This window comes from Sipha flava, unplaced genomic scaffold (genome assembly GCF_003268045.1).
Source record: "Sipha flava isolate LNK unplaced genomic scaffold, YSA_version1 297_pilon_pilon, whole genome shotgun sequence".
NCBI classification, from domain to species: Eukaryota; Metazoa; Arthropoda; class Insecta; order Hemiptera; family Aphididae; genus Sipha; species Sipha flava.
In genome coordinates, this window is record NW_020272969.1 from 1,670 (window position 1) to 136,226 (window position 134,557).

General features: G+C 29.3%; 3 protein-coding genes across 15 annotated transcripts; 2 read left to right on the forward strand and 1 right to left on the reverse strand.

The window, feature by feature from the left end:
• The first annotated feature begins 9,507 nt into the window (after nt 1–9,507).
• LOC112685891 lies at nt 9,508–13,311 on the forward strand. Its single transcript, XM_025557917.1, has 3 exons — nt 9,508–10,948; nt 11,166–12,593; nt 12,647–13,311. Exons 1-3 carry the CDS (start codon nt 9,508–9,510, stop codon nt 13,309–13,311), a joined length of 3,534 nt encoding a protein of 1,177 aa, XP_025413702.1.
• Nucleotides 13,312–13,497: 186 nt separating this feature from the next.
• On the forward strand, nt 13,498–14,739 carry LOC112685892. Its single transcript, XM_025557918.1, has one exon. The coding sequence runs from the start codon at nt 13,512–13,514 to the stop codon at nt 14,703–14,705; it is 1,194 nt and encodes a 397-aa protein (XP_025413703.1). The 5' UTR covers nt 13,498–13,511; the 3' UTR covers nt 14,706–14,739.
• A 1,220-nt stretch (nt 14,740–15,959) lies between these two features.
• Nucleotides 15,960–98,695, reverse strand: LOC112685893 (protein sprint). 13 transcript variants are annotated; one of them, XM_025557928.1, is made up of 19 exons: nt 98,427–98,695; nt 98,200–98,283; nt 84,655–84,731; nt 36,000–36,177; nt 23,911–24,081; nt 23,592–23,779; nt 23,431–23,522; nt 23,220–23,369; nt 22,890–23,018; nt 21,982–22,826; nt 21,465–21,919; nt 20,866–21,034; nt 20,648–20,783; nt 18,475–18,752; nt 18,137–18,334; nt 16,854–16,985; nt 16,510–16,779; nt 16,243–16,441; nt 15,960–16,169 (listed from the first exon to the last, which is right to left on the reverse strand). In XM_025557928.1, exons 2-19 carry the CDS (start codon nt 98,266–98,268, stop codon nt 16,039–16,041), a joined length of 3,867 nt encoding a protein of 1,288 aa, XP_025413713.1. In that variant the 5' UTR covers nt 98,269–98,283; nt 98,427–98,695; the 3' UTR covers nt 15,960–16,038. The 13 variants fall into 13 exon arrangements, with proteins under 13 accessions (XP_025413713.1, XP_025413712.1, XP_025413711.1 ...); XM_025557927.1 differs by having other exon boundaries at nt 98,409–98,695; XM_025557926.1 differs by having other exon boundaries at nt 98,405–98,695.
• Nucleotides 98,696–134,557: the final 35,862 nt, after the last annotated feature.

Below are 134,557 nucleotides of genomic sequence, written 5' to 3' on the forward strand. Positions count from 1 at the left end.
TAATATTTTTTAGTGTTGTTTTCTTTATATGTATATTTTTTCGTCTATGTTTTTCTTATTAAATATTTATACTATGATTTACAATTATTTTATTACACCTGTCAGGTAACGATTGCTTGTTGCTGTTTATCTTATTGAACCTTATCTGAAAATGAATTTATTCATTTTTATGAAACTTATTAAACTTTTTTTCTGTTTGCGTTTATTTCTTGATACATTTACTGTTTTCCGCACTCAGGTATAATTATTATATTGCATCACTCATTACTATTTCACAATAATTAATCATTTACTACTTATTTTTGTACATTTTTAAATATATTTTCGTTCAATCTATATGAAATGTATACTTTAAGCTATTTAATGTAATCAATAGCTTTTACACTAAGTCACCATATATAGATATTATTTCAAATCGACTTTTGTGGACAATATATAATTAAAACTCCAAAAAATGACTAGAACTACATATGCATATGTCGGGATTTTATATGTATTCCTTCGTTGATTATCAATCATCGTAAATTATAATATAATCAATGTGTTTAGAGGTACGAGAAATCTTATAATTATATGCTGGCTGAATCGGAGATGTTAAGATGACGTTTAGAAATAATTTCGTCTGATAAACAGTAAGGGTAACTATGCGAAACGAGACGAATTTAATAATAAATAAAGATTTTTTATCAGAAGTTGCCATCAGTCATGAATTGTATGTCCAACGACAAACATCAATACATGAAATTCATACACTATTCCTCGTCCAAAACGCTTTCTGAATGTGAGTCGATATAATAAAAATTATAATATTCGTTTGAGTTTATTTTCTTCTCGATAATTCTTGGAAGGTTTTCGTTGTACAATTATTTATTTTTTTGAAATTAATTTCCTTTTTGCAAGTTTTTCATGTTATATAACCTCAGACTATTGGATTTACGAACGAATCATTATAGATTTATTGCAAAATACAATATTACTTAATGTTAAATGTCTATTTATTTTCAATATTTTTTAATTTGGTTTTCGTTATACATATATTTTTTCGTTTATATTTTTCTTATTATTTTTTTATACTCTGATTTACAATTATTTTATTTCACCTGTCAGGTAAACGATTGCACGTTGCTGTTTATCCTATTGAACGTTTTCTGAAATTTGAATTTATTCATTTTTATGAAACTTAATTTGGAATTTTTATCCTTTGCCCTATGTAACCATGTTAGCGCCGCGTTGTCGGTAAGAACTTCGAAACGACGGGTTTCAAGATATTGCCGAAATTTATCCGTCGCCCAGATTATAGCCAGACACTCACGTTCTACCGCTGAATACCGTTTTTGTGTGTCATTTAACTTTCTGTTCGCGTAAGAAACTATGCGTCTGTCCTCCGGGCTGTCACCCCGTTGGAAAAGGATTGCTCCAACGCCAATTTCGCTTGCATCAGTTTGTAATCAAAACGGTGCGCTATAGTCTGGTGGTGATAATTTCGGTGACGTATACAATGCGCTTTTAATGTTTTCAAATGAGCGCTGTTCCGTATTTGTCCATTTCCTTCTTACCCCCTGTTTTAATAGATCCGAAAGTGGGGCTATAATATCGGCATAATTGTCAACGAACTGACTGTACCAATTACAAACCCCCATAAATCTACGAACGTCCTTTACCTTTTTTGGGACCGGAAAATTGTTGATACATTCTAATTTTTCCGGTTGTTTCTCGATACCCTCAGCGTCTACAATGTGCCCTAAAAATGAAATTTGTGATGTGCCAATTTTACATTTTTTTGTGTGGCATGTTAGTCCAAATCTTTGTAAACGTTCAAGAACTTTGTCTAAGTGGGCATGATGGTCGTACTCGTTTTTTGAAAAAATAACGATGTCGTCTAGGTAGACCTGTACGAACCCATCTAAATACCCCCTCAATACCTCATTCATGAGCCTTACGAAAGTCATGGGACTATTTTTGAGACCAAAGGGTAATACTCGAAATTGAAAAAGACCTCTACGTGTCCGAAAAGCCGTGAATTTTCGCGCGTCAGTGCTAAGTGGTACTTGCCAATAGCCAGACTTGAGATCAAGTACGCTAAAAATTTTCGCGCCCAACATTTGTCGAATCATTTTGTTTAGATCGGGCATAGGGTACGCGTCGGATACGGTCACGTCGTTAAGTCGCCTATAGTCAACGCAAAGTTGGGCGGTTCCATCCTTCTTTTTCGCTAATACTACTGGTGCGGCCCACGGTGAGGTACTTGGCTCTACCAGGCCTTGTATTTCCATATCGCGTATCATATCGTCGATTGCTGTTTGTTTGTGCAACGGGTATGGATATGGTCTGAGCGCGATTGGTGTGGGGTTCTTTAACAGAATTTCATGTTCAATTAGTTTGGTGCGGCCTACCTTATCGCTGAATACCACTGGATATTTATTTAATACTGCAGTAAGTCTCGCGCGAAATTGTTGGTCGCCCCCAATATCTATTTGACTTAAATCGGGTGTCGCACTGTGCGGCTGTTGTTGGCCCTTCCAGCATGTCGACGTCCTAATCTGAGAACCCATGTGAATTGTACATGCGGCGTAATCCCAAGAGACTTCGTTATTGACGAGAAAGTCGTGTCCTAGTAATACGTCGCAGTAGAGATTGTTTAAGAATGTCGCTTCGAATTTTATATCCAAAGTACCTATCCTAGTTTCGAATACAGCTGAGCCATTAGTTGAAACTATGTGGCCGTCTGCCATTCGAACAGATGATTTTAGTCCGTGTGTGTGTGTGCCGAATTTATTGGCAATGGTCGGATTTACATACGATTGTTGTGCCTGTGAGTCTAAAAGTGCCGTTACGAAGCCTGACGGAAATTCGAGTTCGACCGCGGGGGTCGGAATTGTGTCCGGGCGTGTTCGTGTGGTGATATTAGACTTAGATGACTGAGCAGAGCGGGACAACTGGTTCTTAACCGCGCACAAGGATGTATGGTGTGCCGGTTGAATTGCCATAACCAAAACATCCGTTTCGGTTGCCTCTGTGCTCGCTAGCCGATCTTCTACAGGTGTGCCTAGCGTGGGATTTTGCGACATGTGTTGTTGCGCACCTCCGTTACTAGTGTTGGTAAACGTCCGTGAATCAGTTGCCTTTATCCCTACACCGTGTGTTGCCACCATTGGGGTGGTTGAATTGATTGGGGAATGTGATATGTGTGAGGGTGGTGTTGTGGTGCAGGTTGGGGTCTGAATGTGGACGCCACCAAGTGTGTTGGTATGCGCGTTGAACATAGTGTTCGCGGATGACCTGTTATATAACAGTGTTCAAGTTTTCAGATAATTTAGATGTGCTCTTGATATTAAGCACCATGAAACATTTCTGAATAAAATAATTAAACAATATAGAGTACAATAAAATAAAATATACAGACTAAAGATAATAATTTTTACCAATTTTCTCATCATTTCAATATTCGATTTTAATTCATTATCAAAATCTATGAAACTTTCAGAATCCAATTTTGGTAAATCTATCATAGTTTCTACTTCCAAAATCTTTTCCACATCATGAGGGCTTCCATTTGCAGCAAATAACGCTCTAGTTATTTTTCCTTCTTCTTTAATACGATATTCTATTGATCTCTTCATTAATCCAGTTGATCTTTGATGATAAAATTATCATTTCCTGAAATAATTCACAAAAAAACAGTTTATTTGCACAAAACTTATCGAAAAAGTGACTAATAGTGACAAATTTCTGGCTCTGCCTACCTACTTATCATTACAAAAAAATATAGTTAATAAAATCTTCTATATTTTAGTACCTTAAGAACACTTAATCATAGAGCCCACATAGGAATACCTATATTCTAAGTAGTGAAGATAGCTACAATTAAATCAAGACATTTTCACTTATGAGAATACTTTTCATATTCATCTATAAATAATTATCGATATAATTGCCATAAATAACATGATTAGGTACCTATAAACGTAATCAAAAATCAAGCATCAAATCAGTCATTTTTTTTAAACATAGGAAGTACTGAAATTTAGATAAATTGAAGTTATTTTACCTAATATGAAACCTCAAATGAAACAAATTAGAATTATTAATCATAATTAAATGTAATATTGAACATTTTGTGTATACATAAGAAAATCTCGAAAACAAACATAATTTAAACTTCAAAGTAATATACTAATACTAGGTACAATTTATAACTTAATTATTTATTTAAAACAATATTTAAAAAGTATTTCTACTTCACAGATTTCTGTACGTACAAATTGTATTTGTTCATTTAAACACATTGTTATAGTAGCCATTTTATTGTTTAACACTATTTTTAAACAAAATTAAAATGTCTTTATGGATTAAATTTAACTATAATATATAAAAACATTTTAAAAGCTGATAATGCATTGTAGAATATAATATTTTTTTAATTATAAATTATTTCAATTGATACAAGTAAACTGTAAGACAATACATTTAAGAGAGAGAGATTTATATTTTTGTTCCACTATTGACATAAATAAGACAAAAAAAAAATTAAGCTAATTCAATAGACAGTACCTAATTATAAAACTTTTCAGCGAGTGACAATAAAAGTTATTACCTATTTATTTTATTTTTAATTTAGATAAATTGAAGTTATTTTACCTAATATGAAACGTCATATGAAACAAATTAGAACTAATAATCAAAATTAAATGTATTATTGAAAATTTTAAGTAGGTACCTACATAAGAAAATCTCGAAATCAAACACAATTTAAACTTCAAAAGTAATTTTCTAATACTTGGTACACTTTAAAACTTAATTATTTATTAAGACCGATTACCTAATTTTAACAGGTAAATACATAGTAGCATAGACTGAATTAACTAAAGTTATAGTTATTAAGTAAATGCATAGTAGTTAACTCGACGTTTACTACTACATATAGGTACTTACAATAAATTAATAGTTGATTTGAATGTATACATACCTTTAACTTCTGAAAATCTTAAGACTTCGGAGATCTTGAGAACTTGAGGGTTGAGTTGTACAAAATACAAAATATAAATGTCAAACGCTCACTAATCACTACGCTGTATAAAATATTAAAAATATACACGCGAAAAAGAAAAAAAGGATTAATGAAAAAAACTCGAGCACACACAGTATACCACGGAAGAAAATACAAAGACGATTGATATTTGATATGATATTTCATTTGACAATAAAGACATCTATGGCGTTTAATGTATTGAAGGTGTGGCGGTGTGGCGGAGGGACATGATCGCGTGAACTTTGTTGCCGGCGGATAGTATACATAGGAAAAACCCTATATTGTTGTGATATTCTATTATCGTTCTTCGTTGCGGCTACACGGTATCAGCACTACAAACGGACCACGGCATTGCATGTGTTAAACATATTTTTAGTTTAATATCAATGCATGATATTATGAAAATTGTTTAATCCCAGTGTAGATTGCAATTTCTTTTTATCTAGATGTTAACATTCAAATTACATATTTTTTTTACAATATTTCTAATATTGATTTGAAGACTTAAACTACTGTCACAGGGGATCTTAAATTTCTGACAAAGGGGCTAAAATAATATTCGGGGGACTAAACCCCCCTTAACCCCTAGTCCCTACCTAGTTACACCTATACGGCTATATGGGACCCGTAATTATTACGTCCGTAATAATTATTACGTATTTAATTATTACGTCTGTATTCCGCCAACGTTGGCAGAACTACAAGAGTTATTTGCTGGCCATTGCTCACAATCCTTACGAGGCACGTATAGAGCCAGTATTGAGCAAACACTGGCAGCCAGTACTAGTTTTCCAGTACTAATGCAGTACTGGCTAATTAAAATAATCAGTACTATGCCCGTACGGGCTAGCCAACCGTTGGATGGCAATATTTGCGCAGTACTGCGCCTGTTGTGAGTATCGGCATAAGTAATAAATTTCCAATTGGGACATATGTCGGGATTTTTAATGTATTCCTTCGTTAATTCTCAATCATCGTAAATTATAATATTATCAATGTGTTTAAAGCTATGAGAAATCTTATAATTATATGCTGACTGAATAGGAGGTGTTGAGATGACGTTTAGAAATAATTTCGTATGATAAACAGTAAGGGTAACTATGCGAAACGAGACGAATTTAATATAAAATAAAGATTTTTAATCTGTAGTTGCTAACAGTCATTAATTGTACGTCCAACGACAAACATCAATACACGAAATTCATACACTATTCCTCGTCCAAAACACTTTCCGAATGTGAGTCGATATAATAAATGTTATAATATTCGTTTAAGTTTATTTTCTTCTCGATGATCCTTGGAAGGTTTTTGTATGTACAATTATTTATTTTTTTTGGAATGAATTTCCTTTTTACAAGATTTTTCATGTTATATAACCTCAGACTATTAGGTTTATGAACGAATCATTATAGATTTATTGAAAAACACAATATTACTTAATGTTAAATGTCTATTTTCAATATTTTTTAATTTTGTTTTCGTTAAATATATTTTTTCGCCTATATTTTTCTTATTATGTATTAATACTATGAAGTTCCAATATTTTATTAAACCTCTCAGGTAAACGATTGTACGTTGCTCTTTATCCTATTGAACGTTTTCTGAAAATGAATTTATTCATTTTTATGAAACTTATAAAACTTTTTTTCTGTTTGCGATTATTTCTTGATACATTTACTGTTTCCGTACAAAGGTATAATTATTATATTTTATCACACATTACTATTTCACAATAATTAACCATTTACTACTAATTTTTGTACATTTTTAAATATATTTTCGTTCAATCTATATGAAATGTTTACTTTGAGCTATTTAAAGTAATCAATAGCTTTTACACTAAGTCACCATATATAGATATTATTTCAAATCGAATTTTGTGGAGAATATATAATTAAAACTCTAAAAAATGACTAGAAACACACGCATATGTCGGGATTTATAATGTATTCCTTCGTTGATTCTCAATCATCGTAAATTATAATATTATCAATGTGTTTAAAGGTATGAGTAATCTTATAATTATATGCTGGCTGAATCGGAGGTGTTTAGATAACGTTAAGAAATAATTTCGTATGATAAACAATAAGGGTAATTATGCGAAACGAGACGAATTTAATATTAAATAAAGATAATTATTATATAATTATCACTAATTTAAGTATTAATTTTTTTTTTGTTTTCAAAATCGTTACGACAGAGTTAAAAGAAACAGTTTTATTTATTTACTTCCAGTGACCCGATTCAATTTTTAAAAATAGATGTCTAATAGTTAACCTTTACTTAGTTTTTATAGGAAAAATAATTGATAATTTAGAACTGTTAACATGTAAATATCATAAAAATAGTTTTATGAGTTTTAAGAAGCTAACAGTATTTTTTAAGACTTATTGAATATAAAAATTAAAAATGTTTTTCCCACATAGCCTAAAAAAAGGGATGATGAATTCATACATATATTCAAATTTTAAATTGGACATCGGAAAGTACTATAACTAATCTTTCTCTTACTGGTCTAAACTTTAGATTCTATAGGCATACAAAATACAGCATGCCCCAACAGCCCTAAATGTGATTCTTATCGAACGTTTTGAGTAAAGTGTATATATGATGCCTGATGCCAATTACATAAAATATAATGTTATTCAGTAAGAATAAAAAAAAAAAAATGTGTAGAAAACAATCAAATAAACGCAACAGTAAGCAAATGAGAGTAAATATGTTCATTAAAATAATATATATATATATATATATATATATATATAGGTGACAAAATGAGGAAACCTCTTCGGTAATAATAAATCAATTACCAATAGTTTATTCATTTAGATTTTGTGTGAATGATCTTAACATCAGTGCTTTTTGAGACGATGATTAGGTTTTGCAGCTAGTGCCAATGTAGATGAATGTAATAAAACAAGATTTTGGCGATGCTGCAGTTTATTGTCAAATTGAATGTACTATTGTTTAGTTAGCTAAGTTCGAGAATTTGAGATTTTTAACTTTTTGTGGAGCATGATGTAGTAGTATTTTGATAGATACCATGGGGCAGAGGCTATGGATTTTTCAACCTAAGTTTTTCTTTTATAAATTGAAATGATAATTGTGCTCTGATTGAAAATAATAAAATGTCTTCCAGATGAGGCAGAATAATAATGCAGCTTATGTTTTAATATAATTTATAACACTACATTAATGTTTTAAAAATGTTATTGTCTTGCATTTTTAACAATGATGGAAATTGTACAGTTTTCATACACAATATTTGAAATCGAAATTTTACACTGCACACTATGACTACTGAATACTAATGAACCTCACATAGGATTTCAAGATAACTTAATCTGTGAAAAAATTAAAATGACCTCACTGGAAGAGCAACATTTTGCGGATAAGATCGTTGTCCTTAAAAAAAAATATAAAAACCAATTACATCATTTTAATTCATGTTAAAATGTTCAATGTATTCTTTGCTTACTAAATAATACTATAAAGAACCATATGGTTCAATAGATCAATTACTTGAAAACAAATATTGGTCGATCGCGATCGACGATGGTCGTAATTGGGATGAGCTGATAACGCGAGCGCGCTGCGTGCGCCCCGAACCAGTGGTGCAGTCTAGTCTAGCGTCAACGTCATGCGCGGCGTGAATGATAGATACGTAATCGGCCATTAAGCCATCTTAAAATGACAATTATTTCGTTGAATTAAAATAAAAAACCCAATTCCTTAAATCAAAACAAAGTCTAAGTTTTTATACAGTCCACATCGCCACATGGTCATTCGAGCCGGATTATGATCAGTGTATTATTTGTGTTAACACCGTAGACGCGTAGACCGTAGTGCGTGTTATCGCCATTATAATATATCGTCAAATCGTCGCCGTCGTCATTGCCGTAGTCGTCGTCGCCGTCGCACCGTAAATAAATCGTTACATAATAACGATCGCGACCGCACTCACGGATAATAATACGAATAATTATTATTATTCTTTTACGACTCGATTGTTGTCGTCCGTCGTTTATCTTCGTTGCAGCATCTGGATAACACATTAGTGTTTCTACTGTCGTTTCGTTTCTATTGTCCGGCGTTATATTTCAAACATCGTAAAAATAAACGGTTGATATAAAACGGTTGAATAAACGGTGCACGCGTCGTGCTTATCATCGTCGTATCGTTTCGTTTCCGTAGTCCGGCGTAAAGACAGTGATAACTATTGTTTACGTTCGTGTAAACGTTGTGCGGTAACGTATTTATTCAAATTATAAATTTGCGTAATTTTATAATACCAATCTTAGCACGAGGACGGAGTGTCGATACAGCAAAAGAGTGGTGGCGTTTACAGTCCAAGAAAACAACATAAAGGTTAGTCGCCAGTAGTTTCTTTATTTATTTTTGTGCAATTTTCCTTCATAGCTCTTAGTGTCGTAATTAGGGCTGCCTTCACTCGTAACGTTGTTCAAATTATTCGTAAAATGTCCGAAATAAGTTCTCTGTTGTCTCGAAGGGGGCTACTTAAAAGCCAACTAACGCGTTTCAATAACTTTGTTCGAGCCGCTCAAGCAACAGAAAATATAGATGTTATACAATTAAGATTGAGAAAAGAAAAAATAAATGAAGTTTGGCAAGATTTCGAAACAGTCCAAACTTCTATAGAAGAGATTAGTGCTAATGAGGAAACCGAAAAATATAGAGCTAGTTTTGAAGACTTATATTTTGAGAGTGTTGCCGTTTGCAACAATTTAATTATCAATCATACCGAAAAATCGTTGAATAATGACAGTTCGAAAGCAAGTACCGTTTCGGCTGGTACGTCGAAATTTATGCCGATGGTAAAACTAGCTCCCCTAGAAATACCAAATTTCACTGGCATTTATTCCGAATGGCCAGCCTTTCACGACATATTTTCCGCGTTAATGCATCAAAATTCTTCTCTCACTGATATACAAAAATTCTTTTATTTACGTTCGTCAGTGTCTGGAGACGCTCAAAAAACTATTCAATTTTTGGACACTACGTCGGATAACTATAAAATCGCGTGGGACGCTCTAATTTCGCGGTACAGTAATAAAAAACTCACTGTACAACTTCATACAAAAAAGTTATTTGATTTAGAAAATATAAATAACGAATCGTCATTTGAGTTGCGTAAGCTCGTCGATGCGATTAACGGTCATATTAAGGCTCTCACGTCGTTAGGCCATAATCCAAAAGAATGGGGATCACTTCTTTTACATGTTATTTCTATAAAACTGGACGCGAGCACATTAAGACAGTGGGAAATAGAATCGTCGAATTCAGAAGTCGCCTCGGTGAATGCATTACTAGAATATTTAGAAAATCGGTGTCAGATACTAGAAGCCATAGAGGCGTCGGGAGGACTAAAAATAGTACAGCCTCAGCAGCGTCAATTTAAAAAAAATAGCTTCAAATTTAAAAGGTCTAATGATCAATCGTCCTCATTCGTCGTTACGGGAACTTTGAAATGCTATAACTGTGACGGCGAACATACTATTTATAAATGTCCAGCTCTATTAGCGTTTTCAATATCCGATCGCATAAAACGAATAGGCGAACTAAAGCTGTGTAAAATCTGTCTTCGAAATCACATCGGTGAGAAATGTACTTCACGGCGATGTGCCAAATGCATGAAAGCGCATAACAGCTTGTTACATCTACCCAAGTCTAAACCGATCATGGCGGGCGGTTCCGAAAATGCAACAGCATACCGAACAACAAACACTGTCGCGAGCGATTCAAAGAAAGAAAATGTGTCCAATCTCGAATCTATTAGTGCTCATTCGTCCCAACAAAGTTCAAATAAACAAATTTTATTGTCAACCGCAGTCGTTATCTTGAGGAACACGCGCGGGGAATCAACAGCATGTCGTGTACTGCTTGACTCGGGATCCCAAAGTAATTTTATGTCCGAATCCATATCTCAAACGTTAAAATTAAATAAAACGCGCGTATCGTGTAAAATAATCGGTATAAACGAATCAGCCCAAAATGCATCGTATATGGCATCGGCTAATATCGAATCGCGTGTGTCCAACTACAAAGTAAATATCGATTTTTACATATTACCGCGCTTAACCGGAAATATTCCGTTATCCAAAATCGACATATCCAGATTTCAAATTCCGGCTGAATTTAGCCGATCCGTCTTATAGTGAACCACAAAGAATCGACGCTATTTTAGGTTCGGAAGTATTTTATGAATTATTGCGTGCAAATCAGTTTAAACTTCCTCAATCCAATTTAATTATGCAAGAAACGCAATTGGGTTGGATTGTAGCTGGGTCAACACAGCCACGGGAAGATATCAGTAAAACATCAACCGTCGCGTTATGTACAAGTTTATCAAAGCTCGAACAACAAGTTTCAAAATTTTGGCGCACAGAAGAAATTGGTTCAAATAAGACAGCGTTCACATTGGAGGAAAAGGCGTGCCGTGAACATTTTGAAAATACTGTGCAGCGAGATGAACAAGGCAGGTTTGTAGTTCAGCTACCATTTCGAGATAAGGCGAAAAAATTAGGTGATTCGAAACCAACAGCTACGCGGCGTTTCCATGGTCTTGAGAAAAGATTATTAACCAGCTCTCAACTCAAAATCGAATACTCGAAATTTATGAAAGAATATGAAGATTTAGAACATATGACTAGAGTTAAACTATGTTCAAACATCAAAGAAAGTTATTATTTACCACATCACACAGTTTGGAGAGAGGACAGTGTAACTACTAAATTAAGAGTGGTGTTCGATGCATCATGCAAGACCACATCGGGAGTCAGTTTAAATGACGTTTTGCTAAAGGGTCCTTGCATTCAAGAAGATCTTATAAATTTGTTGACTCGTTTTCGTAAGCATAGATATGCAATGACTGCTGACATCTCCAAGATGTACCGTCGAATATGGGTAGCTCCGAATCACAGAACCTATCAACAAATAGTTTGGAGACCGGAACCCGATCAAGAATTGCATCAATTCCAATTAAATACAATAACGTATGGCACAGTCCTTGCATCGTTCCTCGCAACCGCATGTCTACATCGTTTGGCTGACGAAGAATCAAACTTGTATTCTAACGCTTGTAATGCAATTAAACAGGACTTTTACATGGACGATTATCTGGGTGGTGCCAAATCTCTGCAAGAGGCAATAACATTGCGTAACGAAATCATAGAAGTGTTACAAAAGGGCGGATTTGAACTTAGAAAATGGACAGCCAGCGATCCCGCACTTCTTACCGGTCTTGAAAATAAAGAAAATGATCCGACATTAATCTTGGACTTATCCAAAAACTCTGCCAATATTTTAGGTTTTCGGTGGGATCCGTCAGGTGACGTTTTCAAGTATAAAGTGAAACTCGCGGAAAGAAAAACTATTGTTACCAAACGTCAAATACTGTCAGAAATAGCGACTATATTTGACCCACTGGGTCTAATTAGCCATGTTGTTATAAAGGCTAAAATAAAGATGCAACGTTTGTGGACAATAGGCATTGGATGGGATGAAACATTGCCAGAGGAGATAATGTTGGATTGGTACAAATTTCGTGAAAGCCTATTATTATTAAATTATCTATACCGCGATGTATCGTAATCACAGGAGAAATTGTAGATGTACAAATACATGGATTTTCAGATGCATCGATTGAAGCGTTCGGTGCTTGTTTGTATCTTATAACAACAAATAATCAAGGCAAGCGTAGTTTACGTTTAATCTGTGCTAAATCACGCGTAGCCCCTTTAAAATCGATTTCACTACCACGTCTAGAACTATGTGGAGCTGTCCTTTTGGCGCGTTTAGCTGACAAAATAATTGCGAAATTAAAAATGAATATCAGTCAAAGGACATTCTGGACGGACTCTTCAATAGTTCTTGCTTGGATCTCTTCACCATCGGCGCAGTGGAAAACATTCATCGCTCATAGAGTTGGTGAGATTCAAGAAATAACATCCATATCCGAATGGGCGCACGTACATACTAAAGACAACCCGGCAGATATTATTTCCCGTGGTCGAGAACCTCAAATGATGTTAAATGACAGTTTTTGGTGGGAGGGTCCTAATTGGCTTCAGTGTGATTCATCTAAATGGCCGCATATAAACAAAAATCAAATCAACTTCGATACAGTTGAAGAACGTCGAACAATTAGTTTGCCCACGTCTGAACGTCTTATACGGGTAGTAGCTTTGTGTTTACGATTTATTTATAACACTGCTCATCCAAATGACAAAAAAAAACGGGTCCTCTGCTGCCATATGATCTAAATAATGCGACCAATCACGTTATTCGATTTGTTCAAGGCGAGAAGTGGTTTTGTGAAATTTCCGACTTAAGAAAAAACGGATTATGTTCCCCAAAAAGCAACATTTTTCGTTTACGTCTTTATCTGGACGAAAATAACATCATCAGAGTTGGAGGACGTCTGAAGAATGCGGGTCAGCTAGATCAGTTCCAACAAAATTCCATGCTTGTTCCTCCAAATAATTCCATAATTCACTTAATATTTCAAGATGCTCATGATGTATTACTACATGGTGGTCCGCAACTAATGTTGGCGCATGTAAGGCAACGTTTTTGGCCCATAAATGGCCGAAATGTCGCACGCAAGGTTGCGTCCAAGTGCGTAAGATGTTTTCGATTAAAGCCTACAGTTTTTCAACCTATAATGGGGAACCTACCCAAGCAAAGAATTGAACCTAGTCGCCCTTTTTCGGTCTGCGGAGTCGACTTCGCGGGACCGTTAATGATAAAAACAAGTTTGAGGCGAAATTCGGCTCTCAGCAAGGGGTATATCTGTGTGTTTATCTGCTTCACAACAAAGGCAGTGCACATCGAACTGGTTGGAGATTTAACAAGTGCATCGTTTATAAATGCATTAAGAAGATTTTCTGACCGAAGAGGAAAATGCACAGATATTTATTCGGATAACGCAAAAAATTTCGTTGGAGCAAATCGTCAACTTCAAGAGTTGAGCAACTTGATTCACAGCGAAGAACATCAATCAAAATTGCAGAATGTATTATCTGAATCCGGTATCCGTTGGCACTTTATACCACCTCGCTCCCCTCATTTTGGAGGATTATGGGAGTCAGCAATAAAATCTATTAAACATCATTTATTTCGCGCTTTAGGCAACGCAAACTTTACATACGAAGAGTTGAATACGACATTAATACGAGTGGAGGCATGTTTGAATTCACGACCTTTGGTTCCTTTATCTTCTGATCCTTCTGACCTCGCTCCTTTAACCCCTGCTCATTTCCTTATTGGCGACTCGTTAAGTGCTTTACCAGAAATTGAAGTGTCATTAATACCAACCAATCGATTAACTAGATGGCGCAGAGTCATGCAGGTTTCCCAGCAAATCTGGTCCCGTTGGAACCGTGAATATTTAACCCAACTTCAGGAACGAAAACGGTGGTCTATCGAAAAGGGTCCAAGGATAAAAATAGGCTCAATTGTTCTTGTGAAGGATGACAACGCTCCGCCTCTTCAGTGGAAGTTGGGTCTTGTTCAAGCTCTTCATGTGAATGCAGATGGTGACGGTGTTCCAAGAGTCGCCACCGTGAAGACTCCTAGTGGTATATATCGTCGCGCTATTCGGTATTTATGCCCACTTCCTTTCGAAGGTAATTGTGTCTCAAATGATCAAAAATAAATATGTAAAGGTACACTTGTTACAATTAAGTTTATATAAAATAAATTTTTTTTTTTTTTGGTTGTTTCTTTTGTATAATGTTATGTTATTTTGAAATATTTTGTTATCTTATGATTTATTGAAATTACTATTTTGTTAAATTTACTATAATATATTAGAAAAAAAATGTTTTGTTAAACAATTGTTTAAGGCGGGCGGTATGGTCGATCGCGATCGACGATGGTCGTAATTGGGATGAGCTGATAACGCGAGCGCGCTGCGTGCGCCCCCGAACCAGTGGTGCAGTATAGTCTAGCGTCAACGTCATGCGCGGCGTGAATGATAGATACGTGATCGGCCATTAAGCCACCTTAAAATGACAATTATTTCGTTGAATTAAAATAAAAAACCCAATTCTTTAAATCAAAACAAAGTCTAAGTTTTTATACAGTCCACATCGCCACAAATATAATTTTTTGATAAAGTAACTGTTTTAATTTTTACCATTAACGTTGTTAATATCTTAATGTTATATAGTATATATATATATAAATAATTTTTTGATAATTGAACTGTTATATACTATATAACATTAAGATATTAACAACATTAATGGTAAAAATTAAAACAGTTACTTTATCAAAATATTATATTTGTTTTTTATATATTAAATATATTTAAATATATTTAAATATATATATATATATATATATATATATCAAATTATATAGGATTAGTTTACATACTGAAACGCAATTTGTTTTAAAGTATTTAAAGTAAAAGTATATTTTAGATACAGTTAATTGAAGTATAAAAACAAAAAATTATTAGCTTTCATAACTCGTGTCATTTTTTTTTTACATTGTACACAGACAATAAATTGAAAAAATAAAAATAAATTCTTAGCTTGAATACAAAGTATCAAGCTTATCAGTCATTGAGTAGAAATATTATTTTGTTTAAACTAATAATAAAGTTATAAAAACATACAAATAATAATAAAATATATTTAAAAAAATTTCATAAATATTAAAATAATTAAAAAAAAATATTTTAGACAATAAGATAAAAAACATAATGCTTAAATAATAATATATACCTATGATTACTTCAATAATGTGTGTTATTCAAATGTACACTACATTATTTACATATCCAAACATTTACGCAGACTTACACACAAATTTTATGACTAGCATTTAGGATAATAGTCGGCGCAAGATATTGTTCACAGGTTAAAGACTAATCACAAAGAAAAATTGTTATACAATAGTATAAAATAATCCCAAAATATATATAAAGAAAACAAACACAAAAATAAATAAATTTTTTTTAATATTTTAAGTTATATGGCTTAGGGTGAAGGCGAATGGGGCCAAGCTATTTTTGCATCAATCCTTTTGTATGCAAACAGACAATGACTGCCACAAGCTGTTGTAGAACTCTTAATATCTTGTGGACAGTCGGTTTCAGACAACAGGAATTCTAGAAATAGTTATTATAAATATTAGTTAAAAAAAAATTAGTTAAATAAAAAATTAAAAATTATTGCAATTACCTTGGCCGTCAATTAATTTAAACAGTGAATAATCTTGTGGATTGGTTATGCGCAATTTGTGTGCAATGATTTTACATACATCACGTGTGGTCATGTGTGGTCTGACAGGTAATGTCTTGGTCAATAACGAGCCGTTTGTTTCATCAGGTACAACCACTTTAAGTACTGATTTGAGTTCATTTAGTGGGTCATAACTCAACTACCAAAAACAATATCAAGAATTTAACACCTTTCTAAGTATTAGGAAACAAATTCGGCATAACATACTGTGTTGTCGGAACCTAGAGTTTTCACACCATTAGCCGAACTGGCTTCCATAGAGGATTTGTAGCTTTTCAACACGTGTACGGCACCGCATAGAGCGGTCAGGTAATATCCTCCCTCACCAGGTATCAGTGATGGATGCAACAAGCCCCACATGTATTCAGCCTCCAGTTCAGCTGTAAGGACATTGCATTGAACGAGCACCCATACCAACAAAGGCAAGAAGTCATCAGCACCTAGACATGCGTCTGCGCTTCGATTTTGCATTTTAACCTAAAAGAATAGACGATAATCATTATTAATACCGTAATGCATAAATTAATGTAAATATTTCATAATTTTCTTACAGCGTTAAAAATTAGAGCAATAGCAGACAGTAGATGTTCTAATTTTTCCAATGGCAAGAATGCATCTTGAAGACGTTTGAAGCATTCTGATATTTTCTTCAAATCGTTATCATTTGGTGGTACCAAATTTTCCTGTAATTATTTTATAAGAATCAAATTAATTACTCAATATATTTAAATTTAAACTTATAAATTTATAAATATATATAAGTACGAGTACAATCATACTATCATATATTTTCAATAGTACTAAACCTAAATAAATCTTGAAGACGTTAAAAACAATAAGTTAATAAAAAAAAAAACAATTGTTAAAATAAGTCTAAGCATATGTTGACATTGATATGAAATAATTTATGGGTCTCAAAATCATGTACCTATATATATTTAACTATATGTATTTATATGTACTTATATGTATTTCAGCTTTATTAATACAAAAACAATTCAATTTTATTCTAATTAAATGTATTAGTTATCTAAATTTATAATTGGACCTTGTTAAGATTCTTGTACATTTTTAAATAATTTAAAATAAAATTTTATGACTTTATGTATGAAAATATTTATGAAAAATGATTAAGTTCAACGGTTAAACCCTTCCACAGTTAACTATACAATGAGCGTTTTCAGAATCCTTATCACACCGTCAAGATTATCAGTAAGAGGTAGAAAGTTTCTAGAAACGTTGGAACGAAAATGGCAGTAATGTCATTCGCACGCATTATTCCTCGCACACGCGTGATACGCAACACAACATATGCGTGTAGTTATGCCTACACGTGACTCCGTAAAAATTAAACGGCCGCTGATCTCACGTCTAAGCTGCTCGACACAGCGGCGGATAAACACAGAACAAAAGTGGCAAAAAAAAAAAAAGCCAAAGAGACTTTGATGACTGTACCGCTAAGAGCTTTCCATACAATTATATTAGTTGGATATACGCATATTAAACAGTACATTATGAGTGAATGACACATCATTAATATTGAATACGAGTTGATTGTAAAATAATACTATTTCTTCGAGCTACGGTAGATCACCGACGAGACGTAATAGTTGATTATAAAACGAAACAAATATTTTAAAAAACATTTTTGTACATATTTCATAACTGATTATTAATTTTTAACGTGAACGATTGTTTTTTTTTGTGAACAGTTGAGCGTTATAGTGAACTTTCTGCAAGAGAATTTTTAAGCACTGCGAGAGGTAGGAGGACCGAATGTCCCTTTGCGCCTCCCTCCCACGCTGAGCACTGGCTAAATGTAACAAAGTCTTACACGTACTCGGACCGCGAAGTCTTGGATGCTCTTCGACTTGGCGTAGTGTATGTTCTCCACCATGGACGGTACGGAGCCGTTGTTAACGTACTCGTCGACCAGAAGGCTGTAGATGTGCTCCCGGAGTTCCTTAAGTACCAGCCGGTTCATCACGCCTTCCAGGATCACGTCGAGGTTGAGGAACTCGGTGGGCTTCAACTGCGGAGCAGAAAACACGCGCGGAATTAAAGAAATGCTTCGCATGTAATCCTGTCCACAGGACGCGGCAAGAACGGCCGATCGTCGAGGGGATCACAAGATCCTACAAAGAGAAAATGGAAATAAAAACACACGCATACCTGGCTCCGTTCCCTCTCTACGACTTTCTGGAACTCCTTCTCTCCGTGTTTGAGCAAATAGTTTTTCATCCCCGACATGAACTGTCGCACGTTTCGCATCACCACCGACGGGTTGGTCTCCTTGGACTCAACTGTGCAGCACACGAAGTTGTCGATGGACCTGGCAAATACAGTGGACTTGTCCGCGGCAAGCTGCAGCGCATACTCTCGCGTTGAAGAACCTGTGCCAGTCTGGGCCATCAAGCGGCTGCGTGCCAATGCTTGGATCCGTGGGGCTGCTACAGAATATCGTACACACCACAGTTAATATCGTAGTGACGTCTCTATTATTATATTAAATTTTTATATATTTTAATTTATTTATGACTTTCGTAACATTAAAACGATAATAAATAAATATTTGTAACTTTCATTCACGTGCGGTACACTCGATCACCGGAATTCGTCGATCGCGAACATAACACGAACGTATGAACTACAAATGACAGACGATATTTTTTTTCATAGCCGTTTTCTAGTGGATTTATTAATTTTTTTTTAGTGAATTTGACTTTTATACTACTTTCCGGATTAAGTTTATACGAACGTTTTCTTATCTGACGCAACAAACGTTTTTGAAATATTTTCCGTAAACACCCGGGGTTTAAAGGTTTTAGAAACAATAATTGATCGTTCTATGTAGAACGGTTTTATCTAGAATAAGTTTATGTTGGTCGGGGATTAAACGAACAAACATACAACATAGACGCAACTAGGGGGACGCAATAGGGTTTTTAGCATCCCTGAGTTCAAATGTAGCACTCCTGTTTTTTTTTCTTCAGATCTATATAATCTATAGTAATTACAGTTAAATACCATTTAATTTTATTTTCGGCAATTTCAACACCCTTAACCCTAGATTACACGCATTAAAAATATTCACAAGATTCCACGCACACGGTGTTTTTGACCGTGTATTGAAATATTTCAATTAAAACTCGATAAATTGAAATTATAATTATTTTATTGATTTTATTTTTTTAAATAAAGAAATATTGTCAAATGATTTAATTGATACATAATATAAAAAAATTAAACTTCCATATAAATTTTATTAAATATTAGGTTTTATTAAATATTTTATCTGTATTATACTCGTAGTTCGCACAGTATAGCGAGACAATGTCAACTAAAAACAATATAAAAATAAAATATTCATTTATGTTTTATCGATAGGGAATAACGTCTTATCGGCGATAAGAAATTTAACCCATAATGAGTTTTCATCAAATTAAATTGTGTGTCAATGTCACAGTATAACACGCACACGGTCTTTTAGACCGTGTTTTAATAGGTAATGGAATTTGAACCCTTCAATAGTACAGACAACAAATCGTATACAGTAAGCAATTGTATCTAATGTTAGTTTATCATCTAATTAGAAGGTACCTAGATTGGGTTAGGTTAATATTTCGTATTTTTGAAACAATGAACAAAATTCAAAAAGCCCGGTCTTTTTGACCGTGAAGCGTGTACTCTAGGGCTAATATTTGGGCTCTAGTAGCGCCCATGCGACTGATACGTGTTTGTTTACGGGCTCCGAGAATGTCCATCACCGCCAACGATGATTTACGATCCGAACAAAATCGAACGAGTTGTTTGAAATATCAGTCGGTGCAGTATTATCATTTGACCTCATATTTTAATTTTACATAATACTTCGACGGATGACTACTATTCATGCTTATTAATTACCGATAGTTTAATAGCGGTTTTTTCTTGTAAAAACTACTACAATAATAATATAGTCTACAAAGCAATTGCAATAATTAAAACAAAAATTGTAATCTATTACACTAAAATTACAATAAATTGGTTGTTAATGTGCAGTAATCGCAAACTGAAGTAAATGTGTAATTATCAGGGTTTGATTTAGGCATTTTGTGGCCTTTGAGCAAAATTAAAAATGTATTATTTACGATAAAAGTGGTATGCAAAAAAAAAAGGTTCATAAAAATCCGAGGCCTCTTAATAACGGAGGCCATTGGCAATTTCCTATCCTGTTTAAAGGTAAATACAATAAAGAACAAACAATATTTTGTAAGCTTAATTTTGAACTAGTTAAATTCTAAAGAGAAATAATTTAATAAAAATTGTGTTTGATATTTTATTATAAAATATTCATCCATATTACCTAAAAGCGGATCCAATCGTTCGGAAAAACTTTTGTTTCGATTCACTGATTTTAAATGATCTTGATTTTGATCCTTATTAGAAACCGGTAACAAATGTTCCCACCTTGAACTATCCCATGGTTCTGAAAACTCAGTCTGTAATGTAAAAGAAAGAAAAAAACATAATTATACATCAAAAAAATATAAAAATATATTTAAATAGAAGCTCATTATTTACTCTAGTATCTTCATCACTATTCTGAGACAAAAGAGATAGATTACTGAAACCAGTCAAGTTCAAAATATTATTGTTCACACTATCAGTGGGATTTTGATCAGGTTGTTCAGTATCATTATTGCAAGATGTTGAACAGGGTTCTTTGACATATAAGCTCAAATGCGGTAACCTGAAAATACGAAAATAATAAATTCTTAGTAAAAAAATAAAAATTAGTAAATGGTTAATACTCATTTGTTAATATATGAATAAATATTTTATATATATTATATATAAATGCTTAGCTTGGATTGTTTATATATTTTAACTGGTTTCAAATAAAAAATTCATTAGGTATGTACAAAGTCAATGAAATCGTAACTATAAATCGACATTAAGACTAAAGACTTTTGTAGACTTTAAACTTTGATTTTATTGACTTTATTTATATGTAATATTAAATATTTAAATTCAGACCGGTCGTACATTATAAATATAATACTTCAGGCTAAAAATGTATTTCTATACATAAACTATTTATTTATACATTAATAAATTCTTAATGGTCATAAACAACTAAATAATATTTATTTATTATATTAGGAATTAAAATAATTTACCTTTGTAAAATAATTTCTTGTATTGTAGGACCTTTGCGTCCTGGAGATTCTTTTAAACAATCTTTAGATGGTTGCTCAATATTTGCTTGATCATTATTATCAAATGAGTTAGCATTTTCATTTTCATTGCCAATAAATTCCCAACTAGAATCTACTGCCCATGAACCCTCCAGTCCACGCTTTGGAGGGCCAATACGAGGGGTTTCTACTGGTTTACCAGTTTTTAAGAGTTCCCTTCTCGAACCTCTTAATAATGGTATATTGTCCACAGAAGAAGAAAATGCTTGGTTGGTAGAGTAATTACCATTAGGTGATAACAATTCTTCTTTAGAATCGATTCGGGGTAATTGGCTACATCCAACTAGCGCAGGCCATTGATGAAGAAAACTTGGCTCTGAATGGCGGTTACGGAAATTATTTGCTGAAGATTTTGGTTTGCGTCTCAGAAAAGCAGCCTGTAAAATCAAAGGGCATTAGTCATAAACGTATTATAATTCTAATAGTTAAAAATATTTACTTGTTTTATGGCATCAGCTGGTTCAGCGTAAAAAGGACTGCCTTGCTTAGCTTCAGAAATATCTTCTTCAGAAACTGGAGATTTTGCCTCAGGTGAGACAGGTGATAACAGACTGGTTGTACTGTCAGTTATTGAAGGGAGATCGTTGTTTTGGTTTTGAGGTAAAACAAGTCCTAATGTGTTTTTAGTAACAGTTTGAACACTAGTAGTTTGTTCTAGTATATCAGGTGGCATCTCTGGGGGTAATTCTGGAGCATTTTTCATATAAGTGCCGCTATTGCTTTGAGAAGATGAAGGTGTTTTAAATGTAGATAAAGATGAGTCAGGGCCCCATACGTCTTCATAATCACTGACTTTGTCAGCAAAATTACTTCTATGATAAATATTGGGAGTTTCAAGTATATCGCTTTCTCTATAATGTCTTGACTGTTTAATTCTATTTCTTTTAGTGCGACGACCTGAACGTATCACACCACCTGTGTCTGAGATTGGAGACATGATTTCCGATCCTGGTGGACTTTTGATGGCTGGCATAATTTCACTATCATCTGTTGATTTAGACATTTGTCCACAAGATACTTGAATAAGTGGTGAAGGGGATGTTTCTTTGTGCAAACTAAACGTAACAGTTGTTGTCACAGTGAAGTTTTGTTGGCCTGATACAGGTTTGGCCCAACGAGGAGGAGGTGGTGGAGGTGTTTTGGCTGTATGAGAAGAGCTTACAACATCTGTAGTTAACGGGCTGTTGGAAGATTTAAGGTTTAATGTATTTGGAGGTGTGGGTCTTGTCCGACCACTCACAAGGCTCACTGGTGGAGACAAGTTATCTGAAGAAGTCGGTGTACCTGAAAATATATACATAATTGTCAAGTAATAATTTATAAGAATTAAGTATATAATAAAATTACCTTCTTTTGAAGTACTCTTGAAAGTTGTTAAAAATCCATTGGTTTGTTGTGTATTTTCCACTGGACTAGTTGATAATTCTTCTATAGATAAATGATTGTCTGTAAAAGCAGATTCTTGATTATTGTTGCCTACAAAAATAATGAAAAATACAAAATATTAGTTATTAATATTCGTATAAATAATATAACTTAGTTATATGCTTAAGTAATAAATTCTTATATAGTATTATCATATTATTTGAGTACCAAAAGGGTATACATAAAATAGTTTTAAAAAATGTAAAAAAAAAAATATGTATACAATATAGGTATTATAGTCTTATATCTCACCACTGCTAAAACTACTGAGGCTACTCGATTGACTGTTGGCGGCACTACTTGGAATAGAAGTATTCAATGTCCTCTTTGTGGGCTCGTCGTTTGGTGATATGTCCAATGTTGGAGAAGACCTTGAACTGGCCATAGGATACCTCCAGAATTCTATTAAATATAATTTATTCAATTGTAAAAATAATAAAATAAGAATAAATGTAAAACTAACCTTGACCAAGTAACGCTAAGGATGAGAGTTGTTGACGATTTTTCGCTTCTTGTATAGCTTTGGGTAACATAAGCTGCACAGGTAGTTCATCGCTAAAATATTAAAATAAAATATTAAGCACAAGAAAAAAAAGTGTACCAATGATTCTATTAAAATCTTACCAGCACTGTGCATAATGAGCAATTAACATTGGGATACTATCAAATTTATTGTCCGAACTTTCCAGAGCTAACCTGTTGTCGGAAGTGGCTTGAATGAGATAATGTTCAATATACGGACCTTTGCCACTTGGTAAGCGAACGGATATGGCCATAGTGCCCGTCTGACTGGACTGCCTTACAACAAAATTCTGAAAAATTTAAAATTCAAATAAATTTACTTTTGTTGTTGCTATAACGTAAAAATGATTCATAACAAATACGAGTAATATCAAAAATAATTAATCAATTAATTAACAATGATTATGTTTAATGCACTCACCCCGTCGTCCTTCCCTTGTAATAAGTGAAATGCACCAGCTCGTTGAATTCCGGGTAGAAACCATATCGGGTGACTACGTATGAGACGTTCGAGTAATCCAATATCACAACTAGCCGCGTCTCCTGAACCAGACCTCACGGATCCACTACTAGTTTCGTAGTCATCTTCGTCCTGCGTAAACATAAATTTCAGTATTATGGAACAAGGCAACAAAACTGATTATAATTAATATGGGCCAAGAGATGTTCATAAAACGTGTAAAGGTTACATAAGAGAAAAAATATTAACAATATTAATAGAGAAAAAAAATGTGATTATGAAACTATACACATAAGTAATGCAAATAAAGGGGAATTCCCGAGACTCTTAAGGCTTGTTTTATTCATTTCTATTGTTTATTTTTTTTTCTGTCTTGAGGTTCATTAATATAAACGACCAGGGACTTTGGCAATTAGTTAACGTAATAAAATGCAAAACAAGATTTTTCTCTCATTCATCAAACACGAATAATAGTAATAATAAACAACAATTTATAGAGGGTTTTTTGAATAATATTTTAAAATAAAATTTTAAAATTAAATATTTTGTTAAAACACGAAATCTAATACACACTAAATAGTTGGCGCCAAGTTCATGTAGGCTCTCCTTCATTTAGTTAAGGTCGGCGGTCTAATAATAGAGAACCGCGTCAATATATAGTAGAGAACTGAAACGTGTGACATCACCATCCAATTACTTTTTGTTTTATTTTTAATTTTTTATGGTACATATTATTATATCCGGTCAGCCGAGTCGACCTAAAGAATTTCGACAAACGAAATTTAAGTATTTCCTAATATGGTTACTATGACCGTATAAATATGCTAATAAAATTCAAACTGAAATTCTTATAAGATAAAATCAAAAACCATTACATATTCTTCATTTGTTTTTCGTTTTTAATTGTATTCTGTATTTTAACGGTCAATTACATTTTCAAATATGAAGTGAATACTAAATACATACCTAGAAGTTAACATACATTGAATACAAAAATTGTACACAATTGTAATAAAAAAATGATATTCAAAATTGTAATTTAAAGAAAATATCTATTAAAATAATTGGTTTCAACGATTTATTTTACACATCACGTAATATCGCAAAATATCATGTGAAAGAAGAAAAAATAAATACTCATACAGTTTTATGTATAGATTAGGTAAATTTGAAACTGTTGGAAAATTCGGATATCATCAAGGTTGAAAACACTGTTAATTTTTTCGAGATATAAATACATAATGCACAAAAATGAAAAGAAGATATTATTTAGTGTACACATAAGCTTGTTTTAGACGGTGACGACATGTTTATTTTTTCCCCAGTAACTGATGACAAATAACTATTATGATTTTTTCTTTTCTTCGTAGTATTCAAACCGAATTAAAATACAATTCTTTTCTTACAGACGTAAATATTTTTATAATAATAATATAATAAGACGTTAATGTACACGTTAACAAATGTAATAAAAACGAAAAATCTTTACATCACAAGCTTGTCGTTCGATACCTTAATATGATTTTTTCCTTGTTGATGTCACGAATCCCGAGAAAAAAATCATGCAAATCGTTCATTGCTTTCTATTATTTCATTGCTTAAATATACTATTATACACTACAATTATAGGTACTTGTGTATTTCACCAAACATTCGGCGAACACGTGTCTGCTGCAGCGGGAGACCGACTTCTCGGCGATTGCTTAACACGCCGGATTCAATTAAAAACTATAAAATCGCGGTCCGGCGATGCGATTCGTTAGGGTAGGCAAAAAGGGATTAGCTTAATTGCGCTTGGCAAACAATACCTTACGAATACGCAGAGGGGGAGAGATTTGTCCGTCGATTGGATTTGGCGTCTGGTCAGGATCCACTTGATTAAAGAAGTCCCGTTACGACCCTCGTCCGCACAGGTGTGCACGTGCACTGTTATGTACTAGGTATATTACGACCGACCGCGGGAGGCTCTTGAGAGTTTACGCGGACGGGAAGAGGAGAAACCATCTCTCGACGATTAACTTTCTTCGTCGGCAGCTCTGGTCCGCCGCACCACCGTAGTACACGGGTATTCAATTAGCGCCGTAAAACTTTTGCCAACTCCGTGCACACATGCACTTCCCGTCGCGTGTGATTGGGAACCGTGTCGCGGGCAAAAGGTAAAACATTCGATACGCATTTATCGTACAAGAGATGACGGTTTCATTAGGTTCGACGGGGCCGCAATCAGCGACGGGGTTGTACGGGGTAGGAATGCAAATCGTCAGCACGCGATCGGAACGAATACGGTTTTCAAACGCGCGCTTCCGGGTCGTGCGCCAGTGTTGGTCGTTCGACTACGTCCGAACCGCGCGCGCACCCGGGGGGTTCACTCGAAAAACGCCGAGTGCTGTCGGAGTCGAAGAGGCGTACCACCGAATGACACCCGTCGTGTGTGCGCCCGTAGTGTTCGTTTGCTACGGAGGACCGATCGTTTGGAATACAGGTCTCGCCGGCACGTTGATTGGAAAACGCGTGTTATTGTAACGAGTACGACGAGGGGAGTAACAAAACAAAGTGTAACGGCTGGAAACGATGCACTACTGTGCCGTACCGTATGCATTCGATGTTGTATTTATTTATTTTTTTTGATTTTTTTGTACACACGTCAATGATACGCGGATTTGTGCGTTATACGTGAAGCGCATTTGTTCAGCAGATCGTTGAATGAACAATTAAAAACGTTGGGCGTGTGCTCGAGCGCAATGTTACGGCGCCGAGATTTAACCGACGTCGCGTCGTTCAATCATCGTCTCGCCGTGCGTGGTGCGACAGTAGTCCGTCATTGTGCGCATTGCGTTTACTGTTGTGTGCACGCACACGTACATATTTGTTGTTATTGTTATTTGTTAATATTATTAATAATAAAATATCATTAATTGTAATTGTTGTTATATGTCGTATTATTATATTCCAATGTTCTACTGGCGCATGTTATAGCAAAACCGATTATCAATAAATAGGGAATAATCGATTAATCCAAGACTTTCACCAAGATTTACAATCGTAGGCCCCCGATTGTAGACAAACATTTCAAAAGCAAAGAATTTAAACGATCGGTTCAGTCAATCGATCTGTAGAGAATTAGCTCCTTATACATTATTCAGAGGACAACTATTTTAAACGTTATTTTTTGTAAAATAATGATTTAATCTGATTTTAAGGACCTAAATATCCCAATTAATTTTAATAAAATTAAAAACATCAATTAGTCGATTAATGTAAAATTAATCGAAATATTCCAACAGCACTACTCGAGGGCTGTTGAATTGGTACAGCTATAATATGGTAGTCGGTCGATGGCACTGAGAGTTCACAAACCTAATTAACGACTCGCGGCGTAAATACGATAACAAATATAGACTGCTTTTTTAAAACCGGTTGGATAGTTTTAATGGAATCGTCGTCCGATCTGTGTTACGCTTAACATTTTTTTTTATTTTTTCCGTTTACCTGATCCCACGTCATCCGTTTCCCCGGTAAGAACACCGCTGCTTATCACCACTACGCGAATAACGCACCGGATTATCGATAACAGTCCGAAGAGATGGATTCCGTAAAAACGCTTCGGACGAATAGGTAACAGGGTTGTAATTTTTTGCGTTTTCTTTCAAATTCGAACCACCAGCTGTGTTCATAAACAGAGCACGAGTCCAATAAGGACCGCGAGTACGTGCGAGTATCGATTTTTATACACGACGACTATAGGTGAGAAATAAAAATAATAATTAACACTCGGGACGCTTTTGCCACCTAACTAGGGAGCGGCGTATAATATTACTACCAGAAAACGATATAATTGCACGCGTCGCTGTCCAAAACGCGAAATCTCGTGTAACGTTTAGGTAAGTAAACGCGGGTCGTGCGTCGGTGGCGGTCGGTCTCTGGACACGCGATGTACATGGCAACGAGCACGATCACACTACACACGTCAGGCGCATGTATATAATAATAATACACGTGCGCACACGCACGCCCGCACAAAATCGTGCACGAATTTCGTGAGGATCTCAGGAAAAACGCGATATATATAAATATACGTGCGGAGACAGACATAAATAAATACGCATTTCTCATAGAAAATTCATAACGGATAAGAGTAAACATGTTTTTAGGCCGCGCCGCGTTCCAATATTACACCGCAGCCTACTGGGAATACGGAGGGAAAAAATAGAAATAAAAAAAAAAAAATCAAATTGATTTTGCGACACACGTATACCGTTGGCTCTATGCCGAATTCGATTGTCCGCGACATTGGCGTTTGGCAAGGAGAACGAAAATTTAATAATTTTTCCGAGTACAGCCTTTGAAATTTTGTTGACTTGCTCGACGAGGTCATCGCAGTGTTGAACGTAATCGATTTTAAAATCTGCGCGTAAGCGACAATCATCATATAAAAAAAACAACGACAACTCGTTCATAAGTGGAAAAGCAAATCACGCAAACATAAGTATGCGATGATAGGGTATAATATTTTACGAATTTTTCGCACACACGTACAATTCAATTGATAAGTGAAAATTAAGGGTTGCATGGTGTTAGCATGTAATTATAAGAAGTTATAATTTATTTTTGATTTTTGTACCGTCGTGTTAAAATAAAATTAAATATTATGGCGAGGCTTCAACAACTTTTATTGAAAATATTCAATTAGTTAATTTTAAAAATGCAGATAACAAGAAAAAAACAACAAAAAAAAAAAAAAAAAAAACGCGAACAATTAAAGAAAAATATTATTTTAATGGGCACGTTAAATGTTTAGCAAAATAATTATCACTGCGTTTTTAAAACTTAAGTGTTGTTCGCAAGTAGTTCGAAAAGAAAATATTATTACATAAATAACGACGAGTACAAAAGTTTAAAGAATAAAATATTATATAGTATATATCGTAATTCATTTTTGTGCTGCGATAACTGTAAAACCGTTTTTACGTTTTTAATATCCGACGACGGCCGAGTGAATCTTTGAATAAAATATAATGCACGAGCGTAACATAAAAATAGTTGTACATGTGTTTAAGATGAGATACGTTTAGAGGTACATAGTGCGCCGTTGTCGTCGATTGGTTTCGAAATGCTAATCGGACGAAAAGGCACGCGAAATCAACAATTGTTATTCGTTTACACAATTCACTACCGGCGAACGTTTTAATTGAACACGTACACTCGACGTCTTAGCAGATTAATTTGTGTTTGTCAAAATCGATCGGCAGCAGTAGCCTCGCCTCAATCTGAAAACTGGTCGTGCTTCGCGCACACCAGCCCCACCGAGTTAGTCGGCCAAAAGGCCACCGACGGTCCGTTCACACACAAACGAACACGAAACTGCTCGCACACTCGTTCGCCTACGACCGCGCACCGACATTCAATCGGGTTAATTCGGAGTTTCCCGTGTTCTTACACATCGCTGCTTGCGGGGCGCGAGCAGAAGGGGCGCTTTTATTTGCGACCAACGCAGCGTCCGTTCGACGATATGGGATAGGTTAAGGGACGACCCTCTCCCCAAAGACGGCCGCCGCATCGAAACTTTCCCTCGGGCTGTTATCCGAATAAATATATATATATATATATATATTATTTTAATGCACATATAATTTTGCTTTTGTACGGCTGTTTGTGTGTTCCGAATGCGCAGTAGGTATAAAATACAATATATATATATTAATATATAAATATGTATACGCGAACGAACCGCGACGTCCGTTCTCCCGGAGTGCTGCATGATGCATGCAGAATCCATCGACCGTGGGCCAAGGTTTTTAATTGAAATCTTTGCTAAGGTAGAAAGAAAAGTAAATCCTAACAGAAGGCGGCCGGTCTGCGGACTGGCTCATTAAACGTTATTATTGAAATGCGTATACAATTGCTATGTATAATACTCGCAGTCGAGTTGAACGAACACGATGGAATAATAATTGTTAATAAAAGAGGAAATAACCGACCTGGTTTTTCATAGACTTTGAAATTATACATTACATGGATGAAGTGACTTAACTTTCAAGGTTCGAAATCCTAACCTGAGCGTAGGAAGGAAACTGTAGGTTTTTATATCGACGTTGTTATTTTTTTTCATTTTTTATATTTTTGTCTCTAGAACTCAATTCAACCATACACTAAAATGTAAGTTTACCGATCAAAATATATATATATATATATATAAAACTGAAACACAAAATAGAAGACTCTCGTAATTTTACATTCCCTATATTTTACATATTTTTTAATAAATAAAATTGAACAAAATACGATATATATATCAGTGAGTTTTTTTTTTACATTTTCGATTTAGATCCGAGAAAGTTTGAGTAGTAAAATGTACGTTGAAACGGGATTAAAAATATTAAAAAAAATTATTTTCCTTGGCATATATTTTAGTAAACTCATCTTGAACGCTTACTCAATTTGAAAAATAAACAATTTCCGTAAAATTATGTTAATCTTGTGTAACTTGAAAACTTTTACACTTCAAAATTGTTATATATAGATATTGAACATGTTTCAGTCAACGTTATCATATAAGCAACTTTATTCGAATATGATATTAAGAATTCTAAGGTTATCAGTTTAGTAATGAAACTATAAAAAAAAAATAAAAACAATAATATAGTAATAATAACGTGTATATCATTATCGACACTATAAGTAACAACAATTACAGAGTATATTGAAAAAAAAAACTCAACATATAAATATGTAAGTACAACCTACACAACAAATAGTAAATAAGCATGTGATAAGTAGCACACCAAGTCATATAAACTGAATATATTAATATACGTAAAAGGGTCAGTGGAAACACGCTCACGTCATAATCGTACGCGGATTAACAGCGTTTACCTAACTGATTGATTAACGGTCCTACAGGCATACGGCTACCTATAACGGCTAACTGCAATTAGGCACATGACGAATTTTCGGATCAAAAAACGAATTCAACAACAAAGTCTCGTCGGTTAATAAGAAATTACCGCGAATCCAAGAAATCGGAACCACGCATAATAAGCATTAAATATTAAATACTGTATCATCCTTGTCGTTAGCGGTTAATGTATAATGCAAAAATTTAATTTTCCCCGTTATCCCCTAGATTTAAAGAAAAAAACATAAAATCCCACTTAGTAACCACAGTTAGATACAACGATAGAGAATCGATGGGAAGTCGAGAAGGAATGTTATAATATATAAAAGAAATTAATAATTAACCAAATAACAAATATTATCCGAACATCTTCATCGATAATGGCCAAATAAGATTTTCAAAAATTGTTCATACATAACAAATTATTCAGAGAAAAAAATGTTATGCGGTAAATAGGTACAATACTAAAATTAGTTTTCGCAATTTTAACAATAAAAAATGATTGCGCAATTTTAACACGTTTTTTACGTAAAATATATTATACATCTTCGTTAATAATTAAAGTAAAATGTATTTAATAATAAATTCAAAGTGTAATAAATCAGTTTGAAAAAAACCTTTTAGTTTTCATTATAGAGAATAAATGTTTCGAATTATTGATGTTCTATAAGTAGGTATAATGCATAATAATATATTATGTTGTGTAATACATCTCTACTTACTACGTGACGAATTAAAAGCAATATTATGTTCATACTATATCTAACCAATGTTTTAATTATAGATAATTATTATGGTCCAAACATTAAATTATAATATTTACTGTATCTGACCTAGACTAATTAATAATAATAACCTTCTACCTGGATGTGTTCAGTATAATAATAAATAGTAATACTCATTTGTAAACAGCATTCCGACCAACCTTTTCGGATACAAAACGTAAATATTTTGGGTTTTCTCCGATTACATATTTTGAACACGATAAAAACTTATAGCGTCGCAAATACAACAGAAAAAAAAATCATACGTCCACTACGTTAGAAATTTGTGGAATATTTTATAAGGAAAACACGTCTGTTGAAAAAAACTAAATAAAAAATAATAATAATAATTATAAAATACATAATAATAAAGCAATGAGAAAATGGGTGTACAAGAGAGAGAGAGAGAGAGAGAGACGCTATGGTGAATTTATTTTCCCAGAACAACGAACTTCGTGGTTGTCGGCATTGTTTATGCGGTTGAAAATTCTGAAAGGACACACACACACACACTTTGTAAGGTGCACGACGATTTCTGTGTTTTTTTAGGTGCGGAAAAGAAAGACAAGTGATTAATGCGCACGACAATACGCAAGTGTTGGAAAAAATTGCATTGTACACGGTTGATATTTCGGCGGTATTCACGAAAACGTTTTTTTGATGAACAACACGCGGCGACAACGTCGTCGGCCTCTGCTGTTCTATCGATCATCTGTCCAACTCGGCGCCCCGCCGGAGGCTTTAGCTCGGAAACCACGAATTCCCCGGCGTATGAAATAACGCATCTTTACTACAGTTGAACCACAAGTAAAACCATACCCAGTGTTTTTTATCTTTTCTTAATTGCTTGTACCGCCCTCCCCTGTCCGTATCGGAAAAGAAAATAATTCACCGTCAATGAACGCGTGGTATTCTGATCGAAAGCTGTTATTTCTGCAGTTCGTTTTAACTTCAAATGAGAGAGATAAATTAAAAAACACCACATTATCCGCTTGTGTAGAGATCCGTAGTGTGTCGTCTAGGCAGGCGGAAGGCGAAGGGTTTGACAACTTCTTTCCGATAGTAGATGTACAGAAGCAGGTATAGGGTCAAAGAGTGAAATTACTTATGACAGAGAAATAATAATAATAGTAACAGAAGTGATAGTAATAACAAACCATTTATAATAGTATTAATAAACGTAAAAAAATAAACGATATTAAATACCTCCTTTTTGTAGAAGTGATGGGTTTTTACTTTCGTCATTATGAACATCATAGTCACATTTCAGTCTTTGCTGATAAAATCAAAAAATTATTTTATAAAAGTTTATATCCTTCAAAATCTCAAGTGCAACGATGACTAATAAATGAGAGAAAATCATAAATACCATTCGTAACATTGACATCAACTAACGTCTACGTTGCGTTCAATCAATCGAAACATTAAATCAATTATCAATTTCGTTTATGAGTAATATATTATTATTATATCTGTACAAAAGCGAGTAAAATTGTTATTGAAAGTTCGTGTTTTGTTGTCTAACTGCGCAGTTGAATATGGATTTACTGTATAACTACGGGTTTGTTAAAATGTTATATTGCCCTCTTATACATAAAATATTTGAAAAATGCTGATATTTAAAATTTCAGACGGTCCAAGTTGAGTAAACTTATACGCTGAACAAGATGAAAAATCTGTTTCTCAATCATTGACAGTCATGCACTCGTATCGTTTACCTGGTTAAACGGTTTAACTTCTACGATTCTAACGCAATAATAGTTTTAATTAATCATTAAAGAAAAATTGTAATGCCGAGTGCTAAATAAATTTAATTAGTCGAAGAAATATTTCAAAACGTGCTGATCCACTGACTTTTTTTATACTTCAAAAAGCTAAATAATTGAAAATCATAAAATAGTCCAGAGGTTTATCTAAAATTAATTCAAGGCAAACAATATTTTCATAGTTAAAACTTGTTTGAACTAAATTTATTATTAACGCTTTGAGATATAATCGATAATAATCACAGTATTACCCAACGTTTTTATATTTTGAAGAACGAATGAAATAAATTAAATAATTACCCATGCATTTTTATTTAATTTATTCGTAAATTACACGTATAATTTAGTTGGATTAGAAATATGTATTATTTATTGTAATACGTGCATTTTAATTAGGTCGGAATCGAATATGTCATTAAATATTTCGATTAACTGAATGTAATGAGCACAAGTGAATAAAATAACAAACAAATTCTTCATTGTAATGTTTGCTGGAGATCGCTAACAATATAGTTTGCTAATAAACTACAAAGCTATTATAGATAACATGATATTTAAATATTAACGGCTGATAGAAATAATAAAAGAACAATATCAAACTGTGTAGCCTTCGACCGGCAATTCCGTCAACAGCATAACATTGTATACGCTTTTAGTACAATTATCGGACCACCCGTCTGGCGGAAATACCTATATTCCGACAGACAGCGGCGACGTTTTGCAGCTAATATGTAGTGTTATAGTGGACACGCGTTAATAAATATTTAATTTCGATTTAAAATATATAATGGCTACCGACTGAGAAGAACGATATCATAATAATAATCGGAATTTCAAATCATCCGTTTTATCGAAATGAAAAGGAGAGAAAAGAAGAGCGTTAAAAATATATATATATATATATATATATATATAAGCACATATTACAAAATATATGCGTAATATATGGTATAAACCGAGAGCGAATCAAATATTCTCCAAAATCAATAAATTACCAAGTAACACGAACGACTGTCTCATTGGTATTCAGCAGGTGTTCAGACACTATGGACGGGAAGAGTTCGTCGAGCACGTTAGAGCGAGATGTATAGTGTATAATATATGTATACATATATAATGACGTGTGTAGAACAATAGCACCGCCGCAGACTGGGGGACATGACAATAATAATGCATTAATTCGTTCGTGGGTTTTGGTTTAGTTTTAGTTTTTTTCTTCTTCCGATTCGGCTATCAAAGTTTTTCGGATAAATTCCATAACACAAGTACCATATACATATAAAATATAGTCTCTTCTGGGAACGCATTAAGAAACAACAAAAAAAATCATAAATGGTACTATGCATTGATTTAAAATGAAATAGGCGGTACCCCTCACCTCCTCCGTGTTCAACGGCGCGATAATTAAATTATTAAATTAACTTCTCAAGCGGCTTTGCGTTTTACTCTGCTTTAGTTCGAAGAGAGTTTAATAAATTGCACGACGACGATTCTTTCAGTAACTTACAAATTGCACGAAATCAGACTTATAGAAAATAACGTCTTCGAAGAAAGCGTGATTACTGCAGGCAGTAGTAATGGAATTATGTTTTTCGATGTTCCTAGTTATCGAAATATTATAATTCGTAGTAAAATTTCTTTAAATAACACTGCCAGTTTTTGATGGTTTGTTGAAATTATAGTATACACTTTCGAACGCGATAAATATTCAATGCAATCAATGCAGTTATCTTAAGATTATAATAAAAAACCGATCGATACTATTATGATAAAATATTACTCGAACAATGTCGTTTTAGTAATTACGGTACATAAAGGCATCGGGTTACTTTCTGATTCGACTATGTGACGTACGATGAAACAGAATAAAAGTGAAAAAATAATGTTCATATAATGCAAAACATCGTTTATATTTTTGAGTAATTTCTATATTGAAAAGGGTTCAAATGTGTACATCATTTTATAGTTAATTTATGCATCGTATCCAGTACAGGAATGAATGTAAATATTTAAATTTTTCGGATATATATATATATATATCTCGTGTACGCGTGTGAACATAGTAGTTGTTCTGCGACGACTAAAATAGTGTTGTGGTAGAATAATAAAAACGAAAATACTACACAAGCAAACCAAACGTGTGCAAATTGTGACGACAGCGAACACCACTATATAACCCATGGTATATTTTACGTATACATTATATTGCCGGCGTCGTTTTATTACTTCACGGTTAATGACGCGTTCAATTGCCTGTTTTAGCATTAATCCTGTTGAACGAATTTCTGCGATTGTCCGCTGCAATAGATTTGATTATTGGGTTTAATAACAAACGACCGACGATTTACGACTCGAGCTTTTTCATTTATAGCTTTAACGGATAAGCAAACGCGGACGTCAAATTACTCAACGGTCTTGGAATTGTTTTAATTCGCGGGCACATGGCACGATTTACAACTATACGCATAAAATAACCCTCTTTTTCTCGACATACTCGCCCGCATTATAACAGTTGAACATCGCATATTATCTACGTACGTGCCCGGGCGGTGGTGTTCTAATTTATTATTATTTTGATCCATTATCGTTTATTTATGTACACGTGTGAATATAAGCAAAACTCACTTGGGACAAATGATTGAACTTGAAATCTCGGCTATCAGGGAAATCTTCGCTGTCCTGGAATTGTTTTTCTTCTGTTCTGATCAAATTTCCGTCTTGATCTTCGTCCTCAGCGCCACCGACCTCGGGACCCTGAGATCTTGCCAGTCCATCGATGTACGATTCGAGAAACGCATCGCCTCTGGAAAAGTATGTACCTCAATATTAATACATGACGAAAAATTAATGTAATTATACATAAAGTTTAACTAAAATGAGTATACATTTTGAACTTCTATTAACATACTATACACGTATACATTAAAGTTATAGTAATATGTACGTTTTATTAGGTCGTGTGTCGTGTATCGTATTAATTTATGCCGTACGATAAATGAATAAATGAATATTACATCTATATACATCTATATACATATACGATCTCAAAGAATAATTATTAACTGTTTATATTTTTGCATTATATACATTCAAAATTTAATAAAATATTTTATTTGTTATGCTATGAATGTAAAACAAATAATAACATTCTATAAAATTCGATTTAAATTAATTGCATGTATAATAAAATAAACTATATATGTATATGCTGATATATGATTTAACAGTAATCTAATATTTAACAAAGTTCTATTTATTTTCACCAATAAAATTACCCTATAAAATACAAAATAATGAAGTTTTGACAAGTTTGCCACGAATTTCTGCACAGCCAATATTACTCCCCTAAAATATAAAAATATTAACCACAGACATTTATATACTATTATATCCCAAGGGAAAAACTCAGAACTGGATATAATTGCTCAAATAACCATTTAGATTTTATCGTTTCGCATAGGCCGGGCGTCAACGTTATTATACGCTTCACTTTTATGTACAGTGGTCCCTTATACACGACTTAAGAATCAAAATTCAAACAAATTAAAAAAAAGAGATTTTATTTGCGCTTTGATCATTAAGCTAAAAAATAATAATATATATAATTATATACATAAATATAACAAATAAAAGTTCAAAAAGAGCAAGACAATTAGTACAACGGAAGTGTTCTGTTTTGATAAGCGGAGATTAAACAATCTCGACCATCCCTTTTGGGTAGGGGTTTATTACGAGACAACCCTTTCAACTGAAGGCACAATTAGCGTGTGCGCGTGTGCGATACTGTGTGTATGATGACGGTCGAAATGGTAACCTGAATGGTAACAACGCTTTGTTTATGTTTCACGCAAGTCATTCTGGGATGTATGTGTGGTTATAATGGAACTTGAGTGACAACAAGAAGGGGACACCACATCAAACCAAACAACATTTCAATTATAAATACTTAGAACGGAAAACTCTGTGGAGCAAAAGAAAACAGTGTCGACGTTTTTATTAAGGAGTTTAAGTAATGTGTGCACATTTAAAACATATATAAATATAAAATATTTATTTCAAAGAAATAAACGAATAATATATTCTCAATAAAGGTCGTGGCGTATTTTTTAATGTATTTTTAATATTCTGAATCCACCTAAAGGCTGATGGGGTTTATACATTGAAGATAAACGATGAGTTTTATATTATGGAACGGATTAGAGCCCTTTTAAAAGCTTCTTATCAATCGACATGAGCGTTTAATAAATAACTTTTGCAAAGAGTAGGATGATATTTAGGCAACAATGACGAAGAGATTTAGTTTTCAGACGTTAGCTATGACAATATAATCGGATTACATGATATATAGCTTCTCTCTTTGAACAAATTTAGCATATATAACTAATAAAAGCAAGTACATAAATACAAATAGTGCAATATTTGGATTTTGAATTTTGAAATTATATACAACCTCGAGTCGGGATAAAATCTTTATACATTATACATTTCTTATTAATTATAAGTCATCAATGATTAAAAAACGAGGAACACGCACTGTTGAAATATAACGATTTAATATCAATTCCAATTTATCGTAGGTTACTAAACACGTCAACAATATCAATTATTATTGTCGCATCAAAGACTATTGATGCCGTACCCTAAACAATAAACATAATATATATACGTAGTTTAGATGTAATATCCGAGAGCGGTTTTCAATAATTTATGTTATGATTTTAGAATGGTATTACAACTATGTGTTTAACGTTCTACGCGTACATAATAAATCAAACTTGTATAAAATAACTATTTTAAATTGTATGACCCAGCAAATGGTATTTTAAATTTATGAAAATTATTATATGCAATTTATTAGAAAAAACCCTACACACATATTACATGTAAACCATAGAATGATGGAAAGAGCATCACGTATAATTGACGGAAATTCTATTTTCATGAAGGTTGTCAGTATATTAACATTATCATCATTCCAACGGCACCCGATGCATTAAACCTGGTCCAGAGAGATATCAATTAATTTCATCCCGGAAGGAAAATAATTAGTTTTGCAACCCCTCTCTCGGCAGTTCATTATATAGAGGGAAAATTCATTGACAGGAATTTACAGTTAAAGGCATCATATAAAAACTATAATACCGACCTAATACCCTATGATGAAATCACAGTTTTCTTACTCTTCATTAGAAAGTATTATTGTTCTATAGTCATTTTTTTTCTATATTATTTATTATCTTGATAGTTTGTTTTTAATGTTAACCTGGGGTAAAACCGTTGAGCGTAATATCTATAATCCATTTAAAAATTAATGCGTTTAACCGAACTAGATTTAAGTAAAATCTAAAATTACCAGTAATTATATTTATTTATACGAACCTAATAGTACATACATAAGCATATTGTAAATATTTTTAGATTGCCACAGTAAAATATTATTAACACATTTTACAGACTATAACACGTTAACGGATATATTTTATGTATAATGTTATCCTTATACAGATAAATTATAGGAAATCTTGCATTAATCCGATGTTGAAGCATTATTTATGAGGAACTCCACAAGATAAATGCAGTAATTAATTTTCATTAAGAATTATTATACGGCAAGCTTTTTTATTAAAACAAATAAATACGTCTGGATATAAATAAAAGTGTTAATTATACACTTCTGGAGAGGAATTTTGTTGTTGCTGTATATTTTATTTTTTCTAAATAAAACGTGCTCAAAGTTTTAAACTGTTATTACTTTTTGCATTCGAGAGAGACAAAGATGAAATCCCTGCGGAGCATGTTTCCATGTCAAATCCAATAATCTGGGCAGCTGAATTTGCCAAGGAAATCTCTTTAAAACAAGTATATCTCGGCAAAGGGTATATATACAAACATACTCGTATATCTTTTTACAGTGTATTCCACCGAACGGTAACCAATTTATAGGTTGTCCAGTATTATAAAGTCATAAGGTAATAAAGGATTATATCTGATAAAAGGACAGCCGGGTGGCCCCATTGTCGGTTCCCTCACAGTTTTAATACCCGAATGTCACAGACAGACTCATGGTCGCCATGGAAACTGTCTGCAAATCCCTATTCCATACTACCCTAGTGTGTTTTAGTTTATACATACTATGCATGTGGACAAAAAAAATTACACTTCTTGCAATCACCCTTTGTACCAAATGAGTCATTTCAGTTGCACCACAAGTTCGTAACACCCTTTTAGATCCCTTCAATTTGAATATGATGATTTTCCTATACATTAAAAAAAAAAACTTGATTACAGAACATGAACTTCAAGGTTAAGTAATAAGCATATACACCCTATATACATTTTATTTATTTCTTTCGTTAATTCATTTTGGGGTAAATCATCAAAGAAAAATATTGCCTTGTGTATAGTTTATCATAAAAATAATTTAAATAATAATGCCATCTCAAAAATAAAACAAATCAAAGGTGTAATATTTTATTGGATTTTTGGCATTAATAGAAAATCATATGCGTACTATAATGTATGTAGAATGAGATTTTATAGATTACCTACGCGACTGTAATTATTATTAATGCACAAACACAACACAATGTATAATTTCATATCGACTTATCACACAATGTGCACACTGCACAAATGCGAGTAATTATAGAGGATATATATGTTTGTCTTGATATACAATTATTAGATATTTAAATACACTATTTTTTTAATAATAGCTATTGTTTCGTTATGACAGTATTAAAATAAGCCAAATACCAGTGGGGAGTACAGCTAGAATATTTTAGATTAACTATAATATGCTGCACATAAGTATAGGATTACTTAAGGCAACACATTTGGCTTTTTCAAACTTTAAGTGACACGCATCAATGCAAAAAAAAAAAATAAATGTTCATTATTTCAATCGTAAAATATTTAGTGTTTGTACACTACATTTTGTTCGAAACTGCAGTGTAGTTATATTAAAGCAGCGGAGAGGGGGTCAACGTCTTATAATCATTTTCATCCTCAACGAAATAAATTCACGGTCAGATAAATACAGAAACGAGTTTTACATCACAAAGATTAGACACCTATTACGCAAAAACAGGTTGTCAATACAATATTTCGTCTAGTATCCATCATAACATAATATATATAGGCGGAATAGACAAAAACATATGTATCCCAATCCAAACGCGGGACTACATGTACGAGCAATATTATCGGTGTTTCAACGAGAATGCACATCAGCACCCATGGGATCGGATAATATTTCGTGTAACCCTCGTGTACCGCCATACGATTGAGGTACACTGCAAGACCTTAGCAGTTTACTGTTTTTGTTTATTTAATTTTTTTTTTTTTTTTTTTTTGACAAGCAACTGGGCCAAACACGAGTTGTTCTACACATGTATTATGTATGTCTAGCAAAGCCGGGCACGCAGTCTAATCAACTGGAGAGAAAATACATGAAATATTCACACACCCAAAAGGGGCATCTGTATACATAAGGGCAAATATACAAGAAAACGTATTCGAGATATTTCTAGCCTCGACACATTAAGCCTTCGGAAGACAAAATTGTTAAAAAAATATATAAAAATCCAAATGTGTAAGTACCAAGAGTAAATTTTTTTCGGAAAAATGTACTACGATGTATAGTATGTCATAAGATAACATATTCAGAATGATAATAACGTACACGGATACGCATTTTACGCACATGTTTCTCGGTAACCGAACATTTTTAGGTAGGCATACTAGGTCAATAAAAAAATATGAAATTCGAAAAAAAAATTACTCTCTGTATCAATAAAATAAATATAGGTTACCGAATGGAAATTGAAAATCATAATGTGAAAATTAATTTATTACGTATACAGTTCCATGTATTTTTTTAAATATGTTATAAATAGACCGATGTTTTAAACGATTTTGAAAACAAATAAATAATCGAATGAATAATTCAAATTAGTTAACATCTTAAAGTTTAATTTTAATTTACAATTATTTAAGGGTTTCAGGTAAAGTATTGTTTATATAATCATACTATTTAACTGTATAATATAGTTTATCATTATTGTACTTCTTATTTAACTTATATGTGCATAATGCAAAAGTTTAAGAAAAATAAGCCCAAAATCAAATATTTGTAATTAATTAAAAATGGATGTGTTATATATGAACCTGTAAATTTATTAATAAAAAACTAGCTTTTGATTATTTTGTGAATAAAAATAAAATAATTACAATATTATTATTTAATGGTTGTTAATTAATTAAATTTTATAATTCTAATCAATATGCTATCTAAACATTTTTTTGCAAAATATTTTTTTATTTTTTTTTAATCCATTTATCTTTGTGTAGCATTAATTTGATTACCTATACTCGTATTTATTATTATAACGATAACTTTATTTTGTTGGTCAAAACTACACTTCAATAATTAAATCGATAATAGACGCATAGGTTAGTTAATTTCTCAGTTAATTAGAATCAATGTAAAAATATATCATTTTCATGGATAGTCTCGAAATTTGACAAAAAATCACGATTTGATAAGCTGCGTACACACAAATTTGACTTTATAAGTACTCATTGGCGAGTTTAGCGAACAGTCAGACGTATTTTCAAAGAGGAGCGGGAAGCGTATTTAATTAAGCATAACACTGCGTGGAACAGTTCCCTTTGAGACAAAACTTCTTCCCGAATAGGGGAGAAAATAATAAATTTCAATCGTTAGCATGCTATTGTCTTAGCATGCTTTTAACGTTAACCGATTTTTCGCTCCTGTTTTATATTTTTTCAAATGAAATCTTCACTAGTACGTTTTAGTTTTAAATCCACACTATATAATAAAGACTAAAATTCTTGTATTCATCAAAAAATGAGAATAAGAAAAAAACTTTAGTTTTCCTTTAAAGAATGAGGAAAATATTTTTTTATGTATGTTGGTGTAAAAATGAAAGGACAGAGAATCCGGTAATCGGATTAATCGACCGAAACGAACGGAAACTTTTGAGTGAACAACGAAGAGAGTGCTCGACAAAAAATCATTGAATATATGTTGATAAGGGCAACAGTATGTCCATTTAGTCTTTAAATCCAATCATGCGAAAGTTTAAAATCCATTAATAGAAACACCAATGTATATGGTGTGTATTATTAATTCTATAAGCTTGTCAGTCTTGAAAATTAAAAGTAAAATATAGTTTATTAATAGTACTTGGATAATTATTTTGAAATAATAATCAAATTATAATGAATAAAAAGTTGTTATTATAAAAATTACCCACCAACTTAAACATTTACCATATAGCTGTTATCGTCAAATCATTCAAATCGAAGGTTATACGTAGGCGATTGAAAATAAATATAAATAAAAAAATCTATATTTTTATTATGAACACCAAATTATGACCAATTAATTTCCATTCAATAATCATTATTATTTCCATTATTTATAACAAAAAATTAGTTGAACACTCATTAAAGTTCAATAAAAAATCCTAAAATGTTCTATACAATGAAAAACTTTTTCATATAAATATATCAAGCATAATTTTATAATAAACTTTCTAGTTTCAGAAAAAATATAAAAAACGTTACACTCTTAATTTTATTAAATTTATATCGAGTTTCGTGAAGACGATAAGTATTCTAAAGATTACGAGTTTCGAAAATTTCATAATAAGAAAAATGTATGAAAGATGGGATTAAAAGGGATAACTGTAAGTAATTTATAAAACCAATTTAAAAGGAAAATATTTTGGAAAATACATTAAACTTTTTTAAATTTCATACGTTATAGAAACAAACCAAAAAGAAAAAAATTAATTTAAGAAATATATATTATCCCTTCGTTCGAAAATATAATAAATAACATAACAAATATGTCATACACACTATCAACACAAATGGACACAACTATAATAAGTATAAAACCACAATATATATTAAATCTATTATGTGTGATAAAAACTACTAACTATAAATACATTTCACAATTATTTATGGGGATAGTTTTAAAGAATTTTCTTAAGTTTGAACGATATTTTAGGTTTTTATAAATATTTTGTCATACACCATAATAATTTTAATTGTCTCTCTTCAAAGTAGTATATTATCAAACGCTTGGTACTTTTATGTTACGCGTATTATATAACAGTAATATAATCATTACATTAGAATAATAAATGTGTTATTTAACAATTCTTGGTTTTAGTTACCACATATTTCTCAAAGAGACATTAAAAAACTCAGTGTTCACATTACAAATTTAATAACAACGTTTAAATAAATATTTATAAGTTAATTTTATTTTTATTTTTGTTTTTGTTTTTAAGAGGCTAAAAGTATGTAATTGTATAAAATTGCAATAGTTTTGTCCTCACCTAAAAAACAATCTTTTCTTTCCGATCTCTGCATATCGACGGCTGCAATTTAACGGCTTAAGCGACGTTGGCGATACAGACCGGCGGTTGAGTTTTACGAAACTCAAACTGTGATTCAAAGACGTCAACAGACCACGATCAGACGTCGGAGATAGAAACGTGGACGCGCCGTTGCACAGGTGTTCGATGCTGGGCGACGGCATGTCAGCGATCTATTGAGCGAGCTGGAAAACCGCGGTATTTGAAAAAAAAAACGGATTGATGATCAAGAGTCTCTGAAATGATCGGGGCAAGAAAAGAGGATAACAATTATGACGATAACAATAACAAAAAAACCAAAGCAGGAACAAAAACATTGACCGGCACAGAACAAATTGATTGTTTCATTATTATATTAGATGATTTTTTTCTACAAGATGTTTTCTTGCCGTCGAATTCGATGAACCATGGATCCTGCGTGGAAAAATGACACGGGCAAATAATTCCGAAAGACGTGACACACGAGGCGAATGGCAAAAATACCACATTAGGGTCAAGGAATGCTAAATCGAGTAGTTGCCGATAGCGAGCGGTTACGTATGAACACACGCGTATATACGTGAGCGTGTATATATCCTGCGTGTGTGGGTTCGGTTTATGGCCTATGTCGACGACAACGACACATATGACTTTTTTTGGAAACGATTGACTGAGAAGAAATTAACAGTAATAATAATAATAACAATAACAATTGAAATTTAACGATCTTTCGAGCGGAAAACAACTGAAACCGGTCAATGTGCAGAACACGGTGGTAAAAAATGCATTATAACGAGTGGAGATTTCTCCATAAAGGATCTATACTTCGGAAACTCTCGAGTACACGACCGTGAGCATGAAAAAAAAAATAATAATTTGGTTTACCATAAATACACTAGACTATGAAATCCGATCTTGCCACAGCACACACACATACACACACACACACAGACACACACACACACACACACACACACCACTCACTCACTCACTCAATCACTTGTCCGCAGATGACGATGACGATGAGGGACCGCGAGAGGACGTGGAAAACACGAGTAAACGCACGCGCAACCGACGACCGGTAGCGTATAAGTGCGACTGACGCGCGTCGAACGGACGGACACCGACGGCGGCGGCTGCGGCAGCGGCGCGTAGCGCGAGAGAAAAATCGGCGAGGCCAGGCAGCAGCGCCGCCACTGCTCCCGACCATCAACCCTTTTTTTTCTCTCTCCTTCGCTCCAAAGTGCACCGCGAATCAATCGTTTCGCGACGGAGATGATAATAGTTTGTGCATTTTGCCTGACCTTTTTGCATTATTTTTTTGTTTTCAGAACTGCGCTATCGTACCAACAACGAGAACATAAAGCGTAAAAGTATACCTGCATTTTAATAACACATAAACACGCACTGCATGTGTTCTCCTAGTGGTCGATGGAGTTATTTAACCGTGCAATAAGGAATACGTACGATTGTATATGACATTGTAATGTATTGTATATGTATTGTACATATATACCTGTATATGTAAACGAATTAGTTAATCGTCTTTTTATCACCCGAACGACTGCGTTTTCGATTACTTTGTTGGTTCGACGATAAAAAATGAAAATCAACAACTCGCTCGCGTACATTACTTTATAATTATATTCTACGAACCAATACACGTACCTTGTTTTATCAGTATATGTTTTTGAATTATTAAACATGAATTAGCGCATAGCAAAATTCGTAGCGTACGCGTAAAGTAATTGATTCATTTTTGCCCAACATTAAAATTCAGTACAGTCTAATAAAATCTCAATTGTATGTTGTATTTGAAGTATGATCACATTCAATTTTACAATAATATGATCTCCGTGCAATACCAGTTGAGTCATTACGCACAAAAAATTATTACCTCAAATAATGAACTACAGTTCGCATATCAACGTGTATATTATTATATATACACATATATAATTTAATATATATTATTATATAATTTAGTACGCAAATGCATACTTTCAACAAATTAAGATACTAGACCATCATTATGGGTACCTATGTCGAAAATAATCAATCATCATAAATCATCAATTTTGAATGTTGATAACATAGTCGATTAATTTCGTTTAATCGATATTATGTTAGTAAAAATATTTATAAAACGGTGAATTCCACAGGAAAAAAAGATTTTACTGTGGTCTCTGGTTAAATATTTAAAACGCACGGTTTTAAATCGAAACGTCATAATTTTTATTTTTGTTTTTGTTCAATTGAACAAGACCTTGATAATATTAAAGCTATAACTATTTTAGTCATGAAGGGGGCTAAAAGTCATATTTCAAGTGTAAGAGAAGGTTCATTAACAAATCCCTTGATTCGAATTTTATCTAATCGTAGGGGTTTTCCGATGATTTCAAAGGGTCAATTGAAGTTTGACTTTTATTGCAGAAAAGATCGGAAAGAAATACTAGGGAAGACACGTCCCACGTGGGATTTAACGAAATCGTGCAAATAGAACAAATCAGTCGGACACAAGGAAACGAATCAACAACGTACCTTGGACTTCAGTTTCATCGGATAGTTACTATTTTTCACAATACAAAATCAGTTTAAAAAACCGTAATGCTTTCAAAAGAAAAGTACAAAAATGAAAACAAATATTTTTAATATTAATAAATAATATATTATATATATAATAAAATTATTTTATAGGGGTATATAATGAAATAAATATGAATATTTAATTTATAATATAATTTACAGTAAAGATTGTGGATATTATAATTATGAAAAATCTCATTATTTATAAATTATAAAATTATGAAATATAGGTGCATTTTTTAATCAATACACGAAAACACATTTTTATATTTCATGAAAGCAAAAAATAAATATATATTAATTAAAAAATTAATAATTATTAAAAAGTTGGGTCATTAAAGTATATTTTTACTGTTTCTATTAAATTCTGAATGAAACCAGGAATATATCTTTATTTGAAAACCAATTCAACACTTACCAAAACGTTCATTAAATCATTTAAAAAATATAAAATTTTCAAATGAAAAAATGTAATATAAAAAGAAGAAAAATACTTTGGACGAAATCCTAAGCTGATGTACGTTGTATTTTTGAACAAGTTTTATAGACTTAAAAACTTGATCTGACTAACAGTAAAAAGGTGAAATACATAAAAATGCACTTAGACAGTAAAAACCATCGTCATCGGATTCAAACGTCTTTTTGGAGGGGCTTTCGGAGATTAAGTCCTCTCCAACGGTCGTTTAATTAACCACAATTGGATACACACTGCATAGGGGACAACGTCACACACACACACACATACATACACACTCCGGAGATATATTCGAAATTATCGTTATGTGTCACGTATTAATTTGATAATAATATAATGACCAATGACGACTTGGCATCATACCAATAACATAAAATGTTTTCTACGCGTAGATTTCGTGAAACACGATTGATACACTTGTTCCAGTACAAACATAGTTTCTACTATATTAATACTACGTACGGATATTACGAGTATAATATGCATTGTCGTTAGTGTTGTTCGTTTAAACAGCGATGCTTTTGTATGGCACGTATACGCCAATTTTAATCAGTATGATGTAGCTATTGCAGCAGAACGTTCGGACGAAACGTGCACGCACGGCATAGAACGGACTGCAGTCATCGTCGTTGCCCTATAATATATGCCGACGGGAATGCAACAACAATTGGCCAAACATCGCGCGAGAAACAATAATGAGGGTATACGACTACTGTATGGACGCAATACACATCAATTGATTTACACGCGGAAACTACACTATTATATCGACGATGTTCAACCGTTGGTTTCGAGAGGGTCCTGCTACAACTTCAGGACTCCGGTACGCGTTTCTATGCGGTGAACGTCGAGGTGGCGATGGGGTGCGACGATGACACCATGTCTTTATCATACAATCTAAATCGACCGTGGTCACGCAGACAGCCATTGATAAACATTTCCGGATGATGACTTGGGGGAGAGTATATACTCGTGTATTCTCTCCATAGGCATCACGTACAAGTAGATTATCATCAGATAAAAGTAATGTAACCCGCGACATTATACTATACCCAAACTGCATGATCCTAGAACCATCGAGCTATTAACACGTTTATTCATAATTTCACATACTTCATTCTTAATCTTTCGACATCTATAACGTGTAGGTACTGAAAGTTAAACCATTGAATATAATACATAAAATCGAGTAAAATACATGTATTTGATCTCATTCGATGTTATTACAAAATAATACAAAAGTTTCATTTTATCGCCATGCTAGAATTAGACTTACAATTCGTATACTGATTTAACATACTTCATATTACCGCATAAATACAATTTTCATTTTAATAAGAAGTAAAACAATATCTTCTCTCATAAACGGATATCGGAAGAAAAAACATCAATACACAGTGGAATGTTGTATTTTTAGACAAACGCAATTAAATTCGAGTGGCATTAATCGAACAAAGGAATATTAAAATAACAATCCCTCCACCAATATTTGTTCTCAGTGAATTCATTGCGACCCTTGACTTCCACGCCAAAAACAACATTACGTGATGTAAAATCCAAGAACAAAATGCTTTTAACGCTTTCGAAAAAAAAGAAAAAATATTTCTCTATGGTCTTATAAACAATACTGGAAAACGGACACAAAACCAAAATGAATTTAATAGTCCTACAGCAAGGCTTAAACACGCCATTTTGAATATCATCAAAGCTGAACTTTGTCAAAGACTAAGTACAAATTAGCAATACGCCGTTTTATCTCAAAATCGCATACCGTCTTTTCGACCAGTAATAATTCATTACGCGGAACCATTTTACGATTATTCGCTATCGGGACTGATTCTCTTGCAAACAATAACGCGTGTCTCCACTACAGACGTCTGAAAGCCTTTTGTTTGTCGGATTAAGCTTCATACGTCCCTCTGTCTACGGTAAATAATCTCTACCAACAGTCCATACGCTGTGTGAAACAGGAGTCATTAATTTTTTTTCCGCCCGCCCCAGAAACCTTTCAACAACATTGCGTGCGCCGCAGTGATCCGGCGGCTCTGCCGGAGCTTTTAATCCGCCAACCATGTCCACTGGCTTAAAACTGTTTTGTTCAAAATCATATCTATTTGACCGTACACACGTGGTAAATTATCGTGGATTAATACCGTAGTACAGTTTGTTGTAAATTACATAACACTATAATACCATTGTTTGTTTTTAATTTAAAAACATAAAATAATCGCCTATAATACCAGCCTACGTGTATTTTTTAAATGTTTTGCGCAGTTAATTTCCATTATCATTGCATATGCTATTATTGTTTTTGTTTTTCATTGACAATGCAAAATAATAAAAACTAAAATTAAAATGTTTTTTTTAGATTGATAAACTTTAATTCAAATTTATGAAACACTATTAATAAAAATATAAACTAATGCTAGTTTCGAAAATTACAAACATTACAAAAACAAAAATGTTAGAATAATACAATATGTAACCACAATAATACATGTTCGACAAATAGAAACTATAATAAATTAAGTATTGCTGACAATTTTTTAAATCAAAATCATAGTACAAGTGCATACACGATTGTACTATGATATTTAATAATGTCCCTATTATATCAGTACTTTAGTTTATTTCCAGATTCGGAGAGCAAATTTATTTTATTGGCATTGATTATAAATTGTAAAACTCTCATAGTTTGTGAACAATAAAGACGAAATTAATATTTGAATTGATTTTTCATTACACGTCCGAAATATTTCATTCGTACAACGGTTTAACGATTTAATAAACGCTGATACAATAAAAACATTCACGGTAATCATAAATCGTGATACATAAAGGTCTACCTTTTACTATTCTTTGGAGATTTATTATTGAAAATGTTCACCCAAATAATTTTTATAAGCCGGAAAACGAGACAAAAAAGACATATAAAAACTATATATGTTAGTGATAAGTTAGGAGTTTACAAAGTTTTACCGCAACCGTATCGATATACTCGGTACATATAAATAAGGCGCAAACATGGAAACTTAACAAAAGCAGACAATATTCCGAACAAAGCAAAATTGGGGTGGAAGTATGGGAATTAGGGATGATGTCTAATATGTAATAGCAAAGAAACGAACATAAAAATAAAACTTGTAAACAACTTTCCACGTGGAAAATTATTATTTTAGATAAAAATCTTAGGAGCGGTTAGCCAACCACAATCGATATTTTTATGGAAGCGAACTGTTAAATAATCATTTGGGAATGCTTTAATTGTGTGCTGGTCACTAGGGAAATGATTGGATGTACAACAATTTTGCCAACCCACGTATTATTGTTCTGACAAATTCAATTTGCAGTCAAAATACGTTAAAGCAAGGAAAAAATATTTGTTCCATAATGGAAGAAAAAGTATGTAAGAAAAAAAAAACAAATCAATCGAAGACACATTTATTTTCTTTTTCTTTAGGTATGATAGAAAAATGTTTAGAAATGATTTACCAGATTTGTGTTTTGGTGTCATTAAAAATAAAAAATAAAAAATACTATACCTTTACTGAAAGAATAATATCCGTTTTCTAAAGCGATTTGTCGAAAAAAAAATACGAAAAAAGTTAAAAATGACTGATGCGATACAAGCACACTAGTAATCATGGAGTGGTTTGAGACTTGGCCGAAGGCCAATAGTTCTTTTGACTTCAAAATAATTCTTATGAATTCCCATGTGTAATACAATATTTACGAGAAATCCATATAAAAGTGTTTTTATAGTGAATAATATCAATAACTCATAGAACTTAGTTAAGATTAACTTAGCTGTATTTATTTATATGTTTGAACTTCAAAAACCCACATAAAATAATACAACTCGGTAGTTATTTTTTTAATTAAAAATAATTTTAAAAAAATGGTGTCAATAACAAAATAAAAATACAGAAAGAAATTGGAAAATATATATATATCGATAGTTTATAATGAAACGCTGGTATTTTTAATATTTACAGCGTTGAAATTGAACATTTAAGTTAAAAAAAAAAATGAATAATAGGTTTTGCATGAAATAATATTTCATTATTTTTACATGTAACACCACATGCGTACACATACAAAAATACTCCCGCAAAAGGGCAGGTCAAATTTGTTATTGTCTCTGCTGCTATGGATACAAGGGGCTGAAGTTTTTGTTTGTATCAACAATACGGCAAAAATGAAATATTTCACACAGAATTAAATTAAGGACCATTTACACAGCTGATCTCAGGGGAGCCGCTGAATATTACAAGGAAGAGCGGACGATTAAAAAAAAGGACTTAAGTGGACTCACGTGATCCCCACGATAAACCCCTTCTGTCTACTGTAAGAAATGCATCATTGTCTTAAATCTTCAAGCCTTTTGCGAAAGATTCTGTTTTAATAATGTTCGCAAACATTAGAACCTCGTTAATTTCCAAGAAATAGTAATATTAAACTTTTGTCACCAACTCTGTTGGTTTATTATTACAATCAAAACTAGAAATTTAAATTATTTCCGACATTAAAAGAATCATGATTTTAAGTAGCAAAAAAAAAAAATTTAATACATTTTTCTGACAATAATTTGTAGAAAAGGAATAAAAAACTTTTTGGAAATCAGTGCTTAATAATTATTTATGTAATACATTTTGAATTATATAAATACTTTTATATAAAATAACTAGCTGAAATACCCAGCTTTCAAAGTTCTTAGCTAGGGTAAGTTATAAAGGCTTTTAGTTATAAATTCACCGTACCGAACAATATAATAAATATATGTATACATAGATATATTATTTATAAATTTATTTATACAATCTATAAATATATATTTTTACAATAAGCATAATGTATGTGAGAATAATGGTCGAATTATAGTTTTAATTGAAGAATCCATCCAGTGATAAAACTTCATGAACAATACACGATTAAAATTCTATTAAAATGTAAATTTAATTGGCTCAACACATTTAACATTTTTTAAAACCAATAAAATCAATTCATATAGTAAATCTAGAGTTTTAGAGGAATCAACAGCACAAATTTCAAATTGAAGCGTTTTATCATATATGAGGTTTAGCAATTAGTCTTTGAGTGAATGGTATTTTAATTTCATTTATATATATATACAGGAATAGCTGAATTACCTGGTTTCACTGTATGTATTTTTTGTTTTTTTATATTTACAATATTATTTTAGAATGTTATGAATAACATAGTTGAGTACAAAACAATTTTTATGCTTAATCAGTCTTTTATGTTTTTTTTTTATTTTTTATTTTTTATTATACCTCCTTATATAGAATATTTTTGATTCTTCTTTCAGGCAGCAAAATTACTAGACAGTTAAGAAAGTTTATACATGAACATGCAACGTAACAGGCCATGGGAGAAACAGTAATTCCTTAAATCCACTACTGCCACTTTCAAAAACTGCCTTTGTTAATTGTCATGGATAACCAGACCTTTACGGGAAACTGTAGCCGTTTGGACTAAAAGTGGTAGTCAGACGGAATTAAAGGTATTCTTGGTGAAAAACATGTTTCTCTCAAACCACAGGGTAAAAACATAGTTGCTAATATGGTACAAGTATTTGGTATACATGCATACCAGATATACATATATATTACACCGGGAGCGGCTCCAGAGTCTTGGTTAAGAGGCGGCCAAGTTATAATTTTACAATCATTTTTACAGCATAAATTCAAGTCACCTATTTTTAAAATTTGTAAAAATATCAATAATATGATCCATTTGATCTACTCTATGGTTTACATTAATTATACATAATGCTGATAGTCTATTTTCAGTCATCCTTGAACGAAGCTAGGTTTTTAGTCTCCAAAGTGTAGAGATACTCCTTTCAACAGTCATACCTATATGGCTCTATCTACATACTTCTGTGTGTCGTATGATAGTCCATATTATAATATGCATTTTTTGTTAACTATAAATTTTTTTTATAAATACAGTACGGGCTTAGGGAGGGGGCCGTGGCTCATAGAACCCCCATGGAGATGCCCCTGTATTACACTATGCAGAGTGTAATATGTAGTGTATGAGCGATGCACAGGATAAATTTCTCGATAAATTCATAGCAACACGCCGGTATCAAATATATAATGACGGACAAAAAGGACGAGTAATATTCGTATATTGATAGCTAGAAACCCGTGAGCTGCCGTGTAGCACAATACGTATGAGCGATAAATTATTATTTCTAATCAATCCACTTAAACGCAAATATATTTTAAATCTTTTCTTATTACACATTGGGAGTATTAGAGGAACCAATATTCCGAATTTTATTTTAATTTCAATTGATTTGACAAAATATTTTTATTTCAATAAACTTTCTTTCGTAGAAAATAATATTTTAACTAAATAAATTAAAGTTGATGAAAATACCTAATTAAAGAACCTACACATTTTTAAACATTACTTTTGAATTATTTCAAACCTTGTTATAACGAAATATGTTAAAATTTATAAATATTTGTATTCTAATGAGGTTTTATTTTAAATACGAAAATTCTAGATCCATAATTTCAAAGGTAATAAATTACTTTTAAAGATCTCCACAGGGACCAATAAATATTTAATATAAGCTTTTCTTTAAAAACAACGTTTTTCTTCAGATTAATTATAATTACTTAAATATGCTAAATAAATGATTTTAACAATGAAATAACTTGTAGTATAAAAATCTAGGGCCGACGTATGTATATTACAATATTAACTAAAATAATCCTGATATAATTAACTTAATTTTTATTTTACCAAATAATTAAAGAAATATAAATATTGAATGATAAATAAAAATATTGCTATAAACTATTTTACGTAAAAAAATAATTTTAAATCAAGGAAAAAACAAGAAAATAAATAAAACTTATTAAACCGTAACTACAGCGCAAAAATGTTGAGCAAGATTTTTAATATACTTATTTAAATGCAGATTAACTTTTACATATAATTTTTTATTGGTGAAAAATATATAACTATAATGATTATAGAATAAGAATTGTTTCTTAATTTGAAATATATTTTACTAGCTATTTCTAGAATTAATTTCTTAAAAATTTCATACAATATAGAAAATTAATACATTTATTGCAAATAATGACATGAGAAAATCATAGTCTGGTTTTCAAATATAGTTAAATGATAATAAATAATGAGTATTATTGAAATGGAATTACTTTGAGAGCAATGCAATATAATTATATGCATATACTGAGATGAAAATTCCCTGAGCATTAACTATCGATTGCAAGTAAAGTCTTTTGACATATACGATTGAAATAAAATGCATATTCGATAAATATCAGAGATTTAACGCCCGACTAGTGGTATTATATATGACTTTGAACGTCACGTCGCAGGGGAAGTTAAGCAGTAAAGATAAGGAAGAGAGGAGAATTTTCGATTATATTGCCGACAGTTAAGAGCAACGTCAAAGTATATGGATAGCTGGGTAAAGGTGATTTTCACGCGTTTATTTTCGTTCGGTTCAACGAGTGCAATGCGAGCGAATGTATTGTTGTCAACAAGAGCAATAATTTAATGCACGAAAATCGGACGGACAAAGGGATCAGAGGTATAAGGTTAGGTGTGTGTGAGACCATAACGCGACATATATTACACGTTCGTTGCGTAAAAAAGCCGAATGATGTTACACAAAAAAACGCTGCAGATATCAGTTGAGAAACGCGGTGAAATAGAAAGAATCGAAATGAAATCAAATATAATTCTCTGCGACTTAGAAATCCGGTGAATGTTATGATTGCAACGGAATTGAAATACATTTATTCCGGACGTTCCGAACGACAGCCGAACTGCGGTGGAGACGCGATTGTACGCGCATAGCGTAGCAGCCATGTGTCGCCGTAATGAGATTAAGAAACATTAACAACCCCATTGTAGTGCGATGTTATTCTGACCCCTGCCGCGTTGTATTACGCCTTAACACTGAAATATGATTGAAAATCAGAGATTTATCACAGCCGCCGCATTGCGTATGTACACAATATTTGCGCGGCCATTGTTGAAAACCATCAGAACTTATTTGCACCTCGTGCGTAGTATGTCACTATCTAACATCGGCGACCGGGAATGCTCATATGGGTATGCACCACGCACGTGTGCGTGCGTCCGGTTAAATTGAAATCGGCAGCGCGTGATCGGACAACCCCTTTAAGCCCTAGCGCCCCGTCCGCGGTTTTAGATTTCCAATACGAAATCGAATTTCCGGTGCCGGCTGCTAATGATTTATCAAATACATAAATCATTAACCGTGACACCCGTATACGTACGTGCGCGCTCGTTTAACGGCCCGAAAGGTTTGCGCTAAACCTGCATAGCATATTATGTTGGGGTATCGTTTTTTTTTCACATTCAAATCTGAACTGTACCGAAGCGAATATACCATAAATGGTTGATAAATATTGCAAAAGAAATTTAGAACAGGAATTCGATGTGACATTTTTAAACAGATAATGTGAGCGGAATTCAATTTAATGTTCACATACATATTATTCGATCATGAATATATTATTTATTTTTTTTGTTTTTGTTAATAAATATGAAAACCCGTTTCTACCGTTTGCTATATACTTCGATTACAATATAGTTTCACCAATTGTTAAAAAAAAATCTGTAAAATACACAGGTAAAATATTTAATAATTTTTATTTTTGAAAACTATTTAAACAACCATGAGCAATATGCCGTACAGGCTAATTTACGAAACAAAACCATACTCATACATACCTATATTGAGCAATTATTTTTTTTCTCATTATTAGTTTTTTGTGAAATGAAAAATTGAATATAACCTCACACAGGATTTACTACTATCTATCCCAATTAGAAATAAATGTATTCAAATGTAAATACAATTAATAAATGAAAATAAAAAAATACAGACATATTGTAATAACTCAATAAGATTTTGTGTGCATGAAATTTTCATAAGCATCGTTAAACCGATGTATTGTATATGTTACATGTTAATATGGGTTATAGTATGTAGGAAAACATTTTTTTTTATGTTAATAGAACCTACAAAAGGGAATTTTTTCTTGGAAATATAAAATATTAGTAAAAGGTTATGGTAATAAATAATAATGAAAACATAAAATTCGGAGAAAATTGGGAGTGTCTTTTTTTAAATTAACGGTAAAAAGAGGCAAAACGCAACACTAGTTCGGCAGTAGGAATTAGCACGGCAGAAAAATAATACAGACCATTGTCAACTCATACTTGCGTTTTAGTAAGATGTTATCTTCATGCACAGTCATTATTGTGGGTGGCTTTAACAGAAATCATATACCGTGAAATTACAAAATTATAAGTACATTTGTCTTTGTTATAATAACTCCGAAGACCTATCGTTAAAAAAAATTTAATAGCACGGCGTTTACATATCAATTTTAAGCATAGATTTTTTTGACTCAAAAACAACAGGACGATTATTAGATATTATTGCATTTTTCTATCCGGGAATGAGCTATATTTGATACTTTATATTTGATAACTCACTTACATCAAATAAATAAATAACTGAATTTTAAAAATGGCAAGATTTGGATACAATTTTTTTTTTTTTATTTGACAGAAGTCGATTATTATCGGTAAATAACTATTGACAGTTCGACACTGTAAAAAGAAAAAAACACTTGACATTCCGCTTGAATTACATTGTTTGTCTATTTTCCCAAGGGCAAATTCTTTGTAGCTGACGAGTTTTCCGAAACTACACAGAGTACAACGATAGGAAATGGTGAAACGGAACCGGTACATTGTTTTCCATTTCCATATAGCATTATTACTATGCATTTTTGTTTCAAATTAACTTCATTTCAACGGCATAAAGTATAAGTATATAATAGTAAAAATTATTGTGAAAATGAATAATAATTAGTGACAGCAATATTATAATATAAATTATGCTTCTGTTGGATGTAAGGTATTAAAGGTAGAAGTAAAACAAATAACTGAAAAAAAATTAAAAGAAAAACAAATTTACGTGTTTTATCTACTAATACATTTCTACAATAATGGTTTTGATTCGAAAATGTTCTTATATACGTATTCAAAAAATAATTTTTCAGAAATATTCGATGATGCTTTAAGACAAAAATGCTAATAATTTTAGTATTAAAAAATTATATTTATTATTTCATTATGTTATTTTTTACTTAAATTTATTCAACTAAAAGTTCTTAACTTATAAGTAAGTTTATAAAGGATTTACTAAATAATGCATTACCAAACATGTAAGAAATATTAATAGTTTTTTGGAAACGATATAAAATTAAAAGAATAATTCTCATAAGACTTCGTTTTGAAAGTAAAATGTTTTATTACAAACGCCACAAAAATATGGCCTAAAGCAAATAAAACTCTACAAATTTATGGACAAACCATTTAAGGCCATTCAAAAATTCAATAGTAGTAGATAAGAAACAACTACAGATGTTTTTTAAAAATACGTCAAATACATGTTTTCAGCACATTATAACGAAATCCCAACGCAATAATAATAAAACATGAAACCATTTATAGAAAAAACTCCCAGAAAACTACCAGATAGAATTGTAGTCAGGTTAAACGCTTGAAAGATCATTTAAATTATACGTATTTGGTACTTCTTTGAATACATTCACATCAAAATCAAATGAATTATGTATAGGTAAAAATATTTTTCTTTTCTTTTTGAACTGTTTTCTTAAAATAGAAACCACAAAATATATTTCAATAAAAATGAAATATTTATTTTCAACAGTATTACAATAATCTAATGTAAATTTCATTTGAGAATCACATTTTTATGTTTCAAAGTATATAGTGTTAAGTTATAAAGCTTATATTGTTATTTTATCAATTAGTTAACTGATAAATGATTTCAAATTCAAGTTCAAGAAAACTAATATTTTCATGTAATTTAAAACAGATTTGTAATAATATCGAACCTTCTAGGGCACTTTGCTTCTGTGTTTATACGTTAAAAAACACAATGTACTTACATATAATTATTTATATTACAGTTCAAAATGAATTTAATCATAGAATAAAATAAGATAATAAAATACTGAGCAGGATAGTTATAATAATAATAATGAAAATTAATAAATATTTTAGTTTATAATTTATAACCATCGACTTCGTTTTCTTAGTTTAATAGGTTAGAGTTTTCGAGATTACTGAACACGCTCGAAGATGTTATCTGGCATTGGAGCCACGGGGCGTCACGCCAAAATAGTGGTTGAAACAAACTTTTGCTAACACTGAAAAGCACTAAGACTCTCGACCACACATAAAATATATGCTACTAAATTCAGTTTGCGCATTGTATACGGTATACACATTCGACATACATGAACGATGGCTAAAGATCAACGGATTGTGTATAATTAAAAATGAACTGACTTTGATTAGATTTGGAAAGTTCAGTTGTCCGTTAACATACAACTCAGTCGTTCACGAAATGTTATTGTACTACGACCAAAGTTGCATAGGTACGTTTATGTATTTATGACGATGATTGATTTATTAAACACATTAAACTACTATAAATATTATACTGACATAATTTATATACATATATTGCAAAATTACAATTTTAGAAGTAAAATATTCAATAATCTAATTAAACTATGAATAAAAATAAATACACCACTGGGCGGACCTAAAGAAATAAATACCAGCAATTTCACTTTTGACTACGACTACTAACGAAATATAATTATAATAAATATTATAACTTGGTCATCGACGACAATAAATAATAACGACGGTGGTAAAATAAAAAATGTTGAGCCTTAGTATAAAAATCACTAACCAACAACGTAGGGTATACAATCATATACATAAATCATTCAAGTTACTATTTGCTCAGCAAAAATGGATTTATATTCATGTATTGTATATCATCGTTCTCTTCGATCTCATGAAATATTACCAAAGTCGAGAAAATTTAATTTTTCAATTATTCCACAAATTGTGGCAAATAAAATTTAGATTAAAATTTATTTTTGGTTTTTCATAATTTATGATACCAGTGTTTTCCAAACTGTGGTCCGCATGTATACCGGAGGAAGTCCACGAACGAAAATTTAAAATATACTAAGTATTATTATTAATTATTGTTTTTTAATTTTTATTTGTAATAAGGGGTTCGCGATTATTTTTATTATCTCTAAAGGGTCTGGCAGAAAAAAAGTTTAGGAAACGCTGCTGTATACAATCTTCTTTCTGGGGTATACAAGTTCAAATTACAAATTTAGTAACTATTTTGCATCACTGGTTTATGTAGGACGAACACAAAAGACATGAAATATCACATTTTACTAATACGCACATTACTAATAAGATATCAACAAACAATAAAATATAAATAGGTACAATCATATTTTTTTTTTAAAATACACCAAACTTTAAGACATATCATTATGTTATTTAATAAACGCGTAACGAAACGTTCATTATTTTAGTCAATAAAGTATAATATATATATATATATATATATATATATATATATAAATACATAAAAAAGTGTGTTATAGATCCAATAGGAAACTGAAGTTATAGTTATTATTTTCTTATATTAACAATTTGAATATTAAATTCCTTCTTAGAAACCCATTTCAATCACATGGCTTTCAGCCTACAGTTTTCTATATAGGTTTACCTAACCTTTTAATCTTAGACTTTTGCTTGACGAAATATTCAACATGGCGAGGAAAAAAAAATTGATAATAAATAAAAAAAAAAAACCGATGAAAAAAGGTGTAGCAGACACATTGAAAGAAGCAATCGGCACAGTGACATTTTAAATCATTCGCCGTTTACACAGGGTGCACGAATAACACATCCAATACCATTTATTCCCCCTGGGCACATGTTGATGCGTCTGTTTAGGTATTCAAGTCTGGTTCGGTTGACCTGCCGGTTGCTAGTGATTGCTTTTAAACGGGGAAAAAATCGCCTGAATATTTGAGTACTCCGAGCACGGGCCCATCTCGGTTACAGATGGTCTCTAAGGGGATCAACAAATAAGGAAAGAAAAAAACACTGACAACCCGCGTGATGGTAGAGTGTAAAAATACAACATAAAACTAAATGTGTAACGCTATCTTATTAGTTATAAATTTATGTTTGAAAACATGAAAATATAAAAAATATCTAATGAATATCAAACCTGTAATTGATTTGATTTAAAATTCAACACTATAGAAGTTATACGAGCCAATGAAATATATTAATATTTTACGTTTTCTACGCATACATATTTTTGTCCAATGCATCACTCAAATATCAAACACTGATAATTTACTGACTTTAATTTATACTTTGTATAACTCAAGTTTAATACGTAGAAAAATAACAAAAATAATTACACTTCGTGAACTTATACTTTGTGAATAATTCACAAAAGATAAATCTATTTGCTTTATATTTTAAGTAATTAGCTGTACAGCTGATATTAATATTTTTGATAAACATTTAACGCAAAATCCAATTTAAAAAAAATACATAATATATAATAAAATAATAAAAATATAATAGATATTAAATGGTTAATACTCATAAATATATAAATAAATAGTTTATATTGATAAAATGAATGCAATTGTTTTACACAAAATTCAAACTATTTTGTTTTAAATATTTAAATATTTCGTAACAATGACACTAAACAACGTGGAATTTTTTTGAAAAAAAAAGTAATTAACGTCATTAATAAGCCTACAGCTAATTTCAGGTATGAAGTACAACTGTTACTTAATTTTAGTAATCCACAGTCAATAATCGTATTTAAAAGTGATACAGGTACACCTACATAATATAAAATTAAATAGATCTTTTACAATCGTAGGATATATATTTTATCATAACATAACAGTTAATAATAACCAATGAGTCCATGTTATCATATTGTTTAAACATTTTAATTTTTTGTTGTTGTAATACATTGCTTTCGAATTTCAAAAAAACCACACCAACTGGTTTTGCCATGCCTGACTGTCTGGAGGAACATTGATTTACATACTCGACGGCGGCGGTCGGATGATGACTATTACTGGGAAATGCGTTTCGATTATTATAAAATCGCTTCACGAATCGCATGCATAATATTAAAATATAAGACAGTAGAATACACATTATGCAAACTCGTGTTACAGAAAAAAAAAGAGAAGAAAATATGAACTCTATTGAAATGACTAAGTCGTAATACCAACGAACGTTATTGAGAGATTGTCATTGTGACGAGAAAAAATAAAAAAACAAATACAATTACGTCTAATCCTGCCGGGTGAGATCATCATCATAAGACGCAAAGACGACACGATAGCAAAATCGACTTACTCCTGCTTCCGTTGTTTTCAAGGACTAGAAACGGTAGTCATTTATTATTTTCGATAACGCTATTGTTCAGTGTGATAATTCGTGTACAGTACAATATGTGCATAGTATTAAGTAAACACAATATTATAATTTTTTGTGTGTGTAATACGTATATAAATAAATTGAAAAGAAAAATGACCACTGTGGCATTTAACATTGAATGTGGATTGTTTAAAAAAATTAAATACAATACACATATAAAAAAAATGTCAAGTAGGTACTATGCATATAACATAATACTGAGTATACAACTGATCATCGGACGTTTCATTAAATAATCAGACACAGAATGATGATAATAATGGTTGAAATAATAACTGAATTATGTGGAAATGATTAATTAATAAAATAAACTACTATGTAATATATAATATATTATATTTTTAAGCAAATTAACTTATATAATCAAATTTAAGATTATATAAATTTAAATTAATAACAAAAAACTGAGTGTAAAAATACAATGTATATATAAAAAACTAATGGCCGATTGCCGCCGATGTTTTATATGATCAATAAAAAAAGAAAAAACTACTATGTTCAGGGTCTTTTGAAATACTCAACATTATTTTATTATTTTGTGAAATGCTACAAGAACTACCTTTCATTGTGGTATTCATATCCAAATCTAAATTTCTTCATAAGATTTTTAGAACACAAATAAAACAGGTGGATTCTTATTTTATCTTCTACGTAACTGATCTGTGTACAACACATAAACCTTTACCATTTAACTTGTTTTGCTTAACTAAGCATCGATCTAGAATAAATGATAAAAATATTATAAATATAATTGACACCTTGCAATACGTATAATGTGTATATGTCGGTTCACACAGTTTATCAGCCAAAATCGTGGAATTAACAGAGTTTAACATGAGACATGAGAATAAAAAACAGTTGAGTAGGTAGTATTACACATGATATAGTTTTGAAATAACACAACATACTATACAATATGATTCTCCGCGTTATATACGTATGTTAACAAATTATCATGTGATATCTTCATAAAATCTTTTAATCTAATTAGCGTCATCAATTCCAAAAACGGTAGTTGTTGAAAAATAAACATATTTACTACACAAATATAATACGAACGTATAAACAACTAAATAACAAATCGCCAAGAATACGTTACCGTGAGAAATTAAAAGTTTACGTAACTAGCCGACCTCGATTAGAGATAAAGTGATTCACATCTCATGTATGTACGCATAGTGTTATACCGGATCCGTTGGAACTACCAATAACACCACTCGAACAAAAGTACATTTGACCAGCATTGGAACGAGTACTATCACGAACATTGTATATTCATTATTTGGAGAAAATAAACAATGGCCAATTTTGGAGATTGTTAACACGGGAAAACGTGCTTTGTCAACCTAGTCCAACGACCTAATTTCCTGAGTGCATACAGGCACGTTAAAATATACACGTTACAGCAACAATGCATACATAAATAATAATCAAGATCGGCAGCAGCGATGATAGCCGTCGAAACGCTGTTTATTGTCAGATGGTTTTACTATATCGCGGCATAAGGTCTACGACATAACAATGACTAAGCCACTTGATATGAAAAAAAAAATTTAAAAGAAGTGAGACTAGATGTCGCCACGTTCACTTCACTACTTCATTATCCCTTCCATTGTCAAGATTATATTATGTCTACATACATAATGCTGTGAGGTTTGGTGAGTAATATTGTTTGCTTGTGTAGTGCTTGTCCACTGTCCTGTAACAACCAACAATTCATTTGAAATCTTTGCACGCGTTTATTTTTTGCTTTCGTGTATAGTAGAAAGTGCTAAAAAAAACTCAGAAGTTCTGATTCAAACGTACGACTATGTTTGTTTGGTCAACAAACTCTAGGAGGACAAATGCATAAAGGGGACAGAGACAAATACTCGTAAACGTCTACGACACTTAACTCACCTACGAGAAACTATACGGCTAAGTCGACCTCGCTGCAGGGCCTTTCTAAACGTGTCCACCAAATGCATAAACCTAATTACTAAATGCGTTTAAATTAAGATATACCAAATCATGGCGCAAGTTGATCAATATATCTGCTATTATTTAACGTCTATATATGTCAAGTGCATATTATGTGCTGTAAAATTTGGAATGAATAATTACTCAAATGTCATATCATGAACAACGATTTATTTTAAAAATCGTCTATATTTTCCATAGTTTAATGTAAGGTTACTTTTTAATATTAATTTATCATTGTCCTTGAAATATATGCTAAATATGTGACGATGTCTGTTTTCATTGTGCTTATATGTACATAAATAGCCTAACGATGAGATTTTATTATTATTATTTTTATTTCAATGCTCTATAGATCCTAAAATAATCCCTTAAAATGTATGATAGTACACTGTGATATTTTGTTCTACGCAAAAACCAGAACGCGGGACAGCAATAACAACACATGTGCGACTTCTATCTACAAACACTGCAGCAACCGTTTTATGAGATTCCATTGGTTCCAACACTGAATGAACAACGATGTCTGGATTTAATTTCGACCGCGGTATCTTTTGCATACCTCGAATTCCTATACGCAACCACCACCGGCCAGGGTTTACAAACCTGTCGGCTTATAATTATTTCTATTGAATTTCGACACACCACCTTGGGGGGGTTCGTTTATTATACAGGAAAATTCCTTTTTAACTGTTTTTCTCCGCAAACACAATATTAAATATCCTCCTTGTCGTATACTGTGGGCATGAGCTATATACTAGGTATACAGATGATTAATTAGGTGTATGACGTGTGGGTGTGCACGCGAACAATAGGGCGCAGAACTTAATCTCCCGCATTTTACCCAACCCTGTCGCTGACCGACGGCGACGGAACATCTGTTTTGGACACGAGACTGTATAAATTATTACTAGTACATAAATGTATATATATATATATATATACTTGTACATAATATACAGTGCGCGTGTGTGCCTTTTACGCAAGCGAGGCGCCGCGGTCGCCGCGAATAACTATCGGTGCGTGAAAAATAGCTAATGAAAATACCACACGTCTCTACATTCAAAAGGGACTTGTACATCAAAATCAAAATATAATTTTCAATTATATCCTGATTACACATTTGGTGCACAAATAATAATTATCTAAACTCATGTGCGATATTTATGAAAAGCTATTATTAATTTATTATATTATTTCAATTATGTGCATAAATGTTATTTATTTTTAACGACTAGAGAAATAAGAGAAATATTGTTGCTATAACTAATTATGATTTTATGAATATATATAAAACATAATTACAATATGAAAAGATTTTTAATTTAAAAAATAAATGTTTTCCTCTTTTAGGTTTTTATATTCAAATTCGTATTATTATAATCTCTATTGCCCCGAAGACTAACAAAACAATGTGATCAATTAATTGGATAACTTAGACTGAACACTATACGGGTAGATCAAAATTGTTTTCAGACACACAACATAAACTAAAATCGCAAAGTTGACTCACCTATGAGGAGGCACGTACGTAGGAGATACCATAGTATTTTCTGTGGTCTTTATTAACACAGAAGTATAACGGGTTATCAGCATGGTGGTGTCGTCTTCATAAGTGCTGCGTGGAAGATACATAAAACATCTACATTTAATACACATGTGCATAAAACGAATTTGTACACAGCATAATACGGAATTAACGCACTGCGGTCGGTAAACGATTTTGGGTTTATGACAGGTTAAAAGGACAAAAAACGAGATAACCGCTTATCATCAGTATAAACATTGTCATAAAAATAAGAGGTCGTATCTTACAATAAGCGGCTGGTCACACACATTGGGTATAAAAAGTTAAATATTGGTTTTCACTCTACATGACTCGTAGTGGAGTAAAAGAGTAATAAAATTATCCCTACGATATTTTTCTGGCGTTTATCGGCGTACACATTTATGGGGTTTCGGCTGCCAGCAAATAACGTGGTGTCGTGCGTGGAAACGAGATACTACAGTTTTTTCCTTTTTCTGCTTCCGGTTTACTGTTAAATTAAGATTACCATATATTTGAAATAACGCAATTATCACATACCGAATGGAATTTTCGACTCATTGCAAATACACACACACACATAAAAAAAAAAAAAAATGTAACCAGTGAAAATAAAATCTGATGACCATATTATAAAATGGTATGTACCGATGTACCACCGATGGTATTCGGACACGGAAGGAGAAAAACAATCGTGAGAAAGTCGACAAACACACGAAGTCCCGCGATGTGTTCGTACATCAAACGTTCCATTCGTTTCACCCCGTTTCGTACACGACCGCATGCGTTTTTCAGCGTAACAACGATATTACGGAGTTGATGTTTACCATATTATCCAGGGGACCGACGGCGAAAAACGTTGTAGGATAAGATAAAGAAAACGAATAAAAAAAAAAAAAAAACCAACACCAACTGTTCGTCGAGCGCAGACAAGAACGGACGATCGCGGTCACACGCAATTGGCGCGCGGACGCACGCACACACACGCACGAGGTCTTGTATAGAGGGAACTCGGAGCGCACACTAGGACGGTACGACGCGGGACACACGCACGGAACCGACTAACCGGTTGGCCGACCCGATCGATACGAACGCGCGCACCACACTCGTGCACACGCACGCACGCACACGCAAGCGGGGGACACATCTACGTAGGCGTGCGGCCGCAGCGTCGAGTGCCGTGTGTGCGTACCGTACGTGTACACGCGCGTACCCCTTCCTCTGCGCGACGATAATATACCTGTGCAACGGCACTGCTGCACTACTCCGGTACGTGTGTACCGGAATATGATAGTAACAACGCGGACGATAAACATCGCGTATAGGTGGCACAATAACCGGATAATCACCCCGACCGTAAATACGTATACAATGTAAAATAATACGCAATATCGTGCACCGTGATCGCCAGCGTTTTACGACTTGTATTATTGCGTGTGTGTGTTTATGTACGCGCGCGTGCGTATCCCACCGGTTGACCCAGAGGCGCACCCATGAGGGGGAGGGCGCTTGGGGGCTGACGCCCTCCCCAAAAAATGTTTTACGTTCTACTATACGTTATAGCAAATCGGCACAAATATATCGTCACAATCGTATGAGAGACGACATTTTTCTTCAAAGTTTTATTAATATGTTAGTTAGTACGTGATAAAGTTTCTGTGCGATCGCTGATCGCTTATTTGGTTGAAAATTATTTTTAGATTTACAGATCGGTACTAACCAGGGCCGTATTTAGGGGGGGGGGGGGGGACATGGGTGTTAGAACACCCCCTTTGTCCGAATTTCATGGTATTTCACCAAATTGCAAACTTACAGTATGATTTGAATAAACATTGTATACAACTTGTATATTTTACATATACTGTCTTAATATAATCATTTTTATTAATATAATAAAATTTATATATATACATGGTATTTATTAATGTAATACGGGGGTGGTCAGAGCACCCAGTTACCATAAGTTTATTAAATTTTAAAACACCCCCGTTAAATGAATCTTGGATACGCCACTGCTACTAGCGATTACGTTGGTTTATCGACTTTGATTGGTAACTACGATAATAATAACAATTAAAACTGTTGAATGTTAACTATCTGTGATCTGTGGCATAAAAATATCGTTTGGACAAATCAGTCCGTTCGATTTTTCCGTTGCGACAGTTGTGTTGAATACGTACGTGTAAAAAAAATTGAGTCAAAATTAATAAAAAACGAAGCAAACCAGCTGATAGCAGTAGTACTGTACTTAGTACTATTTCAGTACCAAACCGAAAATTCTAAGAATCAATGAGTCGTCCAATCCTCAAGAACTATTTGCTCCTCCGTCAACATCTGATATTGTCAGAAATTATGAACATTTTAATTTTTTTAAATTTTAAGTTAATTTAAAAGCTAATCATTTTATGGATGTTATGTCAGGAAAAATACTATCAATTAATAAACAAATTAACAAAGTACATTTTACCAATAAGTAAAATTCAGTGATCGCCGCTTAATGTAATCACTTTGGTACGGGACATAACTGATAACATAATCCGATTGATAACATTAAATGAAAGTTATAAATAATAATAAAACCTACGTTAAATAAAAAAAATAAATAATGTAGTGTTACATCAAATTTTATAATCATAATACATAATTATTTAAAATATAATTATTTTATTGATGAAACTATCCTTCTGAGGCAATAAAATTTTCTATACCCATTTTTTTGCAAGTTCTACAGCTTTTTGAAGCAATATTGAACCATTAATGCATGCATAATTTTTTCTAACATTAATAAACCATAATAATAATGCTGATTCAACCTGTTCTTCTTTCCCACTGCGTATACTCTTTATGTTTGGATTTTTATTAAATGTTGCTGAATTTTCTATTTCAATTCGTTTTTTTAATAATTTACACAATAATGGTTCCGAAATTTGTAGTTTTATAGCTGCTTCTCGTTGTCCCATTTTTGGTAAATTGTTGTAACGTTATAGTATTGAAATTTTTTCATAAATTGTTACGTCATTTCTTTTTCGTTTTTCACTCATTTTTACTCAAACGCGACACGATGCATACAAACGCGATACTGGTCGACAGACAGCGACGGTACTGTCTTAATGCTATACGAACGAAAGGTAGATAAATATACGGTAAATAAATAACAGTATAGACATTTATATTCGAGACATTCGACGAAAATTTTGATTGTATGTTACAAAATTATGATTTTATGACCTCAAATTGATAATATTATACGGCGTATTGATTACAATAGCCGTCATAATTTACACAAATAAGTATACATCCGGCCCGTACTTATACTTTTCGATAACAATAAACGACTGATAAAATTAACCGTGATTACATTAAGCGGTGACCACTGTATTTCAAACGACAGATATAGATATTTCTATTTAAGTTAACCAAGTAGAAATTGTAGTGTCTATTCTCTGTCGACTTAAAAGTATTGCCGAACATTAATTTAAGCAATTATTTCTAAAAGCACAAGTTGTCTCTAAATTATACGTCATGTCTAATTTAGAGACAACTTGTAAAATTGACAACTTGTAACTAGTAAGTCTAGACTAACAAAACACGAAACTAACCGATGTAATACAGAAAATATTGAAAAATACTATAGACGTTCAACTTTTATTCCCTGAATTGATTTATTTCTTAATAGTCATTCTAATCGATTTTTACAATATAAAAATCTTACAAGTTTTAAATAGCTTTAACCAATAGGGCATAATCAAACCGATGAACAAATTTCTAGTTTTATAGTAACAAAAGGCCAAATTCAAACTATGGTATGAAAAATTCAAAAACTGTTGCTATACTTTACCACTAAACGCGATTGATGTTTTCAGTTTATGTGATTTGAAAATATTTGAATCAGTATTTATATTTTTGAAAATATTTGCAACGTTACCAGTAAGTACAAATGAGGCTGAGATTGTTTTCCACACTACGGTGAATCAAAATATACATAGAGAAATAAAAATTAAAGAATCCGAAGTACTAAACAATTTTTTCGAAAAAGAACCCAGGAAATTTAAATATTTAATTAATTTTTGATAATTTTTACTTATAAACATAATTATAAATATTAAATACATGATATGATATATTATTATGAACTAGATATGTGGTAATAATAAACATAATGATGATTAACGATAATTGTTTACTTGTGTGTAAGGAAAGTAAGAAAATGTTTAAGCCCTCCCCTTCCCAGACAAAAATCCTGGGTGCGCTGTCGTGCGACCGATTTTTGCATACGTAATGAGAACGTCGACCGAATGCAATCGGGTTGAAGATGTGTACGGATATGTACATAAATATGTGTGTGTATGTGAGTATAAGCGCGTATGCGGAGTTTTTTTTTTCGTCACCTCGTTGAAACGTTTACGACGATCTAAACGCAACGGTTTGTCGCGCATGATTGCGTAATACAAGTACCCGTTGTACACGGCCGCGAGAACTTTTAGAACGACGTATATCTCGACGCTCGTGTGTTGACGGATTAAAAGAAAATTACGCTCCGCGAAACTTTTTCATTACCGTTGTGCCACCGGTCAACCTTCGGCCGAAGGGAGAAATAAAAGTACTCTTTTCCAGCTGCAAACTCATATGATTATAATGAGCTAATATTGTTCCCAGTCGGATTCAAAATATATTGGAAATTACGGTCTTAGTCAAGCTAGTACAAATTAAAATTATCTATAGGCCAAAACTATAAATAATATTCTAGCATCTATGTCCTCGTATAATAATATTTATTTAAATCAATACTAAGAGGTAAACGTTTTACAACACAAATGGTTCTGAAAACAATCTTTCTCTACAAGCAAATAGTTTTTGATGAAGAAAGGAAAACCTCGATAAAATGTGAATAAAAGTCTCAACAATTATTTAGTGTTTTAATACAGAATAATACAAACTGAATTAAAATTCTGATAATGAGATAACAAAGTTTATAGTCATCTAAAATATAAATACTACGAAGTCTCACAATAACAATTACATAAATAAATATTATCAGATGGGTTTAAATATATAAGATTCTTTAGTCGACATTGCCAAAATCAAAATAACTTCTGACAACTAATTCCATTGAAATCATTTTAAAAACTTGGACCAAATTATATCTTCTACTAAAAAATATTTATACATACCAAGTCTATTAGATCATATGGATAATTGCATTAATTATTTAATAATTTGTAAAGATATGCACAACATAATTAATATTATATAAAGTTCGTTTACAAAAAATATAATACATACGTAATTTCTATGCGGTTTTATATATTTCAATCGTTTTAGAGAAGTAGAAATTACATTTATTTTTAATCAGTAAAAATAATACTAAAAAACATACGAGGTAAGTACTTTTATTTGAGTGTAACAAATAGCATTTGAAAATAATTTATATTCCCTTTTTTAATCTATAAACAATGAACTTCAAATAACGCAGATTTTTCACATGTTTTAGTATTTGGATAAAACCTAAACTTCTAAATCCATAGCGTTAGAAGTGTACTTATTGTGTATGCAAAAGGGTCATCGGGATCGACTTATGGGGTGAAGTCACCCTTTTCGAGATTCAGATTTGTGAAGGTTTGTTCGTGTGCCCTCCCGTTACTGACACGCAATGCATTTAAACGTCTATAAGAGCAAAGTATTAACGTATGTGCCGTTTGCGTATTCTGTTTAACAACACGAAATTTTATGTGTTCACTTATAATAACTGACCAAATAAACCGGTTTATTCGAGATAACGATCCTACAATTATTGCTCTACATCCTTTTTATAATAAAAATATAAAAATACTGTCAGCCACCTATGTAGTGGCATACATTAAAATCGTAATATTCTATTAGATTTTATTTTATTTCAAAAACTTTAAACACTACTCTAAATTAATAAATAAATTACATGAGAGCAATAAGTCATGGATATTAGACGTTTTAACGAGTAGATGCTTTTGGTATGAATAATTTGGATGCAATTGGGACGTCAAGAAACATATGTTCATCAACAAGACTTGTATAATTTTAAGTTATACAATTCTAAATACATAGTTTAATACGCATAATACTTACAATTCGTAGTTATTTTTTTCATTAATGAATGCGCAGCAGTCGTATAGCCGAACTATAATTTACAGTTTAGCGTATTCTTTTTTATTTTTTATTTTTCTAAGGAGTGTCATATAGCGTTTGGCAACGCGTGTGGTTGCCGAGGTTTGACACGTGTACTACTATTAGGGGACACTCGGCCTGAAATCATGGTATAACTGTGCATTCACGCACACATGCATAGATTGTTTGGTTTTAAAATGTAGTAGTTTATGGGATGTAAATAAATTTGCAAAGCAAACCTGTATTAAGTGTACTCTTAAATCGTAAATACAAGTAATTACGACAACTCCTCTATAATCGACGAGTAATATAATAGTATAAAAAATCTTGTCGATAAAAAAAGGATGTGGGCTTCAAAGTAATAAAACCTATTTAATTCTACAAATTTAAAAGTTAGTGTCCATAAAGCTAATAAAAAAATTATGTTTTGAAAAACTCATCACATCGCGTGGAAGACTTACAAAGAAAAAATTCCTTATTTTAAGAACGTAGGTGGATTTAAAAGCCCGAATCCGAGTAGAGCATACTGATAATGTGGATAAAAGGCAATCACAAAATGCTTTCCACAGAGTTTGATCACAGACGTTTTCGGACAGCCACCCACTGCAGTCATAAATATATAATAATGGACTGAATCCTTAGAGTATTACTCTCTGGGGTTTCATTATCTGCGAGACATCCGACACTTAGCCAACTACTCGGTTTCCGAAAAGCAAAAAGTGTGTTATTTACTTCCGATAACGACTTTATGTATGAACGGGTAAGGGAAAGAAGACTCTAAAATTCCAAAGAAGCTATAAAATTATGGGTTAGCTGTAATTCAAAAGACTAGAACAGGTCACAAATAATATTTATAGCATATGAGAATTAGATTGCTAAGTAAATTTCACAGATAAAATTTTGTAATCCGCTCTTCTATTAATGGAATGTTTTTGTGATATAAATGTAAATTTTTATTTATGATATAACTCAAAAATAGTATCAAGTAATGTAAAATATATAAAAAAAAAAATTAAAATATATTGATAAAGCAATAAAGTTAAATAATCATTAGTGTTAAATTAACAGTAATGATTTTCTGATATTTTTTTATTTCACTTATACGTCATATATATACATATACATACTTTACACAGACACAATGTTTTATAAATAAAAATTGACATCGATTTATTAGCATCCATCCTATAAATACAAAAATATCGATATTATATTATATTGAAGTCTATTCAATTTGATAAAGTATACATTATATGTGTATAAATTTCATTACATTGTTAAACACTCAATTATTTTTAAACTTTTATGGTACCCATATTGAAAAAATGATTAATATAATACAATAATTTTTATTTAAGTAAATGTCTTTGTTGAATAAAATACCCGAGAGGTTTTTCTTACACAACTATAAAGGGCTACAGTAGAAATTAAAAACCAACCGGTAGACTATAAATAAAACGATGCTCTGCGTGGGGGCATTTCAGAGGACTCTTTACGAAATGAGAAAACTTCAAACGATATTGGGTCTCACCCAGGTGAGGGTAAGACGTAGGTATCCCTAGCAACTTTTAAATCCAAACCCCTCCCCCCCGTCGCGATTAATGGTACAACTCAAAAACAGCAGGCGCGCAAGGTTGTAGAAGTCTACTTCCTATACGTAATGGACCTATAATATTACCTCAAAAAAATGAATGCACACACATTTCCCTCTAACTTCCATCACCGATAAATATAAAATTACTTTAAAAAAAGAGATTTAGAAGAAAAGTGTTGTTTTTAGTATCACTAAAAAATACACTTATAAAATTCTGTAAAATATTAATAATTTAAGCCAAGCCATAAGGTTACACAGTTTATTTTTTTAGCACATTTAAAAGTTTATTGAAATAAAATATTACATATACCTACCTTAATAACCATGATAACTTATTTACAACTTAGATAACGCTTTTATTTAAACGTATAATAAAGAAGGGATGGGGAACTATAGATATGATACAGTTTAAACATTTGCATAAAAGTGCATATAAGAATAAGTATTATACATTAATAATATAGCACATCAATAAACTTGTTATATTTAACAACTAAAAATTTTCTAAAAAATCGAAATTCATAATGTGACAGTTTTTAGAAATTAATAGATACGGTTACATAAACAAGTATAAAATATACCTATTGAATATTGTTTAAATTTTCAATATCATAGTTCTAACTAACACTTTATAAAAAAGGTAATATAATTATGCAAAATTTACATTGATTGAATAGTATGATATTATTTCATATATTATCTTGTATTTTATAAAAAAAAATATATAAATATATTTATAAAACTGAACCTATTTATTTTAACCGAGTTACTGTATGAATATCATAATACTCGTATAATGAAATACTTTAAAGTTTTATTCGTAACTATTTTAAATTCTAGTTAGGTAAATTTTAATCCTAGTTTACATTTATTCATCATGCTAAACATGTATGTATATATATATATATAATATACATATGAGTTACACTATACGTTATTAACTCACTTTATACTAAGATATAATAACACAATAATGACAATTATATGGATCCTTTTGAATGCTCGATTTCGGTTTGTATCGTAACATAAAACTGTCATGCGTTAAACACACCAGGAGAATCATATAATGTTCAAGAGATTTCGATACTTAACGGCCTAATACTTATGTTAAATGGGAGAGGGGAAAAAGCTTTCGATAGTGCGATTTCCATTAACATGGGTATAGAGACTCTTAAGTAGAAACAAAGAGGGATATAGAGAGAGTATGCATAACACGGGTTTTGAATATAGCCCATCGGGTATTGCATTATGCCATGTGTGTATGTATAATGTATACTGTTCAGGAAACAACCAAGGGAGAGAGTAACACGAATATCTTCCTTGTTTTGAATATTTCGACGGAAAGGGCTGAAACCGATAAAACTCGATTTACAACACATTGTAAGGAGTATATAGGAAATTTTAATTACGAACTAGCCGCATAATGGGACTGGGTGATAATGGGCTTTAGATTTATGAGAAAATGTATGTGGTTAAGAGGACACAATGTTATAACCAAAGTTTGGCCAAAAGCCTTTGTGTTTCATATTAAACGTCTTGGAAGAATTAAACGTTTTGCTGTTGTATAAAATACGTAAATCATTTCCTTATCCAAGCTTCGTTCTAGTACTAAAAATATACAGACATTTAAAATTTGCATTTTTAACAGTATACACAGGGTGTACCATTGTTTTTTTTATTTTTGTGTGTTAATTAAATTGTAATTTACTTTGATTAAAATTTTTCAATTATAAATTACTATTAATTATTATGAATAATTAATTTTGAAAATCTAAAAAAATTCACAAAATTATAACTTTATTATATGTATAATATATATACAAGTACCTTTAATTAAAACCTAGGAATTGAAGTTTAAAAATGTCCATACAATTATTAAACTTTTATATACCACAATAAACTACAATAAATTTATTACTTCTGAATGTTAAAATTTATATGAAGACAACTGTTTTTTTTATAATTTAAAAATACAGAAAAAGTAAATTTAAAAATGAAACTATTAATTTACAAAGATTAAATTATTTTATATGCATGATTTATTAATTTTTTACACCAAAATGCAAAATTAATTTTTTTAGAACATATGGATAAAATAAAACTCAATAATATAAAATAGAAAATTAAAATAGTTCATAAAATAAACTTAATAAACATACTTATTAAAATATATAGGTATAAAATTAATAAGTTTAAAAATTAATAATAAAATAATAAGTAAACATTAATAAGTTTTAAAAGGTTAAATTTAATAAGATTTTACGTTTCTTGATCATCATACAATTTTAATTAAGAAAACCATTTTCAAATCTTACGGTTATGAAAATAATCCTTCAAATTTAATTATTTAAATTACTTAAGCGAAACTGTTACTACATGCTAGAATTCAACAGCAATAACATTTGATAAAAGGTTATATTAAATACTGCAAATTGGTATGAACGATACTGTTCTACATATGTAATAAACCTGTACAAAGTAAGACATAGATGAACATAATAGAAAACAGAAAATAGCAAAATGGCAGAAAAACATGCGAGAAGAATTATAATATCTAAATGTTCAACTCGAGTGAAAAAATGCTTAGATAAAGCTATCCATTGGCATGTTGTACGTGTAAAGTGAAAATATTTTCTTTTCTATTTTTAATCCACATATTTAATCATACTCACGGTTTTACATAAATCAAATTTATTAAACTGGTACTATAGTATGCGAGAAGTTTACGATATAGCACCGCCCTAAGGTAATGGTACGTACGTGTTGATAAAAGTTGGATTGAAAACCCAGTTATTTATGCGTTGTCAAAAGTTTAAAGAAAATACATCTTACACTGTTAAGCCCTTTAAGCTATCAGTTTTACCCCTAAAAAAAGTCTTTGTTGTAATAAAAAATAGTAGTATATTGTATGATTTACACTGGTAGGGGTAATTCCTTAGCACTTTAGTAGTATAATGAATCATGAGTAGGTGTGGATTTTTGAGCTACGGGGATCAGGTGTGTCTACAGAGTAAGTAAACTTTTATTACAGTTTAAAATGTTCGGGTAGTTAGTTCTAGTCGTCTGTATTTGAAAGTAAACCCTAAGTGACTGTAAAAAAAATTATGTCAGAAATATTCAAAACGTTTTATGACTGCGTTTTCAGTCAGAAACCTTTCTGGAAACCTCAATTTATTTAAGTGCCGACATAACGGTAAAAGTGTCCAAGATGCTCAAAAGGAATGAAAAAGGCACTACATTGATAACGATATTTACTTAAGCATATGATAGCATAAAACACTTGACTGGATGTTTACGTTTTATTCATCTGGTAGATATAATAAAATATTAAACACGTAATAACAGGCCCTGGATAAAATAAGCAATTTGTTTTACTATTATAATTAATATTATAAAATAGTTTTTTCGTATATTTTTGATTTAATTAATACGCACCACAACAACTCATTAGTTATTTTAATAACATACTTATATTTTTAATACCAAAGCAATCACATTAAATAACATGTTTGTATAGTGTATAAATAAATAACAAGACATTTTGATAGAAAATTATAATCCATACCAATAAATTATCTATATCTTATTCGTTTGGAACATATTTATATTCAGGATTAATTTTAAATTTGGTAAATTTCCAACTGAAACTTTCATCGCTTTAAACAAATGGTAATGAAGTTTGTGTTCGTTTCCGTTTTTTAATTTAAATTTAAAATGCTCTAAAAGTATCATTTCTTTGCAGATTAATCTAATTTGGAACTATGTTGCTAACAAATAAATTATAGTAATTTACTGGAAAGAGACCGCATTTCCGCAATAAAAAAACAAAAAACAAATATAAAAACATAATAAACACATAAAAAGCATAAAAACAAACTTTAAATATACCTGTAAGAGCTTTAAAATAACCACAACTATTTTCATTTTTCAAATTTAATATAAATTAAGTCTTGTACAAACAAAATTAATATATTATTCTTAAACATAATACATTTTAATTCACCAGTCAAAGGTCCAATACTGTTATTCAAATAATGAGTATGTGGGATGTGATAGAGAAGAATAGAAAAATTTAGTGATAGATCTTGAAGGTCCTTTAAACATAGAATAATACATAAATAAATATATTTTATCATTATTTTTTATTAATTTATTATATTTGACCAATGCTTAATATAGCACAAACGAGTAAGATGAACCGTTTCCCTAACAACGATTTGGTTGACAACGACGACCAAGTGTGACACATCTTGCGTAATATTTTAGACAATATTTTAGGAAAGGCCCCCAGCGATAAAACATATCAATGTCAATAAAATCAACCCAATATAGCACCAAAACATATTATTCAATCAAATCGTTATCAAATAAAATACGTAGTTTAATAAATAAAAATAACAAGATTACTTACATACTGTTTTGTTTATACACAATATGCTAATAAAACTAATAAATATTAACAGCATTTATATATAGTTTAAAAACATTCATTTTTAACTCAAAATCATTAGTCTTGGGAAGAAAATTATACGTAAGTATAAATAGCATTCGTTTCGCCCATTTAATTATTAAAATTAAAATTAAAGGAATAAAAATACAATGAATCTATAGAAGACTTAGCAGAATTCCCACAGCATGGTGTTTGTTTTATGAGCTTTGACATCGTTTACCAAAATCTATTAAACGGATGTAATTAGCTAATTACAAGTTTAGACACACGGCCCATCAGTGTTGGACCTTTTATAAGCACGTGGGGTCAAGTAAAATAACCATAGAACCTACAATAATTATAAGTAGATTTATGCGAAATGACCGTTCATAATCGGGGTTGCCGTGGTGGCTAATCGTCCACAGGCACGGTTTTATTATCCAACTGCGCGACCGTTAAAACAACATACTAAGGCAATAATCCCATCGATATTTTGTAGGTCCCCTCAATATTCGGATGAAATATAATGGGCACCGCTCCACTTCCGCCAATGCCACCTCATACTAGTCTGTCGGATTATGGTTCAAAAATGTTATATTACATACATTGTAAAATTTATCGTATACACAAGAGGAGAGGGCACAGAATGGCCATAATAAAGCTATAAATTAACATCTTGATGACAGGGGCTCCACCACTACCCTCACAACTACACTCTATAGGTATAGAGCATAAACCACAATTATAATAACAATTCATTATTGTTTGCACGCGTCACGATAAAGACTTGGAGAACATGTCAGTTGCAACTGGACCAAAACATAAAATACATCGGACAACTCAAATAATTTTATACATAAAACATTACCCCAAAAAGTATAGTATAATATTTAATATATTTATAAACAACTTTGAGCTTTTGAATTTATAATTAAATATCAAAATCGACATAAATGAATGATAGAAAATCAATAATTTACTGCATATATATGTATCCAGAAAATGTACAATCTCAAAAATAAAGATGCTTATACCCAATAAAGTATGATTAGGTTTGAAATAATGTTAATTTTTTACAAATAATTTATCAAGAATTGTAATTTCAAATCGTAGAATCAATACCCATACAAATTAAAAATATCGACCATATTAACTACGAACATTTTCAAAACAAAATTTCGATTCATAGAATTATTTAGAGAATAGTCAAACACAAATAGTAGAGTTAATAAAAATGCATTATTAAAACTAAAATTATATAAAACATAAATATAATAGTTGACAATATATTGAAAATTTTTGAGCTATAAAATTATGACAGCATTACTAACATAAAAAAATATGTTTAAGCTAAAATATATATTCGTAGGAATATCAATATGATTTTTTTTAAATAAATCTTATAGTTTCCAAAATAATATTATGGCATAAAGTTTAACACAACAAACAATATTTTATTATAATACATAATTCCTACATTTCGTAGTAATAGTAGTAATATAGTTTAATTGTAAGTGCATTAAATTAATAACATTTTCCTTAAAAAAAAAAAAAAATGTTTAATACATCAGAATTTCATGATTTCAAACCTTATATTAATTTAATTAAGAGGTTATAGGGTAAAAACCTACCCAAATGCTTGGAAATTCAATTATTTTATTCACATAATTTTCAATTAATTCAAATAAACTAATTTAAATATACAAAATTGTGACTAAGAATACTCATCCAACTGTCCAATTAAAATATAATTCATAATAAAAGTAACTTTAATTATAACAACCTGTATTCCTTAAATTGCTAATTTATGAATAGTTATTCGGAAAAACGATAATATTCAATATTCCTAAATTGTTTATTATTGCAGTTTTAAAGTTTCAGAACTCGAAAAACTAAAAAATAAAGTATAAAATAATTCAAAAAAATATAATTTAGCTTTTAAAACAAATGACAAGATGATATACGAGTAATTATATATATATAGTAATGTAGTGATTATAACTCGTAATTATCAAATTTTTTTATTTTTATAACTTTTATTGTTTTTCCATGGAACCCTTCATACGTTTTTCTTAAATTAAAATGTATACTATTTCAATAAAAGTAGTTCAACTTTTCAGTTTTCTGGTGTCTCAAATAGTGAAAAAGTTTATAGGTCTTCTCCCCAGTAAACTCACAAGGGAATTCCCATAAAAGCGATTTATGATCAAGTCCGGTATGCGCTTTATTGTGGCCGCAAAAATGTCGTAGACGCGTTTAAGTCCCGTAATAGAAACAAATAAGAATGACCATCAAGGCTGTTATTTACACGGAACTAACCCTGTCCTTAGGGAGCTGGAAAGGTCTAGGGCCTGAACAAAAATTTACGAAAGAACTCAAGATCATAAATCGTTCTAACAAAAAAAAAAAACTGCAACGGGTTCTCTGTGTAATAAGGTGAAGAAAAGAGCACATTTATTGTTAGCTATGTAAAAGATCTTTCTGACAATTTAAATGGTATTTTTATTATTTGATATGAAATTTTAAACGTCAGTAGCAATTCAAAAACTATTTTTGATTTATAAATAATTTACCTACTTTTTTGTTCAATTTCATAAAATATTAAATTATATTAAACAAAATCACTTTGTATACCAAAATAATAAAAATCGATGCAACATTGTTTTTTGTCTAGGTTTTAATACTTACAAGAAGTATTAAAATGTTCAATAATTGTTCATAAGTAAAATTAATACCCTTTATATTATAGTTATATACAATAATGTTTGTTGAGCTACGTTTTACTTCGAAAGAAATTACACCTAGTCGTCATATTTTATTTTTGTAAGAAAATTATCGATGTACCTTACAGCAATTTACTAAAATATAGTTGGTTTACATTATACACATACAAAAAAAAATGAATATCTAAAGAGTATGCAAAGCGACTACTTCTTGGTATTTCCTGTTTCTATTTACTTCCGTTTCCGCCTTTTGATTTCAGATGCTTCAGGCAAACAGATGAAACGTTAATATGGGAATGTGACAGCTGTGCTTCTCGATGGAAATCTCCGAGAAACAACCCTCTTTAACTTAAAAAATAAAAACTCTTCATTTCAAAATCTTAAAAATAACTGAAATACTATTTCTCTCTTACATTGATCTGTTTTTGAGTATATATTTTTCCAAATACCCTAACTTTTCAGCGTAGTGACGTGAAATCAAAATTAATACTAACTAATGGCCTCGGGTAATATGTCACTTGTGATGGAATACTTTGTACATTCTAAGAAGTGATAAATGACCTGAACAGACGTAATAAAATATAAAGTTGTCAGAGTTATTGGACAGATCGACTTTTATGAAATGTGAAATTCTACTTGATTGCAAAAGATGTTAAAATTTTATGTTCAGTAATTTATTTTTTAACTCACAAAATAGCTAAGAATTTAAGTTTTTAAGGAAAATCATGATACTATTATACACATAATAAAAATCGAATGTGTATAGTTTGATACAATGTATATGACGGCGTTATATATAGGCAATTTACACATCAGTTTATAAACAATCGACGTCATCATAAAATACCACAAATTAATGTCTTAATATTAATTATATAATTTAATTTCTTAGATAAAAATTGTAACTTGATAAATATAAATATATATAAGTAAACGCTAAATAATTTAACACAATCAATTTAACTATCTTTTAAATAATAAAATAAAAATCCAATATAAACTGTTTTACCCTTTGTTATATTTAGGTTTTAAAAACACTTTATTTTAGTATGATAAACACGAACTAACACTATACTTTAGAAAGTGACCATGCTATTCATAAGACTTAGTACAGTTTTGTACCAGGCAATTTTCGCAAAATGTAACATTGTTTAACAGCAAATTGGTAAACTAAAGAAACAACAGTCCAATTGCAAAAAGGATCATTATAGTATCTCATAATACGTGTATCATAAAACGAAGTGTAACATGAATTTGCGACTTACAAGAGTGTATTACCTTTCAAATATTTGAGAAAATCCAAGAAATATTTTTTTCATCCTTTTAACACTGAAAAAGGGAAAAATCCCGTATAATGTCTCTCCCTTTTTCATTTCTCAATGATACTATTGCGGCCAACGTAAAAGCTTTAACTGTAACCACCCTCGGCTGGCCGTTGTCGTTATTAGTTTCGGATTAACAAAAGGGATGCTTCAGGAATGTGATCCAGGAATGTAGACCGCGGCAGAATCATAACCAAAAACAACAATTATTTCAACAGCATAAATCACTGAGGACATACACTAACGGAATGCTTATCTCTTACGCTACATAAAACAAGGGTATAGGGTTTAAGTAGAAGGGGGTTGAATTTCCAAAAATATGGAAGGTTAACGTGCATATGGAAAAAATAATTTAATTCAATTTATTTTTATTTTTTAATATGCGTTAAATAACACTGCTTTAGTAAAACTGTAGTACCTTCGCATTAGTTGTGTGTTAACATTTTAGGTTCTAAATGGTATTTAAAATTAAAAACTCCCCCTAAAAATGTAAGGCAAAAATACTTGTACTTGAAAATTAATTATTTCAATTATGTATGTAACAATAAAAATTTCAAAATAATTTTAATTTATTACAATTTTAATTATAATAGTAAAGTTAAAAACAGATCGTGTATTACTAAAAACTTTATCAAATATTAATCTTATTTGTCTTTAGCACAATATAACTAGAATCTGCATATATATATATATATAATACTTATTACGTAAAATATACGGAAATAAATTAATAATAATAATTCAACTTTAACTGTAAAGCTTAATATATTTTTAATACCTGTCTAATATTAAGTAGTAACATAGCGAATTTCCAAAAAATCTCTTTTTCAAAGAAAAATGTAAGCGATAAAATGTTTACATGATCAAAATAATAATATTTCCGGGCATGGGTCAAGCACCATCTGCCGGGTGGTATTCTCTGAATACAAATGGCCTAACAAGTACACTACTCCTCCCTCTATAGTTTCCTTATACAAATGTATTACTATTTACACAGTTTTTAGTGTTCCTATTGAGAATTAAATATATATGATCTTATTCGAGTGAAATACATAAAAAATGAATGATCCTCTACTATTAAACGAATAAAACCAAAACTTCTAATAATAAACTATACGTCACTGATCCTACAGAATTTAACTATAAATTACAAAATAAAATGTTTTGAATAAACGAAGTAGATAGTATAATTTAGAGCGAATTAAAAGTTTTCGTATACAGTATACGATCAAAGAATATAATTTTGTCAACTCAATTAAATTTCATTAAACGTATAAGGCATTAAAATCGTATGGATACAAAATGGAAGAATATCATATATTATTAATAGATTTTGAAAATAAAACTATTAATTTTTCAGTATAGATCACTTTTAGTTTTTAATCAGTTTATACATTAGTATAATATTATATTAGATACATTTTTATATGAAAAAAAAACCTTTTAGAAAAATAATACAAATACTGTGATCTAAATGTAAATGTGTTTTTTCATTTATTATATAAATCTACATCGAAAAGCAAAACGAAAAAAAAGCTTTTGTTGAAAGCCCGACAATATTTATAGAGGGTCCGAGAAATATAGATCTTATACGCCCTAAATAACATCGTTCAAACCGGACGGACACGTTATATCGTGTGCTAAGAATAATTCGTTTTGGTACTAAGGCGTTAGATATAAGAGAGATACATTTGAATTAGAATAAAACGATAAATCCATTTCCTGGAACGAACTGTATAAATGAGTCTGAATAAGAAAGCGATTGGAATGTCCCTTTTTTCAAATCGTTAAAAATAATGTTTAACCTGGACAAAGAATGAAGTAGGGCCCGTAAACAAGTACCTACTATTTAATACACTTAAAATCAAAAGTTGAATTTATTTATTTATTTTAGCAAAAGAATAAAAAACAAATAAGTACTAAATAATCAGCTATTTAATATGACATTAAGATACTGTAAAGGTAACAGTAATATTCTTATACTCTTTACTATAAATTAATAATCTTTAAGTAAGTTTCTTTTGAAAGATAAAAGAAACAAAAATAATTAACTGAAAGAAGAAAAGTTAGTCAAATGTTAGTGTTTGAACTTCGATAATAATTAGAATAATAGTGTAGCTATACTCTTGGTGATAACTAAATAAATATTATAATAATAATTGCATTAATACATATTTATTTTATAAATGCGATGTAAACTTGCAAATAATAAGTACACGCTTAAGGATTTATTTCTTAAATTAAAAATATATCACACGGACATATTTTGATTTTTAACGGTACACAAAAAAAATCAGTCGAGTATACCGCGATAACTTAGTGATCCACGGTAATCTTTAATAATTTAGATCACTTTTAGATTTATATAAACGTGCATAGATTTAATGGACGGCAACATTTATTTACACGCGTCAAACGTCATATAGCCATAGCAATTATGGCTGTCAGTGTTGGATACAGGAAAGGATTTTGGGGGTTAACCCCCCCCTACCCCCGAAATGAATGGATGATTAATTTCAAACGTAGTTATCCTACTTTATGTATCTTCAAAAAAATGAATTGTTCAAAATACGATTAAAATATGCTAGAAAAAAAATGTTTTGTTAAGAAAAGTGAATTTGTAATAATTTGTAATTTTCCAAATGTTCTAAGAGGTATTGGAACTCAAATTTTTGAAATTCCATGATGGCGATACTTCGTAAAAATAATGCGTGTTTGTAAGTCGCTTATTATCAGTAAGTAAAAATAAGTAAATATACGTAATCGATATAATATTATTTACAATGATACATTATGATTGATGGGTTTCCCTAAATTTTGAGTTGTATGGTCATATGATAACGATCGACATTAGTCAATAGTCAACTATTTCAAAATAACGGAAATGAGGCCCGTATTTAGAGGGGTCACGGGTCATGTCCGGGGGCGTCAAGTCTCAGGGGCAGTAAAATATTTTAGCAAAATTAATTTTAATAATGATGTACTTAATGAAAAAAAAAGAAAATAGTATATTTTATTATGTTATAATTTGTTTAATTTGTTAATCAAATAAAGTATTAAACGATTTTCATTTATAAGTTATATTTTAATATTAAAGAATCTCGATCATAGACGAAATAATATGTGTCATATTATTATATTATTATTATTTTTTTTTTTTTGGGGGGGGGGGGGGGGGTAATAAAATAATATGCCCGGGGGCGCAAAATTCTTAAATACGAGCTTGACGGTAATTATTCTAATTTTTTGAAAATCCCCCTCCCTCGAAATGTTTTCCTGCGTCCGCCACTGATGGCTGTCAAGACATATATCCATCAATAAGTTATTATTATTTCGGTAAGTATACCGAATGGCAGAAAAGTACATGCACAAAAAAACAAAAAAGCAACCTTTAGCAGCATATAAGTATATGTTTCATCTGCGACATCGACGACGACAAAAAATATCTGATATCCGTCAAACTCAATTTAAATAGCTATATATACACATATTACATCAATAACACAAATTAAATCGTAAGCAGTTTGTTATATTTGATTTTTTAGTGAGCAAACGCTAAAAGTGTACTTGGATTATTGTTACCATACTTTATTTTCATATTTGCAATGTGATTTATTGTCATTACCATATATTATTATTTATTGTCATTACCTGTTTAACGTGGTAGGCGGCGAATCGTACAGGTCTGTAAGCATGTAGTCCAGATCATTAGCAACTGCACTCAACAACTGAAACAAAAGTATAAGCCGTGAAGTGATAGACGAACAAAAAAAAATTATATTTCTTAATGTTTACAGTAAAAAGTAGTCATGGTTACAAGAAATATACCGCATATAGCACGGTATAGTATTAGTGTTGTGTATAATTTGTTTAGAGTTTCTACGCATAGATACCCTTTGGTTTTTTCGTACTACTAAAACCTAAAAACTTTTACAAACAACCACACCATATTGAAATAAAATAAAAAATCATTACAAATTTTATTTAATAAAAATGAAAATATTATGATTTTAATTCATACTTTAAAAGTTGATAAAATTCATGTAATAATCATACAAACTAAAAATTCTTAGTATTGAAAGCTTTATTAATAATATTAAATTATTATTATCTGTTCTACCATAAAAATTTATTATAAAAGCAGTCTAAATAACGGTTTCTATAAGAATTAATCATAACAAAATAATCATTATTTTATCGATTTTAGAAAAAATAAACTCATAAAATATACAAAAATATTAAATACAACTCTAGATTTCAATCATAAGCAATAAATATTATAATTCAACATTTATAACAGAAATTTTAAACAATAAAAAATAAAAAGTTGTAGGTATACTTATCATTCGTTCTACTAATATTTTTTAAGATTTTAATTGAAATCAGGATATGGTTTTTTTTTCTTTTCTGTTATTAAAATAATTTAATTTAAAGCCAAACAAAGGTCTTAAAAACTAAGGAATGATAACTATAGAAAAATAAACTTTAAATGCAATTATGTCAATAAAAAATATAGTCTTCATTTAATTTTATCACATAACCAATATTAGATAAAATATAAATTTACCTATATAACTTAATATTGTTTAAAATTCATATATACTTACATATAATATAAGTGTATTATTTGTAATTTTTAAATTTCTTATAAATACTATCAATCATATATTTATATAATAATCATGGATGATTATAAAAATAAATAAAATATTTAATAATATTCATTTTACTAATTAATATATTTTCAATATTGCCTCGTATTATTTGTATTAATTACTAATAATAATTATAATTATAATATACATAGACATGAATTAATAATCGTGTTGTTAGCTGAATTTATTTATATCTATATAATAAGACTAAATCGTATATAAAATAAAATAATAGACACTATTATCAATGATAATATTCATTACAAAAAATTTTAGTAGAGAAACTTTTTAAAATTGGATAAGTTATTTATACAGGGATACTACTTATTGTTAAAGATATAAAACATTTTCTAACGATTTTATCTTTTTACAACTTCGTCTAATAGGAAAATACAATTATCCAATGAATTAATGATATTACTGATATAAGTGCAAAATAAGAACCAAGTAAATTAAAGTTTTAATATAATTTAAACAGCGATATGATTTTAACCAAAACCAACAAGAAAACTTTGTAGACTGTAATAGCAAAAGTATTTTTCATTATTATAGCTATGGCATGAACCAATAAGTTAACCCTTAGAAAAATGTAATTTCAAATATTAATTTGATGTTAAACAAATTACTTAAAATAATATAATTTTTTAATTAAAAATTAAAACAGTATCGTGTTTTTTTTTTAAAAAAATTGACAATAATACATATGAAATTTAATCCTACAATCATTAATTATTTTAAGATTTTTAATGCATTTTTGAGTTTCAAATATTTATATACCACGAATTATGTTCACTAAACCATTATTAAATATGTATAAATTAAACTATTAATTATGTTTCAAAATACATTAATTTTATATTTCAGGATAGCAGATGTTATAAATGACAGAACAAATTTAAAATAATCCAATTAATAAAGTATGGTTTAATACGAGGTAGATAAAACTTATCGATTTTTCTGTTCTTTTTCGCGTAAAAAAAAAGTGTGTGTTACGCAAAAAGAAATTGTCACCGACGGTTTAAGCTGCTTGTCTCAGAAAAAATAAATAAATGTTTAAACCGGATAGTGTGTCATTCGAATTCCAAACCCCTAGTGTAACTTTACACGAGTCTTGAATATAAAATTATAAAACGGAATGTGAAAGATACACATGGCCGACTTTTAGGAGTGACAGAGAAAAAAAAAGCATTTGCTACAGTTCGTTACAAATACGTATTTCGTGTAATGTGCAAAAAATAACTGGAACAGAGAGGAATACACATACGATTCAATTACGCTCGATGTTTATTGTCAAGATTGCAGTTTTCATCAACGTCAATAGTACTCGAGTACAATTTTGAAATGAATAAGAAGGTTTAATTGAGGACATTGTAAACAGTCTATCCCAACAACAATTTTCCCCATAATATCAGGATTCAGCTTAATGAGATATTCACTCGACCTTAAACTTTTTCAAATTCAAATACTAAACCAATTTTATCTTTATATATTTCTCGTTATTTTTAATCTTTTTTAATGTTATATGGTTAAAAAATAATTAAAAATATTTAAAAAATTAATTAATAAGCTTTTTTATACCCAAAATTTATAAAAAAAAATGTTGATTTAACAAAAACTGAGAAATTATAATATTTATTCGTGTTATTCTTATAAAAATGAACACAAAGTAACTTGAATAGTTTAAAATATTATCTGTAAACATGCAAAAATCTTTTACTTAAAAATAAATTAGTTTCATAATTATAAATATTAGATTGCTAATGTTACATTCATTTAATATTAATATTATTGGCTTATTCTGGACCATTTCGACGCTCGCTACCACTATGCCTCGTTATGCCTTTCTACCCAATGCTTAGTTTTCAGCCCTATATCCCTAATTCCTAAAAACCGGATCTTCTTTGATACGGTCACTCCTCCACTACTGTCTGCAGATACGGGTCATCCTTTTAGTCTTATATATATATATGATTTGGTATCCACATTATGACCTTGTTTAATATTCTATCATTCGCTTTTCATATATGTCCTTTACATGTTTTTAGCTTTTTAAAACACTTACTATATCGGTTACATCAAACAATTATTTTAGTTCTCCGTTTGTTCATCATTCATATTTAGAATTTTTAGTTTTTTTTTTTTTTTAACTGAAGATTCTCCTTAATATTCTCTTTAATATTTTCCTCTCAAAAATTATTAATTTTGATAAATTTATTTAAGTTAAATAAAATGTTTTATAAATTTAATATAAAATTTCATAATATGAAATTGAACTGTTATCAAAAAGTATTAAAAATGTAAATATAAGTAAAATTATTATTTTATTAACTCTATAAATAAATAGTAAAATAAAATATCAATCATAAATAAGTATAATGTATGAATTATAAAATTCATCATTTCAATTTAAATGATAAATTAATTTTAGTGAATAAAGCTGGTTTGAAAATATTATTTTCGGTGTTTTTGTTTTAGTATAAGTGCTATGAGCTGGAAAGTCGTTTATGTAAATTTAAAACAAAATCAACGAGATTCCTCCTGGCTATACCGTTATTTCTGATGGAATATTACTACAACTTTGGGTATGCAGAAGATTTGTATTAGTGTGAGCGAAATCATAAAAAATACCACAACTGCTGTGTGTATAATGTATTTATGTATAAATATATATATAAATATTAAAGGGTAAGCAAATATGTAAATATTGAAGGGGAAGCTAGAATGGCGGTTATGATACCTCGTTTCGGGTTAAACGCGAAAAATATGCTAAGATCACGGAAGTTATCTTAAAGCGGACCAAAAGAGAATTGAATAAACGCAATATTTTCGTTTATTCTTCGTAATATTACACCTGCAGAAAATCTGAACAGAACTCACAACATTACAACACCATCACAGCACATAAATCATACCACAACTGAGATTTGATTTTTTTATATTAAATACGAGTACGTGGAAAAAAGGTAGTTATATATTATGTAAATATTATACAAATAAATAAAACACAAGATCAATATTTAACAATAAAATTTATATTATTTATAAAATTAACTTTCTAGATATTAGATGAGTTAATCAAATGTTAGTATACTAATTTTAGAATTCAAAATTTTAATTTTTCAAACAGGAATTATAGCGCCCAAGTTTGAATTTTTCACAAACTATAAATATTTAATTACTAAATATTTTTAACAAGAAAATAGGGTTTGAAAAAAATTTCATTTTAATATTTTTTTCGAATATTCTGATTTAATTATTCAATTTCAAATATGTTAACTAAAAAAATTCAGATTGAATAAAGTTAACTTTTATTTATCATTATTTTATGATATTTTATACTAGTTTAATGTCCGATCTCGATCTCAATATATTTTATTATTTCGGATTAGGGTAATTTTAAAAATATTTTAATATAAAACAAAAAAATGTTAGGACAATAAAAATGCACAACAGTTATATATTTCTAACGATAATTATTTTCATTTATGTATACTGCCAATGACATAGTTATAGATTATTTAAGGGAAAAAGGAGATTGATATACTTAAGTAATAATGTTTTTTTATTATTACACATTTATTTACTAACTGGGATTTCGACAATGTTGGGGTTGACCCCTCCTAACCAACGCCATTATGTTCTACATTACTTTAAAAATATCTAAATAATTCATTATTAAAATCAACATATTATACAACATAAAATATTTCCTAGGAAACCAAAAATTAAAACAATATATATGTTACGGTCCAAGTAGATAAATCAGCCATTGTAATACAGTGCCCTAACATTGTATACAATGAAAAGATATTTGATATAAGATATAAGATATTTGGTGTTTAAAATGACTATTTATTCACTTGGAAAATTAATTAGAAAACTGTTTCGACTCTTGAAACAGTAATTTTTGAAAAATCCTTTCTTTGTACGCATATACAAAGTATTATTTACAGGGCCGTATTTAAAAATTTGGCACCCCTGGACATATAATTTCAGCCCCCCCCCAAAAAAAAAAAATTAATAATAATAATATAATACTTATTATTTCGCCCATAATCGAGATTCTTTAAAATTAAAATATAACTTATAAATGAAAATCATTTAATACTTTTACAAATTAACAAATTATAATTTAATAAAAATACATTTTTTTTTTAATTTACAAATTATAACATAATAAGACATACTATTTTCTTTTTTTTTTACTGTTTTATTTTTTTTAATTAGGTACATCATTTTTAAAATTAATTTTGCTAAAATATTTTTCCACCTTTGAGACTTGACGCCCTCGGGCATGTGCCTACCCGTGCCCCCCTAAATACGGGCCTGATTTTTTTAAAGTAAATTTTCTTAAAATTTCAAATAAAATGGTTAGTATAAGTAGTATGTTTATGTCAGTTTATGACCGAGTAATATTTCAGATATATAACAATTATTAGCAAATGCACAAAAATGTATAAAACTCCTAATCTAATACTAAAAATACGATTAAAAAACATAAAATTGTAAAATATATTGAAAAGATAATGTTAAGAAAAAGATAATTATGCTTCTTAAATATCTAATGTCGAAAAACGACAAGCTTAATAAAAATAATATGAAATATATTCGTTTGCTGTGTATAATTTGGACTATCCCTTTAAATTATAACTAACCAATGAAACTAAAAATTACGTTATTAAACGTATAAAACATATAAAATTGCCATGTCTCAAATATTTATTAATATAAATATCAAAATAAATTGTAACTTATTTTTCATAAATATTAAGTGATATTATTTTAATTAACTAAAAATTCTGCGCAATAACTAATAAGTATGTCTTTTCATTTCAATAACAATTATCGGTAGATATTGAGGACTTGAGATTATCAAAAACTATGAACAAAACATTTTTATACACATGAATTGTATTAGAAATCGACCTAAATCGGATGAAAATCTGACAAAAGAATAAATATTAAATTCTAATGAAGGTCCCCCCTTTTTTCTTCGTACTGTTACAACTGACGGGAAAATAAAAAAAATACCATCAAACTTTCGATGAAAATAATAAGAAAAATATTTTAATGCCTTTGGGGTCGAGTCAATGTTAGACCTTCCGGCTATGTACCATGTACTATAATATATAAACAAGTAATTTTTATAAAAGTATTTCGAATAAATAAGATACAAATAATGATTATTTTTTCCCTCTTAAGTTAAATTCATCATTATAGAAATATTACAATAGAATTTCCCTTTCGAAGTATAAAACATCAAGCCGTTGATAGTGATTGTTAATGCTTTTTAAGTACTGTATAAAATGTGATAAAATAGTAAGAAAGCACATACAACGTCGTGTGTAAATGTTTTTTATTATTTTTGATCATAATCATTCTACCAACAATGCTCAGACATAAAAGTAAAATAATTTTTAAGTTCCTCGTTGTTTGAAATTCTTATTTTTATTTTATATATGATAATAATTAAGCTTCTAAAAGTTTATAAATTCTTTGAATAATATTTAACTTGAATATATATTTTTAATAGTAACATAAACTTAAACATTTTACATAATATAATTGATAGTAAAATAATTTATAAATAAATACTACACCAATAATCAAACTAATTTAAGATTATAATAATAATTATATTAAATTTAAGAATATTCCTACTACAAATTATGTTACTTATGATGATACAAAAACAAACGTCGTACGAAATAAATATTCAAATCAAGATGTATTCTTCTTCTTATCCTTCGCCTTTCTCCCAACTATTCAAGGTCCACTACCCTTGTCCTAAACCTCCACTCGTCTCAATTTTCTACATCCCCTACGCACAAATCAACGGTCCTCGTATCATTCTCATATTAAAACGTATATTTCATAATAGTAAGTTTATAAACTATTAAAAGTATATTATACTTAAGTTTGATCTATAACCCGTAACCCTAAATAAAATGATTATTTTTAAATATGTACAATTCTATATTTGAGTAATTGTTTATATTATTTTTTTAATTTTAATATTATTCGACAATTAAGAAAAACTAAATGTATAACTCCTTAATTAACAATCTTGACTAAACCACTATAAGATACTTTTTCCTGCTTTCACAAAAGTCGTTATTTTCAAGTAGCCTCGCTGACAACAACATATTTTCATAAAAAAAAAGGGAAACACGTAGCCAAAGACCGATGACCCAAAGGAATGCTACTCGAAATGGATTCCATCTGAATTAAAGAAAGAAATTCGTACAACTGGAACTTTATAAATCGCTAATAGCAAACACGAGTCGTTTTGTATATTATGAACAAACTCACAAGAAAGCAATATTCGCAAAACCTGGACAAAACATATTACTCCTTTCCGAACCGACGGCAAACCCAATTTATCTTCACACACCGCTTCCCTTTTTATATGAAGAAATTCAACAATATTTCACATCGAAATTGCTCACACACATTCAGTCTTCCCAAGAGGGTAAATCAAATTCTAAAAACCGATGTATTTATCTTCAGATACTGCAAAATGTTTGTAACATGTTTTGCAAAATCGTGTATCACTATTACATGACCCTAAATGTCGAGCCTTATACACATGATATTTAATAAGAACTATATAATTATTTTCATAAATTTCAGTATGTGCAGTTTATTTCGTCCATCACCAATTTTATGATACCAACTGCCAATTACTCCTAATTACTCATTTTCAATGATGAAATTTTATAACAATAAGAATATGTTTCATATCACTTTTTAAAAATCAGCAAATTAAAATATTTATTGTCTCGAATCAAATAACAATAAATGGATAATATTTCATACAGATAATACTTAATACTTTTCATATTCGATCTAACTAAATTATGTAGGTACATTTTTTGTTATGATTATTAAACGGTGTTAAATGAACTTATAATATATTGTATATATATATATACCTAATAGGTATAATGGTACAATAATTTATTCAAAAAATTATCAAAAAATATACAAAAATAATACATAATAATAACAATAATTAAATGTATTGGTTGCATTACATAGTTTTAAGTTATATAGTATACAAAAAAATTTAAAAAAAATACGTTATACATTTACCATAAGAATAAAAATAGTAATAACAAACACAAATTAATTTCTATACTGTGAACAAATTTAGACTTTATAATATACTATATGAATGTAATATATCTAACCTAACCATTAGGCTATAATAATTGTTGTACATAAAAATATAAGTAAAATTCTTACAATTCTTATAATTTTATGTTAGGAAAACTCCATAAAACTTTTTATGCAAATTTTTTTACAATAACTTCGAAAAATGTAAATATTTTTGCACGTATTGGTTTTTCATTTTATGGATTTTATGGATCGAATGTAGAGAAGGTATAGAATTTAAAAATAATCATTGAAAAGAATAATAAGATTTCTAAAATAAATAGATATTTTATAGATATAATATACAAAATAAGAACCTTCAAATGTATTCAATGACCCAGAAATTACTTTTTTTTTAAAGAAAATCAATAGGTACACATATTTATAGACAGTGTAGAACTACATATTGCACACCAATTTATAAAAATCTATAAACTTTTTTTTAATTGAAATTTGTCAAACAATAGATATTACTTTGAATACGGTTTTGAAAAGAATCAATACCCGTCTGTTCAATGTTCCCTTTCACGTTCTTTATAATTCACTTATATCGCTTAACTTACTAATAATTTAATATACATTGTGAAAAATTCGAATCTATTTTATTGTTTTTAAATCAAATTAATATTTTTATACTTTAAAAAAAATTATCTAAACAAATATTTTATATTTTAAAACGATTTCTTACCAGCGGAAGATATACAATAACGCCTCGAACCATTAATGCGTATACAACAACTACACTACAAACATGGAGATCTGAATTTGAATAAAAAAAGCAATCATTGGCAATGAACAGACGACCAACGGAATAAAAAATTAATTGATCTGAAGCAACTATAATAGACAATATAATTACTTTCATGCATAAGATCTCGATTGAAAAATAGATAGAAAAATGTCTAGTTATAATGGCTAAGTAAATGGATAAAATAAAATAAAATCACCAACAGATGTTAATTTGCATAAAAATAACATTTAAACGTAAATTACCGTGAGCTGTCTAGTCAACCTAAATAAAAAAATTTGATATTAAAAAAAAACATTAGCCTTTTACAATATTAATTACCATCCCAAATAACTTTTACAATAGAGAATAAATAAGATATCCACAGTAGGTATAGGCAATTAAATAGAAATTAGGCATCCATAACTTTACCATCGTATATATAGGTACAATTTTTATTTATGCATTTTTTATTTAACATATAAATCTAATTACTTACAATCAAATGTGACAAATAGCATATTTACCTACAGTTTGACAATTGTTGAAAAAAATATGAGATTATATAATTTTAAAAATGTTGTGTAATCTTTTTTCTTAAATTACTTAAAAACAATTTTTTTTTAATTGTTATTTATTTTTAATTACTATAAACAAAAAATGTGATGTATTAATGATTTCATAAATCTTAAATTCATATATACCTATGTCATGACTAGTGTCCAAAAGATGGCTAAACTTAAGATTTATTTTTTACATTACAACACGTTAAACTGAAGTATAATATTACAATTATTGTAAATGTGTGTATCATTGTTTTAAATTCATTCAATAATAAATCAATAAAATAAGATAATTTATATTAAATACTAAACGTGGTATCTTAACTGTTATTACTAAATTAGACACGCTAATAGATGATTACAGATGGTCCTTATCTTTATAATGTAATTTAATACAATCAAATGCAGATAAATATTACAATGAATTTAAATTTTTAAATACTATTAAAATACACACAATTGGGAACAATATTTAATGTACAATGTAGAATCGATATTATTGCAATTAATTTATATGCATGACTTACTTCCATCTAATTTCCTAAGTTATCAATACAAATTTTAATTGTATGGCTGGCTTATGTTCTTTAGTCAATAGCCAAAAAAGATTGTAAAATTTAAATTTTATCTGCTACTGTTAAGATTATCTATTTATACTAGTGGGTAAAATCCGAAAGTTTGATATTAACCAACAGCATCAGCTAAACATGTCATTACCTAGCAAATCCTTCAGACACTAACCATAACATTTATAAAATATGTCATTGATCACTACAACAAAACTTAAGAACTTAAAATTTGACAGGATGGGATACTCTATAAGTGCAGTATAAAGTGATTTTTCAAAAATTATATTTTTATGGGTCAAAATAATTTTGGATAAGATATAAAAAAAAGTTTTGAATTAATGGTAACCATCAAGGAAATATTTAATTTGTTTATCATGTTTACTTCTAATTAAGATATATATATATCAATTAATATAATGTATATAAATAAAAATAACTATCACTAACATAAACAACGATTGTCCTCTTTTTATCAACCATACATTTTTAGGTTTAACATTATAAATTATTCTAAGCTAAAACGTAAAATATCTCCCAAGTAAGTCCAGGTAATTCAGATAGTATATCATGAAAGTAGTCTTATTTTAACATAAAAAGTTTATACTTAAAATAATTTAAAAATATAAATACTAAGAATATATCATATGTAAATAAATTTTTGATTTTCATCCAATTTTATAATTGTTATTGTTAAAATAGGAAAAAAAATATAATAACATTATTAAACTGTAAATATGTTACTGATAATATGGATAATTCAGGTATTTTGCAAAATGCCTAGGCATTATGCAAATGGCTAATCCATTTTAGACAATGTAAATAAAACATATGATTTTCAACATTATTTTACATATAACCTAGGTATTTTATAAAATACTTAGACATTATGCAAAAAGTACAAAACATTTTATTATATGTTATATTACATTAAGATTCTTATAATTATTATACATTATTACTCATACTACAGAATTTAATTTGTATCTATTATTATACTATTACTCTTATATAAATATTTTATTTAAATTATTATTTATTTATAATAACATGTTGTAGAAAAGTGACATTTTGAAGTGCACAAAATATTATTTTTAAGGCAAATATACTATTAATTTTGATACTTGGACTTACAAAAACATTTTAAAAATTCTTGGCCAATTCTTATGGATTGAATTTTTATCAACTCATTATACTGTTCATCAGATAAAAACTAGTTTTAGTGGCCAAATTTTTAAAAAAAAATTTGTAGTTTGTTAAAAAAATTTGATTTTATATATGCATAGTTACAACACCAAACGAGGCACGAAAATTAAGAGAAAAAACAATATTGTAATAAAATTATTTTTACTTTCAATATTGTGTCTCACAATTAATATTATAATAATAAAAGAATATCAATCTTTATTGCGTTAAATTGTGAACGCTCATTTAAGATAAACGATAAGTAAAGTCGTTGGTAAAAGGTGATGTCCAATTTTGTTTTTTTTCATATTGCCTACTCCACGATTGGCATTATACATAATACCCAGGCAAAGTTCGTATTGTGTATATTGCCGTGTGATTTTTGACATTTCATAAAATGCCTAGGCATTTTGCAAAATACCGGATTATCCATATTGCCAGTAACATATATATAACATGTTAAACATTTATCACTATGATTCACTAGATTTAGACAATTATAAAAATACTGGAAAACTTTCAACATTTACTAGCTTTAAAATTAAACATCATGAGTTTCACAAGTAATTTTGTATGAGTACACTTTAATTTTAACATAATTGACTCACAATTTTTTTAATTACCTAATCTTGGATTGATAATGATTAGTTAGATTAATACAAAAAAATTATTTTATACTTGATCAAAATGTTAATTTAAGTACCTACCTATATATAAATTATATTTTATTAGTATATATAAATGTCTTACCATATAAACTTAATTAATAATATTTAGTAAAATGTCATACTTCCATATTAAATGTAAGCTAACTTGTTGAAAAAATATCAATTGAAATAAAAATAATTAAATATATAAATCAATAATCACCAAAAAATTCAGTATGATTCTACAAAATTAATTTATTGACATTAAAATCATATTAAAAAAATGTCATGAAATAACTCATTTATATACATAAATATGCCAAATATCAGCACATTATTTAACATGTAGTTTAGTAATAACTTTTCGATAACTTTGGTTTTGTGTTATTAATTATTATTAATTGTTTTTGTCTGTTAATAACTCTTTATTAATGTTGTTTTTATTCATAATAATATAATAAACACTTAAAGGCTCAAATATAACAAAGAAATTATACATTAAATTTAATATAAAATAATATATAGAATTTAAGGACTTATGAACAGTAAAATTACTTATAATTTAAGAAACTTCAAAAAAGGATAACACAGTCCATAGGTTTTAGTTTTGTTTTAACAACAGACTGTTTAATAGGTATTAAACTAGTTAAATTTGAAAATAATGAAAAAATATTGCATTTAAATTATAATTTTGAATAAAGATAAGTTCAACAAGTATAATAGTCAAGAATAAAATTAGAAAATAGAATGTAGTAAACTTAAATTTTCAATAATTCATTTTTATATTTCATTGTTCTATATAAGCACAAAACATTATATAAATATAGAATTATAGGTTCTAATACTTATTAAATTAATTATACATCATTATCATGAAATGATTATATAATTAAAAATACTATTATTATTAGTAATACAAAATATAATAAGTTATAGGTAACAAATATTTCAAGTGTAATATTTATTACAAAATGCAAAATTGATAATAATTCAACATTCAAAATTAATTTGAGAAAAATTCATAAAATAAATAAATTTCCTAGCCTTAAAATAAAGAAAGAATAAAAATGTATTATTATAATTTGTAAAATAAAATTGAAATTTTAGAACATAAAAAATGTAAAGTTTATTGTATTCAATTATTACTATATAATCACAATATAAATTAAAATTACTTATTTTAAATTATTTTATGATTTTTATTAAATAGCAAATATATCATGGTAAGTATAAATAATCCTTAATTTAATTCATAAAAAAGTTTAATTAAATTTAATAATAGAAAAATTATAATAATAATTTTAATAAATAATGAAACCTACATAAATAAGTAGTAAGCAATAGTATAAATAATAATAATATATATAGCAATAGTGAAAATCAAACTTTGAAAAATGCTTTTCATTAAACAAAAAATCTCTAATAGGTACTATAAATTATTTTCTTTAAATACTGCTGATTGTTATAATCGGCATTTTTACAACATAACTACTTTCTTAAAATATTCTGTTAGAATGAATAAATAGTTTTTAAATTTGATAATATAAAGACAAAATAAAAATGTTTACTACACCATGATAATAATATAAATATAGAAACAATTATTACACATAAAATACATTGTATTATATTTTTAGTTAATCAAATATAATATTTTATTTTTCCTTCAATTAAATAATTGAAAATAATACTAACCAACATGTAGGAAGATCCAGCAGCAGCAACTGGTCTTTGTTCTTCGTTTTCTGCACAGTCGTCTGCCATATTACCATTAATAAGCTAAAATAAAACCAAGACAAACGGTCAGGTATAAAAACAAACTACAAACATTGAAAGTGTTTTTTTCGAACAAATCGTAAAATAACTAACAAAAATTACTTAATTATGTACAACTGAGTACCCACTAAACGTAGTAAACTCACAGCTAACCATGGACTTCACATAAACATAAGCACAAACACGTCACACTATTGTATTTTATTCTTACAGGCGCGGCTTCAACGGAAGATTTTGATTATGTTTATCATTTAGGAACGGTACAATTTTTTTTAAGTGATACGAGAAAAAAAATGAATTTTTTTAAATTTAACCGACAACCGTCGAAATGGGTTTTCGAACGGTTCGCGACAATAACATAATAATAATAACAACAACAACAACAATAATTAAACATAAGTTTCGCGTCCGATCAACAGGTTGATAAGGTGATAAAAAAAAAAAAAATTAAAAAAAAAAAGTAGTAAAATATTATTGCAGTGAAGTGAAAAAATTCCCCGACAACATAGCTGAACTACAGTGTGACCGGTGGGCGCATCAACTCGTATGTGTGGGTCGAGCGCCCGAGCCGGTTTGTACGACCGTCAGCGGCGGCAGCGGCAACGGCGGCCAAGATCCAGACATGGCCGAGGACCGTCTGCACTCTCCAAGCACGCATATAACTAACATGGGTACAATTATACGATTTGATTCCTATTTTTTTTTCTCTTTGTCTCATTTTTCCGGTAGCTGGAGAAGATCGTTTTTTACACTCCGAACAACCGATAAAACTGGATCAGTATTAACATCAAATTTTGTTTACTTATTAAACTGTAAACTGTGTTAAATTATATATAATATTGTCGAATAAATAATATCGAATAAAATACAACTAATATATTATAATCAATGTCGCGTATGTAAATTGCTTTATTTTTACAGGCCCATTCACGATTTATTCCTATTTCTTATGATAGATTAACTAATACAAAGTGCACAGTTACTGTGTTGGCGTTCCTTTAACCATAAATGAATTTAAATTTATTAGATCATTTGTTAAATAGGGACTTATTAAAAACGACGATCGCATTAATTAATATAACAAGTTTTTTTCGCGACGCTTAAAAAACATACCTAAAATAAGATTTGATTTAAAATTCGAAATGAAAATAATCTATACCAGTGGTGCCCAACCCTCGGCCCGCGAAGGCATTCTATGTAACCCGTCACGAATTTTCTAAAATAAAAAAAAATTTTAAAAATGTATAAAAACATTTTTAAATTATTTATTTTCATATATTATTTTTGTATAAATTTATGAATTCGTTTAAATAATTATTCCAAAAAATACAATGATAATGATAATAATAAAACTAAAACTATGCAAAAATATTATACTCTTATTTTTAATGTGAAATTTGAGCTTGTACTCCTTTTACTAATAATGAAAAATCTGGTTGAAATTTAGTGATTCCAATCCTCAAAATTGAATGAAGGTGTTTATCCGTAAGTCGCGATCTATGAACCGATTTTGTTTGTTTCATTGGTGAAAATATTTGTTCGTATATATACATCCAGCCAAATACATTATAAAGTCTCTTAAAGTAGGGAAATCTTCATGTGGAAGTTTTGAATAAAATTTTAAAATATCGTTTTGTTTCATTTTTTGAAATTCATCAGAGTAAAATGAATTTGATTACAACTCAATAACTTCAAGTTGAAGAAAAGTGTCGACATCATTTTCATCAATATTAAATGGATTTTCAAATAAACGCCACGATTTTTCGTGTAATTTAACATCAGAAAATCGAGATGAAAAATCGGTTTCCTACTTCTTTAACATTTCTACAAATCGATTTGTTGAACATAACGGTTTTGTTTCATTTTTAAACATTTGGCAATTTTTAAAATGGCTAAAGTCACTGCGCTCAATTTGATCAATAAATAATTTTAATATTGCATCAAATGCTTTAACAGTATTATACATGTCAAATATAAGTTTTCCAGGTCCTTATAATTTTAAATTTTAAATACTTAAATGTAGGTACTTAAAATAACGTATTAATCAAACTAATGTGTACCTACGATGTATACTTCAATTCATAATCTTTTCAATAAAAGATAAGAAAACAAGTCCAATATATAAGATTATTTTTGTACTTTTATACTTTGTGGCCCATTTGAAGATAGTTGTTTACCAAAGTGGCGCGCCAACAGTGGCGGTTCTAGCGTACGGGCAGGGTGGGCAGCTGCCCGTACCAAAATTGTTACGTTCACCTTAAAAGGTTCACTGTGATGTTTAAATAAGTAAAGAATTAAGGAATTCAAATATATATTTGTTTTTATTATTTACACTTTCATAAATAAAAAAGTGCTTAATTAGTTAATCAGTGTTTAATTGGGAAATCTTTGTTTTTGGAAGCTTCAAAATTGTCTGATGTACATCAACAAATAAGTAATTATGGCGAAGCTTTCACTAACTTGAGAAAAGTAGTTGAATTATCTATGGTAATTCCTGTATCCTCAACTAGTGCTGAACGAAGTTTTTCTACTATGCGGCGTATTAAGACTTACTTGAGAGCTACAATGCAAAACCCTAGGTTGAGTAACCTTGCTTTATTATCTATAGATAAAGAGAATTCGGAAAAATTGTTAAAAGACCCAACTCCTGCTCTTGATATGTTTACAAAAATAAAACATAGAAGATTACAATTTCAGATATAGTAAAAATATAGTTTATATTATACTTTATCATTATAATATGTTAAATTATTTTTTATATACCTAATGAAAAAAGAATATATATTTATATATAATTTGAATTAATATTTTTATTTTTTATGTGTGTTAACTGTTAAGGAAAAAACTGTAGCTTAGGAAAATTTAGGATTTAAATTTAGCTTACAGTTTACTTATAAATGTACATAAGGATGTTATAAATTTTTTATCGGATAATAGCAACATTTGGTTTCTCTGTGAAAACAAAAGATATTTATCACTTATTATTTACAAAATTAAAATTTACAAATTTACCAATGAAAACAAAATAAACAACAATTTATGTTACTTACACGCGTACGATACGTGCCTACGTGAAACGGGACGTAACTTGAAACATAAAATATATTGTTTGCCCGTACGAAAATCTAGTCCTAGAACAGACCCTGCGCGCCAAAGGAAAAAGGTTGGGCATCACTGATCTATACAGTAAAATATCAAAAGAACAAAAGTAAACGACTACCTATTCTTATTTTTTATTTTGTACAATATTTGTATGATTTATGTTTCAATATGATATATTTTTGTGAAAAAGTTTGGTAATTGAATAGGTACATTTTTTTTATAAACTGTATTACCTATAATCGAGGAAAAAGCAAATTAAGATCATGTAGTACAAATTAAATTTACAATGTAAATAAACAAATTAAAGTTAAATATACAAATTAAATACAAAAATGTATTTTTTTAAATTAATACATCTAGAGGTAATTTGTAATTTGACATTAAATTATTAATTATGAGTTTTTGTATATAAATTAATTATCTTATATTGCATTTTTACGTAATTAAAAATTAAATGGATATGCTAGTAATTTATGTAGGCGTTTCAAATTGGGAAAATGTGTAGGTAAATAAGTTGAATAAAATATTACGCCATTGTTTGTAATATTTATTTTATTTATAATATTAACTTCTCTATTATAACTTGCATAATAAAGAAAACATTTAAGTACTTTATATAATTTTACAATATGGTAGTTCAACAACGTTACAAACCTTCAAGTATCTATTATAAATACCTATAATACCAAATTTATTATAATTATTTCATTTTTTAAGTTGTAAACATTTCAGTCTGTTATAGTCAATACAATTAATATCAATGTTACATCAATTTTTAATTTTTATCAAATACAGGTGAATTTTGAAAGCTTGTTTGTATAAATTATAATATCCAGGACCAGACTGGATAGGATCTTAGCCCTTTATCCTAAATATAATAGCAACCCTAATCTCTAACCATAGGCCTAAATAGTTGACGGCTATAAAGTGGCTTAGCCGCCGTAATATTTTTTTCCCTTAAACTTATATAATGGTAAATTATAAAAGAGAGTAATTTATAGTTCATTTGTTATAGAAACTGGAAGAATTTGAGTTTTTTTTATATTTACTATTTAGGTTAGTTCTTTATACACTGTACTTTGTGTTATTGCATTTCTTTATATCAGCAGTTCTCAAACTTTTAATTTCGCGTAACACTTGAGTATATTATCAATCAGTCACGTACCACTAATGTTTAAAATTAGAACGATACAAACTTTAGATAGTTAATTACATTTATTTTAAATAAAAAGGCAGTAAAATACTACAATAAAATTATTATTTATTTATTAATTCAAATGTATTATTGGTTTTAAATTAATATATGAATTAAATATCAAATTTTTAATTTCCGTTCTTCCACCAAGCAGCCTTCATTGTACCACCATGTAGTCTTTCGAGTATCACAATTTGAAAGCCACTGGTTTGTATTATTATTGAATAAAAATTATAATTGAATGTATAAAAATAAAATTTTTATTCCGTTAATTTTTAATCGAAATAAAATTACCAGTTCAATTTAAAAGCATCTGTAATTTAATTTGAAAAATAAGACATTCTGTTTATAGGTAGTCAAGACTTTGATTACTATCATTCTCTTGAAATATGCTCATAGTTAAAAGAAAAACAATAAAAACAATTTAACTTATTCCATTAAATATAATATTTTATGATAACATTTTTAATAAAAGCGGTGAAGAATTGTTCATGATTTCCAAGACATTTTGTCTATTCAAACTCTTCAAAAATTTATTTTCTGCCGAAATCATCATAAAGGCTTATCAGTGGCGAATCCAGGATTTTATTTTGGGTTGGGGGGAGTTGAAAAATGTTTTCTCTTGGGATATTTTGCAGACAGTGATTGATAATGAATTAAGATAATAGTAATATAATACATTAATTTAAATCTAAGACTACTAATTTCTTGTTTGAATAAAAATGCAAATTATATACTTTCCCTCGTACTTTTATTAACAACATACTTTTTTTTAGAAAAAATAAAAATCTTTTTCTTAATTCATAAAATTATTGATTTTTAATATATATTTTTCCTGATTTTTTTTTTTTTTTTTGGGGGGGGGGGTTAACTTATTAATTAAGGGTTTTTAAGCATTTGAACTGTAAACATTTATTTAATCTTTATAATAATTTAAAAGTATTATTAGCAAAATTAATAAAGACTATAAAATAATTATTAATACAGATAACAATTATTTATTTTGACCAATTCTATTTTTATTTTATAACAAATTTTTGTAATTATATAGGTAAATAACATTGGCGCAGTCTCACAGATTTAAATAAAAATATAAATTCACCACAACTTTTACAAATGTAAAAATGTAATATGCATAATATAAATAGTATTAATAAAAATAATCTAGGTGTAATACTTACCGATTGTACTAACATTTTTATTGTTGCTAATGGAAAACCTAATATTAACTGTATTGGGTTGTTTGCGGTAACTTGTAAATCAATATACCGTTTCATTCAAGTTTTTTCTGCTCTTCTTTTGATTAACCTGATGTCGACACGTAGATGACCGATGAAGTAACGGGGCCAATATATGAGACTACACGTCGTAAACGGGCAACGCGTGGGCGCGGCACATATCTACTACGAGTCATTCGACTATAGTTTAAAACCATAACTGAATAAAAAAATATTCTAAATACTAACACTGCCCCAAGATCATGTTCAAAATGACATTTATGTCTCATATAATCCTATAATGTCCCATTTCTATATTTTTAATTTTTTATTAGTATAGCTTTCATCACAAGACTATTGCATAATAACTTATAGATAGCTAACATAATCGGAGGTATACATACCAAAATTAAATTGTTTGTACAATAACAAAATATATAAAAATAATATACCCAATCAATAATTATTGGATAAATAGTGAATAATAATTCACTAACATTTGTTTAAAACCTCGGTTAAGAGGGACATTAGTGGACTAATTACAAAATTTAAATTAGAAATAAATGGTGATGCCATATTCGAAACGATGTCTAGTAGAGAGTATTAGAAGAGTATTAGTGGAGTATTAGAATTAACGTCTGTAGCATAATATTTATGCCGAGGTTGAACATAAACTTCTTGGACCTCGTTTTACGGAGTCTTTGGATATGTTTTGTAGATTGTATTACTGTTGGAGCGGGCGATGGATTCTTGATATAAGACGATTTGTCCTGTTTGTACGGCGAAAAGCTTTTAAAATTTGTAGTTTGAGTTCCGGAACATAGCGCAACATGCGCACTTGGCCGGTAGTTCTCGCGGTTTAATGAATCTATGTTGAAGTGATTCTGGAATCCTACAATTGACGCAGCGAAGAATATGTAAATAATACATGTCTATGCCCGTATGACTGACACCGCTTGCATTGTGGATTAAGTTAATATTTTCTTGCTTGGTCTTTCAATGATGACTTCAAAATACATTCCCTATTTACTATAAGATCAGTACACGGCGGCTGCCAGTTTTCGTCGGCGGCGCGCAGGTCGGAACCTCACCAAACATACTACCCGTTGATTCAACACATATTGTTCTCTATATCAGCGATTCCTAAAATGTGTTCCGTGGGACAATCTTGAGGGTTCCGCGAGATGTGCCTGAATATTGAAAACAGTAATTGTAGTAAACAATAATTATGAACAACCTTTATGACATTTTTTGGATTATTGGTTTTTAAATAATATAAATAAATGCAAATACAAATAATTACTAAATTGGTGTTAAGGTGAAGTTAGAGACGTTGGGGTTCCACAAAACAAAAAATTTTTTTCTCAAAGGTTCTGTGATTGTAATAGTTTGGGAATCGCTGTTCTATAGGGGCGCTACAGTGGCGTAAACATTAACTCCACGTCACTGCGAGTCAGGGCCGTAGCTAGGAGGGGCTAGGGGGTCTTTTGCCCCAGGCGGCAAATTTTTAGGGGCGGCAAAATATAAAACATTTGACGTTGAAATGCCATGATAAATATACGCGCGTACTGCCCAGTGGCATAGCCAAGGGGGGGGGGGCTAAGGGGGCTATAGCCCCCCATGGGCCGTGTTTATACGTATAATGTATCTTGACTATTTAATAGAATCAATGGATGCTCGTTTTAATCAAAGGCTTATTGATGCTATGCCACTTGAAGGACTTATTCCGGCCAATTTAAATATGTATGACGATAAAAATATTATAAAAACTGCTAAAATATATGTCCAAGATTTCCATGATGATACCTCATCTACAATCAGAGCTAACCTGTTCATATGGAGGCAACAATAGAGTCAAAATACTATTCCAAAACCGAATTCTGCTCTTAATTCACTCTCTCATCACACCAATCTTCGACCTAACATTAAAATACTTTTACAATTATTCGCCACGTTACCAGTTACCTCTTTCAATCTGGAAAGAACGTTTTCAGCACTTAATCGCTTAAACATTTTTTTAAGAAGCACCATGTCGGAAAACAGACTGAATGGGTTAGCTATGGCTAATATAAATAAAAAAAAGCAATTCGATGAAAGTGATATAATAACTGAATTTGCCAGAAATTCGCCTAAGAGGATGCAGCTGTCAGAGTGGAGCAAGTGACTGAACACTGAAACCAAAATTATTATTATTATTATTATAAATTATATATTAATAAATATTTTTAAAACTATACTAAAATGCTTGAATTACGTTTAAAAACTTGGTGGTAGATGGTGGGGGGGGGGTTAAGGCTGAATTCTCATATCCTCTCTTACCTTACTTATCCAAAAAAATAGTTAGCCCTCCCCATTTAAAAATCCTGGCTACGCCACTGGTACTGCCGACTTATTTATACCTCGATAACGACGGTCGACGTCGGGTATCCGATCAATTTTTGATAGGGCAAAATAACATTACAATTAATATTTGTCACTGCAATTCATTTATTCTGTGGTATAGGTAATATAATGTTATCGGTAGTTATACAGCTATCGTCGTATTCCGGGAAAAATTCAAAACTATAAATATTCTGTAGTACATATATATTATCTTTGATCGTGCGGTTGTTTGTCAACATAGATCTATGTTCGTGAGTCTTGATTATAATTTTATATTTATAATGTACTAGCGCGATCACATTATAATCATTTATTTTCGTGATTCGTGAGTCGACGACTGACGTGTTTTTTGAAAGTGTACCTATTAACCATATAGTTTATTTTAATAATTAAACAGTTTCATTGCCCAAAAAAGTTAAAGAAAGCTTAGCCCCTCTCAAATTAATAATATTTTAATATTTTAATATTTTAATTTTAATATTTTAATATTTTAATAATCGAAACTTTGTTAGAAATGTTATTCGTTGTTTTATAATTACCTATCTGTTCGTTTTTTTTGAAAATCGTAAAATAAGAAATAATAAAAAGCTATTTACAATAGCATTAACAATATCAATTAGTTCGGCTACTTGCAAAAGAAGTTTTAGTGCAATGAAAAAAATAAAAACTTGGCTAAGGACATCGTTTGTTCGAGATAACTTCAGCGATCTCTCAATACTATATATTGAAAAAGATTTATGATTTAAAAAGATAAATCGAAAAATATAAAAAGCAATGATATTTTGAATATCTTCGCTGATACAAATAGATATTTGTTATTAAAATAAAATATTAATAATTTTTAAATGTACGTTATTTAATGTGTTTTTAATACAATTTAAACATATCTATATTTTTAATAGTAATAAGTTTTAGTTGTGCATTGGAAGGTGGTGTGGGGGCGAAGCACCTGCGGGTTATTTTACATTGAGTTATTATAGCCCCCCAAAATTCAACCAAATGTCCGCCTATGGCTCGAGGTGAAGCTCTGGAACAAAGCCACGTAAGTGGCCGCCGAGTACTGATCACCAGTGTTGGGACTTATCTAGATAGATTTTTTGTCATATTTTATCTTATCTAGATAAATAACGCGAAGTTATCTAATTACTTATCTCAGATACAATTTTACTTATCTAGATAATTGTCTGTATTCTTACCAAGATTAGAGTTATTTTTATTATTTTACGGAGACGAATCCAACAAATCAGAGATCATAAATATCGGTCCAGCCATTCTTGAATTATTAATCCTGTAACTAACCTGACTTTCTTTTATATATATATATATATATATATATATAGATTTTGTATTCATAATCATAATTCGTGTATTATTTATAAGTAATTATTATTTCTTGGTATGAAATTTTGTTTGTATTCTCATATCGGGAAAATATTTTTGGTATTTTTAAACTTAATTTCTAATTTTTCTATGGAAGTTCCAAATACAGTAGGTATTTGATTTTAGTATACACATGTAACTCATACGCTGAATAGTCAATACTTCCTTTTTGGAACTCGTAAAGTCATAATCACTTATAGAATATAGAAAATCATTAAATTAAGATTATATGAAAAACAATATTGTTAACATAAAATAATTTCTTATATATACAGTATTCATCCTGATGCGTACAGAGCAATTTTCATTGCTTTTTTTTTTTTTTTGTAACATTTTAGTGATTAACTATCATTATATATAATTATTACTTAATGGTACACAACATTAGTACAATAAACATTAAACACCTAGGTACCTATTGATAATAATGATTATAATTGAGTCTTCATAGATATTATTACAAATATGAAATATTGACCAAAAAATAAAAAATTTTGAAAATATCTTTTTTTTTATCTAGATAAAAATGAAATTATCTTTTATCTTTATCTAGATATTTTTTTTTATCTATTATTTTTATCTAGATGAATTTGGAAATATTATCTTTCTTCTTTATCTAAATAAATTTTGCATTATCTATTTCCAACATTGCTGATCACATAGAGGATTATAATTTTTTTTGCTTTTTTGTTCCTATTGAATTCGATGTTATCAAGCTTAATGGTAGAGAGTGAAATCTTCTGGTTATTAGTAACACCATGTTATAATATATATATATATATATATATATTTTGATATTACCAACACTAAGGATGAAGAAACCAAATTCCGTTAGGGACGTATCAAAATTTTCTAAAGGAGTGGAATGATGAAGATAACGAATAAACGCAACGATTGAACGCGTAAGACGTTGTGCAAATTTATGGAAAGATAACTTAGTATCTTTCTGATAATTCAAAATTTGATTGTGGTATTTGCAGTTTTGAGTTGTATTTTTAAGAAGTATTTTGATTAAGATAGGATAAACTCGTCTGATTTCACGATAAAGATAAGGTTCCTCTTAAAACTGTTTAAATTGGAAATATTTTTAATAAATATTTTAAATGATTCACGAGTGTCCTTTTATAGACATATATACAGTTCCGCCGAAGATATATGATCGACCACGACTTCACCTCTGAAGTAGTTGGAACTGGAATCGGAGGAGGTCTTAAGATTTCAGATGGTGAGGTTGAGTCCTCTAAATTTTTCTTTTTACATGAATATGATAAAGTAGTATACATATTTTTATACTGTATTGAATATATAATAATTATATCAGTTATCAGTCGAATACGTAATGTAAAAGTGAAAATGCTTAAGACTTGAGTTATTTTTCTTTTATACTGATATAATCGTACCATCATCGTACAATTTATTTTTTTTTTCAAATGTTTATACATAATGCGTCTATAATTTGATAACACATCTGCTGCATTAACTCAATTTGTGATACTTTGTGACTTACGTCGTTTTTCAAATAGGTAGTCCAATTAAAGATTACGAAAATGTTAAATCAAAAAAATATAGCCCATGTTATAATTTTTAATCATAAATCAAAAGATATACTAACATATATATAAAGATGATTCCTCAATTTCCTGACTCTTTTTATATACATTTTTTGACATAAATTAAATGTTATCGTATATTTAAACCAAATTTTTATATGAGTTCTATGTATAAGTTTTTGTATTTATTTATTTTTCGAAAAAATAACATGTATTTTTAAAATATATTATTGAACTTATCTATTTATTTGCTTACATAAACATTTTTCAATAAACAAAATAGATACAATGACGCAGAGTATAATAATTTAAGATTTAAATATTGAAAAAAGAAGCCAAATGTTTAAATCGAATATCATATAATTTCTTATAGTTTGAATATCAGTGGTTTTCACAGATTTTATCAAGTTTGTGTATATGTAAATTTCGTTGGTGATTCTATAAACAACTAGTCAGCCATTATATTAAAAAAAAAAACCGTACCTAATTAGGAGCGAATCGAACGTGCAATTCAGCAGCGGCCAACTTGCATTATCGACCTAAACATTTTTTTAATAGATCTGCCATAATTATTTTAAAGTATATTATAAATATTATGAGCGTATGCATAGAAATACTTAACTTTGTTGGGTTTAACTTGTAGAAATTTTACATGCAATATAAAATCGACCTCATATGAACATCGACCTATAAGCATCGATCACTACCTCAATCAGTCAGCCTTTAGCTGTAGTACTATGTTCACATTGTTCTCAATATTCATCTCAACACAAGTTATTCTTCCAAGAATAGAATAAAATTTTCAATATAGTAAAAACATTATACTATTCTAATTATATTTCTTGTATAGAACTATGAATGGAAATACGTAGGATTGTTACATTACTACTTTAACACTATAGTTAGATTAGGCTTGTCTACAATTTGTATGACCCAGCACAATATAAAACAATTGATATCGGCAATCTTATATAATGTAAGGAATAACAACACTTTTATCGAATTTCAATATTAGATTAATGTCATTTACCTATTAACCTCATTTATCTATTTCGCTAAAATATATAGTAAAAGCGATGTACTCAAAATATGAAATATAAATAGAGTTTATAATCAAATAAAAAATTCTAACCATAACCAATAATATCATACACCTTAACAAAATCATTAAAATCAAATAAAAGTTGCATACCTATTAAGATAATTTGCTATTCGGAGAAATTGTATTTCATGGCAATGAGTAACTATGATGTTTGATGACTAATATTAATATCGCATTTATTAAATATATATTTATTATATTTTATCAATGATATTATATTATTGAGTATGGTTTAATATCTATTATGTTATTTACACAAAATTTATATTATAAAGTATAATTTGAAAATATTGATGTAGAATTCCGGATTATTATTTCCCCTGGTTTGATTACATTTTTCTATAGATTTCGAATTTTATAAACATTAATATTCTTTGGTAACTATACAAGTAAAATATTAATAAAAATAAATTTATAATGTTGATACTTTTGAAAAAAAAAATAGAAAAAACTTGATAAATACATGATTTATACGTTAAATTACATTTATATATATATAACTTAAACATCATTAACTTAATTATCATTAAATACATTAGAGTTCTGTGCTAGTATTATCTTAGATTTTATTTCGGAAAGAAATGGCATTTTATTGCTCACCTTTAACTATCAAAGTTTAAACAAACATAAAATTGATTTAACGGATACCGACACACAAAAAAATTCTGTTTTATTGCTCATCGAGACATAGATGAACAACGAATTACAATTTGACATTCTAAATGTTGACTCTATTGCTCAATTTAAAAGAGATACGAATCGTTCGACCAGAGTAGCGATATATAATAATAAAAATGACTTCATGAGAGAGACGGCACACGAGAAAATTTAATAAGCCCTCGTAATAAGCTTCGCTTTAGTCGAGGGTCTCCGAAACCAGCATTTTTTTTTCTTAATTTAAATTTATCAAAGAATTATTATTATACCATAATATAAAGTAATCGTTATTAGTATTTATACATTTATCATCAAGAAGATTAAAGTTTGATGAAGATTGTATAGCTTGTATCGTAATGCCTCGTATAACAGGAAGACACAATAATGGATGAGTGTGCAGTGTTTAAGTTTTTTACCTTACATTTTTTTTCCTCATATAGGTACCTAATTTATATAAATTATATTTTATTCAATAAATTGCATATTTTTGCGTATTCCAAATTGTTCTGTATACTATACCGCGTATTATGATGATTTTGAACATATATAAACGCGCATATTTAAGTACTTTTTAGCGTATAAATCTCCGTACCTTGAAAATAAGTATCTAATAAAGCTATCGGCTCTTAACTAGTAGGTATAGTTCAAGTAAATAGTAATTTTTAATTAAACTTTAATATCCTACTGTTAGTGTAAAAATTGAAATAAATATCTAGAGCACGTATGTCTAAATATGTAATACTTAATATAAGTTCCTTTCTATCATAAACATTTTTAAATTAATACATGAGTATTTAAAGAAATATTATTAGAATCTTAATAAAACATAAACCCTCTGGTATTATAGTTTATTAATAAAAATGTATGTTCAATTTCCACTACAACACTGAGCATTCGTTAAAATTATAAAATATTTCAGCAAAAAAAAAAAAAACAACTAAAGTTGTATAAAATTAATTAACCGAGCATTATCTCGTTGGCCACTCGTACTACTCTTACTAATACAGGCATTTAAAATCTATAGTGAAAATAAAATCCCTTGTTAGCTCAAGTTAATCCGTTTAACTAACTCTGTTTCAGTTAAAAGCTGCAGCAATTCACCCCTCAACTTCCTATAACCTCATCTCGTTTACTTTTAATTGGGCAATATTTTACCAATTCTATATATCCTTTGTACATAATGTGCAATATACCACATACACAAATGAATTAATTCTATATAATTAAGCGAGTTTAAATTTGTTACATTTACCCTTCTCACATAGGTGTGGTATTTTCAGTAGTGCCATGGGCATATATAACTTGGTTGAATAAATAAAGAATTGCCTCTTCATTTAGGTATAATTAGGAAGGTTTGGGCTATAGAATATATTTATTCAATAAATTTATATAAGGATTGGCTACTTGGCTAATAATTAGGTAAATAATTTAAAAAAATATATGAAATTTAAATACATATCATCAATTAACAAATTAATTAAACATACAAATTATGAATAATGATAATTAATATAAAAACAATTTTTTTTTTAATTTTGTTGATGAATGTTCATTACAATTTATTATTTCTTCTAAATCAGGAATTTTGTCATTTTAAATACTAATTAGAAGACCTTGAAAGTTAATTAATTTGTAAAATGTTTTATATTGTTCGGATTAATTGGTAAATATGTTATAAATTTGTTCCGTGTGAGTACGAATCAAAGTCTAAAAAAAATTAAGTGCAAATTTATGCAGTTTTTAGCATTTTTTTGATATTATTGCAAATTGTTGATTTTACTCATTTATAACACAATAATAAATACATCATTTATTTATTTTTATGTAAAAAATAAAATTACAGTGAGGGCCGTGGTCAGATATTAATAAATGTCAGATTGATATAATAAATTATAATTGATGGTTATTTCGGGCTTTGTCTATTGTGATGGCACACAGTGGTCTCAATCGTAAATTAGTTTACATGAAATTCATTTTAAAAATATATATAACTTTAGATACTAAAATACTATTGAATTTATGATTATTAGAGAAAATATTGTGGTTATGACAAATATAAGTATTATAAGTACTGTCAAATTCCCAGTTAAGTCTGTATAAAGGTTGAAACATTGGTAGGATAAAGTTATTGCAGCGCACACTTCAGTGTACAACGCTGTAATAAGAGTATATACTTTAAATTAAATTTATTGTCTGCTCATAATATAACATGGATACTCTAGAACAAGATAAGCATGTAATTATAATTTATAAAAATGTATTTATTTAAATTATTTCATTTTTAATTTGAAAATGTATATATTTTTTATGTTCTTCTAAGTATAATAGTGTAGTACTAATCATTTATTAATTATTATCATTAGAAAATACATAAAAGTTATGGAATAATTTATAGGCTATTTGGATCAAAATATATATTTTCTGCGTCTGTTTGCACCTCTTTTTTATTAGATATTATTTTCTAGGGATCAGTAATGATAAGAAAAAATGCCAAGTTATGGAGTTATTCTATCAGTATTGTAAAGTGGCTATATTATAGATATTGATACATTTAAAGTACACAGTTTAAAAATTGCTAAACAATTTATACAACTTTATCCGTGATTTTATATGCATCCGACTGTTCATAAAATGTTTATTTATGGTACAGATGTTATTCGACATGCATTATTACTCATCGGTTTGTAGTTTTATAATTTTTAACTAAATTTTTTTATACCAAAGGGACTAAACATTTATATTTTATTCTATAATTATAGATTTATATATATATATATATATGTATATGTATATATCTTATAAAATATTTAAGAAAAAGCGCAGGAATGTCGCAATAAAGACTTAAGTAGCTGCTTTAAAATACCTTTGTGGTGTCCCTTAATTTAACAGTTGATTTTAAAATTGATATAAATTTAGATTCAGGATCCCAAAAACTAATAGATTTGATACAAAGCATAAACTTATCCAATATAATTTAAAAGATACTAATTTATGTAAGTTAATTTATAATTCACACCACTGTGGGCCATCTTGCTGACCTGGCCAGGCCACCATGGTGGTGCATAACCATAGCTAGTGCACTAGCTATATTGTACATTTTTAATTTTTTGCATCTGAATAATAAACATATCAAAAATAATAATTATTTCCTAAGCTATAAAATTGGTTAATTAGTTAATTTAATAATTCTGAATAACATATTAGATTTTAAGTGAAATAAGAAATGTATATAAATTTTACTAATAACATTTAGTTTTTTTGTTTTTGTGTCTATGTAAACGATTTTTACTAGAAGTACTCCAATAATCAGAACCATAGAAATAAAAGAAAGAAATTTATGTTTAGTTGATATATTTTGTGAACTTCCCAGCAGATTCCTTATTGATTACGAAAAGTTGACGAAAAATTTCAATTTTACAGCAAAACTACAGGTTATCAATTATATTTAACAAAATATATTTATAACAAAACGATATTTTGTAACTCAAAAAATAATAACTCTAATAAGCTTGAAATTTTTACTGTATATTTGTATCGCTGTTCATTATATACAGTATAATTTTCAAAAGATCTGAACTTCTTTTGAGTTGTTTATAGAAATTTGTAAATTACAAATTTTTTTCGTTAATGTTTTTGTAAAATGTCAAAAAAAATTATTTTGTTTGGATAAATGCCATGAAAATTTAATATAACGTTTCTCATATACCTAGTTCTTGCTAATTAATGAAAAAGAAATTAGCGTACCTAGTAAAAAAAAATTAAGAGTATCTGAATATTAAATTTTGAATTTTGAACTCGTAATAAATCACAAAAATTTACAATATTTTGTAATTAAAAATTCATATTACTTTCAATATAATGTTTATAGATTGATTAACAATTATTATTCTTACATTGAATTAATTTTATAAAACAATGTTTTAAATAAAGTTAAATCAGTTTGGCATATAAACTGTAAAAGAGTAATAATTAAAACTTAAAGTAAAAATGAAACTCAAATAATAAACAATACGATTTTAACTTTATAAAAATATAATAGTTATTTTAATATAATTGTTAAACAACTAATACAAAAAATGTAGTATGATAGAAGTAGGTAATGAAAGTATATAAAAACTTCACTAAAAGAAAAATAAATAGTGATAATTAATTAATGTAGAAAAAAGGAGAAATACATGGTAATAGGAAAATAGTAGTACCTTATAACAGAAGGTAACTAACCAGTAGTTATTATCCTGTAGAAACACAGATCGTTAGTTTACATTAAAGAATTATTAAACAGTTTTCCGTGTTTAAATATATTTAATTACTAGCTATTCTTTCAGTTTCGTGAGAGTTTAATAAAATTAAAATGTTATGCCTTTCCAGATCTTATAGTAATTGCGAATAACTGATGGAAAATAACAAAAATAAAAAATTAAACCTATAGGTTTCCGAAAATATTCTATTTTTGAACTTAAAATAAAAATACTCGTAGAAACTTAACATTTTCATTATATTCTTATATCAACGTTTGCTATTGGTAATATAATTATTAAAATATTTAAACATTTTTTGAGCTATTTATAGACATTTGAATTATTATTTGAATATTATATTTTTTCTTAGTTTTTTGTCATAAAATGTCGATTAAATTATTTTGGTTTGATAATACTCTTGAAAATTTAATTTAAAATTCCTTAAACATATCTCTTACTGATCAAAAAAAAATAATTGAGCTTAATTAAAAAAACAATTTTATGAACGTTAGAAAATGAAATTTTGGTTAAATCGGGTACATTAACAAATTTATTTATACAATAATAGTTATTTGATTGTTATTCTATAAATAATAATCATAGCGATTCAAGACATTTGCTGAACACTTATATTAGCATTTTATTGAAATTTCATAATTTTGGAGTATTCTAATGAAATTGCGATTTATCTGTATATATAAAAATTTCGTGTCACGATGTATGTTCGCGATAATCTCCGAAACTACTGAACCGATTTTGATGAAATTTTTTACACCGTGTGTAATTTGGTCCAACTTAAAATATAGGATAGTTTTTTTTCAATTTTTTTAATATTTTAAATATTTTAATTAACTTTTTAATAAATGTGTATAATTGCATGATGTATTTCGGGTTTTCCCGTGACCGACCGCAACAGTATCTATATAGCTACCTGTAATCTGATCTTTTTTCTATTGTTTGTGTTTTATCGTCGGCGGCGTGTAGATATGAATTGTTCCGAGAATTATATAACTAACCTAACCTATGGTTTTTATCTTAATATTATTTTTTGCATTACAATTATTGTAATAAATATATAGGATAGTTTTTATCTCAATATTATTTTTTGCATTGCAATTGTTGTAATGAAGAAAGTTATAGAATTTTCGAGAAATGTTCAAATGTATAAAATGCGAAGTTCGGTACGACGTAAATTCAGAAAATATATATGTTGGTTTGTACTTAATTTCAACATTTAGATACTTTACCTATTACTTTTAAATTTTCTCATACATAATAACACTAATACATGGCCTACGAAAATGCCAAAAAACCAACTAATACGCGGGCAACGCCGTGTCGGGACAGCTAGTATATATATATATAATTCAAGTCATACATTAGCAGTCATACAGTAAGGTTATGCGTGTTCTCTTTCTGATTTGTTTATCGGTAATTATACGTTTATATTCATTATTTGTATATTATCATTATATGTTAATCGGCATTTCGTCTTCGACTACTTAATATTATGTCAACTAAAGTCCAAAATTGCCACATTTGCACTCAAGCATTTGCTGATCTTGATTCACTCATTAATTGTGATGGCTGCAGTTTAATTTTTCGCAATAAATGTGCGGGACTATCAGCGAGCGAAATTAAATGTCTATCTCTAAAAAATCGTAACCTAAAATTTTTCTGTGAATCTTGCAACAAAGGGTTGCGTGATATTCCTGAGTTGAAAGCCTTATTAAATCGCTTACTAGTTGAAGTTAACGAACTTAAGAATTTAAAGGAAAATAATAATAAAAATGAATTACATTGTTCCGAAGAGGTTATTATTAATGAGGTGGCCGAGCGAAATATTCGTGCATTTAATCTATTATTTTACAATATTCCAGAGTCCAACTCTGATAACATTAATGATAGAATTTATCATGATTCTAATATTGTTAATAATATTATCGAGTCAATTATTATTGGTGATAGCATTATTAGACCTACAAAATTAATACGCTTGGGCATTCGCGGACAGAATAAAACTCGACCAATTAAAGCAATTTTTAGCTCACCTACTCATGCATTTGAGATACTGAAATTAAAGAAAAAACTATTATTTCAAAATCCACCTTCCACTTATGGTATCAGCTCAGATCGTACACTTTATCAGAGAAATTATATGAAGAACTTACGTGAAGAACTTGAGACTCAGAGGTTAAATAGCGAAGAAACTAATTTAATTATCAAATATGTAAGAGGTACTCCGACAATAGTTTCCAGAAATGATCGTCTTAATCATCGTAACACAAATGTTTTATAGTAAATACGTTTTACCAAAATGTTCGCGGTTTATTAACCAAAATCCCATTTTTACGTAACGCTTTATCAAATGTTAATTATGATTTTATTTGTTTAAGTGAAACTTGGTTGAGCACAAATGTTTTTGATGTTGAACTTGGTTTTATTAATTATAATATATATAGAAATGATCGTAATTTAAGTTTTGGAAAAACTAAGGGTGGAGGTGTATTAATTGCCATAAAAAAATAAATAAACTGTGAATTATTAACTGTCCCCATGGTTGCTGAAATTAAGCAAATATTTTTAAAAATTACATTTAATAATATAAAAAAGATTCTAGGTTGTGTTTATATTCCGCTAGGTACATCCTCTGATGTGTATTCTAATCATTGTAATACGGTTGAGTCTATTTTTTTTAATTTTCCTGAATACAATTTTGTAATAACTGGTGATTTTAACTTAAACACCTTCGACTGGTCAGTTGATCCAAACTCTCAAAATCATAGGTCTAGTAATATCTTATATAATACTTATATTAATTTGTTAAATTTAAAACAAAGTAATAGCATAAAAAACTGTATTGGTCGAACCCTAGATTGTATAATGCTTAGTGATCAAGCCGAACTCACTTCTATTTACTTGTCTGATTCTCTGGTTCCTTCAATTGATAAATATCATCCACCTATTGAATTTCTAATTAAATTTAAAAAAACCATTGTTGAGTGAGCATTTAGAGCCTCCTTACATTTTTAATTTTAAGAAATGTAAATTTAATGAAATTACGCAATTTCTTTCTAATATTGATTTCGATCTAAATCTTGATGTTAATTTGTCTCTAGATGATATAATTATAAAATTTCATGAAATTATTTACCACTCATTCGATCTGTTTGTACCGAAAACTAAGATCTATAATAATTACTCCATTGTTTGGTCAAATGCTGAACTCCGAAACCTAATAATCGAAAAGAAAGCTGCCCATAAAAAGTATAAACTTTTTCCTTTTCTTGATAATTATTTTAAATTTTCTGAGCTTAGGAAAAAAGTAAAATTATTAAATTTGAATTGTCACAATCGATACATTGCAAATATTGAAAATAGTATTTCATTAAATATTAAACCATTTTGGAAATATGTAAATTCTCTTAAGAAATCGAAAAACAATGTTCCTGACTGTATGAAATATAATAGTAAAATTTCTAAAAATCTTTCTGAAATGGTTAATCTATTTGCTGATTACTTTTCTAGTGTCTATGTTAATAGCACTATTAATTCTAATAATAATTTTTCATAACCCAATATTCCTACTAATAATAATCATATTAACTTAAGCTCTTGGCCAATTGATACTTGAGACATTTCTGATTATTTAAATTCTTTAGATTTGTTTTCAGGGACAGGACCTGATGGTATACCATCAGTTTTTTTTTAAGAAATTGTAGTTCTGTGTTGTTGAAGCCTCTTCATTTTATTTTTAATAAATCTTTAAGCTTAGGATATTTCCCGGATATATGGAAAAAATCATTTGTCACTCCAATTCATAAAACTGGGGACTTGCATAATGTTACTAATTTTAGACCTATTTCAAAAATGTCTATTATACCCAAAATGTTTGAAGCCTTAATCACTAGAAAATTATCTAAAATTTTTTCTCAAGTCATTTGTAAAAATCAACATAGTTTCAGACATAACATATCAATTAACACTAATATTCTACTTTATCAGTCCAAAATACTTGAAGCTTTAAACGATCGTGTACAGCTAGACTCAATCTACACCGACTTTCAAAAAGCTTTTGACAAGGTTCAACTTAATTTACTTCTTAATAAATTATCTTCTTTTGGCATCCATGGAACTTTTCTCAATTGGTTATGGTCTTATTTAAACTGTCGTACACAAGCAGTTAAAGTTTCTCATTATATTTCAAACTCTTTCCAAGTAAGTTCTGGCGTACCACAAGGTTCCCATTTAGGTCCGCTATTATTCTTAATTTTCATTAATGATTTACCTTCTATTTTTGATGAATCGGTTGATATACTTCTATTTGCTGATGATGCGAAAATATTTTCCAAAATTACTTCTATAGCAGATGCTTGAAGACTACAAGCGAATTTGGATAAATTCAGTTTGTGGAGTCACCAGAACGGTTTACCATTAAATATAAATAAATGTAATATTATTTATTTTTCTCATATAAATAATACAATTATATTCGATTATAAAATATATAACTTTTCTGTCACTAGAGTTACATCAATTAAAGATTTAGGGATTATCTTCGATAATAACTTGTCTTTCACATCTCACATAAATCATTGCAGGAAAAAAGCTCTTAAGATGCTAGGTTTTATAAACCGAAATACAAATAACTTTAAGAACATTAATGCTTTAAAAATTCTTTTTTTTTCTCTATTTAGATCTCATCTCGAGTTTGGGTCAACAGTTTGGTCACCAAGTTATAACTTTTCCATTAATAATATTGAAAATGTACAACTTAAATTTTCTAAGTTTTTGAGTTATAAATTAAATATGCCATGTATAACAAAAAACTCATACAATATGTTTATTAGAGAATTAGGGTTTATGTCATGTGAAATAAGGAGAAAGATTGCTGATATAATGTTTATTTATGACTTGTTAAATGGTCACATTCACTCTCCCGAATTGCTATCTATGATAGGGTTCAATATAACAAGTCACCGTTTGAGAAAAGTTAATTTATTTTATATACCGTTTAATAGATATAATTATGGCTCTGATAGTTTCTTTCTAAAATCATTAAATTTAGCAAAACAAATTGTGAATTATGTTGATTTTTTTTTTCATGTCACGTATTATTTTTAATCGTTATGTATATTTAGGTTTAAATGCTATTGCAAATTAATTTTTATATTCGATTTACCATTTGCTTTCATATTAATATTATTGTTATTGTTGTATTATTCTTGATTTACTGATATTTTATTGTAAATCTATATTTTATTATTATTGATTCTATTTATATTCATCTTTCAATTGTATGAAAATAGTTTATATGTTATTACTGATAATTACTAAATATTATGTCATTCACTTCTACTGTATTTTCAAAAGGGTTTATCCCATTTATTATATATAAATAAATAAATAATATGCACTTCAAATTTTCGTTTTTTTTCTTATTTTAACAGTTAATTGGTTGTAGTTTGATAATACAAAAGGGGTGGGATATCAATAATAGTATTTTAATTTATAATATTTATCTACCTAGATATCTTTTTTTTTTTATAAAAGTTAAAACATTAACATTTTTACATACTTCATTTTGTTGAGTTTTTTTTATAATAATTAACAAAAAATTTATTATTTTAAATAACTATTATTTTATTTTCAATCTAAGTATAGAAATTGATAATCAAAATAATAATTATTTGTTTTATTTTTATTATTTATTATTATTATTATTAATATTCTAATTATTTTTATTATGATTGTTAGTTATTATTACGAAGACTATATTGTAAATATTAAAATTGTGGATTAAAAATATTTGTAATTACCACTATGACCGTTCATTTTAAAACAGAATTCATTACTCCAAATATTTTTTTTGGTTTTCATATGTCTTTAAAATCAAGTAGTGTCATATTTTATGAAATTGGATATTTTTTATTAATAGCTATTAACTGTTTAATTGTATTTTTTATTCCGAAAATATTGAATTTAAAAAAAAAAAATTAACACGGGAACCGTATACACAAACATAACGCAATAAAATTAATTGCAAATAGTGCAATTAAAACATAATGACATACATTTTCATTACCGTTATTACCACCACTAACGCTTAGGTTTAAGTGGACTTTTAAGAAAGGTTCTACTACTGTAAAAACCATCTTTAAAAGTTTAAACTGATTCAACCGACCTCTTTTACTGGTTTTAAGTATAAAAGAACAATACGGCAATATCATTCACTCGTCTTTATATCTCACCCGACTCTGGAGTCTCATCCGACGGGTGAGGGGTCATGTATTCGAATGTTATGTTTTCAAAGGTCATATTTTCGAATGAACAATGTTAGAAAAGTTATTTGTTCGAATAGATTTGTGATCGAAAAGTTGTATTTACGAATATTATTTATTTAAATTAAATAACTATATAATATTTTAAAAATTTATAAATCAAGTAATTAAAAACTTAAATTATATGCAATAGCTTTTAAAAACTCCAATTTTCAATAATTAGGATTGTCGTTTATTCGTTCTTGAATTGATTGCAATCTAAGATTGCGTTCCACACCATATTTCTTCTTCATAATTTGATTAACATTTCAATATTTGATTCTGTCTCAACTGGAATATTTTGCAGGGTTGTAATTAATTTATGAAAACCTGAATAAAACATATGAATTAAAATATTTATAAAATATAATATGTTAATGACATTTGTAATGATTTATACCTTGGTGAGGAGATGTAAGTCAATTTACGTTCTTATGACACGATTCAGTTGTATTAGTTATTCTTGGAAGTTCTAATCGAACACGGTTGAAAAATGACCAAATATCTGGTGAAAATAATGCTAGACTTCGTGAAGGCACATTCTTAGGCCTACCTCTTTCATACCGATTTTTCCAAGTACGTAAGTTTCTTCAATGTATGTTATTAGACTTTTTTCTTCATTATTATTATTATTGAACAAAGGTTTTAAAAGTGACCATGTTTCTTGAATCTAAAGTCAAAATAATTATAAAAGTAGCATAATTAAAATAATCATTTTAACTATCTTAAATTACTAATAAACAAAACAACAAATAATTAGTACCGTTCCATGCCAATCGGCAATATGCCATTGCGGGGATGTGTCTAACTAAAATATTAAAATTTACATAATTTAAATACTTTGTAGATAAACCAACATTTTGTATTTTTTGATAAATATTTTGACAGAAATCAAAGAAACATGTTGAGTGCATAGCAAACGGGTACACTTTATTGATTGCGTTTATTGGTACTATTTCAAAATCTGTAATAATTTCAAGATCTGTGCTTTCCGTTACATCTATTTTCATTGCAATATTGATTAATAAAGTTAAACATTTAACTGTATATTGATTGAATTTTTCCGGCTAGAAAACAATACACCAATGGAACGAATATTTCTTCACTACCACGTTTAATAGACGCATATATACAATAAAGCTGTTAAAAATATTTGGGCAAGATTTAGATCATCAGAATTATACTGCCAATACACGATCAATATTATTGACTGTGTATGGACCGTTTTAAATGTTCCGTCAGCTAGCTAAAATTTTGATCCCTGGAGATATTTAAAATTTTCTTTTGTTATAAATAATAAAATAGATTCGGTTTTTTTTTACTAAAAAATATTCTCCAGATAATATTATACATAATGACTGTGCAGGATCTATTGATTTAATTATTTTGGGTTGATTTTGATTTAGGTTAATACGACGTTGACGTTTGTCAATTTGTTTTGCTGATTCTTTAATAATATGCGATGAAATAGTTTTTGAAGTACCTGAAATAGCTGCATGGTATACTTCAATTGGTTTTTCAACACTTGATCTTAATGCTGTTTAATATTTTCTTTAATTTTTTTTTGCCTCAATTGTAAATAGGTCCGCTGCGTGTGAGTATTGATTTTCTGAAAATTTAGTAAAATTAATCAATTTTGTGTTCTTTGTCCGACATTTCAACAGTATACATTTTTGATCCACATTTAGTTGAACATGTCTAGAAAAAACGTTTTGGTCATCATGTTTTATTTTATAATTTTTATTTAATGTATATAAAAAATTATTTACACTTAATGCATTTCCACCGTGAATATTTTTTAAAACTTCTATTGAACACGTTTTATTAAAATAAAAAGACATATTACATAAAACGAAAAAAATTCACTACAAACTAAACTTCAGTACAGACTACAATCACGTTTTGTTGTATAATATACCACACCACTGTAGGTGTCACCAGTGTCGGATTAACAAATTTGCCGCATGGGGGCAGATTTTAAAATTCCGCCCTTCAACCACCTCCACAAAACAATACATATATGTATACAAGTAACAACATAGTTAAGATTGTTTAATTCATTTATATTTATAAACATATTGTAACATTGGTAGTTTTTAAATTTATAGACCTTTATAGATACTAAATATAAACATTTTAATACAAATTTATTCAATATAAAACATTTACAACTATTTTTTAGTTTTCTGTGCAGCAAACTCTTTAATAATATCATTCCAATCTATACTTTTTTTTTAAATATTTACAATTGATATTAGAGACAATTATAACATATTTTTATTAGATAATTATGTTCTCTGGTAGTTCTTGACTATTTTTAAAACTGAGAAGGATCTCTCTCCGCTAGCATTTGAACATGGTATAAATATAAAAAATTTTAAAGCTATTTCTACAATAGGAAATTAATCGTTTAACTTTGATATTGTTAATAATTGAAGAAAACTATGCATAGATAATTTTTCATCTTCTGAAAAATACTTCATTGTTGTTTTAAATTGTATAATCTCATTCTTAAGTTCCGGTTATAAACACTATAAATATTTACTAATTACTTTGATTTTCTCGTAAAATATCGTCAATTCCTTCCACATTTAACTCAAAAAACTCATTTATTTAATATATGCATTTGTATGCTCTTTCCATTTATATTGATTGAAAATAAAATATTAGGCACGTTTGTTTTTTAGTCAATCATGATTCGTCAATCGAACTCGACAACGACGAAAACTACGACAACAAGACTCGAGAGGGAGAGATATAACAAAAATAGTTTCTTGGTAGCGTGTAAATAAATAAATTGAAACTATTAATATCAAATTTAATAATCTGATGATTATAAATTATAATACACACATAGAGATATATAAGAAATACAATAAACGAAATTTTATGTTAGTGTAACAAGAATAAAAATGCATAGGTCCGAGCGCTATTAGGTATATTAATCGAAAAATCGAACATAGTCGCGCAATAACGTGTGTACATTGCAACGATCTTGTGTTATTAATGTTATAGCCACTGTTTATTAGTTCTTTTTATTTAAATTGTTGTGAGTCGTTAGTGCTATCACTTGTATTGTTTTTTTAAAATGCCTAAAAAGAAATATACGTTCACTGTACTTTTACAGATTAACTAATGCAATAATAGAAAGAAAATTTTCAATCACAAATATTTTATGGACGGACGATAAAAATCGTTAACCAACTGTCAAAGCAATAATAATTCTTAAAAATAATTTTAAAAAATATTCCTTTAATGATTTTTATGATTTTTTATTAACACAACCAAAACTATTAAATGCAATCAGTTCATCAAAAAAATATAATGTCAAAGAATGTAATGAAGAAAATTATGAACAATCGACATCAACTCAATAAAAATAAAGAATATTTTAAATCATTTTTTTTCACTCTTACAGCAAAAATAGAATACAAATCAATGTTTAATTAAAATATCAAACTAATTAAAAATTATTTTTATTGCATATAATATAGAAGTTAAAAAAAATGTCTTTTTTTTAGAGAACATATGTGTCTCGTTTTTTTTTTTTTCATAAATATGATAACCCTATTTTAGTATGATTTATTCTGTGTGAATTTTATTTTTATTTTTTTTTCTACACTTTCCTCTTCATATGACATATCTGTGCTCTACGAACAAATTAAAAATTAAAAACAATGGGCTTATAGAATATGTAAATATTAATAAAATAAGAATTTCTAATGAGCTACTTATAATGACGTAATACTAGGTTCGATCGACCTATACATTGTAAATAAAAATAATAAATATTAAATATTATATTTTATAGTTTATAGTTTTATACCTTAAACAGTGGTCGCATATGTAACATATACGTGCGCGTGAGAGTGAAAGAGTTCCTAATCCCCAATGCATTTACACTTACACGATAATTATTAATTTACTACTAAGTACTAATACTAACACCCTGCATAATGCGTTGAATCATGAAATTACCTACACACAAAACCTTAATAAATGCCCCATTTCTCGTTAAGTAATTTTTTTATATATACCTACATTACGATATTTGTTTAGATATCGATATTAAGTATATCATGATATTTATACTCGATATCGATATCAAAAATAGTTAAAACAAATCTAACGATATCGATATCATGTCGAAATATCGATATCGTTTGAAACCCCTACTATCTACTATCTACTATATGTACTATAATATAGTCGGTAATATTATTATCTTATTACTTTTAGTAAACGATATAAATCGGGTACGTACCTAGTACAAATTTACATTTAAAATAAAATAATGATGTTTAATATATTATTTTATTCATACGACTTTTCGAACTAATAACTTTTCTAACACTTGTCATTCGAAAATATGACCTTCGAAAACATGATATTCGAGGACATGACCCGCTTCCCATCCGACAGGATTTTCGTTCTTTTTATTATTGAAAATCATAAGACATAAATAATTAAAACATATTATGAATAGTTTAAAAAGAATTTAAGTCAATATCACATATATAAATATACACCCAATGACTTAATATGTTACATTAATGATATAGGCAGACAGACTCATAGTTTCCAAAAAAATAATTCGTAATTTTCCACATTAGTATAGGTAATAGTAGTTTATATTAATAATGCTAATAAATGTTTATCTGTAATTTCGTGAACAATAATACTACTATTATAACTATACTCGTATAATTTATTTCACCACTATGAATTATCATTCTAACATAAAATAAAATATTTGTGTCTAATTATTGACCATAGCCCATAGCTACACACCAGAATGACTCATTCCAAGGCCTCTATATACATTTTTGATTATCAAATTCTCAAAACAATGTAAATATCCTATCTAGGTAGACTTCAGTATTCAAGGCCATGAATTAAAAATAGTACATGTAGATAATAATAACTACAAAATATAGGTAAATCAAACAATCGTATATAAAACAGTATTACAAGTTATTGTAATATATTATTATGTAATTACACTAATATATTGATGTATTTATACTATGTATAAGTTATTTAAGTACAAATCACTTCAATGTAATATTTAAGCTTTTTTCCTAAAAATACCAGTATCTCAAAATACAGTTATAGAGAATAAAATGTTATTCATTTTACAGATAAAGTATAAAAAACATTATATGATTAGTAGCCATTTAATCTTATTTACTAATTATTTGCTGAGAAATTGTAAAATACTAGTGCATATTTGAATATGTGCTATTAATTACAAATATTATTAAATTATATGCTATTTAAGTAATTTAACTATATGCTATAATATAAATTAAAAAGAAAATTGAACTAAAAAGTAAATAAAAGTTAAATACGTGTGTACTTAAGTGGTATATGAAATGCACGGCCAATGATTAAATAAAAAAAATGCTTGAAATACGCGATCGATTCTGAGTTGTTAAAAAGTCAAGTCAGTGAATGTTTATAGTGGATCATAATATGCTTTGTAAGTTTATTGTAAATAGCATTACTCATAAAGTAAATTTAAGGTTGCCATTAGTTAATGTAAAGTAACAAGTAATATTGGTTAAATGGAAAGGGGGTATAATATGTCCTCATATATTAAATTATAAATCACTTGTTTTTTTTTTAATTAATAGGTATAGTAAATGTATTTATTATGTACATAATAAATAATATTTATACATAATATTAAATCAGTCGACGGAAGTATGTTTATCGACAAATATTATGGGATTATTAATGCCACTAAAAATTCTAAAATACGCTGTATATATATCGTATTTTTAAGTTTATTTATTGTATTAAGATAATGGTTTTTATTGTAACCTAATTTATTGCGGGAGTGAACATATTTTTTTGTGTTTAATTTTAAATTTAAATAACCCTTTACTGTTTGTTTAATTTCTTTTGTTATTTAAATTAACATAATAAACGATTAATCGATAGATCGTATTATTTTGTTGAACTATTTGAGAAAATTATTTTGTCTTAAAAACAATTCAATAATTGTAGGTAATACCAATGATTAAATAATATCAATCAATAGTAATATTATATACGTGTATGGATTTTATCGATCAAATTATAGGTATACTTACGTTCTTGAGTAGAAAATACGTTAGTACGTTACGAATCGTTTTGATTAAATCACGTAACTTCGTAACGTTTTCCTAGAAAATAAAGAAAAGTATTATTTCCAGTGATGTTTCCATTAATTTTGTTAACAGTATACTACACCGACAAATATCTGATTATGGAAAGTGTTATGGTTTAGACCAGTGCTTCTCAACCTATTTCAAATTGCTGCTCCCCTAAGAAACAAAATGTTTTTCAATGCCCTCCCCATTTACTTCATTAAAATAATGAAAATGTAAATATAATAAAAATAAAATGTAAAATTTGTGTTTAAATATAATTTAAATGTTTTGAAATGCATTGATCAGTGAAATGGTTGTGCTTGATTGATGACGTGATTCAAAGCAATTTTTTTACGTTTGGTTCAAAGTATGTAAGATGAAGTCTCCTCTTTTGGCGATGTCGAGTCGATTTCTTTTTTTCATTATTAGATAATAATGCACTGCCTCTGGTATATGTATTTTATAGTTCATAATCACGAATTTATTTTAGAAATCGATAAACGGGAAACAATTACAAATAAATCTTGGTGTGTTTCTTTGAACAGAAAAAAGTTCACCGCCCCCCTTATCGCACAAAAAGAGCTCACCACCCACTGAGGACCAGTGCGATATCACCCTCGTTTAGAAGAACTGGTTTAGACAGTAGTGGCAGTAAAGGAATGTAAATATTAATAACAAATTGAAATTTACATTTGAATTCTTTACAAAAACAGAAATTGATACCTTTGTAAATATATAGTGTACTGTCGATAATTACTTTATAGTAATACACTAATCATCTGAGGGAAAACTAAATGATTATTAGAAATAGAGGCCATAATAAGTCAAATATATAATAGGCAAATAAGGCTAAAATTAAAACCTGTATAACTTATTACATTTAATATTTCCCCGCAACTTGAAATTATATGTAATTTACCCGTGAATTTTCAAAATAACATTGAGAGTATCCTGCATATATGTAAATAGTATACCCTATGGGAACACCACTGCTTATTCTGATGGTATCAGTAGATTTTCTGCTAATTTGATTGTTCCATAGTAAATTATATTTTATGCAAAATCAGTGTTTAATGTGATAAAAATGTTGAGAAAGGGCTATAATCACTAAAAATTGAGGAGCGTTTCCTTAGCAGAGTCTAAATCTTACTAAACTTTTATAGATGACCATACCTCAATCATTTTTTATTTCACATACATTTGTTTATAAAAAATTGTATAGGGTTATGATCTAAAATTTTTACAAAAATTAATTTCATTTTTTTAAATTGTTTTAGTCTAAAATATTTCATTAAAAATACAAATAAAACAAATTTATATTAAACATTGCATGTTATATAATAAAATAATATTACAACTTATAAGCTTAATTTTTAATTACTTATTATTTATATTTATACATATATACAAAACAATTTTAAAATGTGTATCTGTAATAAAATTAAAAATTAACAATCGCTAACCTTGCGGTTGTTGGGCAATAAAACAATAATATGTAACAATAAATGTGCACATAATAACGATGTTTACGGATTATCAACAACTAAATAAATATATATATTTTTTATAGAACTGAAAAGTAACTTTAATTTTTATTTTTATTTATTTAAACATAACCATAAAGATGTACATATCTTATTATATACATTTATTCATCTTTTTTTTCTTTTCGGACAACATTCTTCATTAGTATTTTTTGCCTGATAATATCTAAATTTTAATGTAAGTATAAGGATCGATTAACTAATTGGTGGTCCACTACAATTAATAAAAACTTATGATGAAATGTGTCAGCAAACTTCTTTTTGAGAAAACAATTTCCTTCATTGGACCAGAGGCTAAAATAAATACTTCTTCCTACGACACACTTAAGGGTTTTGTCATACTCCCCTTTCAAACGTTAACAATAATGATTAATTAAATTAAAAATAGTTAGTAATTTAGATTTTTCTGGTGATATATCTTGGAATTTTAAAAATATATAAAATAAGTTATAAAAAAATTTAAAATTAAAAACAAATACCATAACACAAAGAAAAGCAGGGGCTTATTTAAGGGGGGAGAAGCGGTATACACACGGTCCGTGTACGTGATGTTAAACTGTTATACTATGTACACGAGCGCCCAAGTATGAGTATTTGTCTAAAATAAGACACTATGATAAGATACAAAGTTTTTTAAATTAACCCATGATTACGAGAATATTGTATTTATTTCTTACACATCACAATATATTATGTTATTAAAAATGTTTTTTCCTTAAAGTCTCATTTTTTTTTTCACTTGTTTAAATTTATTAATTCATATTAAATTCCAGACTTGGGTAGTATTCCGAATATAATATTCGGAATACTGTATTCAGAATACATTTTAAGTATTTCGAATACTTTTTAAATACTTTTTTTGAAAGTATTCAATGAAGTATTTTGAATACTGTATTTCGAATACCGTCAAATCATCTCTTTTTTAAATGATTTTATTACATCTCCGTCGTATCTTGTATAAGCTAATATCAGATATTTATTTTTATTGTAAACCATAAACTATAACAGTTATGTAATATAAAAATACAATAAAATAACAAATATTTAGTCTACAATTTCAAATATTTCTGTTAAGTGGACATCTATTATTTTTTTAGTATGAAAACTAGAAGTATTTTAAAATTATTCGGAATACAATTTGTATAAAGTATTTGAATACATATTCGGGATACTGTTTTTTGTAAGTATTCGAGTATTTATTCAAAATACTTTTAAAAAGTATTTTACCCAAGTCTGTTAAATTCATATAGTAAATTTTGTACTTAAGGTGATAATTACTAACACCGTTAAACTTCCTCCCAGACTTTGGAGACTTAAATTAAAGGGAATGCATAATCTTATCTCAAATAAGAAGAATAAACTGTTCTCCTTGGTCTCTTCTCACTATGTAAAAATATACTAAAATATAAATAATACAACGATTTATTATAAAATGAAATGGGTCCGAGATAAGAATAACTATCGCTATCTATTGGTAGCAATGTGAAATACCCAACACAATATGCATAGATCATAGCGGTCGTGTGTCGGAATTTCATTGTAACAAAAAAGTAAGTAAATAAACCAATTGGATTACGAATAATAATTTTCTAATACTGTTTAGGACTATTTTGCTTCTTTCATTTGTTTCGTTGAAACTTTATGACGCTCATCAAATTATAGCAGAAAGTCAAAAGCGCTATTTCCTGCAGTAGGTACCTAAGTAATATAAATGAAACGTTGTAGAAATACTACAGCGTTCAAAACAAATTGATATTAAAAACTCCAAAATTATAATATATTTAAAATAATTCCATTTGATTATTTGAAGTGGAATTAGAGAGAGAAAGAAATGTAATAAACGCCCATGACGTACCAAAACTTTGACAATAAACGCCGAAACAGCAAAAAGTGCAGATTAACTATTTTACCCATATACTTGTATATTATAAATTATAATTTAATGTTGAATCGCACCCGTCCACCGTTTCGGGAATGTAATTGTGTTCGTTTTCTGGATGCGACCGGTCGGCGACAGTATCGATTATGGAATTAAGAAAGGTAAATAATCAAATTAGCAGTACATCTCACATTCATTAAAATACTAATATTATTATTGTTTCATTGCCACAAGCGTGCGCGCGGGTGAACGAACTTGGGCCGACTGTACGCGATATCATTATAATATTTAACTGTGTTTTCTGGTCGGATTCGTTTGGAAAAGTTTGATGGTCTGTTTTGTGTGGTCCGGATGAATAGTGACGAGTATGTTGAAATATACATACAGACGGTGGTCGGGCGAATGAGTGGTCCCACGGGGACGGATATAACCGAACGAATGCTAAACACGGTCGTGTTTTTAATTAACGTGACGCAATATATGCGCTAATAATAATAATAATAATAAATCTGATGGGGAGAAGGGAAGAGACGCGCCTCAGACAGTCGCCGTATACGGGCAACAATGATAATAATAATAATAATAATTTTCCGACTAAAATGTTTTCGTAATAAACCCTCTCCGGGGACGGCTTGTATACGTAATACTATACGTAAGTTTCGAGTAGAGTTCTAAAGAGAGAGTGAAAAGCGCATTGTGTCGTCGGTGGACTCCTGATAGACTGCAGAAGCCTAAGGAAAAAAACCAAATTGAATACTTATGTTTATATATGTATTAGGGTATTATGCTAAGCGTCTTATGGTGAAAAAACGAAACGAAAGTAAATATGGCATCGCCATATATTTTTAATACGACGAAGCTATAAATACACGTCTATATAAGGATTGAAACAAAAAGAGATTATCATAATCAATGTGGCTTATAATTATTATAACATTGATTTAAAATTAATCATAAGTGAAATACAAATATTTTTGTAATGTCCTGAACATTTACGTGTGTGGAAACTTATAACTATGGATTAACGTTCACCCACAATTAATAGACTCAGTGTGAATTGCACAATAAATATGCAGTTAACCAAGATGCGTTACAATCATTCAAATAACTAATAAACATATTTGATATTCAATATTCATCAAAAGTTTAGAAAAAATAAAATAATTTTGCGTTTCGTTGATATAACAATCGATGTACATATTACAATTACATAAAGTAAAATACAATAGCTAAATATTTATAGCTCAACAAATTGGATAATATTGCGATTCTACAGTTAGCAGTAAAGTATCGATACTTTTCTTCTCATACAAGTACTTTTAGAAACATACTTTATTTTACTTTATTCATATCGATAAAAATTAACTAGTAGCGAACCATTTTAATAATTTTTCGTCGTATTATCAATGATAATGGGGTGCCATAAATAATTTTATAATAATTGAATTACTGAGGAAACAGTAATCCAGACCCAGACTTCCAGAACCAAAAATGAAAAAGTTTATTTCAGAGGAATGATACGATGAAACTTAGCTTTTTATACGATAAGCAGATTTGTAAAATGGTCAATCACTAATCGAAGATCGTACTGTTTATATGCTGCAAACTGGGCTCAAAATAGATTCACATAAACAGTTGTTGGATTTTTTAAAATTATTGAAATTTGTGAATTTCAAAAATTATTGAAAAAGGAATTCTACGGGGAAAATTATATGACACCCAGTAGCGTATTTAGGAATTTTTCATGGGGGTACCAGGTAATTTTCCAAACACTTTTAAGGGGGTAACTCCACCTCCCTCTCTTCATCGGTATAACACTTAAAAATAAATTAAATTTATTACAATGCATTAACATAAAACCATTTTATATTTATATATTTTTGAAAATATAAAACCAAATTGATAAAATAAAATTTTCTAAGACTTAATGCCAATTTTATTAATGATTTCATCAACATTTAGATTTATATCTCAAATAATAGACATAAAAGTTGGTCCATTTACTCTTGTCTACATAATAATAAATTTCAAAATACAGCTATAACATATAACCAGTGGTGTATTGGAGGGTATACGCGAGTATACGCCATGTACCCGGACCCCTATTTTTGGATTTATGCGTATACCTTTAAGAAAATTCGTCTATCATGGATATACGCAAGCTTCTAATTTTTCATCACCACAAGGCATACATTATACAACAACAGTATAGAATTTATTATTATTATATACTATAGCCACTATCCAAAAATAGCCTCGTGCCCGCATAAATTTCGATTAAATTTCCCCCGACTTCAGGTATTAGCGGAGACGGTCGGAAACTGCCGAGCGTTTACATACTGTAATATCAGAATTTAAACAATACCGGTGGACGCGTGCGATATTGTATTGTCGATCGGATATTATAATTTGTAAAAATACATCAACAGTCAAAAAGTTCTGTTTATAAATTTATCACAATATTAACAGATCTGTCAACGATGTTTTGGATATATTGTTATTATTAATTATTATATTGTTGTCAGTTTGTCACTTAGTACTTATTCGTCACATGTTTGTGTAAATTATTTTAAATTAATACTAAAATATTATTACACATAATAAAACATTAGGTTTCATGAAAATAAATATTAACATAAATTTAAGGTTTCATTGATGATAAATACCTATGAGTTAATTAAAATAAGTTTAAAATTTAGAATTCCATAGCAGGCGTGAATCCAAGGGGACTAAGGGGGCGCGCGCCCACTTCAAATCCAAAAAAATACTTTCGTTGAAATGTACACCCTCCCTCCCATCTTAGGAAAAAAGTCTGGCGGGGGTATATCCCACGTCTCCATTATATTATGTAATTTTGAATTTAGGTAAGTAGAACATTTTTTTTAAGGGGTTTAGTCCCCTCCTCTCCCACCAATAAACGCTTATGTGCTGAGCGTATACCCTAGAAAAAAATTACGAATACACTACTCCATATAACTGTATAACATCTATCACAATATAACTTATGATTTATAAGTTATATAGTTATACATTAGATATAAAATATTTTCAAAATAATTTAAAGATTACTTTATTTATTGTTGATCTGAGATATGTTTTTAAGCCTTATCAAAGTTGAAAAATATCTTTCAGGTGTTATTAACACTGGTAATGTGCACAATAATTTAATTAAAAATGTATATAAGGAAAATTAGTTTTTGGGGAACTTAAAAAATAACACCATGACTTCGTATTTTAATTTTCCATATGTTTAATTCAACAAAAGCATTATAATCTTCAACTGGTGATAAATTAAACTCAACCTAATTTTTAAATGATAATCTTTTTACATCTGTAAATGAGGAACTAAATAAAAATTCAAACCCTATAAAATATTCACGAAACATAATATTTAATACTGGTTTTAATTTTAACATTGATAAATCGAAAGCTAAACTATCAAATAAGGATTTATGATTTAAAAATCGAGTTGTTAATAGGTTGATAAAATTGTCAATAAATGACATAAAAACTATCACTCTGTAATAATCTTCTACAGGAGACATTTGAGGATTCGCTATAATTGTTTTTTTTT

What these genes read in the sequence shown, in the direction of transcription:
- LOC112685891 (XM_025557917.1), top strand. Translation starts at nt 9,508, where the DNA reads ATGTCCGAAATAAGTTCTCTGTTGTCTCGAAGGGGGCTACTTAAAAGC. An exon ending in GCTTGACTCGGGATCCCAAA is followed by an intron (nt 10,949 to 11,165) that starts GTAATTTTATGT and finishes CGACATATCCAG; the next exon opens with ATTTCAAATTCCGGCTGAAT. An exon ending in GTTGGATTGGTACAAATTTC is followed by an intron (nt 12,594 to 12,646) that starts GTGAAAGCCTAT and finishes TCGTAATCACAG; the next exon opens with GAGAAATTGTAGATGTACAA.
- LOC112685892 (XM_025557918.1), top strand. Translation starts at nt 13,512, where the DNA reads ATGCTTGTTCCTCCAAATAATTCCATAATTCACTTAATATTTCAAGAT.
- LOC112685893 (XM_025557919.1), bottom strand. Translation starts at nt 43,956, where the DNA reads ATGCCGTCGCCCAGCATCGAACACCTGTGCAACGGCGCGTCCACGTTT. An exon ending in TAGAGAGGGAACGGAGCCAG is followed by an intron (nt 18,335 to 18,474) that starts GTATGCGTGTGT and finishes TCTGCTCCGCAG; the next exon opens with TTGAAGCCCACCGAGTTCCT. An exon ending in TAAATTAATTGACGGCCAAG is followed by an intron (nt 16,170 to 16,242) that starts GTAATTGCAATA and finishes AACTATTTCTAG; the next exon opens with AATTCCTGTTGTCTGAAACC.